The sequence below is a fragment of the Anabrus simplex genome, chromosome 1, assembly GCF_040414725.1.
Source record: "Anabrus simplex isolate iqAnaSimp1 chromosome 1, ASM4041472v1, whole genome shotgun sequence".
NCBI lineage: Eukaryota > Metazoa > Arthropoda > Insecta > Orthoptera > Tettigoniidae > Anabrus > Anabrus simplex.
The window spans coordinates 687996031-688140209 of NC_090265.1; the positions used below are offsets into that span (position 1 = coordinate 687996031).

The 144179-nt window shown below is 39.9% G+C and overlaps 2 protein-coding genes across 2 annotated transcripts in view; both read right to left on the reverse strand.

The window, feature by feature from the left end:
- Positions 1 to 15110, reverse strand: part of LOC136872161 (small ribosomal subunit protein eS10) — a 15681-nt gene extending 571 nt beyond the window's left edge. Inside the window, exons 1-4 of the mRNA XM_067146001.1 lie at positions 14951 to 15110; positions 14546 to 14690; positions 861 to 974; positions 489 to 674 (exon numbers count right to left, since the gene is read on the reverse strand). Of these exons, the coding sequence (XP_067002102.1) occupies positions 489 to 674; positions 861 to 974; positions 14546 to 14689 (444 nt within the window). The 5' untranslated portion in view covers position 14690; positions 14951 to 15110. The remainder of the gene's footprint in view (positions 1 to 488; positions 675 to 860; positions 975 to 14545; positions 14691 to 14950) is intronic.
- A 9351-nt stretch (positions 15111 to 24461) lies between these two features.
- On the reverse strand, positions 24462 to 100194 carry LOC136886438 (tubulin alpha-1 chain-like). The gene is made up of 7 exons (XM_067159256.2): positions 100142 to 100194; positions 97349 to 97406; positions 96210 to 96423; positions 69442 to 69743; positions 55085 to 55255; positions 39112 to 39468; positions 24462 to 24719 (listed from the first exon to the last, which is right to left on the reverse strand). The coding sequence occupies exons 1-7, from the start codon at positions 100192 to 100194 to the stop codon at positions 24462 to 24464; spliced, it is 1413 nt and encodes a 470-aa protein (XP_067015357.2).
- Between the last annotated feature and the right edge of the window lie 43985 nt (positions 100195 to 144179).

The following is a 144179-nucleotide window of genomic DNA, read 5'->3' on the forward strand; positions in this document are numbered from 1 at the left end:
ATCAGTTATAGGATCTGCGAAAATTCAGTATTTCAAATGGATTTTTAAAAAAAGTTTTGTTGAAAATGATTAACAGTAACTCTTGCATACGATTTCACCTTACTCTCAACAGTCCCCCATTACTGACAAGGTCGTAAAAATCATTTAAAGTGAAATATATTTCACTGCTTTAATGTTAATCAATTTTACCAGCACGCAAATTACACAAAAGCCATGATTAGTTGAATCACGTATTAATTATTCACGAGACAACAAAAGCAACTTCAAATAAAAGAAAGTTTGCACCCCTATATAATTTCCTCTCACCCCTGTAAAGGATCACTGCTAAACAAGATTCTAACACGATAAAGGCCACACTTAAATCAAACATCTTAAAATGGAATTTAGCTAATCATCTTTATTCTGTGCAAAAATCTGTTAAAATTATTCTTGTTATATGGCATGCTCTGAACCTTCAATTTCCTTTTCAAATTGCAAGGATTACTTACGAATTCCATTTCAGCTGTTCCTGCACCCACATCGGCTTTCTTATCGGGACCAGCACTAACTGCTCCAGGAGCACGTCTGTACGCTGCACGATCTTCAGCTGGCCTGGCAGCCTCTGATCTAGGTGCACTAGGTCGAGGACGTGCAGTCTCTTGTCTGACCTGCCGCTTAAGCGTTGATGGTACAATCTGAAAATGATGGATATGATATGTAAAAATACCACTAACTGAAACAACTGCATACCTCAATCCCTCTTGGTCCACAGGCTAACAGTAAAGGTCTATTCTAATGGATCCTTGGCTTTAGGAACCAGTATAAAGCAAGGAGCTATTAGTCTTAAATGAAGACCATTGTCAATATGTTTAAGCTCTTACCTCGGCAGGAAGATGCAAGTAGTTTCTGATGTATGCAATACCTTCGTTGGTAAGGTACCAATAGAAATGCCTCCATGCGAACTGCTCCGACACATAACCTCGAGATTTTAGAGACTGAAAAACAGATACAGTAAGATCAGAGCAAATCCCTATACAGAAATATCACTGAACATTATATTGTTTTAAACCACTACTGTACAAATCTGACATTAGTATGCATTTTAAACTTACAATAACACATTTAGACTAACATCTTCAGGTAAACATTCCTTGTTTCCGTTATTTCCCATTATACACCTCATATTCAAATAATATTTTCACAAAGAAGCAATACTTTATAATTGGGGTCTAATATGAGTCTTTTCTGAGACTGCCTTTAATTCTTTTAATATTTTAAAGGTCTTACTCAAATTCTTTTCAGACATTTGGCACCTGGCCTTGTCTCTTGGTTAATGTGGCTGACTGCAGTCCAGATAGTTTTATATTCAATTCTTCACATCGATTATCCTTTCTATGAGCACCAAGAAAGATGCGACTGAAGCGTATGATTTGTGATACCTCTAACCATCTCTTTTCAGTTTCAACTCAGTTAATTTATAACTGTTAGGTTCTTCAGCCTGCCAAAAATAATTTTGGAATAAATAAATTTATAAACTATCCAAAAAAGAAATCATATGGTAACAGATTATACCTGAAGAAAAAAAAACCCACTTCCCTTGTACCACAGCGCGTTGAGTAATCGCATGCAGTGCATCAAAGTTTTTCTTTTTTTTGGGTGTAATTCTGTTACATATGTTTTCCTTTGCAGATAGTTCATACATTTATTTATTTCAAAATTAGTTTCAACAGACTGAAGAACCTAACAGTTATAAAATGAACCATATGAGGCAAAACAAAGAAATATCTAATATGAAAGGATCAAAAAAAGAATGCGAGATAACCACCTAATCACCGTATATTTCTGTTACCTCGCACAGTTCTTGAAAAGTCCCTGTAAGCATGGGAATTATGAGAATATGGAATAGCACTGGAAGTATGAGAATGACAAGGTGAAGACTTTCTTTGATTAAAACAAGCTATAGTTCAGTTCTTATGAGTTTCAACTAAATATTTGAGCGCTGCCTTTTGGTGGACACTAAGTGAATTAATAAACAGCCAATCACTCCGACAGTATGTTAGATTGGTTCCGGTTACCAGTGTTGTCGGTCTGTTGTTTACTGAAACCGCAGGCATGGGAATAAAGATGTTCGCCTTCTACAATAACATTGCCATTTTAACGCCATAGAACTGATTTGGGTCCAAGTGAAGGATTATGTACATGCGAACAACAGACTTTTCACAGCTTCGGAAATTGAAAGACTTCTTTGTGAAGCTGTAGGCCATGTGAGTACGGAAGACTGGAGCAAGGTTGTGAGACAGAATATGAGATAAGTGAAGCTTGGGAGAGGGAAAGTATCATAGACTATTACACTGAAGACGTTATTATCATGTTACGGTCAAGTGAGTGAAACATCAACAGACGACGACAATGCCGATAGTGAAATGAGTGGTGTTTTTCCTTTGTAGGATTTTTCCTTCCTTAGGAGAAATTGAACCTATCATCACAGCGAGCTCATCTATAGGGTGAGCAGAAATGACGTTTCATTTTCTCGTGTTTTATTTGTTGGAGCACGGATCTATTTTCATCTTATACCCTTGTCCTAAATGTTAGAAGTTATTGTTAACCTTATGTGAGATATGCATGTTGCTACAAAGAATAATTGATTCTGGACTTATATTCGAAATATACTCGCAACAATTTGGCACCAACCTCTGAAATCCAGTTAATTGTGAAGCAAAACTCATAGAAACGGAACTATAGTATCAATGGAGCAATGGAGGAAAAGTTGAGGGAAGTCTGGTATAGAATGGTATTAGAGAAGAACATTGAGAAAGGTAGAAGCAATGTGTTTAAATGCAGCACCCATGTCACAACCCATATGGGCTAACTAGGAAGGTTTATATTTGAAACTAAACAATGATCATCTTTAACATATGGAAGATCAAATAATGTTGTAACAATTATTTTCTTCCTCTTATATCAATTCTGCAAAATCATTACCTAGCTTGCATAATCATTAGCTCTGAAAATATCCACCGTTTGCTCTGAATACTAACTTCTAAATTGCTGTTTTGACACTGGCTAGTGGCTGTGTGATAAAACAGACATGCAACCAATTCCAGGCCACCATACATGATTTTTTTTGGCTAGTTGCTTCACGTCGCACTGACACAGATAGGTCTTATGGTGACGATTGAATAGGAAAGAGCTAGGAGTGGTAAGGAAGCAGCCGTGGCCTTATACTCCGCACGGCTCTACTTCTAAATTGACGTTTTGGCAGATTTTGGCTCCGCCTGGTGATTATGCACTGAAGCATAGGCATCCAACCAATCCCAATCTGCCATTCATATCGATTTATATCGGCAGAGCACGATTTTGAAACCTAGTTGCCAACTCTAATATTTACATTCGCCACGTGGTTAACCTATCTCACGCGAAGCCCATCAAATTATCAAGACAAGACAACCTATCTCGCTCAGCATGTATGGTATTTGGTACACTTCACAATCTTTTGCATTTTCCTTCAGTAATTAGTGTGTTCTTCATATTGTTGGAGGGTTCTAGTGACAGATCAATGGAGCGCTCCCTTTGTAGGCCATAACCTCCTTTCTGTGCCAGCCATTAGCGGTGAGTGATGTTTTATTTCCTCATTCTCTTTTATTCTTAATAATATATTCTCTTATTAGTGTCATAGATGTTGTTAGTAAGTGTAGTTTTTGTGAATTTGTTTTCAATCCACATTCATTAGTTTTTCTGAGTACGTTATTAAATTTTACAAGGGCTGTTTACCGTGGTCGTATTGCATCAGTTGTTCTCGTGGGCGTAGCGCGCTGGAAACAGAGGAAAGGCGATGCTCATTTGTTTTGCGAAACCTCAATTTAGAAGCAAGGCCATGCGGAGTATAATAAAGGTACAGCCCCAGCAGTTGCCTGGTCTGAAAATGGGGAATCACAGAAAACCATCTTCAAGGCTGCCGACAGTGGGGTTCGAACCCACTATCTCCTGGATGCAAGCTCACAGCTGTGCACCCCTAACCACACAGCCAACTCGCCCAGTCATATTGATTCATGATGAGACAACGAATCTCAGAACCGGGTGTAAAATCTCTTATTTACATACACCACATGGTTAAGCTCTCTCATTCAGCATGTATGGTATTCAGTACAGTTCACTATCTTTGTCATTTTCTTCAGTAACTTGTATTTTTCATATAGTTATATCTGGTAGAGCACTGCAAATGTGTGGCAAAACCGTGTGCACTGTACTCATCCCCATTTCTAGCCATCCACTCTGGTACAGCCTCAAGCGGTCTCTTCAACACTCGCTCCCGATCAATTGCTGAGCAATCGCACATTGTGGCACAGCAGCGGGAAAATCACGTCATGCCTGGTTGTAATGCAGCAAGCATGGGCGGAAATGCAGTTTGAAATTAGACTTTTTTTTTAGCAACAGTTGTTTACACTGTCTCCAAGGTAACCTCTGATGATAACCTTTGAAACCAATGGAGGAAAAAACATGTCATTTTAATAAATAAAATCAAACTATGGTGTTTACCAGTTACATTCATTCACAAACACTTCACTGGTAACGGTTAAGAAAAATGATGTGACTATTTGATGGCAAAAGGCTCCATCCCTTTCCTGAAAATACGCTCAGAAGAGCACCCATGGCTGGATGTGGGAGTCAAGTTTGACATTTGGGATACAGTAGAACCTCGATTATACGTTCCCAGAAATTAAGTTTTCCCGTATTATTCGTTCAAATTACGTGGTCCCGCGAGCATCCTAATTAAATCATGTAAAAATTCTGCATTATCCGTTCCTTGAAAGAAACTATTTCCCGTACCAACCGTCCACAAATTTCAGTCCCATCAACACTAAATCCTCGATCACGCATTATTCAAGAAACTGTATCTTACGAAAGGACGGCTACGGCATACTTATGGATCTTGGTGTTACCCGTCATTGCGGTAATTTGAGGAAGTACTATACAGGAAAAGCGACATAAGGGACCATCTGAGCATCGCATTCGGGTGGTATTGTTTAGAGAATTGAAATAATAAAGCAGAGTGTCCACAACAACTGGAAGGAGACAGAGCGCATTTCTACAGCTCTACTGGAAGGAGCGAGTTTTGTCAAATGTTTGTACTTGCAAAAGTCTACATTACGTCCAAGGTTAATGTTCTTTTTTTTTTTCTTTCTTACTTTTATCGAGTGTATCGCTGAACAGGTTTTTGGCAGTTCCCTCGGGGCACTGTATAGTCGCTGAGATTTCAGGCAGGAATCGAAACTGCTCCTTCTTCCTAAGCAACACAAATTCAGTATTTTAATATTGTCGTACACGATTATGTTATCGAGACCAGAACAGATGTTGCACCTTACATACATAAAGCTGTGGGATGTTTTGGGATTGCCCGTTACTGTTTTGGTCCTAACATAAGACTGGGAATTTCACGTTTTTGAGTTAAAATATTATAAAACCTGCAGTCGTTTTATCTGCGCACGTTGCATTAAAAAACTTTGTATCATTTCGCACTCTTACCGACTTGTACAGCGAGTGCGCTTTCCAGCTGAACTCAAGGTCGCGAATAACCGTAATTTCAGAAGTATTGATTATTTTTCCTTTACAATTTGATTGTGATAAGTGACGGGCAGGACTGAATATAATGCATTCGAGAACTTGAGAATCAATACTTACATTCAACGAATTCAACGTAACCCGTGCCTTCGTGATGTACAGGCCGTACTGTAGCTCTGACGACGTCACTTTTTGGGTGGGACTTGAAGGCAATACGCATCCGCTTCGCTTGAATAACACACTCGTTTAAATTGCTTAAGAAACTGTTAACACCTTATAAAACCAAAAACTATTAATAAATGTTTGTTAATTCTGACATACAATGCATATTCTTCCCTGTAACTTTCTATTTCTTGCATATATCCGTTCGTTTCAGAGAGTATAGGCTCACACTTTGAGACATGTTCTTGCGATTTCTATCCATTTTCTAGTTAACTGGAACATTCACATCATACACACAGATAGAAAACATGCAACCAATTACCAATACAATATACTACAAATGTAAATTATTTCTGTACCACCAATTCAGTACCTACAAGAAAGATTACGAGTAAGCTAACCTCCAACAATAACAAAACATTTACTGTCACTGTCACGAAATTCAGTTATTGTTAAAAAAATATATTTTTAAAGAAGATATAATACCTATAAAATTATTTTCATATTCAGTTCTCATGGAATACCCCTGTTTCAATGTCTATGATATGAAGCCTGATAGGAAAAATCTCAGCAGTTTTATTTCACAATACATTTCTAAAATGCATAAATTGGACTTGAATTTTCAAATACACTGAATTTAATAAACCTTAAGTAAAATTACATAAAAATATACCTAATGATACCCATGTTTTTGACATAAGTTTTAATTCGCCATCTGGGCGATACTCTTTATTTCCCTTAGGATTCAGTCTTCAGGAAAGTGGTTGATACAACTGTGCGGTGATTAACTGGAGTGTATTCTCCGAGTTTATACTTTGCAACTAGGTACACAGCAACCCTTAGCATGGTGATTTCTCTCACTGATAACCTTAACTGGATTATATACACATCGTGATTGATAATAAAACACTGACTGCACTAACTTAATTTTACACTGTGGATACGGTATAAGATTACACAAATAAACTACAAAATTAAAACACTGCAGAGCGATCTTCTTAACCTAAAGTAAACATGCGGCCAATGTTCAAAATTTCAATAAAACAACGAAGAACTGACATGTAACTCAACTAACTCACGTCCTGAACTTTCCCCCTAACGATCAGCTGATTGCTTTCCAGCGATCGCTACAGTATGGCCTGTACATCACAAAGGCAGTGACATAACTTTTAAAAGTTGATGTAGGCATAATTTACGCAGTACAAGATTTCCATAACTGACTATGAACAGTATGCCGGCGGCCTAATTACAATGGAAGATATCTACTTGGGGTCGATTGTTGTTTGGCTTGGTGTCATTAGGTTTTTCGAACCGTTTGACTGATCAAAGTTGCTGAACTGAAAGAAGTTTTTAGAGGAAATGACGAAGCTTCCCCGGTAAAACTGAACGTAAAGTTTTGAAATTTGTAAGTCGCGTACCGGTAATTAGTGTCTGAAGCCGGCCCTGCGGTCGAACTTGCCTGCCTCTCACCTGGAGGGCCCAGGTTCGATTACTGGCCAGGCCAGACATTTTTACCTGGATATGAGGGCTGGTTCCAGGTTCACTCATTCTACGATTACCTTTTTTTCTTTTTTGCTAGTTGTTATACGTCGCACCGACACAGATAGGTCTTATGGCGACAATGGGACAGGAAAGGGCTAGGAGTGGGAAGGAAGCGGCCGTGGCCTTAATTAAGGTACAGCCCCAGCATTTGCCTGATGTGAAAATGGGAAACCACGGAAAAACATTTTCAGGGCTGCCGACAGTGGGGTTCGAATCTACTATCTCCCGAATACTGGATACTGGCCGCACTTAAGCGACTGCAGCTATCGAGCTCGGTAACGATTACCTTTAACCGAGATGGCGACCCCAATATAGAGAGCCAAGAAGAACGGCCAGAGAGGATTCGTCACACTGACCCTGTGTCACCTAGCAATCTGCAGGCCTCGGACTAAGCAGCGGTCGCTTGGTAGGCGGAAGGCCCGTTGGGGCTGTAGTTTGGTTTAGTTTAGGGGTGTTTGAAAGATTATAAGCATACATATTTCTTTTTTCTGATGTTTAGCCAAATTGTTCCCGGATATTCCATTTTGCCGTGTTCTACGCTTATTTTCTGTCGTCCCTCCAAAAACGGAGAATCGATGTTCTACTATAACACTGTTCCTGTGTAATCATATCATTGGTGTAAAATAAATTATATTTCCAAAGTTAAACTTACAGTTTCTAGAAAAATTACAATTACCTTTGATTGCTTCTATTTAAGCAAAATTTGGCCTTCATTCCAGAAGTAACTTGTGTTACATGTGTGCAAATCTCTCAAAACTCATGCACTTTGTTACTGTTTTTGTCGAAATCCTCTCCAAATCTGGTCTAACCCAGGCTATTTAAATTGGTGCCTATTTTTGTTACCGGATACAATCTTTGCCAGAGTATATTGTTTGGCATAATCAACACCCCGGGAATATCGAACATACATTGACAGCCTTGCATCGATTTCCTCCTCTTGTTGAGATAAATTCCCCGTCCACCAAACTTTCGAAACTAGGTTGAGCAGCAATCACAATAACTGATCACTCATAAAGCAGTAACAGCTGACTGGTACCTGATACCATGCGCTGTCCATGAATGGGAATAGGTGGGCAAGCTGTAGTGGGGAGGAAGGAGAGAAGCACACAGCAGGCACGTGAAGCTGCGTAGCCCCGTTCAGCATGCAATTGAATGTGCTACAAGGACAGTTGGAAATGATAAACTTCGTGAACATTCGTTAGATTTACGAAGACCCATTCGCTGTCTCTTTTGTACCACAGCACCTTAAGCAATCACTTGCAGCGCAATAATATCGCATCTGTCTTTCTCTAATTAACACTTAAAAAAAAAAAAAAAAAAAAAAAAAAAAGGTGAACAGCTGCAACTTATGAAGGACAAGAATTAACATTTTCCAGTTGTACACGGAACAGCAAGATGTCATGGACATTAAGTAATTAAGAATTTACCCCCATCATTAATGCAACTAAGATGATCTGCACTCAGATTAAATGTTATCCCAAGCATTTCACAGTTTTTGAAGAAGGAAACCTGTTAGTCGAAAGACAACTTGAGGAAAGCTGCGAACCATACACAGCAGAGGTGCCAACCTTTGAAGTGGATTATCAGTAATCGCCCTCCGCCCCCGAGAAGAATTTTGAGTCAAGTCCAAAGCATGCTCCTTCCTTGTCGATAATGACACCCCCTTTGTCCTTCCCTCTAGCAATCTATTCGAAAGTATACCATATTACACAATAACATGTGCACACAACCTGTCAGTTCTGTGATAGCTTGTTTCTCATGCAGCAGCTGCTTTTCAGCGTAGTTTTTCTTTAAGCATCCTTCCCACTGTGATGGTATTTTCGTCCTCTGAACCATAAGCGATTCCAGTGCTGATGTGCTTAATGTAGGCCTTACTTCTTTCCAGGTACACTTAACACAGCAAATACGACATTACTGAAGGATTTATAGTGGAGAAGGGCAGCGCCTGAGCTCCTTCATTCACAATGAATTTTACAGCGCTTGTGGGTAGCAAAGGAAGTCATGATCGAATAAGTATCGTTGCCAACTCACAAGCATTGAAACGAGGACGATTTAGGAGAAAGGCTCGAAAGGATTGAACATTTTTCCTTTTATTTTTACCGTTCAAAATTATTTTTTCTTGATGTCTGCTTTTCCGTAATAATTTCCCCTTTGACCGTAATTCTGTAATCGTGAGGTGAAATCGGGTAATTATTACGGACAATCCGTAATAGTTGGCACCTCTGACACAGTGATAGAGAGAAAAATGAAGGTGTCCTGGAGAACTGTGTCAAAATTTTCGCTGTTTCTTACGAAGCTGGCGATAGTGACAGTGATATATTAAGAGGGTTCCAGTGACTCTGAGGTATTAGACAGAAATAACAAGATATACAGAACATGGCAAATGCAATTAGCCCTCAAAGTCATTACTGTTGGAACCCAGCACTGTTATCACCAATGTGCTTCCAGCTGCGCAATGTCCTGGAAGTAAAACGATGGGGGTCTTGGACGCAAAGAAGCCTGTGAGCACCTGCCGCATGTCTGCTTCGTTTGCAAAGGATTTCCCACAAAGCTAGTTTTCTAGGGAATGGAAGAGATATTAATCAAGGGTGCAAAGTCCAAGGAGTACAGTGGATGACATACTGTCTCCAGTGAAGTCGCTGTATCATATCCCTGACCATCCACACCATACGTGACATGCAGGAGCAGTACATCCTTGCGATTAACCAATGCTGGCTCCTCCTGCTGTAATGCCACTTACACACGTTCATACTGCAGCGAGTACAGGGTGCACCACTTGGCGATAAGTCCACAGGATACAGAGCAGGATCTTGCTTGGATGTAGTGCTGGTAGTGCACTGCGGGGCCCTGTCCGCTGGTAATCTACGGAGTGCATACAGGACTCATTCCTCACCAGTGTCCACTCGATCAAATATGAGTGTGGTGCAGTGTCGAGAAGGCAATGACAAACAGGCCCTCATTCATTGCTCGCTGGCTTCCTATTACATGTGTGGGGTACTTACTTGTTCAACCTGATAACCTTCTCTATGTAGCGCAGGTGGTTGGACCGTTTCAATAGACATTATCAGCAATTCTGACACACTGTAACCTGATCACTACAGTGCTTTGCAGTTAACCAGAAACAAACCAATCATTATAAAACATTAACAGACCGCTGGAGACATCGTAACTAACTGTGATGTTCCGATCTGCCAGCACTAACATTTTCACAATCTGCACATTGTCATCACTTACTGCAGAATGACCAGGCCGCGGCATATCCGTCACATTTTGTCGTCCGTCCTTGAAGGACTTGATCCACCGTGCTACAGTATGGGAAGGTAATGCACTTTCACAAGCCTCTTGGAATCCTTCGTAACACTGCCTTGTACTGCGACCTCTAGCACATTCAACTTTCAGCAGCCCCCCTGATCTTCCTTCAAAATCTTTACAGCTGTACTCCATGAGCGCATGCTCAAAACTGCGTTTTTGTTGTTGCCGCTGCACACGTGCATGGCGTGTGGAGGGAAAGTTCATTTAGGATGGAGGCTGGGCACCTAAGCTACCTCAGGTATATATTATATTGCCTGGCTACGTTTCACAGCATTGTTACACCATAGTTGCCACTATTAAAACATCAAACATGTATAAGGTACACAAATAAACATAAGACAGGATAAGAGGAGTGAAGGCAGCAGGAGAGTGAAGAGAGAAGTGGTAAAATTTTATCATAAATTTTTGTTTCTGACCACCTGAAACCCCTACTACCCAGGCAGGTGGTGGTGGTGGTGTAATTGTATCATAGATGTGCCAGCACATTCTGACCTTGTTCCCCTGCAGCATCTTGCAGCCCCTGGCTTCACCTTAGTATGCAAATGGCAGTACTTTATCTCTCTCTCTCTCTCTCTCCTCTCTCACCGTCCCTTTCACCAGCTCGTCACTCACATTCCTAACTATTCCTATAAAATGTTTGCAATGACCCATTCACACTCTGAGAACTAATACTTCAAAACCTTCATTTATACATAGCGTCATCACTGCTAGATAGCTCTGTGTACTTCTAGATGTTCAAGAATCGGTAATTAAACACACAGAGGGACCCAACCTTATAAAATACAGCATGTTAAACGAGTGGCGTACACTTTCCGTACACTGCCGGAATGAGGGGGGAAGAACGTAAGCAGAATTTAATATCGTACTTTCTTTCTGCCATACCGACGTAGACTGATGTTATGGTGAAATGGGGTAGGACAGGTCAGGACTAAGAATTAAGCGACCTTGGCCTCAAATGAGAAGCAGTCCCAGTATTTGCTTGGTGAGAAAAAGGAAAAACACCTAAACCCATCTTCAGGGGCTGCCAACAGTGGGGTTGGAACGCACCATCTCCCGAATACAAGGTAACTGCTACATAACTCAAACCCTGTAACGAAGTTGCTCGGTAAATCCAGTATAAAAGGCTCCGAGATCCTTGTCTTCCGTTATAGCAGAAGGTTGGAAATATACGATAAACAACAGTATAAATGGCTTGTCTAGCGTCTTTTTCTGTAGGCCTATATCACCCCCCCTTTTTTTATAATGGCAAAAATTAAAACAGAAACTGTTGCTTGCACTGGCTCATAGGTTACAGTTGCAAGAGGGCCAGATACACGTGATGGTACTTGCAATGGCTTTTAGGACCTGCTATTTGAGTACTATGCACACTTAACTGCACAAATCGGTAGAAATATTTGATTTTTTAAAAATGATCTCTTTATTATTACAGGATCCTTATTTTGACGTGTTTCTTCAAAATTGAAATTATTTCCCTGTAATTGAGTGGTTTTTCTTTTTTTGCTATTTGCTTTACGTCGCACCAACACAGATAGGTCTTATGGCGACGATGGAATAGGAAATTCTCTTTTGCTAGTTGCTTTACGTCGCACCGACACAGGTAGGTCTTATGGCGACGATGGAATATGAAAGGCCTAAGAATTGGAAGGAAGCGGCCGTGGCCTTAATTAAGGTACAGTGTGAAAATGAGAAACCACGGAAAACCATCTTCAGGGCTGCCGACAGTGGGGCTCGAACTCACTATCTCCCGATTATTGGATACTGGCCGCATTTAAGCAACTGCAGCTATCGAGCTCGGTGTAATTGAGTATACATCCACACAAAGCGTACTGGGTCTTTTGTTCATTGTCCAGAACACGGAGTGAACCACGAAATGCAGGGAAGGGTATTTAAGTGAGTGGAAATTAATGCAATCTTACTTGGAGAGCGTCTGAGAGGAGAGATGTGTTCATTGCGATGTCCAGGAACCCACCAACCCGCCCCAAGAGGTACATTTACTTTTATAACCTAATTAAGATTATTACAGGCCATATTCATTTCTCAAGTAGCTTCTTGTATTCCTATTGGCCAATGTAAAGTGGCACGTGATCTCCTTCCGGTGAAGGAAGTTAATCATTATGCGTTACCAACCGCAGCACAATAAAAGCGCAGGTGGCCGCACTCACGAAACTAGAAGCCTAGGGCCGCTTCGCGGCTTCTAACTGTCCAGACCAATGGTCTTGTCCACTGCAAGAATCCTAACTATCCAGACCAATGGTCTTGTCCGCGGCAAGAATCCTAACCATCCAGACCAATGGTCTTTCCTCACGAAACTAGGGGCCTTTCTAACCGTCCAGACCAATGGTCTTGTCCACGGCAAGAATCCTAACTATCCAGACCAATGGTCTTGTCCACGGCAAGAATCCTAACCGTCCAGACCAATCGTCTTCCGTCCAGAGGCAAGAATCTAATAATCACCACCAGCTAGCGAAGCAAGCATAGTTCCTAAGTACAGAGGTTGGCAGCACGAGCACTGCTAGAGAACATCCTTTCTGAGTAGGCCGCGAGCGAGGAAACAAATGACAGTCGCTACGCGTGAGTGGCCCCCGGGCTGGACTAATGATCACTTCAAATAACTAAAGAATATCTATAACAAGCCAGCAAGTAACAAGGTAGGAATATCAGTACTGCCTCTAAACAGTTATAAAAGAATTGCTCGCGCCAGTGCAAAAGTGCGCGCTTAAGCGTACTGCTGTGCATCCTAATATCCGTTAGCCAATTGGAAACTCCCTACCGTTCCCTAGGTTTTGCTCAGACAGTTGCTTTTGTATTAGGGTGTCCGGTGGAACATAATATTTCTGAAACAGCTTACTCTGATGGAATAGCATATATTATCTTGTTACGATATGTAACATCCATCTCTACTTAACAGTGTTCTCCATAAGACTTCTCTAAAGGGCACACCGCCCAGTCGTTTTCACTGAACAACCAGCTATCATAACCTAGATACGTGCTAGTTACATAATATTTCAAGTTGCTTTACTTCGCACAGACACATATAGATATTATGTCGACGATGGGATAGGAAAGGGCTAGGAGTGGGAAGGAAGCCATCATTTACCTGGTGTGAAAATGGAAAACCACAGAAAACCATCTTCAAGGCTGCCGACAGTGGGGTTCAAACCAACTATCTCTCGAATGCAAGCTCACATCGCGTGCTCCTAACACCATGGACAACTTGTTCAGTTTACATAATATTAATACATATTCTGAGTCATTGTGTGCTCCAAATTAAAATGTAAATACTGTAAATTATTTAAATGAAAAATCTTTTTGTCAGCAGTCACACAAGTTACATCAGAGTTTAAATGTTTAGCTTATCACGTAGTGTCGTGCATGAGAGGTGTCTGGATTAGCGTGGAATCACACGCGAGCACTCGATTCCGTGGAACATAACAAACCCGCCTGGCACTCCGCAAAAACCGAGAGATTATAAACAAGCAGCAAAACACTTAAAGTTCAAAATACTCTGTTATGTCTTCGTTATGAGGCCAGTTCAATTTTGCAGTTACTGTTTACCTGACTAATATTGTTAATGCCCTGAGGGGAATAAATTGAAATTTTTATGTAGTATTCCCTGCCCAGTTACTCCTTCCTGCCACAAAGCTGACTAAAATTTCTGGGGAGAACACTGTAATAACAGTCCTGTTTTAATGATAATAATATGAGTCATATATAAACAACATAATACAATATCTCTACACAGGGTTCATCGACGATGGTGGGTGGGGGGAGCACAGACCTGAAAACTGAGAACGACGTCACCTCCGAAAATAAGTGAATTTCACTCAGCAAATTTCACAAAACATTCAGACAGTACAAAAGAGTTCACTACTCAGAGCCACAAGACTTGAATTAATAGACATCTCACGACAACTCACAATAACATATGGGCATCGAAATGGAACTGACACTACTACTCGTCACCATGCATCAAACGAATACAGTAACTTACCTGCATGGCTTTAATAACTTGTAGGTTAGGAATAGTCTGCAAGTCTGGATGTTTGGGAGCATGAAAGTCCTTTTTAGCTACCATAACACCCTCCTTGAAAAGGTATTCGTATATAGCAACACGGTTCTTCTTTGGCATCAACATCCTGAAAAACCAATATGTGAACATATAAAGCAATGTAAAATTAATTCACCGCAGAATTATAAATTATGAAGTATCATATTAACTTAATATCGTTAATAACAAAACACGTTCAACAAGCATAACTAAAATTGTCTGTAAACATGAACTTCGGTTAACCTCAAACAACGTGCACAATATTAACAACAGTCATCTTCAAAAACCCAAGATAAAAATCGGCATACCTCAACTTAATATTAAAAAGTTTGCTAAATGTGGCTTTACCTGAAAATTCACGCAGATGGTTCGAATATCCTAAAATGAAAGTACGCACTTCTTTTACCACAAAGATAACACACGGGACGCACACCGGAAAAGGAACTTACACATCCGCTTGAAATTGTTCATGTTCTTTTTCTTCTCCTGCTTCCCCCAGAGAATAGGCTGGATCAAGACCGACTACAATAATATCAGACCTTAATGTTACTATCGATTAGGAGGAAAATGGCGACTTCGTGGGCGAGCGTTTGAGACATGTGGTTGGTTCATATCTGTGTTTACATTCTGTTAAAGAGTGTTATTTTGATCGAGTTATTGAAGTATAGCCTAAAGTATATGTTTGGTAAAATAGTAATCTATAACGGTTTATCAGTATGGTGTTTTGTTAGAAATTTACATGAAGGTATTTTTGATGTATAATAGTGTTTATATCGTCGTGCTGTAACATAGCACAAAATGGATCGTTCCTGCTGCGTTCGTGGTTGTAGATCTAATTATACCGTTGCTGAAGCTTTTAAATTCCCTGAAGATAGATCTCTACAGGAGAAATGGATAAGGAATATTCACCGGGAAAATTTGGAAGTCAAAGACTAAACTATCGTACTAGGCTATGTGTGTAACCAAAATTTGTGGTTAGGGAAGATCTCTTCCCAACCGATAACGGTGAGCTATTCGTTTTAGTTTTCTCATTCAGTCGGAGTAATTTCATGTAAGTTGACGATAAGTATTAGTTTCTATGTAGAATATAAATGTGTGAGTGTATTTATACGGGTCACTGGTCACTAGAATCTGGAATTATACGCAGTCATGTGAGAATATATTAGTTTTGATCGTGTTGTGAACCGGATTTAAATCGAACTATGGCAGTGCCTCTCATACATCTATTCTTAAGTTCTCTAAGGAATAAAACATTAAGAGAGAAGTGGATTAGGAACATACATCGTGAATATTTCTACAAAACAGTAGTATGCATATGTCATCTGAGAGTAAGTCTGAGATTAGGGAAGACTATTTTTCCTAATTCTAAATGGTTGACCTATTCGTATTCCTCAAAAAACAATTCATTTAGATATTGATAATTGATATGGTGATGTTCCTTCAGTGTCTATGTGCTTCAAAGTGTCGTGCGATTTAGATGCAATTGTATTTTGAAAGAATCTGTGCTTGCCTGCAGGAACATTTGGCTAGATCTTAGTGTATGACAAAACTTATAGTGTGATAGATGGAGCAATGTGAACACTGTTACACAGAAGAAATAGTGACTTGCAGGGATGGTGGTGGTGGTGGTGACTATTGTTTTAAGAGGAAATACAACCAGGCAACCATCCTCTATATAACATTAATCACAGAGATAGAATGGAAAGAGTCCGACACTTCGAAAAATGAAGGTATCAGCCGAAGGAAGACAAGGGCCACGAAGGACATGAAAATGAAAAGACTCCCTAGGCATCCATACGTAATACCATCGGGGTCAGAAAAGAACAAGTGTTGACCAAGGGATGTCGGATATGATAGATGAAAGTGAAGAGCCTGGCACAAGTAAGTGGAAGCAATGCCAGGACTCAGCTGAGGGCCCCGTGGTCGCTCCAGAGTTCAGAGACCCTGGGGCCCCTTTTAGTTGCCTGTTACGACAGGCAGGGGATACCGTGGGTGTTATTCTACCGCCCCCACCCACCGGGGGGATTTGCAGGGATTAGATTTGTTTGTAACTCAGGGATTTTATTGTACCAATACCTTCCGATTCATGCTGTGGATATCTGGTATCAAGCAGTCTACACCAAATTGTAGCTCGTCCATGTAGGTTAAAGACATTGTTTAGAGTCATAGAGTTGTTTTACTCATGTTCTCCAATGGGGAAAATCCTATTATATATTTCGTGTCTGAACTCTTCATTGCTAAGTTTACCACCATGGTTGGAAGTGCTACTATATCATATGTCAACATATGATATAAGAGTTTCCAGTAAGGAAGGCTTAACATCACCGGGGCTGTTCATTGGGTTGGCGTAATCATTTCGAGTGTACTTCATTTTCAACATTTTCATTTTCTTCATTTTCATCGAGTGCTGAACATTAGAAATTGTCCACCACTGCGAAACTAAGACAACACGTTATGTTTCATAGTTCTTATGAGAGTGAATAAATCGAGGAATTTCGCACCTTAAATTATTTTTAAACATTCAAAATGATGTTATAAATATCATTTTAACAGTTTTATAATGTATTTCCATCTATCCAGCGAAGTGTGATCTAAGAGAAAACGTCATTTGACTGAGTGACATTTCGAAATAATCAGCTTGTTGTTCTATTTTGCTGTGGGGCTGTCCATCTATTCTAGCAGAATATGCGTGATTCTAGTTGATCATATGTGATGAGTACTTGTTCGCGAAGTGTTTTCATAGGTGCAACAGTGATTTTCCTTATGATGTTACATTTATCATGTTAAAATACCTACCACCGTTTGCAAAATATGTACCGGTTACGCGATCTTTTCTTAATTTCTGGCGGATTGAATCAGATATTGTGTAGTTCTTTCAGTGGTATCAACACAAGTAATTTAATGTGACGCCGGGCTGAGTGGCTCAGGCGGTTGAAGATCTGGCCTTCTGACCCCAAATTGGCGGGTTTGATACCGGCTCAAATACGTCAGCCTCGTGTCGGTAAATTTACTGGCAGGTAAAAGAACTTCTTTGGGACGAAATTCCGACATCTCCGAAAATCATGAGTTGGTTTATCGTCGAAATGAAGTTATTGCGTGCTACCCTAACCTTCATCAGTCGGCAGCTACTGCGCCCACGACGTCCACCATCTTGGTTTTGATATTACGGTCTGATATATTGTAGTCGGTCTTGGCTGGATCGTTGCCTACAAGGCCGGGACAAGGCTGTCCGACCCTGTTCAAGGTTTGGCCGCTAGATGTCAGGTTTCCGTTCTGTTCTTGGCGGACTTTAACATTGTGATATACGGAGTAATTGTAATGCTGTGTTGATTCTGTGCAATTTATTGTGAATATGGTTTCTGTCGGTGAGTGTCTGTGAGGTTGAGAAGAAGGTGCACTACCTCTATGTATTTCGGGTGACACACAAACCAAAAAAAAATTGACGTTCCATAGTTTTTCTTCTGAGTGCGGTTTAAAGACCGGTCTCCACCGATTAACATTTAACAACTTGTTAAAATGTTAAAAGTGTTAAATGTTAACTGGTGACACCATCAACATGTTAAATGTTAAATGTTGAATACCGGTACTGTTTCATTTAACATTGTGTCCACACTTAATAAACATGTTAAACTTCACTTTCTTTGTTTATATTTGGGTAGTTCATCATATCGATTTGTGGTAACACATTTAGGTGGTGTCTGGTATTTTCAAACAAGGACAATGGACTCAGATGAAGGGGATTTGGCCTTTGTTATTCCAATTGTTGCTTCTAGTTATGATTTAGAAATGCAGTTCTATTAGACACATTGCTTCCCCTCATTCTGCTCATTGCTTCAAAAGCAAACCACTTTGAAGTATAAATTTTGTCTGCTCCCGCCCCCAACTTTTCTGATTTTTTCGAAATACTCGACTGTACTGGGCAGAGGGACACTAGGTTTTTTTCGATGCACTCGCGGGAACAATTATAGATAGTTTAGAGGTCCTGGAAAAGGTCGGCTTTCTTCGCTTTATCCCTGCATTCCTTTGATGAGTCCATTCCATTTCTGACTATAAATTGTAGTATAGTGCGCGTATCGCTACTAGTACTGTATTTCTAGCTTATAACAAAGAGAATGGGTGTTGCGGAGTGTTGTAACTATAATCCTACTTCACGGGAAGCACGTCGTTTGCATTGTTTGGCTATCTGTTGACATGTAAACGGAAAGGAAGTTGCCGAAGCTGTGCCAACATCTCACGAACAACGAATTGACTTGACATGTTTTCCACTTGGAGCGGAAAACACGCCAACATGTTAAAAGTGTTAACCTCAACATTCTGAGTTAACATGCAAAGTCAATTGGAGGACACAATCACAATATACATGTCAATTGTAACATGTTAAATTTAACATGTTGGTGTTAAATGTTAATCAGTGGAGACCGGCCTTAAGGGAGAAATGGAAGCAAGCTATTTCTAGGTAAGGTGATAAAGTAGGATATCTTTATGTACCTAGCAATTCTTCTCATAAAACCGATTTCAGTGTAAGTACATCAATCAAAGTTCCTTCTGTTTTCAGTGTGTATCCTGTTCACAAACAGGAAAATGTCAAACGCAGGAAGCGTCCAGCTCCCAAAAATGATGTATTCCCATCAAAATTTAGTAAACGTCCCGATTCAGATAACGATGAACATACCATATCTTCATACGTCAGCCACAAAAGAAGAAGGAGTACAAGTCGCGTTTCTATGTCAAGGAAAGGCTATGACTATTTCTGTTAAATCTAAAAATATACGGATGAGAAAATTAAATACCAGATTCCGAAAAACAATCTGTAAACTGAGAAGTAGGATAGGGTAATGCAATCAGAAAGAAGTTTTAAGGTATCTGAACTTGATGAAAAAGCAAACCAAATTGAAAAGAATGCTAAAATTTGTGATTTAGGAGCTCTATTCCTGTTAGAAAAATTGTAATTTTACGGGAAGAAAAAAAGAGAAATACGATGAAACGAAGCTAAATATTTGTGTCCTCTGGTATAGGAAAGCACTTACCAGTTACAGATTTCAGTGATCATTGCACTACTTAACTCTACTGTATCAGAAGACGCTGAAAAATTACATATGATTTTCTAATGGCGAAACGGACAATACATCTTTCACCAAACAGCGGCTTCAATACGAATGTCAAAACATCAGATGTGCGGACGAAAATATTGGATCGCTGATAATTGGCGAAAGGGTGATTAAACCCAAAGTTATTTATGACCGCAATGTCGATCCGTATATCGGATACTCTGAGGCACAATTAAAGGAATTGGTAAGAAGCGACAAACTTGCTATCAGATTTCACTGCTTCTTTCGTGAATTAGTTATTTTGTTTAAGCATAGTGTAAGAAATACGTTGTAGAAAACAAGTCAAATAATTGCTCTTAGTCTGTCTTTTATCTCATATCTGTTTGCTGCCTTCTGAAATTACTAGTTTTAATGAATTTGTATAGTTTTTCATATTCGAACGTGTTGCAATGAGCCGGTGAGACAGCTCAGAAAGATGACTCTAGTGGCGGTAGTCGGAAATATCTCGCGGCCGAGTCTAATGTGCTATATTATTCGGCCGTGCACCTTGTAAGTAAAGAGAATGCTTGTAAGGAGTCTCGATTTCAGAAATAGCCGTGTGAGCACTAAAGGTGTGGTTTGTATGTGTCATCTGTCATCATTCAGCTAAACAATTGGAATGGCGGTAATGGCCGGCGATTTGAATATCTATCGCGTACTACTTTAGTTGGGGATACAACTGGGGAGAAGGACTAGTACCTCGTCCAGGTGGCCTCACCTCTTATGCTGAACTGGGGCCTTGTGGGGGATGGGAAGATTGGGAAGGATGGGCATGGAAGAGGGAAGGAAGTGTCCGTGGCCTTAAGTTAGGTACGGTACCATCCTGGCATTTTCCCGGCGGAGAAGTGGGAAACCACTATTTCTAACTAGCCCCGTGACCACGCATAGTTCCATACCGTACATCTTATCTTTCAATCATTTGAAACTGAGTCTAACCATCATTGCCTTGGTCTCCCTGTACTTCTCTTGCCCTCCATGACCAAGTCCTTTAAAATGTACATTGTGATTTCTGAGATAAACTTAGTAGTTTGCTTTATTAATTTCGTGTGGCTATTTGTAGTTTGTGATGTGAAGGGATCATTTTCTGCTGTAATCCTTGGTGTGCTTTGTTTGTGTATTCATGCAAATTTAAATGTCAGATGTTGGCTTGTGATGTCATAATTTAATTGTGGTGAAAGTTGGCTGTGGATTATAACATCATGAACATGGCTACCGTGGCTAAATAGTCTTGGAGCTTGGCAAATATTTTCCTTTAATAATCACTTACAAATTGTGAAAAATCATTAATTTTGCACCTAAGATCCTTCTTAGGACATGGTAGGATTCCCCCTTAGGTTAAAACATTCCTTAAGCCCAAATTTGCGATGGTCAGCTTCTTTACCGGACCCATCCATTATTCTCGTAGGTAACATATACTCCTCCATTTGCCTCACATGGTCCCACCACCAAAGAGCCGGTTTATGCACACAGCTTCATTAATAGAGTCCATTCCTAACTTTGCCTTTATCTCCTCATTCCGAGTGCCCTGTTGCCATTTTGCCACCTGTTTATTTCAGCAATCATTCACGCTGCATTCATGTTTGTTACTTCTAACGTAAGAATAAGACGTTCTGAGTCCACCCAGCTTTCACTTCCATAAAGCAGAGTTGGACTGAAAAATGACCGGTGTAACCCCTTGTAGGTGGGGGACGCAGACGAAGAATACACACATGGTGTCACCTGCTTGCCATAAGAGGCGACTAAAAGGGGCAACCTAGGTGAGGAAATGGATTGTGGCTTTAGTACCATGTTTTGTACCCCCTGTGGATGGAAGGGGCTGAATACATCCGCAGGTAATCCCTGCCTGTCGTAGAAGGCAACTAAAAGTGTCATGTGGCCATTGGTCCCCTCTTTATCTTTTTATTTTTTCTTGAGGTTTAGTTGTAAACTGAATCAAAATGTTGATGTGTATGCAGCTTGGGGAAGGCCTCTTACGTGTGTGATTATGCTCAAAAGCCCAGATGGTACCCCAAGAGTCCAATTGGGTTGTATCCGCCTTACAATGCAGGTCCCTGCACAGCCTAATGCCAGAAGGACTTATTATTATTTTACATTTATACTTATCACTCTGTATACGATATGAGGTACGTGCTATTGCAAGTGATTTGAGGAAGGGAGTCCTTGTGCTCATAGACACGATCAGCCTTATTAGAGACTGTTCAACACTGGACTCCGGGCAATACCTGCTACGACCTTATGGGTATTGCCTTGGCAGCTTGGTTCAGCTAGAGAGGCCCCTGATTGGAGTGGGTGGCATTCGAGGAGGATGTTTCTCGGCATGGCTTCAAAACGTCTCAGGTCTGCCCAGGTTTGTCCACCACCCAAGTCTTTAACTTGTGACTCCCTCAGGAGGTCAACCACTTGGGAACAGGCACAGCATAAAAGCATGGGATCCAGCTTCCCTAGATTCCTGCGTGCAACCAGAACTGATGTGCAAGATTTCAAGGCGGTGAAGTCTGTTTTGTGATTGTTTAAATGGAAACAAGAAACCTCCGTTTTATTGGTGTTGCGCTTAAGTCTCCAGTTCCTGAAGTAAGTTTCCAAAATGGACAAGTACCTTGTTAAAATCTCTTCAGTTCTCTCCAGTTCTTTGTGTTGCACAGCTAATGCTATATCATCAGCGTAGCAGAATTTCCGTGATGTAACTTCAGGAATATCAGATATATATAAGCTGAACAGGAGTGGCGATAAGACTGAACCTTGAGGCAAACCATTTTTAAGCTTTTCTCCTTGCTCACATTGTTCCCGATGGTAACCTGAAGCCTCCTATCACTCAACATATTGTTAATAAGTCTTGCTATCTTTATGCATGGTATGACCCAGAGAAGTTTATAGACCATACCTGCCCTCCACACGGTATCAAATGCAGCAGTGAGATCAACAAAAGCAACAGATGTTTTCAATTTTCTTTGGAACCCCATTTCTATGAATGTTGTAAGTGCCAAAACTTGATTAAGAGTAAATGGCTGGATCACAATCGTGATCCGTGCAGCCAGTGGAGTGTTAAGATATAGTAGTCTGTGTAGACCAAACTGCTTACTATACTTCCACCTAACTGAATCCCTCCCTACCACTTTGTACTTTTCAGTAGATGATCCGTGTAAACTGTGAACAATAAAGGTGGAAGATTACAGCCTTACAGCATAAAATAACTTCATATTAATATTCATCTCAACTGATATCCTGAAAAGACACAGATTAATATGGTACCAGTAGTCCTCAAAAATTACAGAGCATGACAGGGTAAATAACATTTAAAACTGTTTAAGTATTTGCTCTTATGTTTAAGGGGCAGTCAAATGAAAATTGAACACCGGCTACAACGTGACCTTGGAATGTTTTTATTCAAAAGCAATTACCAAAAGTGTTAATACATTTATCCCAATGGGAGATGAGACTATCAATTCCAGTTTTGTAGAAAGAGGCAGGTCGAACCGCACCCACTCTTGCACTTCCTTGTCCGAAAAAGATCGACGTCCACGAATGTCTTTTTTCCTCCCTGATTCATCGGTTTTCCAGGATAACGCTATCAGTATGCCCTATAACATCAGGAGTAATAGCTCAATGTGCATATCCTTGACGTGCATTGTCTTGCAGTGATGTGCGCCCTTTTTGGAATCTCCTATGCCACTCGTGCACACTCGTGTTGTATATGCAGTGTTCACTATACACAGAAGACATGCAGCAATGAGTTTTGCATACTCCAGCGCCCACAGTCACCAGAAAATGAACCACACTTCTCTGCTCTTCTTTACTTGCCTCCATTTTTACTGCTGGAGGAACATACTACTATGTTCTCAACATAAATTTTCGTGAGCCGGTGACAGAAATGAGTAGCCGGGTGTGAAATGCTACGTAAAAATTAAAATGATAAAATTTCAATTTTTCCCGCTCTGGTCATTAGCAATAATATCAGACAGGCAAACTTAACTGCAAAATTGAACTATTTTAGTGCTATTAAGACAAACAAGACATACCAGAATATTTTATTCTAGTGTTCTACTGTTTGTTAATAATCACGTTACACCGTAGGTTAAGCGTACCACTCAATTACGACGGGTCTGTGACATGTGAAATTGCGTGCTTGCATACAATTACACACTAATCCAGAGACCACTCACGCACACTATGTTACAGTTAAGCAAAACATTTAAACTACAATGTAATTATTGCAATTATGGTGACAATATCAAAGATTACTTAAATAAACTGTTTTTCAGTATCAAAGATCATTTAAATAAGCAGTTTTTCAGTATTTAAATTTTGATTTGGAACACCAAATGAAAACATGTATTAACAATATATAACTAGCACATATCTGTGTTATGTCAGCTGGGCGGTCTGTAAAAATGGCAGGGCGATGCACCCAGTAAAAAGGTCTTACGGAGAACACTGCACTAGACCAATCCGCGCAGCAACAAAGACATACCCCAACAACTGCGTGCTCCTGTGTGTTGTCACTATGCAGTTCTCCTACCACAGCGATGGCAGTATCGATACGTAATAACAGTGTTGCTACCTTTCATGCGGAATGTGTGTTATGGCAGTGTTCGGTTTTCCTTTGACTGCCCCTTCTACGTTAGAAAATGTATTACTCTGATGCATTGAAATACATGCTTTGAATTTTATTTTACTATATTCACATACATCAGAAAACAGTTCATTTCAGACCATCTTACATTTCGAGTAGATACATTTGTAACTGTACAACAGCAATTTTCGTGACGTTAAAATTAGGAATCCACTTCACGATAGTCCTGAATGAGAGCTTTCAGATTGGATCTAGCTTCTGAAAACTCTTGTTCCTCCATCCCTTCTCCTACATAGTGGTGTACGAAGGCACGCTTGGCATACATAAGGTTAAATTTACGTAGGAGACGCTTCCAGGCAACATTGATGGCTGTTGAGTTGGACAGCATACAGACAGAACGCATTGTTGGAGCTAGATCTCCACCAGGAACACAGGTAGGAGGTTGGTAGTTGATAGCCACCTGAAAATTAGATATGTTAATATCATTCTAGGTATGCTACCATGTCATATTAATACAACTGAGTCCTTATAAATCGGGTGTAAGCTTTCACTCTAGGAAGACGTACACATAGAGGGCTGGTTGGCTAACTGTTCTCAAATAAGCTTCTCTGTGAACAATGAAATAAAAGTACATCTAAGACCTGTGACAAAAAAGGAATTCCGATGGTTAAGAAGTTCAGAACAGTTTCTCGGGAGCAAGAATCTAACCATTCCTCTTCTTGCCAGAAGTAAGCCATTTAATTCACTTCTGAATGAACTAAATGTTGATTATTATTATTATTATTATTATTATTATTATTATTATTATTTTTTTTTTTTTTTTTTTATTCTGCCTGACAAAAAAATTGAAGCACCCAGAAGAAATGATTAGATGTCAATATAACTTCTTACAAGTACACCTACTGACAGGTATGTAAATGATTAGAGTTGCAATTCTCTCCACAGCACATCGCTTCTCGCCTGTTGCAAGGGCAACCTCGCTAACACTTATTTCTTAGCTTCGCCACAGTACCTCCAAGATTTTTGCTCGGCCGGGTGGCCCTCAAATTTGATTGCTACCCAGCCGACCACAAATAGCATATAAGTTGACGCCTCATTGGCAGTCGGCCTTCCCAATCCACCATGTCTTACTGCCTAATCCCCGGTGTAGATCCAACCATCTCTGAAGATGTCATCTACCAAGACCTTCGTACTGCCGGCTTCCCGGCTTATAACGCCTACCGCATGATGGATGGTCTCACTTTCACTCCAACATCGCAGATTTTGGTACATCTCCCTGGAGAGGACGCCCTGCAACGCCTCTTCACCTCCGGACGACCACTCGCCATAAGACCTATGCAATGTTGCCACCTCCGTCGTCCATCCAAGACCAGCTCTCTGCGGATCCATCTATTGTTCCAGTCTTCAACGTGTCTCTACCCCGGACATTGCCTCAGCCACCATCATCCTTCTTCTCAACAACTTCTACCCCCACGACCACTTTGACGACCGCATATACCAGTTCTCAACTTCCCATCTCCACTGTCACAACTTTTCACCCTTTACCCGTAATGTCCTCATCCCTCCCACTACTCATAACCACCACAACCCTGCCACACTTTTCGTCCCCGTTAACTACGACCACCGCAGCTCCGTCATCATCACCTCTACAAGACACCTCCGCAGCAGCCGACGCCCCATCACCATCGCCTCAGCAGCAATCGCCATCCTTTCTTGCCACGTTTAGTTGTGTCCTACGCGGGATTCCACCTGACATCTCTGAACGGGCCATCCTACAGGAACTCCACGCGGACGGCGTTCCCGCCCGATGCGCATCCACAACACCAACAGCCCTACTTATATGGTGCGACTCCAGCTTCCCAGTGCCGAAGACGTTCAACATCTCATCCGTACCGGCGCACGTATCAACGGCCATCACCACAAAGTGGAGTCCTCCCGTTCTCCACCACAACCTGTTCGCTTCCCTTCAGTTACTTCTCATCATCGCCCCCGGCCAGCCACTTCTGTTCCACTTTTTCCACAAATTTGTCAACTCCCTCCCCAACCTAGTTTCATTCCCCCACCCCTTCCAATATTCGACCTTCTTCGCTTTCTTATCACTTCTCTTTCTAATGTTACAGCCACCCTCCATCTCCTCACCTTTCATCTGCACCCAAGACCTCTCTTCTAACCTTCTTCCCATCTTAGCACTTCCCCTTTTCCCTGTCCACCCATGCGCTCTCCTCTGAATATTTAATCCTTGCACACCTCCCAACTCCATACATCAAATTACCCTCCTCCCCACACCATTACTCCTTTTCCAACCTGCTGAAACTCCGGGCCAGAGTGAAGGCGTAACCTTTAGGGTGTCCCGCCCCTCCCCTTCAGGGAGGGGAATGAAAACAATTTTTAAAAATATTGTTGTTTCCAGGCCTGGGACGGTATATAAGGTGGGTGAACTGCATCAGATGTTCAGATGTTGAGTGATCACTGTGAAGGACACGGTTATGAGGGTGTTTAGGGGTTTTAGTAAGAATGTAAAGGAGAGGGCATGTAAGTCTCTGGTAAGACCCCAACTAGAGTATGGTTCCAGTGTATGGAAACCTTACCAGGATTACTTGATTCAAGAACTGGAAAAAATCCAAAGAAAAGCAGCTCCATTTGTTCTGGGTGATTTCCGACAAAAGAGTAGCATTACAAAAATATTGCAAATTTTGGGCTGGGAATGGAAGAAAGAAGGCGAGCTGCTAGACTAAATGGTATGTAATATCAATATAAATGGTCTGTTATTGGACATTATAAATTTTCCAGCTAACTCATTCGTGGCTGCCAGCGTTTAGCTCCAGTGTGCTAAGTTGGGCTCATCAGTTGGTAAATAGCACGCCTACCAAGATGCATGGCTGGTGCATACCGTGGAGGCCACCGGCAGTGCCAATGCACTATGAGAGACTTTCTCTCATTACCAAAAATTGATGCCTGCCTGGCATTCAGAGGTTCCCTATGGGAATCAACATCTATGTCAAATGGTATGTTCCGAGCTGTCAGTGGAGAGATGGTGTGACATAACATTAGTAGACGATTAAGTTTGGGTGGTGTCTTTAAAGGTAGGAAAGATCACAATATGAAGATAAAGTTGGAATTCAAGAGGACAAATTGAGGCAAATATTATTTTATAGGAAGGGGAGTTATGGATTGGAATAACTTACCAAAGGAGATGTTCAATAAATTTCCAATTTCTTTGAAATCATTTAAGAAAAGGCTAAGAAAACAACAGATAGGGAATCTGCCACCTGGGCAACTGCCCTAAATGCAGATGTATTGATTGATTGATTGATTGATTGATTGATTGATTGATTGATTGATTGATTTATATATATACATCACGATAAAAACGTCGCCATACTATTTGTGTTATTTAAAAGGGATTTAAAGATGGATTCTGTATTAACTTTATTTAGTAACATTTATTTATTTCATTTTCAGGGCATGAAGACAACAGGAAATTAGCTAAAACAATACACCGTGTAATACACTCTGCAATTTACAGTGCATAACATCATTTTAAAATATTTCAAGTATTCTGAGTAGGCATTAATACTTTTGTCTTCAAAGAATTTGTTGACCTCTTTTGGATGTGTGGCATGGTGCAAGATCATGTTGAAAAACACTTTCACCATCTAAAGGAAGTTTTTGTTACTCAGGCACTACCTTCATTCAAAGGATTTCTTTGTACTGGTCACTGTTCATCATACCCTTAACAGGGGCTGAAGGTCCTGGCCCCTTGTAGGTAAAACATTCCCAGAACACCACTTTTGGAAGATGTATAGGTGCTTGTTGAATACGGGTCAGTGATGTTTTCTCTAATGTTTCTGTACACACCGGTGCGGGCACACAGCCTGCTCTTGTCGAATAGCGCCAAGGCAGTAGCGTAGCCAGGATCGGCCAATGGGGGGGTTACAGTTACAAAATTAAGATATAACATAATGAAAGTGCTTGTGCTTGTGCGTGTCTGGTACGCGCATGCATGACTGTCATAAGGATACTGATACAAGAGTGAATTACTGTATGTGATATTCAGATTGCATTACACTACAAAATTCTTACTTTAAAATACAGAACAAGAACAATATGATCGAGGTCAGCAGTTTTATCTCAAACCGTATGTTCAGTTTACAATCTAAAATCTAATTTTCGAGGCTTCCTAGAAAATAAATTTAACACATCTGTTGGTTTTACAACTATGTCTCTGTGAATGTTCAAGGGAGCCAACCCGTTGAGTCGACTTTCACTTGTGGTATTTCTGAGGTAGGTTTTAAGGCGTCTTAATGTTGAAAATGATCTCTCACTGGCTGCAGTGGTGACAGGTAGGGTGGCAAACACTCTCAACAAGCCGTAGATTGCAGGGAGTTTATCTTGATCACATAAAAGAAGTTTATTGTGTACTGTCAGTTTCTATTTATTTTCTTTTTGTGAAAGTTCAATGGGGGGGGGGGGTTCTAACCCCCAGTAACCCCCCTGGCTACGCCCCTGCGCCAAGGGGCCTGCTCAAGGCTTAATGTACCCCTCCAGTGGACGAATCACTATAAACAGCATCACATGCCCTCACTCCATATGAACACTGCAGAGAGGTTCGGAACTGAGTCCAGGCTTTATGCTTGCAATCTTGTGATTAGAAATTGTATACAGCCACTTCCCTACCATGCTGGCCAACATTATGATGGTGACATTTATTTTCTGACCAATGGGACTCAAACCCACTAACCACAGTGTCAGACAATGTACTGTAGACTTGACACCTCCAATTATGACTTATTTTACAATAGTACAATCTGAGCAACCTAGCTCTCTTGGGAATGGAAGGGCGCTGGATCATCGGGATCTATAGTCTTCTTGATTTATAGAAAAAAGCATATTGTAGTATTCCTGGAAAAATCATCTGTAGAAAAAGCACCCTACATATAAATTTTCAGTTATCCAATATTCATAGTTCGTCTCTCACCTGTTCCACATGTAGATTGTTGCATGATGAACATTATATTGGTTCACCAAATCATTCTGTTTCTCATCATACAAGTTGCTTTGCGTTGCACTGATACGGATGATAGGTCTTATAGCGACGATGGGACATGGAAAAGGCTAGGAATGGGAAGGAAGTGGCCGTAGCCCTAATTAAGGTACAGCCCCAGCATTTGCCGGATATGAAAATGGGAAACCACGGAAAACCATCTTCAGGGCTGCCGACAGTGGGGTTTGAACACTGGATACTGGCCACACTTAAGCGACTGCAGCTATTGAGCTTGGTTCATTCTGTTTCTCCCCTCGACCTAGTTTGTTAAGTATATTACACTTTTCAATTAACATCAATGTTTCATGCTTGCTGTTCTGCAAGACTGGCATTATTCAAACCAGAGATGATACTTAAAAAAAGAAAAAACACACTCTGCTCAAGGAACACAGAACTGTAGTTTACAGTACTTGTCGTAACAGTAATATCCTATGTGGCTGGGGGACGCAAACGAAGAATACATCCACGGTATCCTCTGCCTGTCATAAGAGGCGACTAAAAGGGATGACCAAGGGATGATGGAATTGGGCCCATGAGATTACTTGTGATTAGGACAATTACGTGAAAAGCACCATGGGTCAATGTTACTTGTGATTAGTACCATTATGAAAGGAACGCTATGGGTCTGGACATTGCCTGTGATTAGTACCATCGTGTGCATCTCACCGAGACGGGGGAGCGGGCATGCTCAACTATGTACACTGTCAATGTGTGAGAAGGTGCCATGCACTGCATTAAATTGTTTTGGTTCCCCTGTATTCAGAATGGGTCTGCATTAACCTATGAGTAGTACCACCATTACCTGTGATTAGTGATGTGAGGAACACCATGGGATTGAGCATTTCCTGTGATAAGTATCACTGTGTGAGGAACATCATGGGTCTGTGTTGCCTGTGAGTAGTACCATTATGTGAGGAACACCATGGATCTGTGTTACCTGTGAGTAGTACCATTATGTGAGGAACACCACAGGTCTCTGTTAGCTGTGGGTGGTGCCATAATGTGTGATTCACCGTGAGTCTACATTGCCTATGATTAGTACAACCATGTGAGGAACACCATGAGTATATATAGCCTGTGATTAATACCACTATGTGAGGAACACCACGGGTCTGCATTGCTTGTGAGTAGTATTTTTATGTGAGGAACACCTTGGGCCTGTGTTACCTGTGAGTAGTACCATTATGTGAGGAACACCACGGGTCTGCATTGCTTGTGAGTAGTATTTTTATGTGAGGAACACAATGGGTCTGTGTTACCTGTGAGTAGTACCATTATGTGAGGAACACCACGGGTCTGCATTGCTTGTGAGTAGTATTTTTATGTGAGGAACACCATGGGCCTGTGTTACCTGTGAGTAGTACCATGATGTGAGGAACACCACGGGTCTGCATTGCTTGTGAGTAGTATTTTTATGTGAGGAACACCCTGGGCCTTGTGTTACCTGGGAGTGATACCTTTATGTGTGATATACCATGGGTCTACATTACCTATGATTTGTACCACTATATGAGGAACACCAGGGTTCTGCTTTACCAGTGATTATGAGGGGTTGGTGACCTGGATTTTATACCCCTTTCGACAACAAGAATCATTATTGATCAACAAAATTACCCCTTTTATGAGGATAACGTACAGATGAAATGGCGTATGGCTTTTAGTGCCGGGAGTGTCCGAGGACATATTCGGCTCGCCAGGTGCAGGTCTTTTTGATTTGACTCCCGTAGGCGACCTGCGCGTCATGATGAAGATGAAATGATAATGAAGACGACACATACACCCAGCCCCCGTGCCAGCGAAATTAACTAATTATGGTTAAAATTTCCGACCCTGACGGGAATCGAACCTTGTGACCAAAGGCCATCCCGCTAACCACTTAGCCATGGAGCCGGACAACGTACAGATTAAGATACGGTAATGTCTCTCACCATCAATTGAAGTGTGTATATTATGAAATGATACTCCCACATCTAACATACATAAGCTTCATTTGGGGAAGATGTAGGAAAGATTGTGTTAATAATTTGAAAATCCTACAAAAAAGTCCCATCAAAATCATGTATAAATTCCCCTTCCTCAAACTGTCACATTACGTTTTTCAGAGTCAAATATTCTGCCATTCCATAAGCAAATTGTATTTTCATCATCAGTCTTTATGTATAAGCTAGATAGAAAATTAACCCACTCTGCTGTTAACTTCTCCCATTTTAGTGAAATTCATAAATATTGGGTCGATACATACGTTCGTGCGGTTCTTACATTTTATATTTTACTTTATTTTATTTTACTGTCACGGTCTCGCACTGTAACTCACAATCACAATCACTCACTGATGTATTCACCTCCACTCTCTATGACCTTCTGCCAACGTTCAGGTAGCAGTTGAATGCTTTGCCTTAGAACTGTTTTGGTTTTGACTGGAAGAAATCTGTTAGCCATTAGTGAGGACAAGCTTTGTCAGGAAACACTCACTCAGCGTTCGGCTGTTGTGCGGTGTACACGTCTAGCTCCGGTCACTGGTGCAGCGACTTTTTTCCTGTTTGTAGATAAGTAGAGTGTTTTATGTTTGTGTTTGTATCCTAGTAATTTTCTTTTGTGGTTGTTCTGGTGCTAGTATAGGGTAATTCCTTTTGGATTATTATGTCTGTAGATAGTGGTGGTGGCCCTTTAGGCCGACCTCCTGATATTGCTAAAGGTGCCGTGCGTAAGGATTTACCCATGGACGTTAGTAATACTGTTACTCAACGAGACAGTTCTCACGATACAATATGTGATTCGGATCAGCGCCCGCAAGTTCCTGTATCTACCTATTCTACCACTCATCTTGGCCCTTACATAGTATTTGTTGAATCGATTGACTCTACAAATAAAATAGGACATATTCACCCTATGGCACTGGGACGGATTTTCTACGAGAGGCAAATTGGTGACGTCAAGGCCATACATAGGAAGGGACGCAATAGAATTCAAGTTACTTTTATGTCTAGTAAGGCTGCAAACGCCTTTCTTTCTCATCCCATTCTTGCAGAAAAGAAATTGAAAGCTTTTATTCCGTCTTCGAATATTCAGCGTGTAGGGGTCATAAGGGGAGTAGACACTACTATTTCCGAATCCGACATTCTCACCTATTTAGATTCACCTTATCCTGTAGTGAAAGTCCAACGTCTAAATAGACGTTCATCTAAAGACGGAAAAACTGAATATATCCCTACAGGTACTGTGAAGGTTGTATTCGAGAGTCAACACCTTCCGAAAAGCGTGTCTATTTTTAAAGTCATGATAGAGGTTCAGGCCTACATTTTTTCTCCTTTAATATGCAAACGATGTCAGCGGTATGGACACACCGCTTCTAATTGTCGTTCTAGGGAGCCGAGATGTGGAAAGTGTTCCCTTACTCATTCTACTGAAGATTGCACTCACCAAGTCGTTAAATGTGCTAACTGTGGCGGAAATCATCCTGCTGGAGCAGAACATTGTGAAATCCACAAACAACAAAAAGAAATTAAACGCATTATGAGTGTTGAAAACAAATCCTATTTTGAAGTGAAAAACTATTTTGCCCCATTACAGTCCCTATCTAACCCCCTTCTGATACCCCAACATTTTCCTCCTTTACCCACTAGATCAACTCCATCGGAAGAAACTCATCCTCGAAAGCGTAAATTTACTATGGTGGTTAATAACCCCCCCCGCCCACCTGTCACCCCAGGGTATGATAGGGCATCATATTTGCGGTTACTAAGTAATCCGCAAACGGTTCCAGAACATTCTGGCACTCCCCTAGTGCGTTTGATACCTGCTCCTCCTACCGAGCCTGCCTCTACATCACTGAAGCCAAGTCCTCAAGGGCAAACTTCGGCTCCCCACGCGCCAATATCGTCATCTTCCTCTGTCATGGCTTTACAGGGTAAAGCAAACGTTAACCCTAAAGAACTATGTCGACCTCTCTTTAACAGATTTGCAGATGTAATCGCAACAATTGATACAACCGGCATATGGAAGAAAGAGTTAAAATCATTATATGATGATCTTGTTCAAGTTGTGGAATCTGCCCCTACCGTCAAGTAAAACTTGCGGCTCCTGCAATGGAATTGTCGGAGCATATTAACTAAGTAACATGAATTAGTGAGTTTAATAAATTCTTTTGATCCTGTGGTAATTTTCTTGAGCGAAATTTGGTTACAATCCCATTTTCATTTTCGTATGACAGGTTTGACATAAAATATTCTGGAATATCACAAGCTCTCCTTTGTACTTTAAGCACCTTGAAGGCTTTAGACAATCCCGAACATACCAATAATTGGTACATTAAAAATTTACGCAAATTAAGCTATGACTTGTTAAAGTATTATTCGCATGGCTTCCGGGCCATTCTGGCATACACGGTAACGTCACAGCGGATATCCTAGCTAAAGAGGCTGCCCAGGGTTCTGGATTGGATTACTATATCGCAGTTTCACACACAGACTTATGGGACCACTGTCGTCACTTCATCCACGATCAGTGGTGTGCAGTATGGCGCCGAACTTCCCCGTTGAAAGGTAAGCACTTATTCACACTTCTGCCTAATATTCCTAATACACTGTGTTTCGCTTTTGGTAACTACACTCGGCGTCATATTACTACAATTATACAGCTTCGCTTAAATCATGTGTGTACGCCTGCTCATCTCTATCGCCTTAATCTTATCGAAAGTAACTTATGTCCATGCGGTCGGGCAGTAGGTACTGTCAACCATATTTTTTTTTTCAGTGTCAGACATATGAACATCACCGTCGAGAATTCATAGCTAAGCTTCTTCATGTGGGTTACTAACTGCCGTTAAATGTTTCGTGTTTAGTGTTTCAACCGTCTTTTCGCGTGGTAGACTTAATCCTTAAATTTTTAGTTACCTGTAACATCCAATAGTAACCTTTTCCTTCCCTATAGGTATGAACTTTTGCATCCTAACCCTTATATGTGGTCCGGTCTGGTTTGTTCGTAGTAAGACGTCGTGGCAGACCACACAGACGTGAAGCGTTAGAACCCTGTGTCCCCGTGTTTTTGTGTTGACCTCGATAGATTAGCCTCCATATTCTTGGTATTTTCCTCAGTTTCATTATTCCCGGCTGTCATTAGCTTCATTACATAGCTAACCCTACTATCTTGTAGTGTACTATTTTCTTCTAATGTTGGTACCTCTCCTAGACATTAATTATCCCGCACACCAGTGACTGGACGTAGCGTCTTACGACGATGTCCAAAAACTCACCAAGAAGAAGAAGAAGGAAACACTCGCCCCTGGATGTGGTTAGAAAGAGAGCGGAAAAGATGGAAATCTGAGGGGGCAAGGTCAGGGCAATACCGAGAATGAGGAAGAGATACCCAGCCAAGTTCAGCGATCACATCTTTGGTCAATTGCGCTGTATGCAGACGAGCATTATCATGGAGCAATAAGACTGGTTGTTGTCTTTGTCTTTTGTTGGCAATAGCAACGGCAAGCAGTCTTAGCTGGTCACTATAAACAGCAGAGGTAATCGTTACGTTTTTTGGAACAAGTTCATGGTGAAGAATGCCATATTTGTTCCACCAAACACACAACATGATTTTCTGTGGATGGGCACTAGCCTTGGCACGGGGAGCTGCTTTCTTTTCGATGGGCTGAGCCACTCTTTCCTCTTCATGTTGACATACAGGCACAATTTCTCGTCACCGGTGACAATGTTAGAAAGGAATGCTTTGTGCCTATCACAAGCCAACCGGTGCCAGGCAAGCAATGACGAATAGATATTTACTGTTACTTAGCACCTGTGGTACACATATACCCAATTTCTGTACCTTACCCATCGAACGCAAATGGCGTACAATAGTTGACTGATCACATTAAAAACTTGCGCCATTTCCCGCATTGTTTGACAAGGATTCTCATGAAGCAACTCATTCAAGCGATTTTTGTCAAAATCTGAAGGTCTTCCAGAACGTCGATCATTAGACAAGTCAAACTGTCCTGCTCCAAAGCGGGAAAACCATTTTTGTGCTATTCTTTCAGCAATTGCTTCATTCCCGTACACTTCAACATTATTCTCGCAGCTCCTGTTGCACTGGATCCTTGGTTAAACTCAAAGAGTAAAATGTGTTGGAAATGCTCACTTTTGTCAACTTGACATTCCGTATCCGTTTGTCTGAAATATACACAAATAATACGTTCACAATCAAGCTGTGTTTCACAACACACAAACTCAAAACTCAGTTAAAACAATGGAATAATGATAAGCAATCCCTTCACGCCACATTGTTGCCAACCCAAAATAATACCGCATGAACTTATGCATCGATGCTATATGAAACTAGAGGATTATTAAGAATTATTAAGAATATATCCCTCTCACTCCAGTTCATTAAAGTATGGAGTGAAAAGCATAAGATCGTCATTGTTTAGGGAATATAATGTATTGCCTCATGTTATAAAGAACAGTAAATAGGTTAAATATTTTAAGAAAAGAAAAACTGAAGGAATGATACATCTCTACAGATATCTTAATAAAACCTCTACTGTATTTGATATAACTTACTTTAGTTAATACATGGATATATTGTCCATATTTAATATCTTATAACCATGCAATATCTGATGTACTTATGAAAAACTATGATGTAACGCACTTAAAAAATCTTAATTATCCAAAAATATACCTGTATGTACCCTACTGTACCTATCACGAGACATAGGCTTATGGGACCTTTTATCTCCAATATATAAATACATAAATATAAATAAATCTCAGAAATTGTGAATTGGATCTCTTGGTTGTTTTGGATTCATGGTCGTTCTTCATCATCATTCATTTAGATCGGTGGATACATTTTGAAAATTTAGTTATTGTTTCATTTCGTTGCACCTCGTACCATTAGGGGTCGATGACCTAGCTGTTAGGCTCTTTTATACAACGATATCATGATCATCATCATGATCATCATCATAACAATAATTCAAGTGAATAGCAACAAAGATCTGTAGTGGATATTTTTCAAGGGAGTTAAAGTTCAAATAAAGATGTTTCAATATAGGCCAGGTTATTGGACGGGATGGAGATTGTACTGTACTTGTAAAATTGATTCTCCTGAAATTTATATTGTTACCATTAGAAGTTACCACAAAAATCTTAATCTATTATGATCTTGCTTTGTACCATTCAAGGTTCATCACCATTGTCAATTTACCATTCCAGTTTCTTCTATTCATGAATATCTTGTTCTGCATTACATCATCCAGTGTCTTTGCCCTACCTGCAATATCAATCTTGACCATATCCATCCAGTTGATTCAAGATCTTTCAACCAGATGTTTTCCTTCTACCTCTCCTAGTGCACTTAGGCTGTTCCCGTTGGCTCAATCCTCATCACACTTGCAAACCACCATAATCTGCTTGTGCTGATTCTGATTCTGTCTAAGAGAGATGTCTTAATTCTAGCTTTCTTCCTCAGCTTCTCATTTCTTAACTTGTTTTTCTGGATAGTCAAGTCATAGGTATAGAGAGAGTGGAGGTCAGTGCGGGAAACAGAAGGAACAGGATTAGGAGATGATGACAAACATGGAAGCACAAATGAAATGGTGTATTGTATGGCTTTTAGTGCTGGGAGTGTCCGAGGACATGTCTGGTTTGCCAGATGCAGGTCTTTTGATTTGACTCCCATAGGCTACCTGCGTGCTTTGATGAGGATGATATGATAATGAAGACGACACATACACTCAGCCCTAATGCCAGCGATAACCAGTGGTGCTTAAAATGCCCGACCCTTCCAGAAATCGAACCCGGGACCCCTGTGACCAAAGGCTAGCATGCTAACCACTTAGCCAAGGAACCAGACGTGGAAACACAAAAGGATAAGGACAATTTCCATATCTTCATACAAACATTATCTGTATGTTCAATTGTTCCTGAGAAATTTATACAATACCATGTGGTCATTCTTTTTTTTGAACAACTGTACAAAATCATAACTAGCCCGCCTGGTGACCATGATCATTAATGCATGAAGTATATATGGTCTGAAACCGTGGTTAGCTGGTTCAAGTCCCGTTGGTCAAACAAATTTTACCATCATCATTAGAATGCTTGACAAAAGCCTCGATTAAATTCCAAACCTCTCCACAGTGTTTATATGGAATGAGGGCATATGACTCTGTTGACGATTCGTCCACCGGATGGAGACATAAAACCTTGAGCAGACCCCTTGGTGCTATTCGACAGGATTGGGCAACATGCTGGCACTGGCTTTCACCCTTTATTTCATCTCATTAACTCCTCTGAAGCAGTTGAAATCAGGAAGGATATCTGGTCATAAAAGATCCCTACGAAGATTCATCCCACTTCATACCCGATCCCGTAGACAAACGGGACAAGGGTTGGACATACGTGTACATACATACAGTACATACATGCATATTGTGCTGTTGTGCCCCAAACTTACCTTGTGTACCAGCCCTTCATATCAGTACCTTTTGCCGGCCTTGTTCTTCACAAACTGACTGACATTTTGAATGATTAGCTGACTTCCCCCCCCCCCCCCCCGACGTCGCTCTATGTCAGACACATTCTAGAATGTACTGTAGACCATATAAATACTCCTCATTTGGGCCACTTGGGCAGGTTGAACGAGAGGCTGTTCCCCGCTGTATGTGCGACCACACCACACTGGACAGAGCTGGTTCTCTAGTCATTTGACTGCTGCTGTTTTGGTTTCAGATGAGACATAGAAATCAAAGCATGTAAAATAATGTTGCATTCATCTTTCTAAATAATGACGGAGTTGGGAGAGTCATGCAATTACACGGCACTAAAATCCATTTGTGTTTTGGGCACTAATCCGTAAAGCAACCTTGGACTTACACGCTTTACCATATTTTGAACTACTTCACTGTTCAGTCAAATTCTATTTTCATGTGCCTGCCGTTATTCCTATTAGAACTCTTTCTTACGGCGGTCGAGTCTCTCAGTTCCCTCATTCTCGTCCCGTCTCCACCCCTCATCTTGTTTGAAATTTTGTATGAGTGTAACTGACTTGTAAAGAACTTAACTACCGTTTTGATCAATCTCGCTGTTGATTTATTTGAATTGGGTTACTTATTCAGTTAAATTTATGAGACTTGTTAATGATTTGGCATAAGTGTTTGCACAGCTAAGGATCTGGATTAACTATATAAAGTATTTATATTGAACACACTTTATATCAATTTCAATATTTGTCTCAGTTATCCATCAAGTTATATTTATTATGCTTTGTACCCGCTGGTCGGTTGTGTACACATGCGTATATCTATTGAAGTTTTTATTATCAAAATATTTTCGTTTCATTGTGTATTTTGTTACCATCCCCTACGTCCTGGATCCTTCTGAGCTATATTCCACTGTGCACAAAAGTGTTTAGTTATAATAATAATAATAATAATAATAATAATAATAATAATAATAATAATAATAATAATAATAATAATAATATTGTTAAACCTGTACTCTTTCCTTGAACCGTAGCCTCGGCCTAACATACTGTCACCATATGCTGACATTGTACTGTAATAACCTATTAACAGTTGATAACAACATAGTGACAGTCATAAGTCATAACAATACAAAATCATAATCTTCTATAATTTAGGAGCAATGCTTGAATTCTTCAGGCCCTGTTTGGAAAATACAGGGTCATTTAAATTGTTGGCTGAGTGGCTGTTACTGAATGTGTTGATATTACATAGAGTTTCCCAGGTGAAGATTAGTGAGATATATTGTATTAAACTGTTGAATTTTAGTTTGAACTAGTAAATCTCTACCTTGAAACCAGATGGACACCAGTCAACAAAATTAATGGAGCGTTTACTTCTGATGTTATTGATGGCATTGTTGATGTCAGTGGGCACTGCATCTCCACGGAACAGCATACAGCAAGACATGTATTTTCCTAAGCGTGGATCGCATTTCACCATTTGGTTTGCTGGCTCAAAGCAGGCGTTGGCGAGCTGCGTCACACTTAAATCCTCATGGGTAGCCTTGTGTGCTGGCACAAAGGGTGCATAAGTGATGAGCGGGTAGTGGATTCGTGGATATGGCACCAGGTTAGTCTGGAACTCTACGAGGTCTGCATTCACTGCACCTTCAAAGCGTAGAGATGCTGTTACACTCGACAGAACCTGCAGCAAATGTGACAGAACGTTAGAACAATACAACCATATAATATATCTGTAAGTTATTCATTCCTGGCTTTCAAAATTTGTCTTTATTCATGAGATGTTGCTTTTGTTTACATTCATCAGCTTAAAGTATAGGAAAGAAACAAACAACTGTCAAATCAAGTCATACAGAGGGAAACAGGCCGAGGAAAAGGAACACGTAATAGGATGAATACAATGAAAGATCAGGACAAATATATATAAAGTAAGAGTTTTGTCAGTACATTGCTCAGAATTAATTTTTCAGTCGTTTTTCTCTGTATGTATATACGGGTAAAGTCGCGGTATGAGGCACTACAATCTAGGCTATAAATAATTTTACTCACACTGAGTGAAATGACAGTTTAGAGGAAGGCGTAACATTCATTTCTCAAATATTTATCTTATTAGTGATCCTATTGACAATACATAACCAAAGTTATATCGAATTAAATTTCCGATTATTTATGTCTGATACATTTTTACCGTACCGGCTATAACAACAGTGATAGTTATGAATTTCTGTTTATTTTGCTAAGTCCGTATCAATGTCAAGCTACGAGAAAACGGGTGAACAAAATGTAGTTAAAATTCAGTATGTAAAGTCGGGGAATAAAGCACTAAAATTTAGTTCACTGACTGACAGAGCAAATGCAACACCAAGAAGGAGTGGTCAGAACTTTATGACAATTGCAGGGTAGACTGACGTCACTGAGGTATGCTCATGATGTGAAATGCGCCGCTTGCGCACGTAGGGAACGATAAATGGGACACGGCGTTGGCGAATGGCCCACTTCGTACCGTGATTTCTCAGCCGACAGTCATTGTAGAACGTGTTGTCGTGTGCCACAGGACACGTGTATAGCTAAGAATGCCAGGCCGCCGTCAACGGAGGCATTTCCAGCAGACAGACGACTTTACGAGGGGTATGGTGATCGGGCTGAGAAGGGCAGGTTGGTCGCTTCGTCAAATCGCAGCCGATACCCATAGGGATGTGTCCACGGTGCAGCGCCTGTGGTGAAGATGGTTGGCGCAGGGACATGTGGCACGTGCGAGGGGTCCAGGCGCAGCCCGAGTGACGTCAGCACGCGAGGATCGGCGCATCTGCCGCCAAGCGGTGGCAGCCCCGCACGCCACGTCAACCGCCATTCTTCAGCATGTGCAAGACACTCTGGCTGTTCCAATATCGACCAGAACAATTTCCCGTGGATTGGTTGAAGGAGGCCTGCACTCCCGGCGTCCGCTCAGAAGACTACCATTGACTCCACAGCATAGACGTGCACGCCTGGCATGGTGCCGGGCTAGAGCGACTTGGATGAGGGAATGGCGGAACGTCGTGTTCTCCGATGAGTCACGCTTCTGTTCTGTCAGTGATAGTCACCGCAGACGAGTGTGGCGTCGGCGTGGAGAAATGTCAAATCCGGCAGTAACTGTGGAGCGCCCTACCGCTAGACAACGCAGCATCATGGTTTGGGGCGCTATTGCGTATGATTTCACGTCACCTCTAGTGCGTATTCAAGGCACGTTAAATGCCCACCGCTACGTGCAGCATGTGCTGCGGCCGGTGGCACTCCCGTACCTTCAGGGGCTGCCAATGCTCTGTTTTAGCAGGATAATGCCCGCCTACACACTGCTCGCATCTCCCAACAGGCTCTACGAGGTGTACAGATGCTTCCGTGGCCAGCGTACTCTCCGGATCTCTCACCAATCGAACACGTGTGGGATCTCATTGGACGCCATTTGCAACTCTGCCCCAGCCTCGTACGGACGACCAACTGTGGCAAATGGTTGACAGAGAATGGAGAACCATCCCTCAGGACACCATCCGCACTCTTATTGACTCTGTACCTCGACGTGTTTCTGCGTGCATCGCCGCTCGCGGTGGCCCTACATCCTACTGAGTCGATGCCGTGCGCATTGTGTAACCTGAATATCGGTTTGAAATAAACATCAATTATTCGTCCGTGCCGTCTCTGTTTTTCCCCCAACTTTCATCCCTTCCGAACCACTCCTTCTTGGTGTTGCATTTGCTCTGTCAGTCAGTGTATATAAATAGCTTTATTCACGCTGGATGAAATGGTAGTTTAGGGGAAGGCATCTAAAATTTAATTTCTAAATACCTATGTTATTATGCAATTTAATAACATCTTATCCACAACGTGTACACGACTACATCTAGAAATCTGTATACAATGTAGAATTCTGTAGTGAAGCACTGCTACAACAGCTAGTACCGGTATACAAATAATTTCTATTATGCACTTCTTTTCATGCTCCCATCACTCTCTATACTGTCTGTTAGGTCATCAGCCCATAGGCGGGTTGGATCCTCAAATAGCACCACCAAAGGTTATGCGGTTATAAGGAAACCCCAAAAACCAATGGGAACACCAAAATGAGGCGTACTAGGCAAGATGAGGAGTGAGGTAGTTTGCCATTGCTTTCCTCAACTCTCTATACAGGCTAACTTTTATTTAAAGATTTAGTTACTCAAGCTTTATTTTTATTATTTTTTAAGGATTGTAAAGAAAGGGTCTCAAATAATAATTTCAGGGCTTTGACAACTGATTTGATCAAGTTAAGAAACATCTTGTACAAGGAATACATGAAAAGACTGAAGGAAACACAATATCTGAAGAGTGTACAGTCGTGAAGAATGAGATTGGTGGGACTGCTGAGAAAGGGAGGCGAGATCAAGTAAGAATCAGTGGGTAACTCAGGAGATATGACAAAATCAATCAATCAATCAATCAATCAATCAATCAATCAATCAATCAATCAATCAATCAATCAATCAATCAATCAATCAATCAATCAATCAATCAATCAATCAATCAATCAATCAATCAATCAATCAATCATCTGTATTTAGGGCTCTTGCACGGGTGGCAGGTTCCCTATCAGTTGTTTACCTAGCTTTTGCTTAAACGTTCCCAAAGAACTTGGAAAGTTATTGAATCTTTCCACACCATCTCTCCATAAACAACTCAAAACATACCACTTGATCTGGATAAATAATTTTCATTTCCATGTTGATGCTACTTACTTCAAAACTACCGTGGTAGAGTGTCGGCCTCCGGATCACAAGATAGCGGGTTCAAACCCGGCAGAGGTAGTCGGATTTTGGAAGGGCGGAAGAAAAAGTCAATTCGACACTCCATGTCGTACGATGTCGGCATGTAAAAGATCTCTGGTGACACATTTGGTGTTTACCCGACAAAATTAATTAAATCTCAGCCATAGACGCCCAAGAGAGTTTCGGTTTACTCGGTTTGCCATCTAGTGGGCCTAGAGTAAAATGGAACGTCGAAATTGACGAGAAAACAGCCAGATGGCGTCAAATCGAAATGTCTGCACACTGTAGCTGAGGCCATACGATTATTATTATTATTATTATTATTATTATTATTATTATTATTATTATTATTATTATTATTACCAAATCAACAATTGTTAAGTACTGAACTAGTTTATTGCACTAGAGGACGAGTTTCAACTCATCATGGAATCATCTTCAGCTCAAATATTACAAATAAAAACCATAGGACATGCATACAGAAAAGTTACAAATAAAATATCATATGTCCCGTAATGTCAAACCGTCAAGAGTTCTGGAAAGTTCTTCCTCAATGTCCTGTTATTTAAATTTATAACGTTTTTTTGTTTCAACTCAAATATGAAAACAGAACCATAGTACACGCAGATAAAAATTTATAATAAACTATCATATATTCTGTATTGTCCACTGTCACGGGTTCTAGAAAATTCTTCCTCAGTGTCCCGTTTTTTATATTTATAAAAGTGTCTCTTGTTTAAAACTCATATTGAAAGTAACTAATGTTACAAAATAAAAAAGTTATGCTGCAATATGATTGAATCCTTTGTTATAGAAGTCTAACACTTCTGTAAAATGTGCATATACCAGTCTTATATGGTTTCCTTCATTTATACAGGGCTTGGATTTCGGTGCCCAGTATATGCTATCTATCAACAACTCGTCCCTACATCTCACCTTCACCCATAAGCTCACTGTCAGTCTCCAAAGTTTCCTAGTTACAGCCAGGAATACAACCCCCTCCAGGCATTCAGGTTCTATCCTTCCTGAAGACCAAGTATGGTTGCGGAAATACTTCATCATAAGTAGCATTGTCCAACCACGATTCACAGATACGCACGATTGACTGTTCGATGATGGCCAGCGATGTCCTTATTTCCTGCTGTCTCCTATGACATATTATACTACGGGCATTGAACGACACAATGGTGGTATTTCGGGAGCACTGAACACTGCTAACAGAATCATTACTATTTACAGGGTTATTTACATTATTTCCTTTGTTTGGCACTTCTAAGAACGAGTCTGATGGTACCGGGAGGCAACACTTCCAGCATCGCCAAGACGGCAAGTCAAGTTAAATTTTTTGGTAGTCAAATGGAGAGATTTTGGCGCAGGTCTTATGCATGGACATTTCACATGACACACATTTCACGAACAGCTGATTGATGCGGCCCTTAGAACAACAAATATGACATTCTCTGCTATTCACATTTCTGTATGGAGGCCCTGGATTTGTTTCTATGCCTCCACACACAGCTCTGGTCAGATGAGAAGGGAGATATGGCAACTCTGCACCTCGCTTGAATCGCACTGCCAGTACCAACGGTCACGTATGCATTTTCAGTGGCACAACGAAAAAGTTATGTTCCTTTTACTTGGTATGTTTTTATAGAGCAGAAAAAAGAAAAGGAGTACAATCCTGTAGGCCTAATGATCATTACATCATGTCTGATAAAACATTAAAGTGTATACAGTAATGTATAAAATTACTTTAAAAATGAAAGTCTCTAACATTCTTTTGTTCCTAGACATTGTTGATTTTGCAGATCAACACCTCCATTCTTTACTCACAACATGTCCATAAATACTGCGTCTGAATACTGTTTAATACATTTCATTGCTACCTCGAATGGTACCTTGCCCACAAAGTGACTAATCTTGTTTTTTTTCCTTCTTTACATCTAACTTCATTGTCCGTATCATCTTCATTTATATCAGCCTACAGATTTGATCGTTGTTGAGCTCTTGTTTTTACAAGCACAATGGGTGGGCGGGTATTCCGAGGATTCTGATGTGAGAGGGTTTACTGTAATTAAAGTTGAGAACTTTTCACCTGGCAATGCATATCATTTATTAAGTTGTCAAGAATTACACTACTTCATAAGGACACGACTCGTTTCTTATTATGAAACATGTTCAGCTTAATCTATACATATAAAATAAGAGTTTTGTCTGTACATTGATCAGAATGTAAAAAGAATGGTATTTCTGCATTGGTCGTGTCCACAGTAACAAGGAAATGCACTTTTTAATTTTCTGTAAGTTCTGTCTGTCTGTATGTACACACATCATGAGAAAACAGCTGAAGTGAATTTAATGAAAATTGGCATGCAAAGTCAGGGAACAAGTTGCTACACTCTAGGCCATAAATAAGTTTACTCACGCTGAGTGAAATGGTGGTTAGGGGTAGGCCTAAAACATAATTCTCAAATATTTATGTTATTAGTGGTCCTATATTAATGAAAATCGGTATGCAAATTCGATGAATAAGTTGCTATAAACTAGGCTGTAAATAATTTTATTCATGCTGAGTGATTTGATTGTCAGATATTTGTTATTAGTGGTCCTATCGATAAATACTACATAATTAAAGTTATAAAGTATTAACTTTCCAACCATTTATGTCTTATACATTTGTACCGTACTGGCTATGATCACAGATATATTCATGAATTTGGATTTCTGTTACTACGTCATATCAGCGCCGAGTCACGAGAAAAATGGGTAAACAGAATTTAATGAAAATTGGTATGAAAAGTCAGAAGACACCTTAATATCACAGAGTCGAAAGAAAACTAAATGTGAAGGCTCACAATATAGAAAGCTCATAAAATTGATCAACAATAATGTTACATTGACCATTGTTTGTTGTGATGTGCTTTGTGCCTTCTGTTGCAACTCATCTCCGATAGATGGGATTACTGCTACGTGCCAAGTATTGATTAAAATTTGCTTTACGTCACACCGACACAGATAGGTCTTATGGTGACGATGGGATAGGAAAGGTCTAGGAGTGTGAAGGCAGCAGCCTTGGCTTTAATTAACTTACAGCCCCAGCATTTGTTTGGTGTGAAAATGGGAAACCATATAATACTATCTTCAGAGCGCCGGACAGAGCAGTTCGAATCCACTATCTCCCGGATGCAAGCTCACAGCTGCTCGCTCCTAACCACATGGCCAACTCGCCCGGTCGTACCGAGTATAATAGCTTGCCTGAATATTGGCGGAAAGTAGCTGGGGAGTTGGATAACTTTCTTCCTTAGCATGCCATTCCTCTGGTTCATACATTTTCTGACACTACTATGTAACACAGTGGCTCATCATAGCATTCGTGTTATTCAATTCCTACTTTCATTGGAATGAGCAGTGTGCTCACTTAAAGAGTAATAGTAGCGGAGTGTTCACGGCTGTCTGCTGCCTGGCCATTCCAGATCTGAAACTTTGGACTGTTAGATGGCACCGTACTACCGTTCGTTAAAAGTGAGAAAATGTGCGGTTCATATTTGAATTTGAACGAGTATCTTATATGATAACATTGCTTTAATTGCTACATTCCTACTGACGTTTTTGTAGTGGTCGAAGTTGACTTCAGGTAGGAAAACCACAAAGACAGTCTTTCTGAGAATCCCGTAGCGAAGCACGGGTAAATCGGCTAGTAACATATAAAATGACAAGATACACAGCGGTTATTAGGGCTCAGAAGTTGAAGGTCTACAAATTACATAAACAAGACCTGTAAAAAGACCTAAAATATATTTTAAAAAAGACCTAAAAACTGGCAAAAACGTAAACATGCGATCCAAATTCATTCATAATTTTACTTTTAATTACATACTTAATGAAGGAATATAGCCTAATGTTTAAAAATGCAAAATTCTGTTGGTGTGAAACATACAGTGCAAAAATATATAAGGGAAATACTTCTTTCAGATACAGTATTATATAGTAATTTAAAATCCGACTCGTTGGCTGAATGGTCAGCGTACTGGTCTTCGGTTCAGAGGGTCTCGGGTTCGATTCCCGGCCGGGTCGGGGATTTTAACCTTCATTGGTTAATTCCAATGGCCCGGGGGCTGGGTGTTTGTGCTGTCCCCAACATCCCTGCAACTCACACACGACACATAACACTAACATGGCAGATGCCGCCCACACTCATCTGAAGGTCTGCCTTACAAGGGCTGCACCCGGCTAGCCACACGAAATTATAATTATTATAGTAATTTAAAAAATGGAATTCTGTGTTTGTTAAAAAAATACTTGCAGAATGAGTTCAGTGAACCCGCAATGGACAAACAGGAGGAAGAAACTGAAATTAGTATAACTAGAATCATATTTGTCTTAACCACACTAAAACCAAACCAAACCCCATGGCACTTAACGCCCTTGAAAGAGCTATGGCCTGCCCAGCGACCGCTGTTCAGCGAGGGCCTGCAGATTACGAGGGGCCGTGTGGTCAGCACGACGCATCCTCTCGGCCGTTATTCTGGCCTTTCGAGACTGGGGCCACCATCTCACCGCCAGATAGCTCCTCAATTCTAATAACATAGGCTGAGTGGACATCGAACCAGCCCTCAGGTCAAGAGAAAAATCCCTGACCTGGCCGGGAATCGAACCCGGGGCCTCCGGGCGAGAGACAAACACGCTACCTACACCCTACACCACGGGGCTGGCACTCTTAACCACACTAGGGTTATAGAAATTCGAATTTGGAGAGTTATCCTTCACATAATTTGATACACTTGGCTTTTTCAAGCACTAGCTTCATTTTTTCATTTTGTTTTCTCTCTTTTTCCGATATGGTTCAAATATATGTATTTACTAAAGAAAAGATTTTTTAAGAGGTGGTGGATGAACACTCTTCAAAAGAAGGAAAAAACATGAAGCTCTTGTACTTCAAGACATTAAGCTTCTCTACATTTTTAAAAGTAAGTCTACCGGGCGAGTTGGCCGTGCGCGTAGAGGCGCGCGGCTGTGAGCTTGCATCCGGGAGATAGTAGGTTCGAATCCCACTATCGGCAGCCCTGAAGATGGTTTTCCGTGGTTTCCCATTTTCACACCAGGCAAATGCTGGGGCTGGGGCTGTACCTTAATTAAGGCCACGGCCGCTTCCTTCCAACTCCTAGGCCTTTTCTATCCCATCGTCGCCATGAGACCTATCTGTGTCGGTGCGACGTAAAGCCCCTAGCAAAAAAACAGTAAGTCTGTTTCTATTAGGAGATGCTAGAGCTTCTTTCGACATCCACAGAAACCAGCGGGGCAAACCTTGTATTAACTTGGAATGGTAACTCTACAGATGTGGCGAATTCCTCAATGTCTGGATTCTTCTGAAGACTAGACTCGAGTTTGTCTTCGGCAAAGCCACCTAACTGCTCCCTCACAGAAGTAAAAATATCCCATTGTTTTTCCTTTTCCAGACCAAGTTCTTCTAATCTATATATATAAAATGAGAGTTGTGTCTGTACATTGCTCAGAATTTGAAAAGAATGGTATTTCTGTACCAGTCATGTCCACAGTAACAACGAAATGCACTTTTTACGTTTCCGTAATTTCTGTCTGTCTGTATGTATGTACACGCATCACTAGAAAACGGCTAAAGATAATTTAATGAAAATCGGTATGCAAAGTCAGGGAATAAGTCACTACAATCAAAGCCATAAATAATTTTATTTACGCGGACAGAAATGGTAGTTTAAAAAATTGGTATACAAAGTAGGGGAATAAGTCACTACAATCTAGGCTATAAATGATTTTATTCACGCTGAGTGAAATTATAGTTTCGGGAAGGCCTAAAATTTAATTCTTAAATATTTACGTCATTAGTGGTCCTATCTCACTGAAAACTGGTATACAAAGTCGGAGAATGAGCTACTACAATCTAAGTTATAAATCATTTTATTCACGCTGAATGAAATTGTACTTTAGGGGAAAGCCTAAAATGTAATTCTCAATATTTATATTATTAGTGGTCCTATCAATAAATACTACATAACCAAAGTTATATAGAATTAAATTTCCGACCATTTATGTCATACATATTACCGTACCGGCTATGATAACACAGATATTCATGAATTTGTATTTTTGTTACTAAGTCCATATTGACGCCGAGCCACGAGAAAATGGGTTAACAGAATTTAATAAAAATCGGTATATAGAGTCGGGGAATACGAAACTACAGTCTAAGCTATAAACAATTTTATTCACCCTGGATGAAATTGCAGTTTATGGGAAGGCGCCTAAAATTGTTTAAATACCTATGTTTTTGGTCCTGTCGAAAATTACTACGGTACATAACAAAAGATCAGAGAATACAATTTCCGATCATTTATGTTTTATTCAGTTTTACCGTACCGACTATGATGAGTGGTATTGCAGAGTCGGAAGTAAACTAAATGTGAAGGTCTACAATATGGAAACGAAAGCGCATAACATTGATCAACAATAACATTACATTGTTGTGATGTTATTTGTCTTTTATGCTGCCTCTCAACTCCGATAGATTGGATTACTGCTGCGTACCGAGTATAATAGCCTGACTGAATAGTGGCGGCGAATAGCTGGGGAGTTAGAAAACTTTCTTCTTTAGCATGCCATTCCTCTGGTTCATACATTTTCTGATACAGCTGGTACGTAACACACTGGTTCTTCATAGTATTCCAGTTATTCGATCCCTACTCTGAGGCGCTGTTTTTAATGATCAGTGTGCATACCTAAGGCAGAGGCTGACTTAGCAGTAGTAGTAGTATGACCTGGTCTAGAATAGCAATTTAGGCCTATTCCAAGTTATAGCATGACAATTCACTAAATAACTCAAAATTCAACCCTGAGAAGAGCCGTTTCTTGAGAAAAGCTTCTCCCTCTTCACTTTTATTAAATTCTACATTCATTTTATTCCAAGTTATCAGTGAAGAGGGGGTTTCTCCTCTGGCTTTGAGGTAAAATTTGCCTCCAAATAGAGATAGATTTTTCCGCCGCCAGTATAGTGAATTGATATTTTCCGACTCATCGGGTACTCCTAGGAAACAGAGTAGTAAAAGGGCATAGTTTTTGCCCTGGAAGTCTCCACTACTCGACCCTCTCGCCACCGAAAAAGGACGAAGAGTGTTCACGAATCACGGCTGTCTGTGGCTTTGTCATTCCAGCTCTGGAACTTTGTGGACTGTTGGATCGGCAGTGCAGTCCTGTTCGTTAAAAGTGAGAGAGTGTGTGGTGTTTCATTTGATCAAGTATTTCATATGAAAGCATTGCTTTTAATCGCGCCATTCCTACTGACGGCATTGTAATGTATGTTCATTTCAGTTGGGAAAACCACTACGACAGTCTTTCTGAGGACGTAAAAAGGCAGGTGGAGAGCGAGTGTCTACCATTATAATGAAAACTCCCCAACCTGATTATGAATACAAACGGGTCTACCATTACAGTGAAAATTCCCTTTTCATATGAGAAAAGATATTTGGTGAATTTCCCGTCGCGTTTCTAAGGTAATGTTAAGAGCTATGCAATTTAATACAATCATGCTCCCGAATTCCATAGCGAAGCACGGGTACATCAGCTAGTTGTTTAATAACTGCATGCAGGTACTTGTAACTATGGACACAATATAGTTCTGTCTGCAAATTAAGTATTTTCTCCAGTAACAGATGTTGCCTCGCCTTGGAAGTTGCACCTGCGTCAGCTGGATCCAAAGAAAGCACAAACTCTCTAATTTTGTCAAAATACTCACACAACATAGCAGCACATTCAATCCACAATCCCCAGCAAGTAATGATCGGGAAATCTGGGAGAGGCAGGCCAGTGGTTTCCCTGTAGGAAACCACACGACTCAGAGCTTTCAGTAGAATATTCTTCAGGGCAGAGATGAATTGATTTGTGATGTATTGGTTCCTTATGGATTCACAAACCCTGTGAAGGGCATGAACCAAGCATGTCACATGCTTCAACTTAGGAAATAAAGGTTTCAATTGGTTAACAGTTGAAACCATGTATGGAGCTTGGTCTGGAAGCACAAGAAGAAGTTTTTCAAGCTCGATACCAGTAGGCCAGAGTTTTTGGCAGAAGTCCATAATTAATGTACTACTGTACTGGCACTGGCTTTCTGCAGCTCATACATTTTTAACAACATGGGCTTAACGTTCTCCCCTGCTAAGGGAAAAAAACTAAAATGTTCAAAACATATCGTTCCATTGAGTCTATGGTTTCAGCCACAATGATTCCCACATAGCAATCTGACACTTTCTCCTTGGTTATTTGTATTGTTTCTTGGTAAATAGGCTCCATGTAGTTTTTCTTAAAGTACTCTCATCAGGCTTTGACATCTTTGTGTATTTTTTCAAGAAATCCCTTGAAGGCTGGATGGTTCACCATCATCATCACCAATGTCCCATTCCAGTCGCCCGGGTGTGGTTAACAAGTCTCCTCCACTCCTTTCTGTCCTTCCACTTTTCTTGCTCCATTACTTCTGCCACATCCAATCCAGCTTCTCTAATGTCCTTCCAAATCTGATCCATCCACCTTCTTCTCGGTCTTCCAACTGGTCTCTTTCTCTTAACGTCTCTTTCCAATTCTCTTCTTGCTACCCATTCTTTTCACATGTCCTAACCATCTCAGTCTTGCTTTCTGTATGTTCTGTACTAACGGTTCGATATTTAGCTCTTCTCTGATTTTAATATTTTGAATTCTATATCTTCTTGTATTTTTAACTGATGTTCTTAACAAAATTCATTTCTACTGCTTGAATCTTACTATCTTGTCTCTTATTAGTTACCAGCATTTCTAGTCCGTATTTTACAATTGGTATGAAATACTGTTTATATAATGTTAATTTCGTTCTCATAGGTACTTTGTCATCCCATAAAAGCTCTCTGACTTGATGATAAAATGTTGTACCTTTACTTAGTCTGTTATTAATTTCAGGATTGATTTCATTACTTCCATTAATAATGCTACCCAGATATATAAACTGTTCTACATTCTCTAACCGTTCTCCGTCTATGTTCACTTGGCTTCTTTTTCTCTTTTCCACAGTGCATGACTACAGTTTTCTTTTTACTAATTACCATTCCAAACTCCTTTAGATTTTCATTCCAAATATCCAGTCTCCCTTGTACCTCCTTTTTTCCCTTTCCCCAACCCACCACATCATCTGCAAATACCAAAGCATTCACTTCATCACTACTGATACTCTGTTTTACGTTTTATGATTTCATCCATCAAGATAATTAACAATAATGGCAATAGCGCACTTCCTTGCTTGAGACCTGTTTTGTATAAAATGTTTCAAAGTCACCACTCTCCACTTGTACACTGCTTTCACTCTCATGAAGCAACATTTTTATCTTGTTAATTAATGATTATGGTGCACTCCTTTCCAGTAAGCATTACCATACATGTTTGCTCTTAACTATATCATAAGCTTTTTCCAAATCCAAAAATACGAAGATGATTTCCTTGTTCCTTTCCAGATGTTTTTCCATTATAATTTGCACCGTAAATATCAAGTCTATTGCTGATCTGTTCTGTATAAGCCATATTGTTCTCCCTCTAACTGTGTTTTTATTATATCCCTCAGTCTTTATGAATTTCTCCATAATTTTTTAGCACATGTGATAATAGAGTTATGCCTCTATAATTTTCACATTTCTTCTTATTTCCTTTTTCGAACAGTGGTACAATGCTTCCTTATTGCCTATCTTCAGGTATCCTTTCATCCTTCCATATGGCATTGAGGGCTCTGTGTAGCCACTGCAGTCCAATGCTTCCTACTGCCTTAATCATATCAGCATTGAATTCGTCATTTCCACTTGCTTTACCTTTGGTCATTGATTTCACTGCCCTTTCGAGTTCCAACCATGTTATCGGGTTCTCTTCTTTTTCTCCATCTATTATTTCCATCTTCTTATCTTCTTCTTCCTCCGAGCAGTCATCCTCATTATAAAGGTGTTCAAAATACTTTGCCATCACCTTCTGAAGACCTTTTTGTCATGTACTATGGATCCGTCTTCCCTCTCTCATACATTTTTAACAACACTTTTCTTGATTTATTCTTTTCGATTTTATTACTCTGTATAATAGTTTATGATTTCCTCGACTATCTTGCTCAATTTTATTGGTAAACTCTCCCCAACACTTCTCCGTTTCTTCCTTGATAATCCTCTTTACTTGTAGTTTCAATCTTTTGTATTCCACATGTAACCTTTCTACCTCATTTTCATCCCTCTGATACATATTTTGCTTTTCCTTATCCATTCTTTTTACACCTTGTTCCTTTCTTTTATTTCTGTTTTTATTTTGTTTGTCCACCACCGTGTCTCCTTTCCCTTAAGCTTTGCTTTTGTTTTCCCGCATAGCTCAATTGCTGCTTCCACAAATGTCTGTCTTAAATTGTCCCACTCTTCTTCTCCATTTCATATTTCCGTGTTAGGCAACTTCCTTTTTTTATACAATCATGGAATGCCATTCTTTTATCCTCCTCCAATTCCCAAATCTTGATCTTTGGTTTCTTCTTCAATACAATTTTAGGGATACTTGTTTTAATTCCAAGGTTCACCTTATTGAGTGGAATTCCTGCTTGTGTAATAGCTGGACACAAATCAATTTTTAATTCCTTCAAATTTTGGCTTTCTGAAGAACTCTGTTGAAACACATTTTGTAATAGAGGTTGCCAGCTTGAAGAGTCTTATTCATTTTGATGCTTAGAACTGGAAATGTGTTGATTGATGTGATCTCGCTGATGTTTTTAATCTAACAAAATTCTTGAATCACAAATAGTACATTGCATAACAGTTCCATCAGTGTCGATGAAATCTTGTTTGAATTCCTGAGCCAGAGCGATAAATAGGGCACTGGACACCTTTGGCCCAGTCTCGAAAGTCCAGAATAACGGCCGAGAGGATGTGTCGTGCTGACCACACGACCCCTCGTAATCTGCAGGCCTTCGGCCTGAGCAGCGGTCGCTGGGCAGGCCAAGGCCCTTTCAAGGGCGTTAAGTGCCGTGGGGTTTGGTTTGGTTTGGACGCCTTTGGCGGGTAAAATTTAGTAGTACACTCGTTTATTAATGTAACAAAGTGCTAACACCAGTTCACTTGCTAACTCACTGCGACTATCACACAACTCACTCTTGCGCTCGCTCACTTGCTGTCCACACTCTCTTATAACACTGCAACAGTTACCAGAATATTCTCATTCATACTGGAACTGCAGTCTTAGCCATTTCTAGTAGCTTCAAGCAGAACCTAGTCTCAATTCTCGGAACTACGCGGGTGCGGTTGCTGAAATCTCTGCGTCACCAGCCTCCGCTTCCATGCCAACAGATGACATCTCTCACAGTAACAAACTCACATTCATGAATTGCAGGCTACTGGTTCTAGTGGGATAGAATCACTCATTGTCAGTTGCATTATTGCGGACTACATTATAGCGGTTAAGCGAGAGAAAGAGGTTTTGTCGAACACAATTATTTTTCATTGTTGCAGGTGTGCTTTCAACTCCCACGTGGTGTTTACTGGAAGAGGTAGGCTTACTATTCGCATGTACACAGCAAGCTGAGGAGACGTTAGTTGAAAGCTAAATATTTTATATTGATTAGAAATCTTATAGGATAAACTGGAATTAAAAGAAAAAGGGAGAAAAGGGGGATTATGGGCATGGTTGGGGGAAAGAGGGATAAAGGTCCCAAAAAAGGTACATGAAAAATGCCTCCTTTTGCAACTAGAAACAAAGTTTCACACTGTGATATCTTTCTGAACAGCTTTAATTTTCCCTAACAAAACATGTGCGCACCTAAAAATCCTAACCCTAGTGATTATAAACACAAGAAATGAAGTAATGAAAAGTTTGTGAAGACACGTTATGTTCTTGAAGAAGAAGAAGAAGAAGAAGAAGAAGAAGAAGAAGAAGAAGAAGAAGAAGAAGAAGAAGAAACAAACTGTGTCTTTATATTGTGCTAGGCTACTTGCAGGCGATCAACTAACTTTAAAACCTTAAACAATTTACTATGCATATTTTCCTTGTTAAAATGAAAATCAGGGGAAACTCCTCTCGATTAAAAACTGTAGCTCAATACGGATATCCTGAATTATATGTCTCTGGTGATATTAAATGTGGGAGTTTGCTGGGCTGAGTGGCTTAGACGTTTGAGGCGCTGGCCTTCTGACCTCAACTTGACATGTTCGACCCTGGCTCAGACTGGTGGTATTGGAATGTTCTTAAATACGTCAGCCTGGTGTCCATAGATTTAAGGGCACGTAAAAGAACTCCTGCAGGAATAAATTCTGACACATCGGCATCTCCGAAATCCGTAAAAGTAGTGGGGTGTAAAGAAAATAACATTATTATTTATTATTTGATGTGGGAGTTTCCCCGCTGTTTCCTTTAGCATGTATACTTCCTTGTCTTGCTATTGACTGAGGGTTGACTGTATGTCATTTTGAAAATTTAAAAAAATGACTTACAGTATGTTCTATTTTAATAGGTTATTTTTACCTGTGCCATCAGTCGATTAATGTTAGTATAGGTAGGACGTCGAACATCCAGATTCCGCAAAAGGATGTCCCAGCATGCTTCATTGTCAATAATAAAGGAGACGTCTTGATACGGCATTGCGCCATGAACTGTGAGGGTGGCATTGTATGGTTCCACAATTATTGGTGATATCTGAAAACACATAAGAATATCAGGGCCTTTGTAGACAAAATAAACTGATACATACATACAGCTAGCAGCACCAACTATGCCATGAAAACATCGATCGTTTGCATTACAGTATTTTTCAAAAATGTAATTCTACTGAACATCCTGGTTTTTATCTGGTCCAAGCATAGGCATTCTACAAAGGTAAATTACTAACTGACAAAAATGAATACGAACACGTTCGTTCATCATTATTTAATGAAAATAAGAAATCCAAAAGTGAAAGACGGAAATTTGTATTATTGAAGTTACAAGAATAACTTCATTTGCATAGCAAGACTTGCTGCATTCAGTAGGTAAGTGATGTTAAAAATGTGTTCTAGGCTCGGTCATGATGTGTAAATTGAATTTAGTTGTGTTTTTCAGTTAATATAAACATTATATATTTACATAACTATAACATTTTGTAACTTTATAGGTAACACTGTTCATGGGAAGAGTTTATGAGAAGTTGACTGGGCAAGAAATGCTTGCAGTTGCTGGTGACTTTTTAATAGTTAGATTTCCAACTAAAAGGGCAGTTTGATATTTTATAGGAAAAATTGAAGAAGATCTTCGAAGATTAGAGTATGAAGTCAGTTTTATGAGGAAGAAAGTATTAAAGATTGGTGGAATCACTTTTGTGTTTCCAGACAACCCTTATATTGCAGAAGTGGAAAAGGATCAAATAGTGAGAAAAGTGACTATCTTGCTTTTCCTCCACAAATACAAAACGAATTCAGCTTGAAATAGAGAGCACCTCAATAGTGATTGTCAATTATTTATATCCAGAATCTGAAAACTTGTTTTTGTTTAATTTATGTAAGGTTGTTAAGATTGTAATCCATATTTATTATTATGGTTATTCATTATGTTTTGTGTATTAGACCTTCGTTATGTTCTTAAATAAATAAATAAATAAATAAATAAATAAATAAATAAATAAATAAATAAATAAATAAATAAATAAATAAATAAATAAATAAATAAAGTAAATTTTGCTGCTGCATCCCATCTGGAGCTATCAGTAATACTTTTTAAAACATGGAATATCGATTGGTATAACCCCAATTATGGCACCGGTATTATACTGTTTAGAATGCAAAACAAGTATAAGAGGTATATGGGTTAGTACCAATCATAAAACTTATTTTACCTATTTTATGGAAAGTTGAAAAATGAAATGCATTGCCAAAATAATGGCAAGTTATAATTAAACATAGCCTAATATAATTTTTGTAGTTCAGTATTATTATTCCTGGGTAGGTTACACTAAAAGAAGATCGGTACTCCCCACATTATGGTACCTACAAAGAGTGGACAATCCTTTTTTTGTTTTCTTGCAGAACTATACACATTGTTTGAGCTATTTGAAAAATAATTGGGGCTCACGTCCAAGACATACATTTTTTATGAATAATAAAAGTTCAAGCACATAAAATCTCTTTTTGGAGGAGAAGCCATATTTCTATGCAGCAGTCATTTCTATATCACTGTCTGTCTGTTTCTTCTGTACTAGCAACACATGGTCACAAATAGAGAAAGGATTTTGAGGTGATATAGATGTTGATTCAATTAGGGAATCTGAAATATTGTCCCGAATGAGTAAATTTATAATGTAAGAGTGATGTGTTGAGAGACAGTGAGTATTTTAAATTACGTATCAATATTTTTTTGAAGTGTATTAGCTTGAGTTCACACCATGTTTCAACTATGTGAAAAAGAACAAGGTATGTCCATGAGTATTACGATTAATTTCCCTATTTATTTTGTGTGATTTTCTTTTCTTGGTTTAAATTTTTTTCTCTCATATTTATTTAATAAATCCCCTGGTTTAAACAATTTCTTCTTTTATTTCAAATAGATGTAGTCTTGCCCTTGTTGCCTGATTACAAGAGGGGGGGGGGGTCAGCTTAGGGTTATGTATGTGCCTTGCCCAGTCGACACGATCCGGGCCTCAAATATTGTTCCCTATGAATATTTCACTAAGGTATTGCTTGGATCACTGATTTATGTAGTGATAGTTGGGGAGGGTGTGGCACAGTAAATGGTAGCAGAAGCGTGCTCGACTGGGATACCTCCTCTGAAAGGAAATCGGACGAGGTAGAGCTGGAAACCCATTCGAAGTCAGTTCTGGTCGCTTTAATTTAATCTCATGATTCAGTTAGTCTCTGGCCCTAATTTTAAGTGTGATCTATAATTTATGTGCATTGTTGAATTCAAATCCATTGTTGTTATATTGTGTATGTGTCTCGTATTCAAACCTTTGAAACTTGGGTTGCGATATGGATAATCAGAAGGCTGTAGAAATAAATAATCGTAACGATAGTGTTACTAGGGACATGCCTAACCCGGAAAGCGAAATGGAGCAAGGGACAAATGAACTCCATGCTTCGTCCGCGGGAAGCAACCGCTGTAATTCATGCCCTGACGATAACAATGTCATTACCTTTCGTAATCGTATTCCTGACGAAAATCGTAAGCGATTAACTTCCCCTTCTCCTAGGCCCAGTTCCGACCGTCATGCCGAAGTGAACCCTGTGTTTGAAATTGTGAGGAAATGGAGGTTAAATTTCTCTGGTGAAGGGAAAACCTCCAGTGTAATTGAATTTTTGGAGCGAGCTGAGGACATAGCTGAGTGTAGCTCGTTGCCTCTCAATTTGTTTGTGCCCGTCATCCCGGGAATGCTAGAAGGGCCGGCTCTAAAATGGTATAGGCTTATTAAAGGGAGTATCATAACGTGGAGTGAATTCGCCAGTCGCATAAAGGAGCGATTTGGGGTATCTGATATGGACTACTGTCTGAAGCAGTAAATCTTCCGTAGAACGCAAGGAGTAGGTGAAAGCATCGACGACTATGCCACTGGGATTATGACATTATTTAACCGCATGAATGTTAAGGTGCCCGAAGACGAGATTTTCGACCAATTCTATAGAAATCTTGCCTCCGATTACAAGCTACACATTAAACGGTCTCTAGTTCAGAGCGTCGACGACATCATCAACCTGGGTCGCGAATTCGAGGGCGTAGTTAGCCAAAACAAACAATACCGTCCGCCTCCCATTCCATCCGAGTGCTCTTTTCCTGACGTCGCTTGTCGTACGCCCATCAAATCTGTTAGTTTTGGTACCTCCCCTCCTCCGTCTCGTCTCGTCCGTAGCCCCGAACGCAGGCCCAGCCCTCAAACTCCGCCCCCGCTTTATGTCAATGCTACCCAACCATCCAACACGGTTCCTGTAAAAGGTGGTAGAGTCAAGTCGTGCTGGAATTGTGGTAAATCAGGTCATGTCTCGATGAACTGTTGGTCCAGGCCCCCTGCAAAGTGTTCTCAGTGTGGTCTTGTTGGTGTCACAGCGTGCGTATGTCCTCGTTGTAACCCTCAGCAGGAAAACTAGAGGCGCGCCGGCGTGATGGCCCGCCGTTGGCGCCTAAGGTCGGTCTCAATAAAAGGATCTGGGGCCTTGCGTCATCTACCCCATGGGCCAAAGTTTATATTGGGTCTCGTGTATTGTATGGCTTGTTGGATACCGGCTCGTGTATTTCTCTTGTAAACAAATCCCTAGTGCTTTCTATGAAATTAAAGTATCTTCCTGAAAGTGAGAACCCGAGAAAGTACGTGTCTGTCGATGGTCGTGAGGTGTGTCCCGTTGGTAGGACCAAGTGCCATATCAAGATACATGGTTTGTCGTGGGATTGGACGTTTCATGTTTTGCCCAACCTGTCCGCGCCGATCATACTAGGCACCGATTTTATGTTGGCTACCGTCTTGTCCCTCGATTTAATTAATCGATCCCTTGCCTTTCGCTTTAAATCTGATGTCAGCTACCCTTTTGAGACACCATTTCAGCGTCCCACTGTGTCCGCCCTGACGGAACCTTTTCTTATCAATGCCTCATGTGAGCTCAGCGAAAACCAAAATCTCATGTTGAACTGCCTGTTAGAGAAGTTTTCCGACGTCTTGACCGATAAGCTTGGGTGTGCTAAGAATTTCTCATACGGCATCGAACTCAAAGATGACACTCCTGTGAGGTCCCCTCCGTTCAGTTGTTCGCCCCCGAAGTTGTCCGCTATGAGGGAATATGTCAACGACCTGCTAGATAAGAAGGTCATCAGTCACTCCAAGTCCCCTTTTAGTAGTCCCGACTTCCTAATCCCTAAAAAGGACGGCAAACTGAGATTCGTGATAGACTACAGAAAGGTCAACAAGAACATTGTCTTCGACAGCTTCCCATTACCCACCATCGAAAGTGCCTTCCAGCATTTTCATGGCGCCAAGTACTTCACTGTATTTGACTTCAATTCCGCATATTATCAGATCCCCTTGGACCTTAAAAGTCGCCCCTGTACTGCCTTCGCCACTCCGTTTGGATTGTTCGAATTCAATAAAGTCCCGATGGGCATTTCTGTGGGAGGACAAGCGCTTAGCCGCGTGATGGACTCAATTTTCGGTGACCTCAAATTTTCCTGTGTATTTAATTTTTTGGACGATCTTCTGATCTTTTCGCCCAGCTTTGACGAGCACCTGGCCCATCTTCGAGAAGTTCTCAGTCGGTTGCGCAAGCACGGCTTCACGATCAACCCAAAGAAGGTCTCTCTTTGTACCAAACGGCTAAATTTTCTAGGCCACGTTGTATCCTGACTCTGGCATCGCTGTAAACCCTGACCGGGTTAAGTGCATCAAAGATTTTCCCCCGCCCAAAAACGTTCGCAGTGTGCGAAGATTTCTTGGTATGGTAGGATTTTACAGCCGGTTCATCAAAAATTTCTCTCAGATTTCGGCCCCTTTAAACCTGCTAAAAAGAAAAGGTTGTCGCTTTGTCTGGAGCCATGATCAAACCCAGGCCTCCGAACAATTGAAACAGGCACTCTGTGAAGCTCCTGTATTGCATAGTCCGGATTTTCCCCGCGATTTCATCTTGAAATGCGACTCCAGCGAGCTCGCTGTGTCCGCGGTGCTCAATCAAGCCGATGAGCAGGGTAAGCTAGTCCCCGTCGCGTACTTCAGTAAACTACTACATGGAGCTGAACTGAGGTATTCCATTTACGAAAAAGGATGCCTAGCAGTAGTTTTGGGTGTCGAAAAGTTTCGCTCGTATCTTGAGCACCGCCATTTTTACATCCACACGGACAATCAAGCTCTCTCGTGGATGAGCGCTAATGTGAAAAGACTTGGTCGAACCGCCAGATGGATTCTCCGATTATCTGCGTACAAATTTACTGTCGTACATGTCCGTGGAAAGGACAATGTTGTAGCCGACTGCTTGTCACGCATGTTCGAGGGAGTGAAGGAGAGTGAGGTCGAACCTGAGGAAGACCGTGTCCCAACCGAAGAAGAAAACACCATTAGTATTTTGCAAAATTTCCCATGGTCCTTCACGGATATCTCCGAACACCAGAAGGACGACTCCGAGTGTCGTGAGTTGTTGAAACGAATCGCGGATGGCTCTCTTGAAGACGAGTCGTATAGTGTTAAGAGAGGATTGTTGTCCCGTCGAAGTCGGAAAAATGGTAGTGACAGAATTTACGTACCCTTGAAATTGAGGCCCATGCTACTTCAGTTTTATCACGACTCCTATCTGGGCGCTCATTTAGGTCAATATAAGACTTTAAATCGAATCTCTCGCGACTACTTCTGGCCTAACTTGAAAAGAGATGTTTTGGAGTATGTAAGATGTTGCGATGTTTGCCAGAGGGCTAAACCCGCGCAGTCTTCTCTCGTTGGACCCCATTCTGCTGACATAGCGACATGCCCCGGCGATAGGTTATTTATTGACAATTTGGCCCCCCTCACCAAGTCCAAGAGTGGCAACGTTGGGATCTTGTCCGTCGTTGACGCATTTTCAAAATTTGTTTGGCTATTTCCCGTGCGCAAGATAAGTTCGAACAACGTTGTGCATTTTCTATCCCGGCACATTTTTGGAATTTACGGACCCCCTAAAACGAGAGTGACCGACAATGCGTCCACCTTTAACTGTCGTAAGCTCCGACACTTATGCTTTGGGTGGGGAATCAAGCATGTGTTTTTAAGCCCTCACTATCCCAAACCCTCGCACGTCGAAAAGTTCCATCGAAATCTCAAAGCTTGTTTGACGGCCTTTCACAACGCTGACCAGCGCAGCTGGGACTGTAATCTTGATTTCTTTGTTTTAGCATTCAACAGCAGTGTACATGAGTCGCACCGGCAAGCCCCGGCTGCTCTATTTCTAGGTAGAGATCTCGTCGGCCCATTGCAATTGAAGTGGAATATAGGGTATCTGTCCAAACCGTCCAGGACGAGGGACGTAGAGGCCAAATGGAAGGAAGCAGTGACACAGTTAACCAGGGCTCGAGACCGTGTGGCCGAGAGGTACAATCGAAACAGAAAGATAGTAAAGCTGGAAGTTGGAGACTTGGTCGTAGTGAAAGTTTTTCCATTGAGCTCAGCGGCAAATCAAGTCACGGCCAAATAATGTTATAAGTGGTCTCAGCCTAAAAAGGTAACCAAATTCCTGGGACCTGTGACAGTAGAACTGGAAGACGTAGTAAGTAAGAGGGTGAGCAAAGCTCACGTCTCGATGGTAAAGGCTTACCATCAAAGAAGCCAGTAAACCTCGTATATTTCCATATCTTACGTATCTGTAATGGTGTATATATTTTTTTTGCTAGGGGCTTTACGTCGCACCGACACGGATAGGTCTTATGGCGAAGTGGTGTATATTAACCTTGTCCTTAATGAATTCCCAATTTTCTAACATGCCTTTTCTTTCAGGTAAAAATCGTGTTTCATGAATGAGAACGGATATGAAGGAGAGGAAAGAAAGGAAATAGAAAAAAAGGGAAGTGGTTCTAATTGCTGGAGGTGAACTGAATTCACATCCAGATCCCTGAGTGCATGGAAATATTATACCCAACCGCCTTGACTTTTAAATGCCTAGATTTCAACCTGAGTGCGCGAATGAAACAGTGTAATAATGGACTGATGTAAGTCAGCGTTGCACGTGGCAAGCTAATACGGACCTCCCGTGAGGCAAACTGTCTTATTTAAAATGTGTAATGTGGTGACTGTTCTTGTAAATTTCGTGTGTCTGTAAATAATTGTAGATATAAGTAGTTCATAAGTACCTAGGTTAAGTGGGCGCGCGCTCGTAGTTTTAAGTTATGGACCTCTTTTAAAATGCGTCCACTCGTCTGATCAACGAGTTTCGGAGCATTTTAAAAGGCGGTCCCGCTGGATATTTGAACCATGCTTATCGCTTGTTCCACGATTTGACATTTAATTATGTAAATGGCTTCCTTCAGTTTTGTGTGTCAGTCTAATGACGTCCAGTAGGGAGCAGCACACGCTATGTTTTTATCTGTGAGGTCGTTCGTTTTGCTGAGCGATAATTTTTACTCTGTGGAGTTCTTCTGCTGTTCTATGTGTGGCGGATACTAACAATGGCTGCCGCTATGTTTGGTGTGGCCTTTTTATGCTTTAAATATTCATTCAATGTGTTGAAGCCTGGACCTTTCATCTAACTGCTACTCGATTTTACCATTGATAATCACAGGTATGTGATAGTTGGTTTATATTTAAATTTGGTGACGAGTTATTCCCGTGTGTTACGGTCGATGGCAAACATCTTTCCGCTCCGTCGTACGATGTGCTTTGAATGAATGTGTTTGTGGTCTTGTTGTGATAATTGAGAAAGGGTCTCTGTGGTTATGATTTGGTGCACTGCGTGCGTTAATACTGCGTGATCCTCGTGATGTGCCCCTTGTCTCGACCGCAAGAGATAACAATCCAGGTTGTACAAGGCGCAACATGCCAGTGATGTGAATAAAGTATGTTCAATTCTGACCTTATGTGTAATTGCACGCCGCACGTAAACATTTGAGTACATGAGGCCTGCTGATAATGACCGTGGAGTCATAATTTATGGTTTGTATTTGACTACGAAATCTGAACGGCCGTTCGTGTTTTATTTTCCCGATACCCTCATTGTGTGTGCGTGAATGTGGTATGCATGTGAGTTCGGATGTGTGGGGGAGAAAAAGGTGATATGTCGATCGACCTGTTGTATTTGTCTTTCAAATTCTGCGCCTTGTTTGGTTTTCAGCGCAGAGCTATATTTATTTATTATTCATGGCTGATGCTCAGCTTGAGTACCCGCCATGTTGGTTTCATATTTGCGCATGGGCGTACCTATTGTATTCTTTGGTCCTGTCTTGGCATTGATTGGTCCATGGAGGCTGTGCTCAGTCTCATCTGTCGTTATTCTTATCTGCCTTTTGTTCTCCGGCACGGCTTATTGTTGTGCTAACGTTTCTCATTGTTTGTTGCCTGATGTAATATATGGTGCAGTGCCTTGGATATGTGTATCCTGGTAAAACGGGCGACCTGGTTGAATTGTTAACGATGGAAAGGAAGCTGCTGGTAATGTAAGAGTGATGTGTTGAGAGGCAGTGAGAATTTAAGTTACGTATCAATATTTTTTTGAAGAGTATTAGCTTGAGTTCACACCATGTTTCAACTATGTGAAAAAGAACAAGGTATGTCCATGAGTATTACGATTAATTTCTCTATTTATTTTGTGTGATTTTCTTTTCTCGGTTTAAATTTTTTCTCTCATATTTATTTAATAAATCCCCTGGTTTAATCAATTTCTTCTTTTATTTCAAATAGATGTGGTCTTGCCCTTGTTGCCTAATTACAAGGGGGAGTTTTATCTCAGGGTTATGTAGGTGCCTTGCCCAGTCGACACGATCCGGGCCTCAAATATTGTTCCCCATGAATATTTCACTACGGTATTGCTTGGATCACTGATTTATGTAGTGATAGATGGGGAGGGTGTGGCACAGTGCTTTAGATGTCTGTCATATGGGCATCAAGCATGAAACTGTAAAGGATTGGACAGAAGTAAACTCTGCTTTAAGTGCGGGGAAGCTGGTCACAAGGCAGTAGGATGCAAAGCGAGTTCGCGATGCATAATTTGCACAGACATGGGCGTTGAAGAGTCAAAACGACATCATGCTCTTGGCTCAGGCAAGTGTATTGTGTTTCGTGAAGCACTAGAAAAGCTCAAAAAGCAGTGGTGATTGGTACAGATCCTTCAAGCCAATATACACAGGAGTCTAACTGCCAGTGATCTATTGACGCAGATGGCCTATGAGATAGGAGCAGACATCTTGATTCTTAGCGAACAATATCAAGATAGAGATCAACCAGGCTGGTTTTCAGGCAATCTAGGGACAGCTGCGATATGGGTACCAGACCTTGGAAAATATTCAGTTATAAATAAAGGATGCGGAGATGGTTCGTCTGGGTCCAAGTTGAGAAGGTAATTTTTGTCAGCTGTTATTTTACCCCGAATGAGGCTATTTCTGACTTCCAAACAAAACTAGATGGGCTTGAAGATACTCTGCAAGGGATGAACACTAACCTAGTTGTTGCTGGTGATTTTAATGCTCAAGCAGTTGAATGGAACATGCCTCAAACAGATTCTAGAGCGTGGCGTACAATGGAGATGGTCGCCAGATTGGGATTAATGGTTATCAACGTTGGTAATGTGACAACCTTTCGGTGACCAGGGTGTCAGGGAACTATACCAGATGTAACCTTTGCTTCTGAAGACATTGCGTCTAGGATAACTGAATGGCGAGTAATTGAAGAATATACTGGAAGCGATCATCAGTATATCACTTCTCGTGTACTTCAAGAGAATCCGCATCTAAGGATTACCACTCGCAAGCCAGAAAGATGGAACATAGCCACTATGGATAGAGAAAAATTTCATTAAGTAATGCAGAATGGAATGGACTGTATTTCGGATACATGTCATGGAGGCAAAAGAAGCATAATTGCTAATAAATGCGTGGAACACACCATGAGACTCCTTCAGCAAGCATGTGACGCACCAATGACAAGAATCAAACAACGAAGAGGCAAGCGTCCAGCATATTGGTGGAATGAAGAAATTGCTGAGCTGAGGAAACAATGCCTGCGACTCAGACGAAGGACACAAAGAGCACGACATAACGATGAAGCTCTCTCAGTAGAGTATAAGACTATGAAGAAAAGTTGCGAAATACAATTAAAAAGAGTAAAGCCGACAAGTGGTTGGAAATATCTAAGGAAGTGGATGAAAATCTATGGGGATTAGGGTATAAAATTGTTATGAAGAAATTCGGGATGTTACCAAGCCCTATCATGGATCCACACACCATGGAAGAAATAGTACACACACTATTCCCTGACCATGCAGAGAGGATTGGTGTTGAGGCCGAGAAAGAACTAGATAATGTACCACCTTTTACAACTGAAGAATTGATAACAGCAATTAATTCCCTTAGAAATAAGAAAGCCCCTGGACCAGATGGTCTTCCAGCAGAAGTACTGAAGGTGGCAGTCGAATTATGTCCTCAACTGCTGTTGAGAATGTATAATCATTGTTTGGAAGCGGGAATTTTTAGATTTCGTTGGAAGATAGCTAGATTGGTTCTGATCAGTAAAGGGAAAAACTGGGGCTTATAGACCTCAGTGTATGCTGGACACCGCCGGGAAAGTTTTAGAGAAGCTACTACAACCGAGAATACTAGCAGCAGTCCGATTAGCTGGCGACCTATCTGACCAACAACATGGATTTCGCAGAGGTCACTCAACGCTAGATGCTGTGAAGGAAGTGGTGAAGACAACAGAACGAGCTCAAATGGGTAATCGTTACTCTAGAAAGCTGACGCTTCTTGTGACTCTAGATGTTAAAAATGCTTTCAACTCTGCAAGATGGAGTGATATTTTGGAAGCTCTACAAGAAACTTTTAAGCTACCAGAATATCTCATGTATATACTGCGAGACTATTTGAAAGACCGTACATTGTTATACGACACGGAAGATGATCAGAGAAGAAAACGGCTCACAGCTGGTGTAGCGCAAGGCTCAATTCTCGGACCACACCTTTGAAATATCATGTATGATGGTTTGTTACGGTTGGAGATGCCAGAAGATGTAACACCTGTGGGTTATGCTGATGATGCGGCTGCTGTGATAGTAACCCGTAACCTAGAGCTGGCTCAATTTAAATTGAATCAGGTGAAGGGACGTGTCGAAGAATGGATGATAAATCACAAGTTAGAACTCGCAGATCATAAAACGGAAATTGTCCTCCTGACGAGGAAAAGGATTAATACTATTGTACCGATGCAGATCGGGCAGATAGCCATCGAAACAACTAGGAGCACAAAATATCTTGGTGTAACGCTTGATACTAAGCTTGCATATTTGGACCACATCCAACGGGTAACAGGTAAGGGAGCGAAAACCATGACTGCACTGAGTAAACTCATGGGAAATATCAAGGGGCCGAAATCTAGTAAAAGGCGGCTTCTCATGTCGACTGTTCAATCGATACTGCTATACGGTTCGGAAATTTGGGCTGAATCGTTAAAAATTGCGAAATATCGGACAAGAATTGCGGCTGTACAACGGAGAGCAGCTTTACGAATTGATTGCGCATATCGCACAGCATCAGAACCTGCGATTCTAGTAGTAGCAGCAGTGGCTCCTATTGACTTGTTGGCCTTCGAAAGACAAGAAATTTGGCTCACACAAGAAGAGCTAGGAAGGAAAAGGGCAAAGGCTTCGGCTCTTAGTCGCAGAAGCAACGATGGCAAACAAGATGGGAAGATGGCTCTAGAGGGAAATGGACGAAAAGACTGATACCTTATCTGGGCGTATGGGTTGGCCGAAATCATGGTGAAGTGAACTACTATCTCACACAGTTCTTGACAGGTCATGGATACTTCCGAAAGTTTCTTCATAGGCTAGGGCTAGCAACCAGTCCGGTGTGCATATACTGCAGTGATATCGATGACGTATTACTTTCTTTGTGTGTGTTCATTGGCTGTCACAAAGAAGATGCTTAGAAGTTATGCAGGGAGAATTGACGCCAGGAGGGATCGTGTCAGTAATGCTACGAAGTCAAGAATCTTGGGACCAGATGGCAGTCTACGTAGAAAATATTCTGCGTCAGAAGAAGAAGGACCTGGGCAATTACGACAGACAGTAAAGCAGAAGAAGGAAGATGAAGCACAACATGCATTAAGCACGACATCCGTCCTGAAGTAATGCGGGAGCGGTTTCCGGGGCGGACATAAACGTCGTGGGAAAACGGAGTGTGGTTTTTAGTGGGTCAACATCTCCACACACTTGTTGAGTGTGGACCCTCACAAGCGTCTTATGAAAGATTTTCCACACTCCCTCGCAAAATTATTATTATTATTATTATTATTATTATTATTATTATTATTATTATTATTATTATTATTATTATTATTATGACAGTATAAAGACAGCAGTGGGAATTGATTAGAAATTTAACATTTTATTGTATATATATTCTTATTCTTTTGGGTATAAGATTTTATTGTTTGACTCAAATTTTGGCCTTGGAAGAATTGTTTCAGTCTCATAAACCTGGACCTACCCAGAACATTTTATAGTGACTATTTTAAAAACTATTATCTATGGGTTGTTTTAAAAATTATAATTTAATCTGTGGACTTCAGTATTTACATTTTTGGGGAAATTATTGTGTGACACCCTGTACTATTATGCACAATTCGGGAAGTATGTTTCATGTTGCTTAATACATAAATCTTCTAGCACATTAGATTCTCACTGAGTCAGCAAGAAAGAAGATACTTTTGATTGTAGAAAATAAATGTTAATGCAATTCGTGAATGTGAAAATCGAAGGTGAATTCTGCATTCTGATTGGTTTTCTTTGGTGGTTGCATAATTTCCTGTTTCTCAATCTTACCCCGCTTCTTCGGTGGGAGTGAGGTAGCATCTGTGTCTTTGATCATCTGACCATCTTAGCAAACGGACGTGCTCGTTCCTCAGTCCCCACGTGGGAAACCCGGTCTCAGGGTAAGCACTGATTCTTCCTTTATTTCAGTTTTTAACTTCATTCAAATGTGATCATTTACTTATTTTTTATGCAGGAGTTTGCCCTTGAATTTCACGTTCACAGTTACATTTGTCAAAATGACTTAGCTTTTCAGTTAAGATCATCCACAGCTTGTTTGGAGTGATAGCCTTTTCTTTACCTTTGTATTAAGTAGTAATTATCCCTCAGGGTTGCCTCCCTATATTTCTGCGTTTCCTTTCACACATACGGAAAATCTATGCCCATTATCTGAAGTGTTTTAGTTAATGATGCAATTTTACTGTGTCTCTGTGTTTGGTTTAATTTGAATAATTTTTTGTGTAAAATGGGACTAGCCCTCATTTTAGATGACATAAGATGTTGCTTTCAATAGGTTTGAATGTAGTGTCTAAAAACTTGTAATTAATTAAAATTTCTTTTAGTGCACTGCGCATGTCTCATGGTATGTCAATATTTTTGTTTCATTTTGATTATGTTGCCAGAGTTCTGTTAATTTTTTTCTTATTACTGAGTATTGAAATGCTTTTATTTTAAAATAAAATGTTGTAATCCAAGGGTAATTACTCTCTCCATATTCTTTCACACCAAACATCTACATTGCATTACCTCTCAGAGTTCCATGCAGCTTCCCACATCCATTCTGTAGTTGCCATATTTCCTAACCTGTTTGTTTATATTTTGTGTTGTGATACGTTGAGTCTCATATTTTAAGTTTGATATTTCCTTCTTTTATTATTATTTATTCTTTTAATTTTTTAATGTTGTTTGTTTAGACCTATTAGAGACCACGGGGCTGGTTTTAACTCTTAGCTACGTTATTCTGCTTTTTTTTGGCCCGGTACGCTTTCATTTTCTGGCTGTGTGCCTTCTTCCTTCCATCCGTCCACTTAGGTCTGGTGGTCGCTGTACTCTTTTTGCTTGTGAGGGAGAGTGGGAAGACTCCCTGTAGGATGGCCTGTTGGTTTTAAAGTCGGTCCTCTGTAGTCTCTAATGAGATCTGTAGTTCCTCTAGGTCTGATTTTACTGAGGTTATCCACTTGGTCTTGAAAACCTTTTCCCTACTTTTCACTGTGAGGATTCTGTTGGTGAGCCTGCAGGATTTCATGTGGGTCGTTATCATCATCATCATCATCATCATCATCATCATAATCTCACTAGAAATCTTGCAGAAGACATGATTGCTCGTAGGAGGCTTGATGAGAATATTTGCTAATCCAGACTACAACCCTTCAGATTTTTCTCGTGAACACGTGGTTTAGCACTCACCTGAGGAGATGGGTAGACAGAGAACTCCAGGATAGACCTCTTGCCGTAGTCTCTGGAGAGTCTTTCCAGCAGGAGGGGGGTAAACCCTGAACCTGTTCCTCCACCAAATGAACGGAATATAATGAAGCCTTGAAGCGATGGGCAGGAGTCGGCTACCTTGCGGATGCGATCCAATACCAGATCGACGACCTCACGACCTATAGTATAGTAGCCGCGAGCATAGTTGCTAGCCGCATCTTCTTTGCCTGTGATCAGTTGCTCTGGGTGGAAGAGACGACGGTACGTACCAGTGCGGATCTCATCTAGGCAGAAGTGAGTTATTAACAAATTACTATCAGTTCTTGCAACATTTAAAATGCATTTTTGAGCTAGTGCACAGTAAAGTCCATATAACTTCTTTGCAATCATTTAAGAAAAGACTAGTTAAGCAACTGATAGCAAATCTGCCACATGGGCGACAGGCCTATATGCACGTCAATGTTGATTGATTGGTTGATCAATTGATTGTTTGACTTATTGATCGATTGATTGATCGATCAATAGTAAACTCTCAAAATTTACAAAGGCTACAGTGGATGACTACCACAATTATCATTCATCCCCCAATTCACAATCATTGACAATTTATGCAACGTAAACAATATTGTACATATATGCGCATGATTTGAAGTGTAGAATGAAACATGTCATACTTTTTGTTTAATAGTGTGTATTTTTACAGGTATATTATAGTTTAAATATGTTAAAATTAGTGCATTAGAACCTCATTAATCCGTACTGATTGGGGCTCTAAGTGGTCTGAGTTAATGAAAGACTGGATTAAACAAAATAACTTATGAATTGAGCCAAGGCACATATTTAAAAACTCTGTTCAGAAGAAGTGTACAGTCTTATAAATTTAAGAAATACAAAGGTTATTTATTCTACAAGACTAGCAAGATACCCATGCTTCGCTGCGGTATTATACTGAAATTTTATAATTGAATGCTTAACATTTTAATTATAATCCGCCAAAATTCGCGATCTGGCTCATTTTAAGAGAGATTCCGACAAAGTTCCTCCCATTTTTCAATCTTTCTTGCCAGCAATCAATGTCGTACTTCCCGGGCTAGCTCCAAGTATTCCACCCGGTCAGTTGGGTCCCTAAATCTTTGCTGTCTTTTCCTCTAAGCATTTTTAATATGGATCAAATCCTTGAGGAGATCCGGCTGGTGTCGTCTTGGGTGCCATAGCGGTACTGAACCCGGGGACAGACTGCATTCATAGTCATTACCTGTCCAGGACCCGTTTCCAGTGCGGTCCGCACATTTTGACGACGGTCCAGAACATTATTATTATTATTATTATTATTATTATTATTATTATTATTATTATTATTATTATTATTATTATTATATTAGGGTGGGTGATGTCAGTTGTATTTAGATTATTATTATTATTATTATTATTATTATTATTATTATTATTATTATTATTATTATTATTATTATTATTATTATTATTATTATTATTATTATTATATTTCATTATATATAATTCACAATTTTATAATTGGGTTTATGAGCTTCTTCGCTACAATGTACATGGAAGAAGTACTATTTGGTACATACGCACATATGCTTCATACATATCGGTATATACTTAACATTGCTGACAAATAGACTTGACATATATTTATGAGATATTTACTACATACATACGGCCAAAATTATTAGTGGACGATTTTCATTAGTCCTCTGTGTATGGTGAATGGTTCATGCCAATAAACTTTCTTACTATATGGCAAGTGGCCAGGATTGCTGCTTTTTGTAATTCTCTGTAAGTGAGAGGGTGGAGATTAAGGTCTTCAACGCTCCTGTGTAGTGTCTTTGGTATAATACCATTACATCCAATCACTACTGGAAGTATGGTAACATTGTTGAGTTTCCGCATGGTTTTTATCTCTGTGGCCAGATCTGTGCATTTTGAAATCTTCTCTGTATGTGTTGATTGAAGATTGTGGGTATTAGGGCATGCTATGTCAATTATGAAGCAGATTTTCTTGTTTTTATCTACAAAAGTTATATCTGGTCTATTGCAGGTAATAGTTTTATCAGTGATACTTCTATCCCAGTAAATTTTGTAATTTTAGCTTTCCAAGACTGATTGGGGTTTGTACTTCCAATATGCTGTGGTACAATGGATTAGGTTACTTTGTCGGGCTAATTTCTGGTGAATGATTTTTGCAATTTGGTCATGTCTGTACTTGTAGTCTGTGTTTGCCATTAATTGACAACCTGAGGTTACGTAGTGGATGGTTTCTGGAGATGTATTACATCGTCGGCACAGATCTGAATAGACAGACGGAACATGTAGTATATGCTTTCTGTAGTTCCTTGTGGCAATGACTTGATCTTGTATGGCGAACATGAAGCCCTCTGTTTCTGGGTATATATCCGAATGTGTCAGCCACTCATGCGACGCTTGTTTGTCAATATATGGCTGATTTAACTCATTTGGATACCGCCCATGAAGAGGTTTCTTTTTCCATAGAACGATCTTTTCCTCATTTGTGGAGAATGACATTGTAAGTGAAGCCGGGGTGTTCATATTGAGGGGTGTAAAACCGTTATCTGCCACAACCATTGCACTATGTAGGGCCGAGGTTTCTGATTTATGTTTGAAGTAGCACTTTAGTGATGTAATTTGTTCATTGTGTAATTTCTCAAGGTCTATTAGTCCACGACCACCATCAGAACGAGGCAGAGTGAGTCTTTCTGAGGCTGATTTTGGATGATGCATGTTGTGTTTTGTCAGTAACACATTCACTTTCGTTTGAAGATCCTTCAACTCAGTTGTAGTCCACTTTATGACTCCAAATGAGTATGTGAGAACAGGTATAGCAAACGTGTTGATGGCCTTAACGATGCTTTTTCCTGTGAGCTTAGAACGTACGATTCGTCTTACTCGTTCAATATATGCCAGTCTCGATGCCTGTTTTGTGTCCTTGTGTTGAATCCTGGCTGATTGGTTATATCCAAGATATCGATATGTTTCATTTGTTGTCAGTGGTGAGGTATCTGTTGCTTCAGAATGGATGCCCTGTACCGAGAAAGAGCCTCTCCTAATTGTCTGAGTAGCATATTTATCGAGTCCGAATTTCATGCAGATGTCTGTGGAGAAAGTGTGGGTAATTGAGACAAGGTGTTCAAGTTGTCTTTGTGATGCAGCATACAGTTTCAGATCATCCATATACAGCAGATGTGAAATTTTGTAGATTGTTCTTTGCTTATTTTTTATAGTGAATCCATATGTTGTTGAACTCAGTAAGTCTGATAGTGGGTTCAGAGCAAGACAAAACCATAGCGGACTGAGGGAATCCCCTTGGAAAATGCCTCTTTTAATTGGAATGAGGTCAGTTACCACACATTCTTCTCCGTTGCGGAGGTTAATAGTTTTCCAAGTCTGCATGGTAGTTGCTAGAAATGTCACTATTTTAGGATCAACTTTATATACTCTAAGGACCTCAACAAGCCAGGAATGTGGCACCTAGTCGAATGCCTTTCTGTAATCTATGAAACAAGTGTGCAAATTTCGGTTGTTATGGTATGCTTGTTCCATGATTATACTATCAATTATGAATTGTTCTTTACAGCCTTTTGTGAACCGTTTGCAGCCCTTTTGTTCCTCATCGATGATGGAATTGACCTTACAATGATTCTGGATTCTATTTGCTACAAGTGATGTTATAATTTTGTATAAAGTTGGTAGGCATGTGATTGGTCGGTAGTTAGCAGGATTTGCCATGTTGTTATTTTTAGACTTTAGGTACGTGATTCCTGTAGTGAGAAAGTGTGGGAGGGCATCTGGTTTACTGATGAAAATTTGTATGTGGTAGGTGAGTAATCTGTGAACACTGGTGAATTTCTTATAGTAGTAATTGTGTATGCGGTCTATTCCTGGGGTCTTCCAATTGTGTAAATATTTAATCGCTGTTACAACCTCCTCTAATGTGAAATCAGCTTGGATCATGCTTTCAATATTCTCAGCTTTCTTCTTGATAGTTTTAAGCCAATGTGCCTCTTCATTATGTTGTATGGACGCATCCCATATAGTTGACCAGTATTCTCTTATACACTCCGCAGTTGGTATCCCATTACTATTCTGCATATTAGCTGTCTCAGGTGTCCTAAGTTTATTGTAAAATAGTTTCTCATTCCTATTAAAAAGAGAGTTTTGTGCCTTTCTTTCCGTTGCCTTAGAATAGCGCTTGAGACCTTTAGCAAGGGCACTTAGTTTTTGCTTCATTGTATCTAAATGTTCGGTAATGAGAGAGTTTTCTGCATCTTTAGTAGAGTGGTTTATGGTATTCCTCAAAATTTTCCTTATTATTATTATTATTATTATTATTATTATTATTATTATTATTATTATTATTATTATTATTATTTTCTGGATCCCGCAGCAAGATACAAGACCGTTACTTGGCGGTAAATTATACCAGCTGCCATTGTCATTACTGATAATGTGAACAGTGCCTTTGTCGCGCGTAGGCAAGTGCGCAGGATTTCTGGTGATGTGAATGATATACTTCCGTACATTACTGACCTGATTATAGAGGTGAACAATTGCATGGTAAATATCATTCCTATCGTTTATTTCAAATGTGTATACATTTTTATTTATATGCCAGGAGAATCTACTGTAATCTAACTTTACGTTTTGCAAAGGAAAAGATGGCTCTTGTGATGGGTTTATGATCAGAATCAAGTAGTACATTATGAACAGTAAAATCAATTGGTCCCAACTCCTTTTTCACCCCAACGCTGTTAAATTGATTTACCCCCCCCCCACTCCACAAAACAGCCGTGTTTCTTTATGTTTAAAGGAGATGCCAAACACCAATGTTCACGTCTGTTAACTTCAGTTTTGAGATAGAAGTATCCCCATAAAAAGAATTAACTTTTTCACTTCGTTTCACCACACTCCCCCCACCCCCAAGTGAATTTTACGGCAGAAAGTACTTGTTTTTTTATAGTAAAGGATATTTTAAATACCAATTATCATGACTCTAACATTTTCTATTTTTGAGATATGTGTCCTCATAAAAGGAATTCAACTCCCTTTCACCTCCAACCCCAAGATGATTTTCGCCCAAAAATGTGTTTTTATTTGTCTTTAAAGGAGATCCAAATACAAATTTTCACGTCTGTAACAACTTATGTTTTCATTAGATGTAAGTATCCTCATACAATTTATTCAAATAATGATTCAATTCTTTAACCCCCTCCCCCTTCATTAGATTTTCCGAGAATACGTGCTTCTTTACTTTTAAAGCAGATTCCAAACACCAATTTTCACATCTCCGAAATCTTTCGTTTTTGAGATAACAGTATCTTCACACAAATAATTAAACTAATTTTTCAATTCCTCCCCTCCTTTAAGTGGATTTCTGAAAACAAAAATACGTATTTCTTTATTTTGAAAGGAGATTCCAAATACCAAATTTCATGTCTCTAACATCTTCAGTTTTTGAGATATCAGTATTCTAATTAAAATAATTCATCCCCATTTTCAGTCACTCTTAACCCCCCACCCCCACCCAAGTGGTATTTCCGAAAACAAAAAAATGTTTCCTTATTTTTAATAGAGATAAAAATACCATTTTTCATTTCTGTAACATGTTTAGTTTTGGGGATATACTGTAGACATGCTCATTTTAAAATTCACCCTCTTTTTAGTTCCCCTTAAGTTGAGTTTCCAAAAAAAGCCTCCTATGTTTCTTTACTTTTACAGGAGATTCCCAATACCAATTTTTACGTGTGTAACATTTTACGTCCCCATCGATGGTGTCTTTACCTTGTCGTGGTGGTGGGACTTGTGTGGTCAAAAGATCCTGAGAGGTATGCCGGCGGTAGCTTAGCTACTGGCAGGGCCTCCCTTGCCGGACAGGTCGAAGGTGATGATCTAGACTAAAAGGGATACCCTGGTCCTCCAGGTTGGGGGTTGGGCATAGGGTTGACAACTCTATCCCGTTAAAAAAACTGTTGAGAAGCCGCAAAGAGTAAGAACAAACCGGACGGATAAAATTGATAAAGGACCTAGGCGAGGAAATGGTTATGGATTGGTATTAGCGACTTGGAATGTGAGAAGCCTACTCCAGCCAGGGAAAAGCAGAAAACTAGAAGAGGAACTAAGAAAGTATAATGTTGAAATCTCTGCTCCACAAGAAATTAGATGGTGGGAAATTGTGATGTTCGATTTACAGAATTATACTTTAATCAACAGTGGGAATAGCGATAACATCTGTGGAACAGGCTTTATGATATCTAAACAACTGAAGCATACCTTAATGTCTTACAAGGCAGTAAATGAAAGAATCTGTATCATGAGAATCAGGGGCTGCTTCTTCAATTATACACTTATAAGCGTGCATGCACCTACGGAAGAAAGGGATAATGAACTAAAGGATAAGTTTTATGAAGAACTAGAGAAACAGTACGATGAGGCACCTAGACATGACATTAAAATAGTAATTGGGGACTTCAATGAAAAAGTGGGACAAGAGGAAGAATTTATACCCACAATAGGAGCACAGAGTTTACATTTGGAAAGTAACAACAATGGGTTACGGCTTATTGACTTCGCTACAGCAAAGGATATGGTAATCAGTAGCACTACATTTGAGCACAAGAGAATTCATAAAGAAACTTGGGAGGCACCAGATGGGAACACCAAGAATAAAATCGACCACATAGTGATTGATAAAAGACATGCGACAGATGTACAGGATGTGCGTACTTATAGAAGTGCGGATATAGATTCAGACCACTATTTGGTGAAAGCTAAATTGAAACAAAAGCTTGCGGTAAGAGTCAGAGGTAAAGCAGAAAGGAGGAAAAGATTTAACCAAGTGCAACTTAATGATGATGCAAGGAGGAAGGAGTATGAAAGACAGGTTGAAGAAGGTTTGAAAAACCATAAAACTGCAGTAACAGTGGATGAATCATGGCGGGTGATTAAAGAAGCCATCACGAATGCAGCCCAGGAGGTATTAGGAGAAAGAAAGAAACAGCCAAAGGAGGATTGGTATGATGAGGAAGTAAAGCTAGCCTTGGAGAAGAGAAATAAAGCAAGGATGATATATAAGCAACGGGCAACAAGAGCTACTCACCAAACATATGTGGAATGCAGAAGGGAAGCCAAGAATCTTTGTAGAAAAAAGAAAAGAGAAATGGAAAAAGATCTGATAAAAGAGATGCAACAAGATTATGAGCATAAGAGAAGTAGAAAGTTTTATAGAAACGTAAAGCAGAGAAAAAGTGGATTTCAACCAAGGGTAAGCTGCATACAAAATAAGGTTGGGCAACTACTTGGAAATAGCCAGGAAATATTAGATAGATGGGCAGAATATTTTGAGGAGGTTTTGAATCCAGTTAAAATGAAGAATATGAATTAGAATTGCCAAATAGTGAATCTAATGAAGATGAATCTGAGGAATGCAATAGTGAACCACCCACTTTGGAAGAAGTAAAAGGTGTCCTCTTATCGATGAAGAATAATAAGTCACCAGGAGAAGATGGAATAACAGCTGAGTTGTTAAAATATGGTGGAACGGTATTGATACAATCATTGTATAAGTTGATACTGGAAATCTGGCGAACAGAGAAATTACCAGAAGAATGGGAAACAGCTTTGGTGTACCCAATTCTTAAGAAGGGAAATAAATTGAAATGTGAAAATTACAGAGGGATATCTCTGCTTTGCATAGGCTACAAGATCTTTACCATAATAATAGCTAAGCGTCTAACACACAAAGCAGAGCAGTATCTTGGAGAATATCAGTGTGGATTTCGTGCAAACCGTTCAACAATAGATCATATCTTTATAATGAGGATCATCCTGGAGAGGTGCTATGAACATAACATACCACTGTATCAACTGTACGTTGATTTTAAACAAGCGTACGATTCAGTGCAAAGAGGAAAACTACTCATCGAAATGAAAGCCCTTGGTTATCCTGGGAAGCTGATTAGGTTGGTAAAACAACTTTGAGTGGAAGTAAATCTAAGGTATGCGTACAAGGGAAAGTATCGCGAACCTTCGATGTAAAAGTGGGTTTGAGACAAGGAGATCCAATGTCTGCTGTCTTCTTCAATATTGCTTTAGAAACAGCTGTGCGTACCATCGCTGCATATCGTGAAAGGAACATATATCATAGACTAATTCAAATATTGGCATATGCAGATGATGTGGCCATAATTTCTCATACAAAGAATGCACTTCTCGAAACCTATGAAGAATTGGAGAGGGGAGCGCAGCAAATTGGACTGGTAGTGAATAAAAACAAAACTAAGTTCCTAGTGAGTTCCAGATCTAGTCAACCTCCAAATGCACTTAGGTGTGGAGAAAAGTGTCTTGAAGGGGTACAGGAATTTAGATATCTAGGCTCTCTGATTACTTCACAAAATGAAACAAAAAAGGAAATAAACTCTAGACTGGCTGCAGGAAATCGATGCTATGCTGCCTTAATTCCAACATTAAGAAATAAACAAATATCCAGGAAAGCTAAGTTGACCATTTATAAGACTGTCATTAGACCAGCGGTTACATATGGAGCTGAGACCTGGGTATTAAATAAAACAGAAGAATATAGATTAATGACATGGGAAAGAAAGGTATTGAGGAAGATTTTTGGGCCAGTTAAAACTGAACTGGGATGGTGTATTAGATCTAATCAGGAGCTTAGAGACCTGTACCAAGAGCAGGATATATTATCTTTGATGAAGACTGCTCGAGTGCGTTGGCTAGGACATGTCCATCGAATGGAGACTACAAGAGAACCTAATAAAGTGCTGAAGGGGCATCCAGGTGGAAGACGATGTAGAGGTAGACCAAGAAAGCGATGGATAGAAGAGGTGGAGGCTGATTTACGTACGATGGGAGTCCGGAGATGGAGGACCAAGGCAATCGACAGAGAGCTTTGGAAGAAGATTGTTGCGGAGAGGTTCTGCAAGGACCGTAGCGTCAAGGAGTAAGTAAGTAACTTTTTACGTTTCTGAGATATACTGTAGATATAGTCTTTCTAAAAATGTACCCCAATTTGTCACTCCTGTTTAACCACCATTAATTGGATTTTCCTAAAATAAAGATACGTATTTCTTTATTTTTAAAGGAGATCGCAAATACCAATTTTCAGGTCTGTAACACCTTCAGTTTCTGAGATATAAGTATGCTAATTAAAGGCATTCAACCTTTCTTTCCCCCTTTTTCACCCCTCCCATTGGGATCTCCCGAAAACAAAACAAAAACGTGTTTCTTTATTTTTAAAGGAGGTTATAAAACCCAATTTTTACAACTGTAAACTTTTACAGTTTTGATATATAGATACACTCATATTAAACATTCACCCCTTTTCATCCCCTTAGTGACGGAATATCCAAACATCCTCCCTTAGCGAGCACTTACATTGATATAAATGAATCCTCAAAATTTCAATTCTTTAAGTCCAGTAGTTTTGGCTCGGTGATAATGAGTCAGTCAGTCAGTCAGTCAGTCAGTCAGGACATATACTTTTATATATATATATAGACTAGCAAGATACCCGTGCTTCGCTACGGTATTATACTGAAATTTATAATGGAATGCTTAACGTTTTATATATAATTCACCCAAATCGCGATCTGACTCATTTTCTGAGAGAATCCGCCAAAATTCGTGATCTGACTCGTTTTCTGAGATATTACGGCAAAGTTCCTCCCATTTTTCAAAATTTCTTTCCTGTAATCGATTTCGTACTTCCCGGGCTAGGTCCAGGTATTCCGCCCGGTGAGATGGGTCCCTAAATCTTTGCCATCTTTTCCTATAAGCAATTTTAATATGGATCAAATCCTTGAGGAGATCCGGCGTGGTGTCGTCTTGGGTGCCTTGGCGGTACTGAACCCGTGGCCAGACTACATTCGTAGTCATTACCCGGCCAGGACCCGTTTTCAGCGTGGTCCACACATTTGGACGACGGTCCAGAACGTTATTATTATTATTATTATTATTATTATTATTATTATTATTATTATTATTATTATTATTATTATTATTATTATTATTATTATTATTATTATTATTATGGACCCCACAGCAAGATGCAAGATCATTACTTGGTGGTAAATTACATCTGCTGCCATTGTCATTGCTGACAATGTGACCAGCACCATTGTCGCACGTAGGCAAGTGCGCGGGATTTCTGGCGATACGACTGATATACTTCCATGCATTATTGACCTTATTATAGAGGGGAACAATTGCACAGGCAATACCATTCCTATCGTTTATTTCAAATGTGTTTAAAATTTATTCGTATGACAGGAGAATCTACTGTAATCTACCCTAAGTTCTCCAAAGTAAAAGATGGCTCTTGAAAACGAACCCAGGAAAGATTAAAAATGATCGGTTTATGATCAGAATAAAGTACATTATGAACGGTAAAATCAATTGTTCTCAACTCATTTTTCACCCCACCACTGTTAAGTCGATTTACCCCCATCTCCAAAAAGAAGCTGTGTTTCTTTATGTTTAAAGGAGATTCCAAATACCAAAGTTTACGTCTGTTACCTTAAGTTTTGTGGTAGAAGTATCCCCATAAAATGAATTCAATTTTTTCACTTCCTTTCACACTCCCCCTTTCAATTTTTTCACTTTCTTTCACACTCCCCCTCACTCCCATTAAGTGAATTTTCCAAAAATAACTTGTTTCTTTAATAGTAAAGGATCTTATAAATATCAATTATCACGGCTGTAACATCTTCAGTTTTTGAGGTACGTGTCATAAAAGGAATTCAACTCCTTTTCCCCCCACACCCCCAAGATGATTTTCCCCCCAAAATGCATTTTTCTTTGTTTTTAAAGGAGATCTAAATACCAATTTTCACGTCTGTAACAACTTTAGTTTATATTAGATGTAAGTATCCTCATACAATTAATTCAATTAATTTTTCAATTCTTTCACCCCCCCCTTCATTGGATTTTCCGAAATTAAAGGAATACGTGTTTCTTTACCTCTAAAGCAGATTTCAAATACCAATTTTCACTTCTGCAACATTTTTTGTTCATCTTCATACAAATAATTCAACTAATTTTTCAATTTCCCTCCCCCCTATTAAGCGGATTTCCGAAAGCAAAAAATACGTATTTCATTAATTTTAACAGAGATTCCAAATACCAATTTTCACGTCCGTAAAATCTTCTGTTTTTGAGATATCAGTGTCCTAATAGAAAGAATTCAACCCCATTTTCAGACATTTTTTACTGCCCACCTAAGTGTTTTTTCCAAAAACAAAAAATACATGTTTCTTTATTTTTAATAGAGAATAAAAATACTACTTTTCACTTCTGTAACATGTTAAGTTTTTGAGATATATTGTAGACAGGCTCATTTTAAAATTTCACCCCCTTTTTAGTTCCCCTTACATGGAGTTTCCAAAAACAAATCACCTGTGTTTCTTTATTTTTACAGGAGATTCCAAATACCAATTTTTACGTCTGTAACATTTTACATTTCTGAGATAAACTGTAGATATAGTCTTTCTAAAAATTCACCCCATTTGTCACTCGTGTTTTACCCCAATTAACTGGATTCTCCAAGAACAAAAAATACGTGTTTCTTTATTTTTTTAAGGAGTTTCTAAATATTAATTTTCAGGTCTGTAATATCTTCATTTCCTGAGATATAAGTATCCTAATTAAAGGTATTCAACCCCATTTTCACTCCTCCTAGTGGGGGTTTCCAAAAACTAAGCAATACGTATTTCTTTATTCATAAAGGAAATTCTAAATACCAATTTTTACATCTGTAAACTTTTAAAGTTTTGAGATATAGATACACTCATTTTAAAAATTTCTAAAAATGTATCCCATTTTTCACTTGTGCCTGGTAGTGACAGTGTTTACAGGTGTTGCGGGCGAGTTATTACATCGTTGGGGGCCAGAGGAAGCTGGCCCGTTGCGCTGGCTTTATTTCACGTTTCTTTTGGCTGTGCGCGGAAGCATGATTATTGCGGTACGGCAATTCTCAATTGTTGGTAGACAACCGAGTGTCTAATTTAAGATGAACCAAGTGGATTGTTGATTAAAAACTCCCTTCAATTCATTAACTCTAGAAGAAAAGATTCAAATTAAATATTTAGGTGCTTACCAACCAAATGATTTCTTGTTGTCTAAACTTGATGGTAAGAAAAAGAGAACTTTCTGTAATACAGGCAGATGAAGCAACAGACTTTACCTTCCAAAATCAATTTGTTATCATATTGCAGTACATTAAGGACAATAAACCTGTTGAAAGATACCTTTCCTTTGAAAATGTTACTGATAGGACAGGCCATGGTTCAGTAAAAAGTCATGGTTAACACTGAGTGAAGAGAAACAAAGTCTGTTTTGTTTTTACTGTGTGTTTTATTGTGGTGAAGGATTGTGGTCAACGGCTAGGTGTAAGCATCTAAAACATTTAAGTTAATGGATTAAAACCCACGAGGAAATTGCATGACACTTAGAAAATTCCTGTAAATACACAATATTTGGGACTGTTAACATTGGTGCACAAATTGACTCTGCATATAAAATTTCAGTCCAGAAACATAATGAAGCAGTTACAAAAAATAGATACACTTTAAGTAGCAGAGATTTAAAATTTTTTGGAACTCACAAGTTAGCACTGAGGGGCCATAATGAAATAAAGGTCTCAGCAAACCTTGGTAATTTCTTAGATTTGACCATCTGAACAGCACTCGCACATCAGTTTTTAAATATAGCCTATGTCACACATTATACAAAACAAACTATTAGTTTGTATGTATCAAGTGTACGGTACTTTGAAGACTTGGCCAAAGATATCAATGCTGCAACTTTTGTTTCTGTGCAGACAGATGAAGTAACAGACATTAATTGCCAAAGTCAATTTGTTATCATATTGTAGTACATTAGGGGGGACAATAAACCTGTTGAAAGATTCCTTTTCTTTGAAAATGTTACTGATAGGACAGCCTATGGTCTCAGCAAGGTTCTGAAAAGAAAAAAAGGAAAAAAGAAAAAACAAAACAACAGCTTGAACATTTCAGTATTGAGGAAAAGCTCATAGTTCAGGCCTTTGATGCATTCACAGTAATACAAAGGATTAAGGGAGGTGTTCAGGCTCTGATCCAGAATTCTCTTCCGTATGCCAAGTACGCGTTCACTGTTACGCTCATCAACTAAATTTGGTAACACCAAATGCTTGTAGCAAGAACATAAAATCTATTAGATTGTTCTTCAGAAACATTACTGAATTCACTAAAATGTTCTTTTCATTGCTTCAGAGAAGTGATATATTGCGATCAGTTTGCAATAAGCAGATTCCAACAGTTCCTTCAACAAGACTGAACATTCAGTTTCAGGTTGTGAGTAGTGTTCATGAAAACAAATCGCATTTAATGGAATGTTTTGAGAACATTGAGAATGAAGATGGTTAGGATGGTGTGATAATAAGGGAGTGTTTTGGTTTTAAAAAATTACTTAATTCAGAATTTTTGTTTTTTCTGAAATTCTTCTATGACATAATGAAACATGTGGATTTTTTATATAACACAATTCAGATGCAGAGTGCCAAAGCAGTTACCATATCCAATGCATTTCAATGTTTGAATCAGCTGTTTCTGAAATAAGAGAGAACAATGAAAGGTATCAGGTAGATGAAGATGAATGTTCTATTCCAACAACCAAAAGATCTAAATACAGCTCCGGTGTACATCTGACTGTAGATGCCAAAGAAGTGTGTGATATAGAGATCAACCAAATGAAAGACCGACTCCAGCAATTTCATATATTTAGTAGTTTCAACCTCCCCTGTGAACCATGTGACCTTACCATGGTGGGGAGGCTTGCACGTCCCAATGAAGCAGATAGCCGAGCTGCAGGTTCAACCATATCGGATGGGTATCTGCTGAGAGACCATACTACGGAACAGTTCACCGGAAGGGGAGTAGCAGCCTTTCGGAAGTTGCAAGGGAGGCAGTCTAGATGATTGACTGATATGGCCTTGTAATAACACTCAAGAGGGCTTAGCTCTGTTGATACTGCTACACGACTGAAAGCAGCGGGAAACTACAGTCGTAACTAACTCCCGAGGACATGCAGCTCTCTCTGTATGAATGATGTACTGATGATGCCTTCCTCCCAGGTAAAATATTCTGGAGGTAAACTAGTCCCCCATTCGGTTCACCGGGTGGGGACTACACAAGAGGGGGCTATCAACAGGAAGATGGATACTGACATTCTGCGAGTCGGAGCGTGGAATGTTAGAAGTTTGAACCGTTGTGGTAGATTAGAGAATCTGAAAAGGGAGATGGATAGACTAAAGTTAGATGTAGTTGGTACAAGTGAAGTACGTTGGCAGGAAGAGCAGGATTTCTGGTCAGGCGACTACCGAATTATCAACACAAAATCAAACAGGGATAATGCAGGAGTTGGTTTAATAATGAATAAGAAAATAGGGCAGCGGGTAAGCTACTACGACCAGCATAGCGAAAGAATTATTGTCTTCAAGATAGACACCAAACCAATGCCCACCACAATAGTGCAGGTCTATATACCTACTAGTTCAGCGGATGATGAGGAAATCGAAAGAATATATGAAGAGATAGAAGATTTAATACAATATGTAAAAGGTGACGAGAATCTAATTGTGATGGGAGACTGGAATGCAGTAGTAGGCCAAGGAAGAGACGGTAATACAGTAGGAGAATTTGGATTGGGACAAAGGAATGAAAGAGGAAGTCGGCTGGTTGAATTCTGCACCGATCATAATTTAGTCTTTGCCAATACTTGGTTCAAACACCACAAATGATGGCTGTATACGTGGACGAGACCTGGATACACTGGAAGGTATCAAACAGACTTCATTATGATTCAGCAGAGATTCAGAAACCAGGTGTTGGATTGCAAAACTTTTCCAGGAGCAGACGTGGAATCTGACCATAACTTGTTGGTCATGAAATGCCATCTGAAGTTGAAGAAATTGAAGAAAGGAAAGAATGCAAAAAGATGGGATCTAGACAAGTTGAAAGAAAATAGTGTGAGGGATTGTTTCAAGGAACATGTTGCACAAGGGCTAAATGAAAAGGCTGAAGGAAACACAATAGAAGAAGAGTGGATAGTCATGAAAAATGAAGTCAGTAGGGCTGCTGAAGAAATGTTAGGAAGGAGGAAAAGATCAACTAAGAATCAGTGGATAACTCAGGAGATATTAGACCTGATTGATGAACGATGAAAATACAAGATTGCTAGAAATGAAGAGGGCAGAAAAGAATACAGGTGATTAAAGAATCAAGTGGATAGAAAGTGCAAGGTAGCTAAGGAAGAATGACTGAAGGAGAAGTGTAAGGATGTCGAAGGTTGTATAGTCATAGGAAAGGTAGATGCTGCACACAGGAAAATCAAGGAAACCTTTGGAGAAAGGAAATCTAGGTGTATGAATATTAAGAGCTCAGATAGAAAGCCACTTCTATGGAAATAAGACAAAGCAGAAAGATGGCAGGAACATATCCAACAGTTGTATCAAGGTGAAGATGTAGATAATTTGGTTCTGGAAAAAGAAGAGGCTGTTGATGATGATGAAATGGGAGACCCAATTTTGAGGTCCGAGTTTGATAGAGCTGCGAGTGACCTAAATAGGAACAAGGCACCTGGAATTGATGACATTCCCTCTGAATTACAGACTGCCTTACGAGAAACCAGCATGACAAGGTTATTCCATTTAGTGTGCAAGATGTACGAGACAGGAGAAGTCCCATCCGTTTTTGGGCAGAATGTTGTTATACCTATTCCCAAGAAAGCTGGTGCTGACAGGTGTGAAAACTACCGCACCATTAGTTTAGTATCACATACATGAAAAATTTTAACACATATTATTTACAGAAGAATGGAAAAATAAGTTGAAGCTGAGTTGGGAGAAGATCAATTTGGCTTCAGAAGCAATGTAGGAACACTGTGAAGCAATCCTGACTTTACATCTGATCTTAGAGGATCGAATCAAGAAGGACAAACCCACGTACATGGCATTCGTAGATCTAGAAAAGGCATTCGATAATGTTGATTGGACCAAGCTATTTAAGATTTTGAAGGTGATTGGGATCAGATACCGAGAACGAAGAATTATCTACAATCTGTATAGAAATCAGTCTGCAGTGATAAAAAGAATCGGGGGCTTTGAAAAAGAAGCAGCAATCCAGAAAGGAGTGAAGCAAGGCTGCAGTTTGTCTCCCCTCCTTTTCAATGTTTACATAGAGCAGGCAGTAAAGGAAATCAAAGAGGAATTTGGAAAGGGAATCATATTCCAAGGAGAGGAAATCAAAACCTTGAGATTTGCTGATGATATTATTATTTTATCTGAGACTGCAGAGGATCGAGAAGCTGCTGAATGGTATGGACGAAGTCTTGAGTAAGGAGTACAAGATGAAAATAAATAAGTCCAAAACAAAAGTACTGGAGTGCAGTCAAACGAAGGCAGGTGATGCAGGAAATATTAGATTAGGAAATGAAGTCTTAAAGGAAGTGGATGATTATTGTTTCTTGGGTAGTAAAAGAACTAACGATGGCAGAAGTAAGGAGGACATAAGATGCAGACTAGCACAAGCAAGGAAGAGCTTTCTTAAGAAAAGAAATTTGCTCACTTCAAACATTGATTTATTTATTTAAACCTAGGAATTTCATTTTTGTCCGTATTGAAATGAGAAAGGATGATAGGAAAACTTAAAACGGTCCACCTTTTCAATAAAAAAATGTTATAGTTTATTTATAACATGTATTTGTACTTGGAACTAGTTTCAACGCTGATTTGCGCCATCATCAGCCAAAATGTGGGAATAGGCAAGCATGTAGGCATTTATATTACACAAGGCGTTACATTAAACAATACACATCTTACAAGGAGATAAAAACAGGACGAGTATAGAAACAAATGAATCGTTGAGAAACAAAAGTTATACATATTAAAAATAACCTTAACCACACATCTTGCAGTGCGAAAGTGTTCTTCTTGAATGATTCCTGAATATAAAACACACGTGCACACATTTCTGAAGAGCCAGCAGGCAGGGCAAAGTAAAGTGAAACCTTAAGAGTTCTCATTTTTCTATGTTCTGACTAACTAATGAAGTCTCCCTTGAGTTCCTGATAAACATACAAAACAGGAAATTCTCCTTCACTCTCAACAATAGCTATAAAGACCAACGGTAAAATTTCATTTTAAATATTGTGCAGAGACGTGAAAGCATATAACTCCTTCATATAACCCAGTTTTTTTACACAAGGTGTTACATTAAATAATACACATCTTACGAGGCGATAAAAACAGGGACGAATGTAGAAACACATGCACCGTTGAGAAAGCAAAGTTATACATATTAAAAATAAGCTTAACCACACAACTTGCAGTGCGAAAATATTTCCCTTGAATGATTCCTGAATACAAAACGCACGCGGACACATTTCTAAAGAGCCAGCAGGCAGGAAAAAGTAAGATGAAACCTTAAGAGTTCTTCTGAGAAGAGTTCATCATTCTTTCTATGTTCCGACTAACTAGTGAAGTCTCCCTTGAGTTCCTGATAAACATACACAACAGGAAATTCTCCTTAACTCTCAACAATAGCTATAAAAGACCAACGGTAAATTGTATTTTAAATACTGTGCAGAGATGTGAAAGCATGATCTTGAACATGATATAACTTCTTCATTTAACCACCTTTGAAAGTCTCTCTCTATATTACATAGCTTCATTAACACACCATTCTGTAGATGCACAAAATAATCTTGTAATCTTCACAGGTCCGGTATTCAGCTCGACAAGAATATAAAATAGGTATTAAGGAATACGTTGTTGAGAGTTTGGAGGATGACTGTGCCAGTATTTGTGGTGTATTGTTGCATCGTTACGTGTAGGGTGGGGGCAGGTTTCTATGATGTTTATTGCGGGACATGAGGCGGTAAGGCTATGGCGCGAGATGAAGAGGAACAGAGCGTGTTGGATAGTTTAGGTCTGGGGAGCGGCCGTTGTTGGATTAGGAGGGGAGAGGGGAGGAGCGGTAGGGGAGGAGGAGTGGAAGGAGGGGAAGCATGGAGGGTGATGTGGTGAAAGTGTGTGGCGTGACAAAGTATTATGCATAATCTGAAAGACAGATCTGTTTTTCGGGATATTCATGTTTTTGAAAAATTCAATGAGAAAGTCGAATAGGATCTTTGGTTTCTCTGAGATATCATTTAAGTTTAGGTTGGGATTGAAATATTGGTCTAAATGAATATAGAGGTTTTCAGTGACGTCTAGGAAAGAACCTTTGTTTAGAATATCTAATACATCAAGATCTTGATTTATTTCAGTAAAGTTGTGCTTAAATTCTTTTATATGTAGGCCGACCGCAGAAAAACGGTTGTGTTTTATGGCATTGACATGTTCTGCATATCTGATTTTAAAGCTGCGTCCTGTTTGCCCTAGGTAAGAACTTTTGCAGTCTTGGCAAGAAAACCTATATACACCTGATTTAGAAAAAGGACTACTTTTATTTATTGATGAAGAGTTGTTTAGGATCTCTGTGCTTCTATTGTTAGTACGAAAGGCTATTTGAACGTTGTGTTTTTTAAAAACGTTAGTGATGTTGTAAATTTCTTTATTGAAGGTAAATGTGGAAAACGTGGCAGTGCTGGTATTGTCTTTTATTAGGGTGGTTTTTGGGTGGTGTCTGAATTTATTGATTATTCTTTCAATAAAGGATTCATTATATCCATTGAATTTTGCTATAGAGCGAATGGTGTTCAATTCTTTATTTAAGTTTTTCTTGACATCGGAATTTTGAATGCTCGGTCTACTAAGCTATTATATGTAGCCGCTTTGTGTGTTTGGGGGTGTAGTGAGTCATTTCTTATAGTAGTGGCCGTTTGAGTGGGCTTTCTATAGATACTATATGTGAACGAAGAGGGGTGCCTATTGATTGTTAGGTCTAGGAAGTTGATGGAGTTGTTTGTCTCTGATTCTAAGGTAAATTTAATGTCATGATCAATATTATTAAGGTTTTTGAGGGTGGATGGTGCGTCTATGGAGCGTTCATCTAGGATTATAAATGTGTCATCTACGTACCTAGCCCAGAATTGGATATTAGCAAATTTGATGTTATTGTCGATGGCGGTGTGCTCTAGGAAATCAAGGTAGATCTCTGCTAAAATTCCTGAGGCTGGTGAACCCATAGCCAAACCATCTTGTTTGTAAACGATCTTAACGAATGTGAAGTAGTTATTGTTAATTAGTAATCTTAATATGGTCATAAAGTCTTGAACTTCTAGTTTACTTAGTTGATTGTTAGCAAGTAAGTTCTTTTCGATGATCGGGAATAATGAGTTGGTGTTTATACTGGGATACATGTTGACTATATCAAAGGAGTGCATTGAATGATATGGTTGAAGCTTGAAACAGTTTAGTTTGTTCACTAATTCTACAGTGTTCCTGATGGATTTATTTGATGAGAATTTATAATGTTTATTAAGAAATTGTTGGATAAATTGAGATAATTTATATAAGGGGCTTGGTCTGTAGTTTATTATGGGTCGAATAGGGACACCGGTTTTGTGGATTTTGGGTAGTGCTTTAGCTGTAGGTAGGCCTGGATTCATAGTAATTAACTTTTGTTTTTCTTGTTCAGTGAGGAGAAAAGAAGTGCTCTTTAGAATTTGTTTCAATTGCCTTTGAATTGATTGTGTTGGGTCCTTCTTAACTATTGAAAAGGAGTCATTATCTAAGAAAGTTTTGGTTTTTTGAATGTAATCTGTTTTATCCATAATGACTGTTGTGTTGCCTTTGTCGGCCTTTGTAATGATGAGGTGGTTGTCTTTGACTTTCTTTTTAAGATTGAGAATTTGTTTTCTTTCAGTAAGGGAGTCTTTGTTGATTTTGGTGATAGGGGTCGCAGTGCGATTTTTTGAGAAAAAACTTTTGTTTAATTGTTTTTTTACGTCCATTCTGAGTTCGTCTTGTAGTTCATATGGAATTTTGCTGATAGCAACTTCTGATTCAACTACGAGTTTGCAGGCTGTAAGGGCCGAGTTGAAACAAGGCCAGTTGTGCTTTGGACCTTTCGAAAGAATTCTTATATCGTCCTCATCTAAGTTGGTGGTGGAAAGATTAATTACTGGTGGGTGGAATTGTTGTAGAGTGTCTTTAGCGAGGTTAGGTTTGCTGTTAGGTTTTGGAGGGGAGTTGCTGTGTTTTTCCTTATTTTTAAGTGCTACAAGTTTTTTCTCTAGTGTTATCTGTTTTTTGGACAAAATATTGAACAACTTGATTTGGACTTCGTCTTGAAAAAGATTCCACTGAGCATTTGAGAGTAAGGTGGCTGCCTCTAAGTGAGTTTCATATAAGCGATGATTTAAAAACGACTTTTTCTTATAGAGAAATTTTAGTTCATTTTCTAACCAAAGTTTGTTTGTTCTAACCTGAACATCCTGTTGATGGGGAGGAACAAAACGTTGTTTCGTGACGCTTTTTAAAAAATTAGGGGTTAAATTCTGTGTAATGCACTGTTTGATAAATGCTATATCCTTGCCTATTTTCCCAATTTTGATTTTTAAGCCCAAGTAATGATAGGCTAACGACTTTGCCTGGCTGGCTGCTTCATTTAAACCTAGGAATTTCATTCTTGTCCGTATTGAACTGAGAAAGGATGATAGGAAAACTTAAAACGGTCCACCTTTTCAATACAATGTTATAGTTTATTTATAACATGTATTTGTACTTGGAACTAGTTTCAACGCTGATTTGCGTCATCATCAACCAAAATGTGGGAATAGGCAAGCATGTAGGCATTTATATTACACAAGGCGTTACATTAAACAATACACATCTTACAAGGAGATAAAAACAGGGACGAGTATAGAAACAAATGAATCGTTGAGAAAACAAAAGTTATACATATTAAAAATAACCTTAACCACACATCTTGCAGTGCGAAAGTGTTCTTCTTGAATGATTCCTGAATATAAAACACACGTGGACACATTTCTGAAGAGCCAGCAGGCAGGACAAAGTAAAGTGAAACCTTAAGAGTTCTCATTTTTCTATGTTCTGACTAACTAATGAAGTCTCCCTTGAGCTCCTGATAAACAAACAAAACAGGAAATTCTCCTTCACTCTCAACAATAGCTATAAAGACCAACGGTAAAATTTCATTTTAAATATTGTGCAGAGACGTGAAAGCATGATTTTGAACATGATATAACTCCTTCATATAACCCAGTTTTTTACACAAGGTGTTACATTAAATAATACACATCTTACGAGGAGATAAAAACAGGGACGAATGTAGAAACACATGCATCGTTCAGAAGGCAAAGTTATACATATTAAAAATAAGCTTAACCACACAACTTGCAGTGCGAAAATATTTGCATTGAATGATTCCTGAATACAAAACGCACGCGCACACACTTCTAAAGAGCCAGCAGGCGGGGAAAAAGTAAGGTGAAACCTTAAGAGTTCTTCTGAGAAGAGTTCATCATTCTTTCTATGATCTGACTAACTAATGAAGTCTCCCTTGAGTTCCTGATAAACATACACAACAGGAAATTAAACAATACACATCTTACAAGGAGATGAAAACAGGGAAAGTTATACATATTAAAAATAACCTTAACCACACATCTTGTAGTGCGAAAATATTCGTCTGAATGATTCCTGAATACAAAACACACGCGCACACATTTCTGAAGAGCCAGCAGGCAGGAAAAAGTAAAGTGAAAACTTAAGAGTTCTTCTGAGAAGAGTTCATCATTTTTTCTATGTTCCGACTAACTAATGAAGTCTCCCTTGAGTTCCTGATAAACATACAAAACAGGAAATTCTCCTTCACTCTCAACAATAGCTATAAAGACCAACGGTAAATTTCATTTTAAATATTGTGCAGAGACGTGAAAGCATGATCTTGAATATAATATAACTCCTTCATTTAACCCAGTTTTTTACACAAGGTGTTATATTAAACAATACACATATTACGAGGAGATAAAAACAGGGACGAATGTAGAAACAAATGCATCGTTGAGAAAGCAAAAATTATACATATTAAAAATAAGCTTAACCACACAACTTGCAGTGCGAAAATATTTGTCTTGAGTGATTCCTGAATACAAGACGCACGCGCACACATTTCTAAAGAGCCAGCAGGCAGGAAAAAGTAAGGTGAAACCTTAAGAGTTCTTCTGAGAAGAGTTCATCATTCTTTCTATGTTCCGACTAACTAGTGAAGTCTCCCTTGAGTTCCTGATAAACATACACAACAGGAAATTCTCCTTAACTCTCAACAATAGCTATAAAAGACCAACGGTAAATTGTATTTTAAATACTGTGCAGAGATGTGAAAGCATGATATTGAACATGATATAACTTCTTCATTTAACCACCTCTGAAAGTCTCTCTCTATATTACATAGTTTCATTAACACACCATTCTGTAGATGCACAAAATAATCTTGTAATCTTCACAGGTCCGGTATTCAGCTCGACAAGAATATAAAATAGGTATTAAGGAATACGTTGTTGAGAGTTTGGAGGATGACTGTGCCAGTATTTGTGGTGTATTGTTGCAGCGTTATGTGTAGGGTGGGGGCAGGTTTTTGTATTGAAAAGGTGGACCGTTTTAAGTTTTCCTATCATCCATTCAAACATTGATATCGGAATTAGAAAGATGTTTTTGAAGACTTTCGTGTAGAGCGTGGCATTGTATGGATGTGAAACACGGACTATAACTAGCTCAGAAAGAAGGAGAATAGAAGCATTTGAAATGTGGTGTTACAGAAGAATGCTGAAGGTGAGATGGATAGATCGAATCATGAAGAGATACGGAACTGAATTGGTGAGAGGAGATTGATTTGGCTAAATTTGATGAGAAGAAGAAATAGAATGATAGGACACAGCTTAAGACACCCAGGACTTGTTCAGTTGGTTTTTGAAGGCAGTGTAGGTGGTAAGAACGGTAGGGGTAGACTAGGATATGAATATGACAAGCAGATTAGAGTAGATGTAGGATGCAATAGTTGTGTAGAAATGGAAATGTTAGCACAGGATATGGTGGCATGGAGAGCTGCATCAAACCAGTCTATAGACTGATGACTCAAATAAGAAGAAGAAGAAGAAGAAGAAGAAGAACAGTAGTTTCAAAATTATTGATCTGAAAATGTTTGCTACATTCAGAGAAATTTTCCTAACAAATTTAGTCAATACTTTTTCATTGAGTTACAGTCCATCTATTTTCCAAGAGAAACTGAGTAATGAACTTTCAGTGATTTATCACAATGAAACTTTTAAAGATATTCCTTCAGTCTGTGATTTGTTCACATTCTTCATGAAACATTACTTCAAAGTATCGTTCTCTGAGGTACACAAAACTCTACAAATTGCACTAACTACTCCAGTTTGAACAGTGGAAGCAGAGCAAAGTTTCATCACATTAAAAAGAGTCAAGAATTACCTTGGGAATAGCATGGGTCAAACCAGACTCAATTCACTCACTGTCTGTTCAATTCATAAGGAGGAAATTTGTGAAATTCCCAGCTTCAACAACAGAGTCATTGAAATATTTGCCATTCAGAAGAATAGGCGTGCTCAACTGCTGTGTTAGTAATGTGCCATTTGGTGAGTTCAGTTGTATTTCTTTATTATTAATAATTTAGTGTACCGGTATATATTTAGGCTGATATATTTTGCTATATGTACTGTCTTTTGGAGTTTTTGTGGTATAGTATAGTATAGTATAGTATAGTATAGTATAGTATAGTATAGTATAGTATAGTATAGTATAGTATAGTATAGTATAGTATAGTATAGAAAGCCATGTTTAAAAATGCCTGCCTCAATCCCATGGTCAAAACTTTCTATCGTCCCACTCGCGGAATTGATCATGAGCTGTCACTGCTGTTGTTGGTTTTCTCTTCTCTTTAGTTCCAGATAGATCCCCAGCCCAAAAACATATCCATGTTAAAACACAAAAGGAAGAGGACAAACACTGTATCTTCATTCACTGCAGTCTTCAAATACACTGGCGGAAAATTTATTCTCAACACCAAGAAGACATTTCTTCATAGGAATGCAATTTAGGCTTGTCTAAGTAACATATTTATTTGATTAAAGTTTCCAGGTCACAGGTTCAAGTAAGGGGCGAAAAGGCATGTGACATGGTGATACCTTAATGACCACTGTAGTCACCATGACTTTGAAACCAAGTAGGCAAACAGGCATACGTTGAGTCGTAAGGTGTCAATGTCATTTTGTGGGATGGAGTTCCATGCCTGTTGCACTTCGTCAGTCAAATCAGCAATGGCTAGTGCTGGTAGTGGATGACGCTGGATTTTTCATCCCAAAATGTCCCATACGTTCTCAATGGGCGAAGGGTCTGGTGATCTCACAGGCCAAGGCAACTGGTCGACACTTAGTACAGCAAGTTGGGTGACAGCGGCGGTATGAGGATGAGCATTATCCTGTAGGAAAACACCCCCTTGAATGAATAGCAGCACAATCAGCTCAATCCCCTGTCTGATGAACAAATCCGCTATCAAGGTTCTTGGGATAACAACTCCACAGACCATAACTCCTGGTGTAGGTCCAGTGTGTCAATGCTACACACAGCTTGGTTCCAAGCACTCACCTGGCCTCCTCCTTGCCAAACTACGGCGATCACCAGAATCAAGATAGAAACAGGTCTCGTTTGAAAACACAACAGATCTCCACTCCACTCTCCAGTGAGCTCTAGCTTGACACCACAGATGTCGCAGATGGCAGTGATTTGGAGTTAGTGGCATGAATATCTGGCTCGGAACTGTCCCTCAAGAAATTGAATTGTTACAGTTCGCTGTATCACTCTGTAGCCAACTGAAGCTCTAATGTCTGTTGCAGATGCAGTATGATCCAGCAAAGCCATGCGGCGAATACGGCAGCCTTCAGTCTCCGCAGTGGCCCCGCGTGCGGCTGAACCCCGGTTGTCTTGTGACAGCGACTTGCCGTGGCCATTGTTGACTGTAACAATCTACCGTGGATTCATCCCTGTTAAGTCTTTCTGCAGTATTGCAGAAATAACATCCACCTTCTCATAGCCGTATTACACAAACTCGTTAATCTACTGATACTGCCTTCTTCGTCTCCCTAACCCTTTGAGCAGTGAGGTTTTCAGTTGCTACTGACCCGCCCGTAGTGAGGTTTTTTTGATGGAATTTAAAAGGTGGAAAAAACTATATTATTTTATACATCATTTCCATGAATAATAACAACATTTAAAATGTTACAGCCCTGTATAAAGGAAAGCACCCAAGAAAACATAAGAACAAATTTATCTATTTATTTATTTATTTATTTATTTATTTATTTATTTATTTATTTATTTATTTATTTATTTATTTATTTACATAACAGGCATTTTGCCCAATTACAATATTCACAATATACAGTACAATTAATAGTTACACTGCTAAACATTAACTGAAAAAAGACAATACAAAGAATACAATGAACTACCCAAACAATATAAAGTTGGTAATACAATAAAAATATACAGTTACTACATTAATAATTATTTTTACAGTGGTGCTAAACACAAAGTAACACATTCAGTTATACAGTTAAATTATACAGTCTTAGTCTTAAAACATGACACATTATGCAAAATAATATTCTAAAAAGAGAAATAAAGTGGTTAATTTATAGGTCATTTGAAAACTGTGCATTTAAATAGAAGAAGAGAAATAAAAGAGCAACTAGAAGAATAAATAAAACATATACAGAAAAGAGAGATAATATTCAACAGTATGTGCATTATAGGAAAGTATCACATGCCAATTCAAAGTTGATTTGATTAATGAAAAAGATATCCATTATATGTATTTAATGTATTATAAAATTCCAGAATTTTATTAAGAGGAGAATTCTTATGGGCTTCTGTGTGACATTTCTTAATCTAAAACAAATTCTTGAACTGCGTGCAATTTGCCTGTACAGATTGCCCTAAGGTGTACTTCAGGTGCATGACAGATGGCAGTAGAAGCTTTTAAAAAGGAGAATAGCACTTGTTCAAAGCAAAACCAAATAGGGAACGAAGTTTCACCATGTGGCTGATAGATGCCAGCACACTTGGAGTTAATTTCAAAACCAAATGTCACTTTACGTCAATACTGCTATGGTACAAAGTTAAAAACGTACATGTACGTCTGTACTACATTGGGCCAAGTCAACAGATAACGTAAATATACGTCCGTACTGTTCAATGGGTTAAAGGCATGTTTGGCTAACACCTACCTCACAACTTCAACACCGGACAATGACTAACCCTCACAAAGTGTACAGCACCTATGTAAAGCAAACTTGGTTTGCAAGGTCGTAGTGGCACTATTAGCACCACTCTTCATTGACTAGCATGCAAAGTAAGTGTCATCTTTCAGATGTGCAAGTGCACCTCCCAAATTTCGTTTATCTAGCACAGCTCCTTCTTGGTGTTGGAATTTCAGTTTCTGCCAGTGTAGATTTGCTCTCTTCCCATCAGCCTCTACCTGGGAGTGAATGAAGATGTGGAGATTGTCCTTGTCCTTTTATACCATTGTTCCCTCTTTCTAAACTGACCTCTTTTTGCATTTTTCTTATTGTAAGTTCCTTTTTACATCCCTGTATTTCTCTTTATGACTTATTATCAACATTAAATGAAGCTGAAACTAAAGAACAAGTAGTTTGATGCAAAGAAATCAACTCACCTATGACAGTGGGTTCGAGATCAACCATGACGACCCGAGGCACACATTTGCCTGCGGCTGTCTGTGAGAAGACAGCATTGTGTGAGTTATCAGATCGGTATCTAGGATGTATGGTCCCGTCAGGGTAGATTCCATGTTCTAAGCAGTACAGCTCCCAGCATGCGTTGCCAGTCTGAACTCCTGCTTGTCCAATGTGGAGTGTGATAACAGCTCGCTAAAACATGTTACGGAAAGTAGTATTTATTATCATGATATTAATAAAAATAATATCATGTGGTTATTGATAATAAGCTTACCAGACAAAAAAATTAATCATCCCTGGAGAAATCATTTTAAGCATCATTTAGTACCTGTAACTCCGCCTCTGGACTTGATAACTGCGTGGATTCGGTTAGGAAGTGAGTTCACAAGGTACGTCACATCCAGGTTAAGCCACTTGCTGAGGATTTGATTGCGCAATTCCACCAAATTGTGGGCATGCTGATGTCAGCATTTTACCCACTATTCCAACATGACCCACAGATTTTCAATGGAGTTCGAGTTCATAAAACCAGTCTCATATGCATCATCCCACATGAACTTTGCTGTTGTTACTTGAAAAATCAGGCTATCAGAGCATACTCATCATGCATCTGATCACCCAGAATGTTTAAATAAACATGCTGGTTCATGTTAGTGGTTGCCTCAGTGAGTGGGCCCAATCTATGATATGAAAAATACCGTCAATACATCACAGATCCACCTCCAGCTTGAACCTGACCATGCACACATCCAGGATGAAATGCTTTATTTGGCTTTCAGTGTGCTCAAAGACATGCGTCATTGGAATACAGGCAAAAATGTGACTTGTCAGACTACATTATGTTCCGCCAGTTAGCTACTGTCCACGTTCGATGATTTCTAGCCCATATAAGACGTGCAGTTTTATGTGTCTGTGTGAGCAATGACGTCTTGCAAGGTCACAGAGGCCACTGCATGCAGTTCCCATCGCAATGTTCTCTTGCTAACAGGTTGGGATGGACCTTCATTCACTGACTGCAGCAATTTCTGTTGCGTTTGGAAGCGATTTTGATTCACAAGCCCTGAAACGTGTCTCCGGTCCCTCTCAGTCAGGATCTTTTTCCGACCACAATTCTGACATCGTGTTTTGTGGCCACATGTAGTACACCACTGCTTGTAGAAACATTGAACAGTCCACTGCAAAACACCAACAAATCCAGCAGCATCCTTACATCTACCCGTGTTGACGTACACTGTCCGCTTGAAACATCAATGTCTCACTGATCGCTACTGCCTTATGCTCACGTAGAGGCAGCGTGCGTGCTGTTGAACACGGGACTCATTACTGCGCCATCTACAAGCTTTTTTTTAAAAAATATATATTTGTTTGTGGCGTCGACCTCTGTAGATCCTTTGCCACCACTTTCACCATATGATAGGAACCTGTGTGTAACTGGAATTGCAGAAGTGTAGAGTGTTGAACGTGAGGAAAGGAATGTTAAGGACGACCCAAACACCCAGTCTCCAGGCCAGGGATATTAATAATTTACAATTAAAAACCCATGACCCGGCCAGGAATCAAACTCGGGGCCGCCGGGTCACAGGCGGACGCGTTGCCCCCTACACCGCGGGGCCAGACTCTGTACAGGCTTAACAATCCATCTGTGCATGTGTACTAGGGTGACTAATTTTTTTGAGCTTATAATAATTTCATGTGGCTATTGCTAGTCTGGTGCAGGTCATTCGACAAGGGTGGCCAACATCTGCTCTGTGAGAAACTGCTTGTTAGTCAGAGTTGAAAAATAATTCAGTAAAAGTTTTTTTTGCTAGGGGCTTTACGTCGCACCGACACAGATAGGTCTTATGGCGACGATGGGATAGGAAAGGCCTAGTAGTTGGAAGGAAGCGGCCGTGGCCTTAATTAAGGTACAGCCCCAGCATTTGCCTGGTGTGAAAATGGGAAAGCACGGAAAACCATCTTCAGGGCTGCCGATAGTGGGATTCGAACCTACTATCTCCCGGATGCAAGCTCACAGCCGCGCGCCTCTACGCGCACGGCCAACTCGCCCGGTAATTCAGTAAAAGTAATCAAATACTTGTAATGATAACATTCTTAGTAATTTTTACAAAATACAGTTTTTACTTGTAATATACGTTTTGAAATGGTTAGCATGCTGGCCCTTGGTCAAAGGGGTCCCAGGTTCAATTCCCGACAGGGTCTGGAATTTTAACCATAATTGGTTAATTTCGTGACACACAGGTCACCTACGGGCGTCTATTCAAAAGACCTACACCTGGCGAGCCGAACATGTCCTTGGACACTCCCGGCACTAAAAGCCATATGCCATTTCATTTACTTCTTGAAATAAAATTTTAATTGTTTCTTTTCAGTAATTGACATACATCGCACAGAAACAGCCATGTGAAAAAATAAATGATGATGAAGATAACTTTTTCAGTTCTACTACAGCAGATCCAGTAGCTTGATCAGTTCTGGATGAGTAGTTCCATACCTCTCCAGTACTTCCAAAGACTTCAAATGATGTTATTACAATTAAACACAGGTATTGCTTCAAGTGCCCCTGTAGGGCATCTTTTCAGTAAATGCGAAGATGTACTGTTCCCTTTGGCATTGAGGATTAGCGATGAAAATTTTAAGAACCAATTTATTTATTTGCAAAGTAAATGGGAAATCATTTGAAGTGCTAGAACTCATGATGGGACAACATTTTGAAAATTCAGTCTCACCTAGAGATGGATACCCACTTAGTGCCTTTATGCATAAAAAGCCTTACACAAAATGAAGCAATATATTCCTTTTCCTTGAAAACTTTTGTATTATTCCAATTGCAAGGGTGTTTAGAAAATTAGTGGGGGTGCTCTAACTCACAGTCCAACCGAGCAAGTGGCTGCGTGGTTTGGGTCACTACTTCTTTCCCGCTCCTAGCCCTTTCCTATCCCATTGTTGCCATGAGACTGAGACCTCTCTGTGTCGGTATGATGTAAAAAAAAGTTGAAATATTATTTCAATGGATTGTATGGTACATATCTGATATACTGTTCACACAGCACTGTAGTACCAGCATACTAAATCTATTGGAATTAATAATTTTTCTTCTGTATTTAGTGTCGTTTAAAATTTGACATGATGAGAAAAGTAGTTCGTAGTGTCTGTAGTATTTTTCATATCTATGGTAGTGTTTTTTAAAAATTATTCAATTGTTTTATCCAGAGATTGTGTCCCCAACCTTCTTGCACTGGAACCGCGCTAAATTTATATTTACTCTATGACTGAAACTATGATTATTTTAGTCTTTTTGTACTGAGTGATTGCGCAGTGTGTTGTTGAGTGTAGAGTTGAGTTGAGACAGAAAGTTTTAATAAACTTTTCTAATCAATTATTGAGAGTTATGCCCCAATTTATTTCTGATAGGTTATGTGCTCAGTGAGTCAGTAAGTCGTGATTAAGAATGGCATCAGTTGCAGATACGCCAAAGATTGAGAGACTTGGGCCGAAAAACTATGTACCGAGCTCGATAGCTACAGTCGCTTAAGTGCAGCCAGCATCCAGTAATCGGGAGATAGTGGGTTCGAGCCCCACTGTCGGCAGCCCTGAAGATGGTTTTCTGTGGTTTCCCATTTTTCCACCAGGCAAATGTCGGGACTGTACCTTAATTAAGGCCACGGCTGCTTCCTTCCAATTCCTAGGCCTTTCCTCTCCCATCGTCGCCATAAGACATATCTGTGTCGGTGCGACGTAAAGCAAATAGCAAAAAAAAAAAAAAAAAAAAAACAACTATATGGTGTGGTGCAAGCGAGTGAAGGCTTTCCTAACAAGAAAGAAATGCTAGGCTGCCATCAATCCCAGTTACGAGGATGATGAAGATTTAACTACAGATGAAGAGGACCTAAATGCCACTGCACTCAGTTACTTGACGGAGTTGAGTTGGTAGAAGACTGTTTCTTGAATGATGTAACCAGACATGTACGAGAAAAGCTTGCCTGGAACAGACTTAATCAATCCATTTCATGATCTCTCCTTTTCAGTCTGTGAGTACCATGGACGAATTGTCAAGCTGCATCAAGAAACATGATGAACCTGTTTTGGAATATCTGAATTGGGTTGTGGAATTAGTGGAAAAACTGAGAAATTATGGATCCAACATCAATGATCAAGACCTGGCAGCCTACATGCTGAGAGGTTTGAAGCAAAAAAATTACAAACACATTGCCCATGTGATGGAGTTAAATGAAGAAATACTATCGCCAGAAAATGTGAAAAGTAAATTGCTTCTGGAAGAAGATAGACTAAAGAGAGAGAAAGATGAACATGAGAAGAAAAATCAAGACTTGACAAGCTATGTTATGAAGAACAAAGGAAAATTCCATGGTTTTGAGAATAAACACAATTTTTCTGATGAAAAATTCAGCTCTTCTGATAGATCCTGTCACTGTTGTGGTCAACTTGGGCATTTTGCAAGAGAGTGTCCAAAAGTAAGAGAAGCCAAGACAAGAGGAAATGTAATTTGTTACACTTGTGGCAAGGAGGGACATCCTTCGTTTAAGTGTAGAAACTCTGAGGCTAGTACAAGTGACAATAGGGGCTCAGATGCAAATGCCCATGACAACAAAATGCCACATAGAGAATTCAAGAATAAAGTTGCCACTTATGAAGATAAGAAAGAACCGGAGACAGAAGAAAAGAAGATTGGAAATAGCACTGTGAAAGTGAAATATGCTGTGCACTTGATGAGAGGACCTGAGGACAAAGAATGTAAACAGGACAAAACGTCAAGTGATGCAAACACTTGGATTGTGGACAATAGTTGTAACCACCACATTACACCTCACCATTAGTTGTTGAACAACTTTGCATGAAATGTGTCAGGTTTTGTGCAGGTGGGAAAAAAAGTGTCATATGTGATGTGAAAGGCAGTGGGTCCATAGTGCTGAAAATAAGTGACCAGTGTGGTGGATGGACTTTGAAACTAACCGAAGTGCTGTGGGTCCCAGATACATCTGATAATATTTTGTCGGTGAGGCAACTTGAGAAAACTAACGTGCATTTTAAGATAGAGAATGGAAAGCTGACTGCTTATGGCAAAGGGAATGGAGATGAAGAATTGTTCAGTGCCTATGCAAGAGAAGAAGATGACATGTATACCGTCAAATGTGATTGGTATGAACTACAGAAATCTGACTGTCAAGATAGTGATGGTGAACAGGAATCTGTGTGTGCAGTTGCTTGCAAGATAGTAACAAGGGAAATATGGCATGACCATTTTGGGCATGCTGAAAATTTGCCTGGCAGTGATTTGATTGGCAAGCAAAAAGGTAGTGAGAAGTGTGAAGTGTGTATGAAAGGCAAAGCAAAAAGGGCTCCTTTCCCGCATAGACTAGTGAAATCACCAGCTCCCTTAGATCTTGTTTATTTTGATGTTTGTTATCTAAAGCCTGAAACCTTGGGAGGGGGAAATATTTCCTAACCTTAACAGATGACTATTCCAGATACATTGAAGTAGTACGTTAAGGCACAAAAATGAGGCTTGTGAAAAAATAATTACATTCAAGAAAAGGGCTGAGAATATCAAGATAAAAAAACTGAAAATTGTTCAAACAGATGGGGGAGGAGAATATTGTAATAATGACTTGAAACAGTTCTTTGTTGACAATGGTATTGTTCACAGGCTGTCTTTACCAGGGGAACACCAGCAAATGGGAGTGGCAGAGAGGCTGAATCAACAGCTTCTGACTTTAGTTCGGTGCATGTTATTGAATGCAGGTATGCCTTTAAATTTTGGGGCGAAGCGCTCTATACTGCCTGTTACATTAAGAATAGTGTAAGGTATCTGCAATTGAAAACAATGTACCCTATGAGTTTTGGTTTAACAAAAAACTTGTCTGATGAGGAAATTTGTAGAATGAGAGTATTTGGATGTCGTTCCTGGGTATATGAGGAACATAACCAAAAATGTAATAAACTTCATGGTTAGGTTCCACATTGAGTTAAGACTATACGTAAAATAAATGCAAACTTTTAATGTTCGACCTTCTCAATACTTAAAAATCATTTTATGTTTACAAAAATATTACAAAAATGATATTAAAAAGTACTAGTTTCGGTCCATTAAGGACCATCATCAGCCTAGCCAAGGTACAAAAGCAAAAGACATGATCATAAAACAAAGTAATGTGGGGAAATGAGAATCTAAAAGGATGGGATGGCAGTGGAATGACATACAGAGTAAAAAACCATATACATGAATTATGATAAATGTAGCAAAGATGCGTTGACATTGACAAATAAATTCTTTGTGATGTCACATAAAATTTCCTAATAAGAAAGTCTTTGGTTGACGATTAGTCCCATGTTGCACAATTAAATTCAAGTTATATCTGGTATATGCAAAGTCCTATGTTTCTGGAAAGTTCTAGATGTGAGTTCCACATTAGCGTAGAGGGAAAAAATTGTCCGATGAGACCAGCACGAAATTAAAAGTTGACAGAGCTGAGTATGTTCTATGGTGGAATGAAAACTTGCTGTGTTAAACAGAAGTAGTCTCAATTCAATCGGAACCCAATGAACCTGAAGAAAAGAAGTTAGAATTAACGCGAGTAATCAAATTGAGAACGAGTAAGGGAAAGGAACAAAATAACGATAACTCACCTTGCGCTATGTAGAACAAACTTGCTGTATTGAATGCAACTGGCGGAGTAGATCAGCAAGAGAGAAGAGAGGGGAAATATGGAGGGGAAGAGTGACGTAAGGGTGAAAGGTGGGGGGGGAATGGTTCAAGGCGGGATGGGCAGGGAAAGTGATGGTGTTAGTGTTGGCGGGGGACCTTTAATTGATTTAAAGAAAGAGTTTTGAACAACTGATTTGTTTTTTCTGTTTCTCGGTTATTTCAATAAGATTGTAATTGGCATTAAAGTATTGATCCAGATGTATGTAAAAGTTCTCAATTATATTGAGTAGAGGTCCTTTCTTAGTTATTTTGAGAATGTCCATGTCTGTTTCAATGTTCGTGAATTTGTGGTTATAGTCGACCACATGTTGGCCGATGGCTGAGAATTTGTTATATTTGACTGCATTGAAATGTTCCGAATATCTAATATTAAAGCTCCTACTGGTCTGCTCCACATAAGAAATATTAGAACATGTGTTACATTTAAGTCTGTAGACACCTGATTTTACATACCTATTTATTTTATTAATGTGTGATGTGTTACGTAAGATGTGGGTGTTGTTGTTGTTGTTGGTTTTCAAGGCTATTTTCATACCTTTTTTCTTTAAAACATTAGTGATCTTGTGAATGCCATTGTTGTAAGTAAAAGTGGAAAAAGAGTCATGTTTAGATGGTTCGTTTTTAAGTGTGGTTTTGGGGCGAAATTTATATTTGTTGATGATATTTTCTATGAAATGGCTATTGAAGCCATTGAATCTAGCAATGTGGCGAATAGTATTCAATTCGACATGAAGGTCTTTCTTATTCATGGGTACGTTGAATTCTCTATGTACAAGACTGTTATAGGTTCCTTTTTTGTGAGGGAGAATACCTGAGTTCCAATGTTAGTAGTTAGTATTAAGTTAGTTTACTACAAGTTCCAATGCGTATAGTTTTAATTCTTGACCTTAAGATTAATATAGGCTGAAGATGCCCATAACTAGGGCGAAACATGTCCCTAACTGGTGTGTTTAATTCATGTAGAATTTAACCACTAAAAATATATATTTGTATTGAAAAGGTGGACACAATAATTTTAATCTTGAAAGAGTTTACTTATTGTATCTTCAATACGGAACAAAATGAGATTAGTTACTTGTAATGTGACATGGACATTCTCGAAATAGCTAAGAAAGGACCTCTACTCAATATAATTGAGGAGTTTTACATACATCTGGATCAATACTTTAATGCCAATTACAATCTTAACGAAATAACCGAGAAACCCAATATTTTATTTGACCTTTTCATTACTTATTACAGAAAAACAAATCAGTTGTTCAAAACTCTTTCTTTAAATCAATTAAAGGTCCCCTGCCAACACTAACACCATCACTTTCCCTCTCGCCCACCCCGCCTTGAACCATTTCCCCCCCACCTTTCACCACTTACGTCACTCTTCCTCTCCATATTTCCCCTCTCTTCTCTCTTGCTGATCTACTCCGCCAGTTGCATTCATTACAGCAAGTTTGTTCTACATAGCGCAAGGTGAGTCATCATTATTTTGTTCCTTTCCCTTACTCATTCTCAAATTGATTCCTCGCGTTAATTCTAACTTCTTTCCTTCAGGTTCATTGGGTTCCGATTGAAACATACTCAACTCTGTCAACTTTTAATTTCGTGCTGGTCTCATCGGACAATTTTTTCCCCTCTACGCTAATGTGGAACTCACATCTAGAACTTTCCAGAAACATAGGACTTTGCATATACCAGATATAACTTGAATTTAACTGTGCAACATGGGACTAATCGTCAACCAAAGACTTTCTTATTAGGAAATTTTATGTGACATCACAAAGAATTTATTTGTCAATGTCAACGCATCTTTGCTACATTTATCATAATCCATGTATATAGTTTCTTACTTTGTATGTCATTCCACTACCATCTCATCCTTTTAGATCCTCATTTTCCCCACATTACTTTGTTTTTTGATCATGTCTTTTGCTTTTGTACCTTGACTAGGCTGATGATGATCCTTAATGGACCGAAACTAGTACTTGTTAATATCATTTTTGTAATATTTTTGTAAACATCAAATGATTTTTAAGTATTGATACGGTGGAACATTAAAACTTTGTATTTATTTTAAGAACATAACAAAGCTGAGAAATTAGAGTCTACAGCAAAGGAATGTGTCTTTTTGGGCTATCTTGACAATAGAAGAGATTATAGGCTGTGGGACTTGGAAAACAAGTGTGTTGTTATGTCCAGAAATGTAGTATTTGAGGAGAGAGTGTTTCCCATGAAAACTAAGGAAGGACCTGCTACCATACTGTGTTGTCTGTTAAGTCTTGTGAGAAACCATTGGTCATAGATTTAAGTTTGTTTGACTCTGATAATGAATCTAACTTGGTGCGCATAATTGATGAGCAAGTAGTAGATGAGCCAGATAGAAGTCCTGAAATCAGTGTAAATACCATCAATGCTGAAGTGCAGGAAGAACCCATAATTTCTGAACTATGTAGGTCACAGAGAATTAGAAACAGACAAGAGTGTGTGGATTGCATTGGACGTAATTTGCATGATGTGTCTGTTGTAACTGACAGTTTACCGAAGAGCGCCAAGGAAGCTTTAACTGGTCCTGAATGTGAAAAATGGAAATCAGCAATGGAGAAGGAGCTAAATAATTTTGAGAAAAATGAGTGTTGTGAATTAGTAGAGAGACCAAAAGGAAAGGAAAGAATATTATTGGGAAAAATGGGTGTTCAGAATCAAAGAAGGGCTTGACTTAATGAGAACATTTACAGGGTTAGGCTTGTAGCTTTAGGTTATAAGCAGGTAGAAGGTGTTGATACTTATAGTCCTGCTTTGAGGCATCAGACTGTCAGAATCTTTATTGCTCTTGCGGTTGTTAAAGGTTGGAATATTCAACATTATGATGTAGATGCAGCATTTCTAAAGAGTAACATTAAGGAGGAAGTGTTTATGGAGCAACCACGTGGTTTTGAAAGAAAATCCAACTGTGTCTACAAGTTAAAGAAAAGCATGTATGGTTTACACCAAAGTTCAAAGGACTGGAACATTTGTTTTGATGGTGTCTTGAAATCAATCGGTCTTAAAAGATCTGTTTGTGAACCATGTGTGTACTTCGGTAAAAATATGCTAGTTGGAGTGTATGTTGATGATATGATAGCTATCGGTATTGTTGAAGTTTTGGAGTGGTTTAAGCCAGAGTTGTGTCACTATCTAGACATCAAGGATCTTGGGCAAATTAAGAGTTTTTATCGATGTCTATGACTGTAACCAAAGATGCGGTGTATGTTGATCAATGCAAATACATTGATAATCTGATACATGAGTATAACTTAGAAAATGCCAAAGGATGTGTTGCTCCGTTGGATGTAGGGACAAGAGGATTTCAGGGGAGGCCGATAATTGTAATCAGACTTTGTATGAAAAGTCTGTAGGCAATCTACTTTATACAGCCAACAATACAAGACCAAACATATCCTTTGCGGTCTGCAAGCTGAGCCAGTACTCTCAAAACCCTGGCGTAAAAGATTGGCAAAGAATAAAGAAGGTGTTTAGATAAGAGGTGTGAAGTTATGCTACAAAGCTAGTAATGATTCAGTGAGTGTTTATTACAATGCTGATTATGCTAATTCTGAGGACAGGAAATCTATTTCTGGGTATGTGTGCAAATTTGCTGGTTGTCTGGTTATATGGTCTATCAAGAAACAACAGATTGTTGCTACTTCAAATGTGGAGGCTGAGTTTGTATCAATGGTTGTGTGCACAAAGGAAATGTTGTGGTTGCATAATTTTTTCAATGAGTTTGTTGATTGTAATTACATTAAAGTGCCAATTCAAATTTTTTGTGATAATCAAGATGCTATACATGTGAGGTCAACTCATGTTGTGTCTGAGAAAACTAAACATATGTATGTTCGCTATGTGTTTGTAAAGGACTTGTGGCCAACGGATTGGTAAAGTTTGTGTATGTACCATCAAATGAAAATGTGGCAGACGTTTTCACAAAGTCATTGTCAGGGGAGGGAACTACTAAATTTAGGAACTTGTTAGGACTTGTTGATTAGCATCCACATGTTTATCTATATGTGTTGCTTATTTTTTATTATTTGTGTTTGTGGTCAAATTTTTATGACAAGGGGAGGTATTGGAATTAATCATTCTTCTGTATTTAGTGTCGTTAAAAATTTGACATGATGAAAGAAATAGTTTGTAGTGTCTGTAGTATTTTTTATATCTATGGTAATGGTTAATTTTATTACTCAATTGTTTTATCCAGAGATTGTGTCTCCAACCTTCTCGCACTGGAACCACGCTAAATTTATATTTACTCTATGACTGAAACTATGATTCTTTTGTCTTTTTGTACTGAGTGATTGCGCAGTGTGTTGTTGAGTGTAGAGTTGAGTTGAGACAGAAAGTTTTTAATAAACTTTTCTAATCAATTATTGAGAGTTGTGCCCCAATTTATTTCTGATAAAATCCATTTGAAATATGAACTGATTATGGACTGAACGTTATTGAACACTCTATGAACATAAATAGCTGTATGAATAGCAGTGAGGTGATTGTGACTAAGAGGAATTCTGTTCAAAGTAGCCATTCAAATGGTCTATGCACTCTTCACCTTCTGATGCACCAGCCCAAGTATTCCAGTCCCATTTTCACTGTCACTTGAACTTTCTGGTGGTTTCACTAAGTCAACAATGTCATCAGTGAAAAGTTCCTGAAACACTGGCACTTCTTGGTCCACTGATATGAGTTCTGCTGTGAGTGTTGCTCCATTTACTCTAATGCTTGGACTGATTGGTCTTCCTCAGATGAATCAGCTCAGAATCGATTCCAGTGTGGGACCAGTAGTTCCTTGTTTTTGTAGCTAAAACTTCTCCCCATGCAGCTTGCATGCAGAACAGAAGAACCTTTAACAACAAATACAAACTAACAACAGAGCCCCCATCATTCATACATTGAATGACTTTATTATAATGTGCTTTAGAACTTGTGATATTCCTGCATCCAAAGGCTGAAGATGTCCAGTGAATTGAGGAGGATGTTAAGATACATTTGTTGAGAACAGTTATCCATGCCTTTCTATTGTTCCTGTACTCAACATAAACTGATGGCTTTCAATTTTTGAATCACAGAAATTTAGCAAATTTACCAATCACTGTTGCCTTTCTTTTACCACTTCCATTGGCACTGGTCAGGTGGGACAGGGAGTTTTCTGCCCCCCATCCCAAAAAATGATTTCAGGAGGCAGAGTGCCATTTTGCCCCCCAAAAATTCTCCTCCTAGATGTTAAGTCCCCTTAAATTGTGGAGTTTTGTAGTCTTCGGAGGCTGCTAAGGCGTTAAATCTGGAGAATGTGGTAGATGGTTTTATATCGAGAAATGAGATTAGAAAGCGGCCATTCCTTCAGAGAACTACATTTCTCAATGGAGACTGTTCAAGCGGTACACCTGGTGGTAGAGATTTTTCACATTTCATATTATGAAATGCATAATATACAGTAATAGGACATTTATTAAGAAAATGTATTTATGAAGCAAGTTCAGTGTTTTTCCCTGTGATTATTTTTTTATATTTCCATACATAAAACATTCCCCTAAATACATACGTATGAATCAAGTTTTATTTTTCTGTTTACTTGCCAATATTATTGAAAATTCCATACATAAGACTCGTTCAAAAATATATTTGAGAAACAAACTCTATTACTGTTCTGTTTGTTTTTGAATATTAAAAAATATAGGAATGTTTGCTTTTCACATGCCTGTGTTCATGTTAATCATGCCTGCCCCCCCAATAATTACCCGAAGCCAGCGCTCCTGGCACTGATACAAAATACAATGGTTATTCTGTCCTTCGATTTCTTGCAACCTCTTAGAGTAACATTTGATATTGTGCTAGTAGGTTACATAGGATGAAATACAACAGTTTCATCCATATACACATCACTTGCATAGTAACTTTTAATGATTACTGAATGGTTTTCGCAGCCCTCTTGTATAACTGCCAAGTCAACTTTTGGCATCCATCATGCTTCACATGCTGCATCAGCCCATGGTGTTTTTCAAAACATAATAGCCAACAATTGCTGTACACCATCTCTGTAATGCCTGATTTGTCACTAGTAAATTTCCCTTGTGATTAAAATCTAAACTTCAAACTCAGGCAATAGCTGTTGAGATGTTGCATCTGGTCAACACTGCTTTATGGAATAGAGATCTAGACTGTCAAAGCTTCCTCCATGAAGAGATTAGAGACCTTTGAAATGTGGTTACACAGGAGAATGCTCAGAATAGCCTGGACAGATTTTGTAACCAATGATGAAGAGTTAAGGAGAGCTAGAGCTGAGCATGAGCTGGCAAATATAATCAAAGCCAGGAAAACAGCTTATTTAGGGCATGTTCTACGAGGTAGAAAATACGGGCTTCTACACCTCATATTACAAGGAATGATAGAGGGCAAGCGAAAGCTGGTAGACCACCGATGTCATGGCTCCAAAACATCAAAGACTGGACTTGCATCAACAACACCGAACAATTCTTCAAGTTCGCTAAAGAAAGAGGGCACTTTCTCCAGGGTGATCATCAATGTCTGAGGGACCAGATGTTGCTTTTAAATAAGAAGAAAATAAGCTTCCCTTGTTCCTTAATGACCTCACTGGTTGCAGTTCCATTTTTTGTGTTGACTTGGGATACCTAAGTAACCAACACTTCTTATAGCTTCTCACACTTAGAACTTGTTCAGTTTTTTGGCTGACAGAGGTGTTCCATCCATCGACTTGTAATTTTCACGTAGAATGTCTCCAACTCTTTGTATGCTTAGGTTTCCCCCTACTACAGTGAGAAATGGTTTGCATTGTTCTGCTGACTAGCAGGGAGAAACTGTTCTTTATACGTACACACTTCCTGCTTGTTTCTTACACTTAATACCATTTGTTTATTCATCGTAGAAACTTAAGCCCGCAGGGCACATAACACAGACAGGACTGAAGTTCATAGCAGGTCAGGGAGAGCTACTGTCCAGCTATTTAAACTCAAATTGTTTTGTCCAGGGTTTCTAAGCTATTCTTAGAAACAGTCCACAGTGAAAAACCATAAGGAAATTCCCATTGTATGCCATGACCATTCTTCCAGAGCAGGTACAGTAAATCCCTTGCACTATGCCACTCGAGATAATGATCTACTAACCAGGTTCAGTAGCATCCAGCCTGTTCACATTCCTAAAGAATATTAGGTAAGAGTCATGTTTCCTTCTAAAGTTTCTGGGTTCCTGCCAATAATTTTAAATCAATAGTTGGTGATGTATTATTATTAATGATAAAATTGCACAATGTGGATTAAACAGAACAAAATGTTGTTAGTGACATCCTGCGTTCCCTACACTCACTGTTATTAGTTATTTACAGGTTCGCCTTGTCAATACAATTCAAAATCTAGTATATTTACTTATACAGTACATCAAATAAGTCCTCCCCTGCAAACCATGTGACCTTGCCATGGTGGGGAGACTTGTGTGCCCCAATGAAGCAGATAGCCAAGCTGCAGGTGCAACTATATCAAATGGGTATCTGTTGAGAGATCAGACTAAAGAATGGTTCATCGAAAGGGGGGGTAGCAGCCTTTTGGAACTTGAAAGGGCGGCAGTCTATATGATTGACTGATATGGTCTTGTAATAATACTCAACATGGCTTAGCTGTATTGATACTGCTACACAACTGAAAGCCGTAACTAACTTCCGAGGACATGCAGCTCTGTCTGTATGGATGATGTACTGATGATGGCTTCCTCCCGGGCAAAATATTCCGGAGGAATAATAGACCCCATTTGGATCTTCGGGTGGGGACTACACGAGAAGGGGCAATCATCACGAAGATGGATACTGACATTCTGTGACTCGGAGTGTGAAATGTTAGAAGTTTGAATCACTGTGGTAGGTTAGAGAATTTGAAAAGGGAGATGGATAGACTAAAGTTAGATGTAGTTGGTATAAGTGAAGTACGTTGGCAGGAAGAGCAGGATTTCTGATCAGGCAACTACAGAATAATTCGGGGGTTGAAGGGGTAGTATGTGGTCCTGTGGGTTCACTTCTTGCTGGTAAAGTGTACACAGGAAATGCCATTCATTCCTACCAAGTCCGATACATGCACGTCCACGCCGTGGCCCCTGGGCAACGGGTACACTGCGTATACACAGCTAAGTCATGTAAGGTGTAAAAGCGAGCTCCCAACGCCTCAAAATGGGGACCCACCAGCTAAGGGAGAAAACCCTGAAAGAAAACATCGGCCCTCCAGGATTGCTGGGGGTTGGCATAGGGCTGACAACCCAATCTGTAAATAACTCTCATTATGAAATCTGAAGAAGAAATATCCGGCCTGACCTTTTTATGACGACCTCGCAAACGTGTAAAGGACTTGAGAATTGGTTCATGGAATGTTTTAACTCTTTACCAAGCTGGAAATCTCAGAAAGTTGCTCAATCAGCTGGATGAGTATCGACTAGATATTACTGCTATTCAAGAAGTGAGATGGATTGGTGAAAGAGTAGGTAAGGGTTATTCAGCCCGAAGGCAGGTCCGAACCTCCGCAGAGGTGTTCCTGAGCCGGAGTTTACGTGCGGTAGGTTGGCCAGTTCCTTTCTGCTCCTCCATTCCCTTACCCCCCACCAACAGCGTGCGGCTACCCATCCAACTCCTGACCACGCCCAACGTTGCTTAACTTCTGAGATCTCACGGGATCCGGTGTTTCAACACAGCTACGGCCGTTGGCTAGTGAAAGAGTGATACAGAGAAAAAAAATCACATTGTATTCTATAGTTGCCACATGAAGGATCACATGCTTGGTACTGGTTTTATTGTAAATAAGCAGATGAAACATCTTATCATGGATTTTCGGGCAAAATCACATATATTGTGCAGACTTAGAATTGGAGCGAAGTTCTTCAATTACAGTCTTATCTGTGCACAAGCTCCAACCGAAGAGAAGAACGATGAAGATAAAGATTCATTTTACGATGAATTGGATGAAATTTATAATGAGTGCCCAAGAGCAGACTCTAAAATAATCTTTGGGGATTTGAATGCGAAGATAGGAAAGGAAGATGAATACAGACCTTGTATTAGAAAATACAGCTTGCATGATATTTCTAATGATAATGGAATCAGGCTTATACATTTTTCATCCTTGGGAAATATGGTAGTGGGAAGTACAACTTTTTAATCACAAAGACATACATAAAATGACATGGAAGTCTCCAGATGGCACTACTTTTAACCAAATTGACCACCTCCTAATCGATGCAAGACACTTCTCTAACTTGATGGATGTTAGAAGTTATAGGGGGGCCAATATTGACTCTGACCACTACCTTGTGGTAGCAACTATTAGAAGCCAAATATCTAAGGTAAGAAAGGTTATTGGATCCAGTACAAGAAAGTTCAACAGTGCTCGGCTGAAGGAGCCCGAAACTGCTCTCAGATATGCTAGCTTGCTTAATGAGGCTCTGACCGATTTGCCTAATAGTGAGAGTATTGATGAAATCTGTGAAGAATCTTAAAGACGCACTATTAAAAACTGCACATGAAAGGAAGAGAAAGTCTGGCACAACAGTTGGTTTGATGAAGAGTGTGCATGAGCAACATCCTTAAAAAATGAAGCATACAAGAGAATGTAACAGAAGAACCACACCCGAAAAGCAGTGGAAGAGTATAGAACTTCCAGAAGAGAAGAAAAGAGATTGCACAAGAAGAAAAAGAGACAGTATGAGAGGAAATAATTAGAAGAAATGGAACAGTTGAAAGTGATGAATGATGTGAGAGCTTTCTATCAGAAATAAAATAAAAATCTTAAGGATTTCCAGCCTAGAACAAATTTGTGTAGAGATAAAGATGGAATAATACTTTTTTTTTTGCTAGGGGCTTTACGTCGCACCGACACAGATAGGTCTTATGGCGACGATGGGATAGGAAAGGCCTGGGAGTTGGAAGGAAGCGGCCGTGGCCTTAATTATGGTACAGTCCCAGCTTTTGCCTGGTGTGAAAATGGGAAACCACGGAAAACCATCTTCAGGGCTGCCGATAGTGGGATTCGAACCTACTATCTCCCGGATGCAAGCTCACAGCCGCGCGCCTCTACGCGCACGGCCAACTCTCCCGGTGGAATAATACTAGGCAGTGAGGAAGCAATACTAGAAAGATGGGCCCAATATTTTGATGAACCGTTGAATGAAAGTCCAGGTGATGACCAAGAAACCTTACCTCCTGTAAATACAAGAACATCAGACATAGCAGTACCGATACCTACTACTGAGGAAGTTGAGCTTGCCATTACGAAGTTAAAGAATAACAAAGCCCCAGGAATGGATTTAATACAATTAGAGATTGTGAAAAATGCTGGAAAAGAATTTGTTAAACACTTTCACAAACTAGTGGCCAAGATATGGGTAGCTGAAACAGTCCCTGATGAATGGAACGTAGGTATCATCTGCCCGATACATAAGAAAGGTGATATGCTGATGTGTTCTAACCATAGAGCAATCTGCTTATTATCCATTGCTTATAAAATATTTTCCAAAATTCTCTTTAGCAGACTGGTGCCTTATGTGGAAAATGCGGTTGGTGACTATCAATGCGGATTTCGCCAAGGAAGGTCTTCACAATCTGCCAGGTACTTGAAAAATGTAAAGAATTTGGAATTGATACACACAATCTCTTCATTGACTTCAGATTAGGCTATGACAGCGTTGATACAAGTAATCTCTATGTAGCAATGGAAGAGTCTGAGATCCCTAAGAAATTGATCGCCCTTGTAAAAGCTACTATGGAAAATACTCGGAATCAAATTAAGATCCAGATATGTTATCAAGTGCTGTAATGACCAAGAACAGAGTTAGGAAAGGGGATTCATTACCACGTCTTTTGTTCAATATAGCTTTGGAGAAAGTTGTTAGAGATTCGAGTATGAACACAAGGGAAACCATCTTATATAAATCAGTTCAAATTTTGGCATATGCAGATGATATTGATTTAATCGCAAGAACACCAAGAGCATTGAAAGAAGCTTTCATAAGCCTCGGAAAAGCAGCAAGAAAGATGAATTTTCATATTAATGAAGGAAAAACGAAGTACTTGCCCGTAACCAAGAAAGACTACCCTAGTGGGTCTACATTCACAGGAATTGGCTCGTATGCGTTTGATGTTGTGCATAGCTTTACCTACCTTGGATCAGAAGTTAATTCCAAGAACAATGTTTGTTCTGAAATCCAAAAATGTATACTGTCTGCTAACAAGTGCTATCATGGTCCCAGAAAACATCTGAAGTCTAAGCCGCTGTTCAGGAAAACTAAAGTCCCGATGTATAAAGTTTTAGTAAAGCCTGTATTAACATATTATGCTGAGACCTGGACACTCTCCAAATCTGATGAAAGACAGCTCGGTATATTTGAAAGAAGGATTTGAGGCAAATTTTTGGGCCAGTGGAAGAAAATGGTGTCTAGAGAAGAAGATATAATCATGAATTGTATAATTTATATAAGGAACCAAACATTGTTAACTGTATAAAGATCAGAAGGTTGGAGTGGGCAGGGCATGTGCTGCGTGCTAATGACAGAATGATAAAGAAGATATTTAATGCAGTGTCGGAAGGAATCAGGAAAGTTGGCAGACCAAAGTTAAGGTGGGAAGAAGGGGTGAGAGAGGATGTAAAAGTACTTGGAATCACGGGGAGCTCTGCACTTAACAGGAAAGAATGGAGAAAACTTCTTCAGAAGGCCAAGGCCCACATAGGACTGTCGCGCCAGTGGTGATGATGATGATGATGAACTACAGAATAATCCAAACAAAATCACACAGGGGAAATGCGGGAGTAGGTTTAATAATGAATAAGAAAATAGGGCAGCAGGTATGCTACTATGACCAGCATAGTGAAAGGATTATTGTGGTCAAGATAGACACAAAGCCAATGCCCATCACAATAGTGCAGGTCTACATGCCTACTAGTTCAGCGGATGATGAAGAAATCAAAGAATATATGAAGAGATAGAAGATTTAATACAGTATGTAAAAGGTGATAGAATCTAATTGTGATGGGAGACTGGTATGCAGTGGTAGGCCAGGGAAGAGAAGGTAATACAGTAGGAGAATTTGGATTGGGACAAAGGAATGAAAGAGGAAGCCAGCTAGTTGAATTCTGCACGGATCACAAATTAGTCCTGGCTATCACTGGGTTCAATCACCACAAAAGATGACTGTATACATGGACAAGACCTGGAGACACTGGAAGGTATCAAATAGACTTCATTATCATTATTGATTAGGCAGAGATTTAGAAACCAGGTGTTGGATTACAAGACTTCCCCAAGAGCAGACGTACACTCTGACCACAACCTGTTGGTCATGAAATGCCATGTGAAGTTGAAGAAATTGAAGAAAGGAAGGAATGCAAGGAGATGGGATCTAGACAAGTTGAAATAAAAGAGTGTGAGGGACTGTTTTGAGGAACATATTGCACAAGGACTAAATGAAAAGGCTGAAGGAAACACAATAGAGGAAGAATGGACAGGTGTGAAGAATGAGGTCCCTAGGGCTACTAAAGAAATTCTAGGAAGAAAGGAAAGATCAACTAAGAATCATTGGATAACTCAGGAAATACTAGACCTGATTGATGAATGACTAAAGTACAAGAATGCAAAAAAAAAAAATTAAGAGAGCAGAAAGGAATACAGGCGATTAAAGAATGAAGTGGATAAGAAGTGCATGCCAGCTAAGAAGGAATGGCTGAAGGAGAAGTGCAAGGACATTGAAGGTTGTATGGTTCTAGGAAAGGTAGATGTTGCATACAGAAAAATCAAGGAAACCTTTTGAGAAAGGATAACTAGGTGTATGAATATTAAGAGCTCAGATCGAAAACCACTTGTAGGGGAAGAAGACAAGGCAGAATGATGGCAGGAACATATCCAACAGTTGTATCAAGGTTAAGACTTAGATGAAATGGTTCTGGAAGAGGAAGAGACTGTTGATGCTGATGAAATGGGAGACCCAATTTTAAGGCAGCAATTTGTCAAAGCTTTGAGAGACCTAAATAGGAACAAAGCACCTGGAATTGATGGCATTCCCTCTGAATTACTAACTGTCTTAGGAGAAACCAGCATGGCAAGGTTATTTTATTTAGTGTGTAAGATGTATGAGACAGGAGAAGTGCCATCCAATTTTCGGCAGAATGTTGTTATACCTATTCCCAAGAAAGCCGGTGCTGACAAGTGTGAAAGCTACCACACCATTATTTTAGTATCTCGTGCCTGCAAAATTCTAACATGTATTATTTACAGAAGAAGGAAAGACAAGTTGAAACTGAGTCAGGAGAAGATCAATTTGGCTTCAGAAGAAATGTAGGAACACATGAAGCAATCCTGACTTTACATCTGATCTTAGAGGATATAATTAAGAAGAACAAGCCCACATAAATGGCATTCATAGATCTTGAAAGGGCATTTGATAATGTTGATTGGACCAAGCTATTTGAGATTCTGAAGATGATAGGGATCAGATACCGAGAACGAAGAATTATCTACAATCTGTATAAAAATCAGTCTGCAGTGATAAGAATCGAAGGCTTTGAAAAAGTAGTAGCAATCAAGAAAGGAGTGAGGCAAGGCTGCAGCTTGTCCCCCCTCCTTTTCAATGTTTATATAGAACAGGCAGTAAAGGAAGTTAAAGAGGAATTTGGGAAGGGAATCACAATCCAAAGAGAGGAAATCAAAACCCTGAGATTTGCCGATGATATTATTTTATCTGAGACTGCAGAAGATCTGGAGAAGTTGCTGAATGGTATGGACAGAGTCTTGGGTGAGGAGTACAAGATGAAAATAAATAAGTCTAAAACAAAAGCAATGTAGTGTAATCATATGAAGTCAGGTGATACAGGAAATATTAGATTAGGAAATGAAGTCTTAAAAGAAGTGGATGCATATTGTTACTTGGGTAGCAAAATAACTAACAATGGCAGAAGTAAGGAGGACATAAAATGCAGGCTAGCACAAGCAAAGAAATTTGCTCTCTACAAAACATTGGTATAGGAATTAGAAAAAATGTTTTTGGAGCGTGGCATTGTATGGAAGTGAAACATGGACGATAACTTGCTCAGAGAGAAAGAGAATAGAAGCTTTTGAAATGTAGGGTTAGAGCAGAATGCTGAAGGTGAGATGGATAGATCGAATCAGAAATGAAGAGGTACTGAATCAAATTGGTGAGAGGAAATCAGTTCGGCTAAATTTGACCTGAAGAAGAGATAGAATGATAAGACACATCCTAAGACACCCAGAACTTGTGCAGTTGGTATTTGAGGGAAGTGTAGGTGGTAAGAACGGTAGGGGGTAGACCAGCAGAGTAGAGCAGATGTAGAATGCAGCAGTTATGTAGAAATGAAATTTTTTTTTTTGCTAGTGGCTTTACGTCGCACCGACACAGATAGGTCTTATGGAGATGATAGGATAGGCCTAGGAGTTAGACGGAAGCGGCCGTGGCCTTAATTAAGGTACAGCCCCAACATTTGCCTGGTGTGAAAATGGGAAAACATGGAAAACCATCTTCAGGGCTGCCGACAGTGGGATTCGAATCTACTAACTCCCGGATGCAAGCTCACAGCCGCGCGCCCTTAACCGCACGGCCACTCACCCGGTAATGAAAAGTTTAGCACAGGATAGGGTGGTGTGGAGAGTTGCATCAAACTAATCTCTGGACTGATGACTCAAACAACAACATATATATATATATAAAGTACATGTTTCAAGAATTCATTAATATTCTCTTCTTCAGCTTACAGATTAAAATCACGTGAATGTAATAGACCTTATTTAAAAAATTACACCCTAACATAAAACTGCTTAAAATCAATACAATACAAATTAAAAGTTCAAACATGATTATCATTCATGTTATGTCCAGTTTTGTCCTGGTATTAATATTAAGCTGATTAACAATTATCAAATATTGTTGTGGTGTGGCATCTATGTGACCTTCATAATCCAAACGCCCTTCATGGATCTCAACTTGTTCTTCTTGATAAAACTGAAACAGTATGTGTCTGCTTATACTATAAACAATTGTCACGATGCATTCAGCGGAAAAGAATATACTTGTGTTTGAAGATCAAAGCTGCCAGGTTAAAGTGAACTTTCTTTGTCTGTAGGAAAAGGGGAAAAAACTAACATGTAAATGGTTCTAATACAACATGACGAAATAAAAACCCAACGTGTAAAATTAATAATGACTTACATTGGATGCGAAGGCCTTGGAGATGTATTAGCTTTATAAGGTCAATCGGCAGACTGTGGGACTCTCGAGCTAGCGAGTTGAACATCTGGAGGGGTGGAATGGGAGGAGTCTGCAGCACAGAATGGTCAAGACTATAGATTCCCTACGTACTAACACATTATATCTCCCACAAATTTATCTGCATAATTCACACAAATCCTATGATGGAAACCATGCACAGCCAAGCATGTTATCACATGGCGGAGTTCAAAATTTGAATTCATCTATTCGCAGGTCATCATGGCATCACTACAAAATACACTCCAGACGGTCTTCGTTTTGTTTTGCAGTTTGCATAGAAGAGTATTGTAGGCTCCAGTAGAGAAAAACATCAGCTAAATTTACAGGTCTTCTATGTAGTATTGTTATTGTTAGCAATATACCAAGTACGTTTTTAATACTGTACAACATTTCTGTAACTGTGCTACCAATGCCAGACGTGGGGTTCATTGCTTATGGTGCGTGATAACTGAGGGTGGTGATATACAGGGTGATGATGTTACAAACTTTCAGGAATGATCGAGAATGGCAAATGGATCAATTTGAGATAACGAACCGTAGTCCAGAAACGTTCCAGTCAAAAGTTATTAACCTGCGAGTGGTCGATATATGAGATTTTCTCTCAAATTACTTTTTATTGTGATATTACTTCACAATGATGAAAGGGAGGTGAATGTTTCCTCAATTCTAGCTGAGTTTATAACTGTCATGAGTAAAGCGATTCACACTTGAAGGGCAAACATCCCTTCTCCAAGTCGGAACAAAGGTTCATATGTGTCCATGTGCGCTGCGTGAGAGGTTCTCTCATCATGCGACTGATGGCATGGTGATATGTTGATGTGGAGCGGGAAACTTACTCCTGTTGTAGGCGTTAGTATTTTACTTAGATTGCATGCGGAATGTTCTCTATTTGCAGTTACTAATAAATGTGTCTTCAAAAATGTTGAGTCAAGGAGGAACGCTAGTTGAATTAGCGCTGTTACAAAATCCAGGTAACTCACATGTTGGAGATAAGACCTATTGTACTTTATTCTTGTGTTTGTATTGTGAGTGTCATATCTTCAAACCAGTTCTCTTGTGAATATTACATACTGATATGTGATTGAACTTAAGTCTAATTTCCAATATTGTTATTTTCAGAAATTAATGCATGGCGACAGAAGACTTAGGAGAAAATGATGACCAAACAAATGAGAGTTATAATGAAAGTAAACATAGCAATCATTTCACGGACAATGATCAGTCTGGATCCAGTGAATCAGAGTGTGGCGAGCCTCGTCCTTATGGGCCTAGTTATTTAGGAGTGGTTGATGCAACTTCCCCGTCCTAATGTACGCACTGCAAGATGTAACATAGTTACTCAATTTTTAGGTGTAAAGCAGGTAGCAAAAGATGCGAAAACAATTCTGGATTGCTGAAAATTGTTTTTCCCTGACACAACCATAAGTGATATAGTTTAGAATACCAATTTTGTTTTTTCAGAAAATATCCCGAAAATTATATCCACGAAAAAGATTGTAAGGACACAAACTTTGAAGAGATTAGTGCCTTATTTGGTCTTCTTTATCTAGCTGGAGTAAAAGAGCTCAGCACGTAAATATAGAAAAATTATGGAGTGATGATGGGACTGCACCGGAATGCTTCAGGCCTACCATGACCACGAGAAGGTTTTATTTGTTGCTTCGAGTACTCAGGTTTGACAATGTAAATCACAGAAATCTGTGAAAAACAACTGATAATTTAGCATCTGCTCATGTGAAATGTTTTTGATGATTTCATCAGTCGATGTAAAGCAAATTATCAGGTTGGGGAATATACAACTGTAGATGAAATGTTGGAAGCTTTCTGTGGTCGGTGTAAGTTCTGACAATACATAGCAAATAAGCCAGCTAAATATGGCATAAATGTTTATGTCCTGGTAGATGCATGCATGTTCTATACCACCAACTTAGAAATATATGCAGGTCGGCAGCCTGAAGGCCCTTACAGGTTGACAATAGTGCAAGTAGAGTTGTAAAGCGTATTGTTGCTTCCATACTGAACACAGGAAGAAACGTCACCATGGGTAACTGCTTTACATCCTTGCTGCTGGCAAAGAATCTTCTCGAAAAGAGGACCACTATTGTTGGAACACTGCGAAAAAATAAGAAAATAAATTCCATCTTTGTTTCTCAGTGTGAAAGATAGGCCAGAGTACAGCAGTTTGTTTGGATCTTCAAAAACTGGGGTATTGCTGTCGTACATTGCTAGGAAGGGCAAGACTTTGTTACTTTTGTCCACCCTTTATTGTGATGACAAAATTGACGAGGACTCAGGTGAGCAACAGAATTTGGGGATAATGACATTTTACAACTTGAGAAAGGGGAGGGGTGCGTAGATGTCGTAGATGAGTTGAAAGGTCAATATTCAGTGTCCAGAGTAAGTTGCAGATGGCCTTTGATGATATTCTTTTCACTTCTGAATATTGGTGGAATCAACTGCCAGATAATCTACAGCGAAAATACCAACGAGTCAGTAACAAGGCAGGTATTTTTGAAGACACTGGCTCTTGATCTCATAAGCCGTTCTTCCGTCACAAACCTGCCGCAAACTTCACGTGATGCTATAAGGAGAACTGCAGGGTCAAAAAGAGCTTATTCTCAATTTATTAAACATGGACATAAGACCTTTTGCTTCTCAGGTATGGAATGGAAGAAAAGGGAACTTGAAGACATTTGACCTGAGTATTGTGCATTTTGCCCTCGCAGAAAGAACAAGAAAACAAAGAAAATCTGTAATACTTGTGAAAAACTCATCTGTCCCGAGCATTCTGTGTACACTTGTCCTGAATGTGTGGAAAATGCTCAAGAGTAAATCCATAGAGTCATTAGGTAATGAGACCCTGTATTAAGACAACTTCTTGTTTTTGAAAATGTTATTGTGTTCAGAAACTTTGCTCTGTATGTAAATAATACTAGATATAATGCTCGTATGACATTTTATTTTTATACTGTAGGACGCAAGTTATTTTTATGTACATTGCATATGTTGTTTAAAGTAGTAATTTGTTTCTTTAATATACAGCTTATAATTTTATTTGTATCTAAAATATATAAGTCAGACATTGTATTTCATTTCAGTAGTTCATTTCAGCCTCGCAAAATTGTGAATGATATCATATTTGTTTTAATGTAAGAGAAAATCTCAGGCGCGACCATTGGCATTACGTTTCAACTTGCAACCACTCGCGGGTCAATAATCCAAGTTGTTTAATGTCCGTCCATTCTTATAAGATGCCGGGGATTGGAATTTCATACCGCAGTAGTTCTTTAATGTGCCGGAAGCCAACGACATGGGATTGTCACCTAAAGACCTTTAAAAACCTCCGACCTCAGTCAGGTTTGAACCCGTTGACTTGGGATTAGTAGACCAACGCCGTATCGACTACACTACTGCGGCCGTCAGTCAAAAGTTAAAGCACAAATTGGTGTGATACCTCTGACTGTACTGTACACTACAGGTGCTAAGAGTACAATAGGCGGGACAATCCTGACGAGCAGAAGAGGCTAGGATAATAATTCAACGACTCCAAAGCAGATGGTGACACCAGGGATATTTGAACGGGTACAACAGAACTTTGTGCAATGATTCCATGCCTGCATTGACGCAGGTGGGGGGTACCATTTCGAACATTTGTTGTAAATGGTGCAGTTTGTAAAACTTGTGCAGGTAAACAGACTTAAATGAGTAGAATTTTACTTAACTTTTGACTCAGTCGTTTCCAGAATATGGTTCCTTATCTCATGGTCAGGTCAGGTATATCCTGCTACCGTATGAGACAGTAGATGGTACTGTCTGCAACTCTCTGGCCGAGGGTTGTGCGGCTGTTACCAAATCCGACAAACTAAGGGAGAACCAATGGCTATGGGCAGAGGAGTTCACCCTGAGGGGGCTTGCTGAAGCCATTGTGTAGGAAATGACACATAAATTCAACTGGAAGCTGCTGCCTTACAGATGTGGCAGGGGACTGCTAAAGGCTGAGGGAGATAACCCTGACAGAAAATCTGCTCTAACATTAGGCCTAGCAAATCAGTTGGAGAGTAACTGCAATCGCTTTCAACACTTATACAAGTCTCAGATGCAAACAAAGAACTCAGAGTACACAACAGCACCTGCAGACCCTTGCCAGGTATGATGGCCTACAGCCTGATGATACGCCAAGCCATGTGATGGTGCAACAACCCCGGAGAAGACTACACACTCAAATAGGAACAGTCAGTGTACTGATTTTTGCTTGGAAATGTGAACAGTTAGTGGACATCATGGAGAGAAGGAAAATATCAATCCTAGGACTGAGTGAAACTGAATGGAAAGGTAAAGGGAAGAAAGAGTTGAGGAAAAACTCTACCCTCTACTGGAATGGTAACAAAAGAGAGATGAGAAATGGAGTAGGATTGGCATTGTCTAAAGAGTTACATGGTATTACAGAGATCCGATACATTAATGAGAGAATTATAGAGGCAACAGTTCACCTTGGGAAGGAGAAGCTCACACTGGTGCAAGTGTATGTCCCTCAGATGGGTTGCAGTCAAGATGAAAAGAACAAGTTTCTCAAAGACCTAGAAGAAACCATCAGTGAAGAGAGGGCAATCATCATTGGGGACCTCAATGCACAGCTCAGGACAGACAGGAATGACTATGCGAAGGTAATGAGACCGCATGGCTATGGGAGAAAGAATCCATAAGGGGAACATCTCCTAGACTTCTGCATAAGAAACTGTTTGGTAGTAAAAAAACAGTTGGTTAAACATTATAGTCCGTCACAAGATTACCCGTTACAGCTGGAATGGAAAGAGCAGGACGGTCATTGACTATGTCATGACAGATAAAGAAAGAAGTAGACATGTGGCTGGTGTCAATGTGATTCCAAGTGAGAACCTCAATGCTATCACCAGTTATTAGTTGCAGATCTGAAAGACATTAATGTAGCAAAGATAACAACCAGGAAATTGCCTAAGATTAAGGTGTGGGAACTACAACAGATCGGAAAAAGGACTGAATATCAGGACCGTATAAGAGGACAACTGTCTACAGAAGAAGTGGAGAGTGGTGAGGTAGAGTGGACAAAATTTAAAAACACCTTGATAAAAGAAGCAATAGAGATTTGCAGGAAGACAAGTGCGAGAGTAAGGGAAAAAGAGACACCCTGGTGGAATGAGAGAGTAAGATCCTCAATAAAGGAAAGGAACATAGCACAAAAAGAATGACATAGAGAGAAATCCAAGCTAGAACAAGTGAGGGATGAGGGGAAGATCAGACACCTCGAGCAAAGTACCGGGACAAGAAATTGAGGGTTAAAAGAGTAGTAGAAGAGGAGAAGATAAAGTGGTGGGAGAAATTTACTCAAACACTGAAGGAAGACAGTGAGAGGAAATATGAAACTATTGTTCAAAGTGAACAAGAACAAAAGGCATTCAGTTGAAACCATCAAAGCAATTGAGGATCCTAATGGAAACCTGGCCAGAAAAGAAGAGGACATCGGAGAGGTTATGAGGAATCATTTTGATCACCTATTGAACAGGACAGAAGCAGATCAGAGAACAAAAGAAACAGCTGTTGAAACCTCCACAGAGGAACCTCCCATTACATGGGCAGAAACAGAAGCAGCCCTTAAGAAGACGCCGCAAAGAAAATCCCCGGAGATCGACGAAGTCAGCATGGACATGATTAAAGCAGCAGGAGACCGGAGTTTACAGTGGCTACACGAGTGCTCAATGCAGTTTGAAAATATGGCAAGATACCTACTGATTGGAGCAAGGGTGTCATTATCCCCCTGTTTAAAAAAGGAAATCGCCGAAAATGCTCCAACTACCGGGGAATAACACTCCATTTCATGGGCTTAAGATACCTGAGAAAATCTTAGAGAGCAGATTGTGTGTCATCTTAGAGCCACAGTTCGAAGAGGAACAGTATGGCTTCAGGCCTAACAGGTCCACAACAGACCTAACTTCAGTGTCCGTATGTTAATGGAAAAATATTGAGAAAAAAAGCAAAGATCTCTTTATGGTTTTCCTTGACATCGAGAAGGCATATGACAGTATTGCAAGAGAGAAGCTATGGGAATGCCTGAGAAAAAGAAATGTGCCAGAGGGACTGGTGAAGAAAGTTCAGATGCTGTATTAGAACTGTACCAGCTGTGTGTGATCGGGTGACGGACATTCATCCTGGATCAAGACCGAAAGTGGAGTCCAGCAAGGCAGTACACTATCCCCATTATTGTTTATCACCTTCATGGATGACATAATGAAGAACATCAAGAAAACCTCTGGTGAACTAAATGCAATGGCCTTCGCTGATGATGTCATGATCTGGGGAGGAACTGACGAACAAGTACAGTTGAGACTCAATGAATGGAAGGTTAAGTTCCAGGGGTTCAATCTGAAGATAAGCAAACTCAAAACAGTAATGATGGCAATAAACAGAGAGGGACATCCAGCGAACATAATGAATGCTAGGAAACCATCCACTAGAAAGTGTGGAAAGCTTTACATACCTCGGCAGTGTAATATCTCGAGATACACTAGCCACAAAGAAGGTAGTAAGTAGAGTGCAGAAGAGCTCTCATTTACCAACAATTACGAACACTCCTCTGGGATCCCAAAGAACCAACAAAATCAAAGCTGGTGATGTTCAATCAGTACTTCATACCAATTTTAACATATGGTATTGAAACCTGCACCCTCACTAAGAAAGACTCGTCAAGGTTGCAGGCATCTGAGTTGAAGTTCCTTAGGTCTACAATTCAAAAAACCAAACTGGACAAGTTAAGGAATGATGTGGTTAGGAAGAAAGCTGGTATTGTTACATCATTGTTAGATCAGGTCAGCTTGTCCAGACTGAGGTGGTTTGAACATGTAATGAGGATGGAGCCAACAAGGACAGCGTATATTAACTTGGAAAGACATGTGGCAGGGAAACGGATGGTGGGAAGACCAAGAACCCACTGGATGGACATCATAAAGATGGACATTGCAGATCGGGGAAGGACACTGGAGGACGTCATAAACAACAGAACGTATCTCAATAAGACAGAATGGAAGAGGCTCGCCAACAGTACCTGGGAAATTGGAACTGTAAAATGATGATGATGATCTCAAATTGATCCATTTGCTGTCCTCCATCATCCCTGGACGTTTGTAATATTATCACGGATACACCCTATATAGGGTATTCACTATTACATGTCCACTTCCGTAGTGGTAATTGTTAGTGAAATTATCTATCATCCTCGGAGGCCAGGCTTAGATTCCTGGTACTGTATGAACTTTAAGATTGGCATGAGGGCTGGTATGTGCTCAAAATGGTACATTCAGCTCTCCTCCAGAGGGGGGGGGGGCTGAAAAGAGTTGTTTCCCCTCAGACAAATATTATTATGGGTTTGTGTGGTGGTTGGTATTGTGGTGTGTCATGTTTATATGAATAGAAATCTGTTCATACGAACACAAGCATCCAGTCCCGGAGTCAGACGAATTAATCATGTGCAGTTAAATTCCCGGCCTAGCTGTGATCGAACCCAGGACCCTCTGACTGAAAGGCCAGTATTCTGACCATTCAGAAAAGGAACAGAACACTGAAGATAATTGTCCAACTTATGAAAATGTGTGTTAATTGTAAAAGTGTTCATGAACTGTCTGAAATTAAACAATTTTTCTTCCACTGTTTTTTAAATAAAATCTGCTTCTCATTTCAAGTCTACTGACAAACCTGTTTTGGCATGGTGGCCCGATGACCTTAGAGGACATGCCTGTTTTCATCGAACTGCCAAATCCCCAGGCCTTGAAAGGCCTGGACTGGTTCAGCTGTCCTATGTTCACATAGTGATTCAGTCTCTGAACCTGTAAAAGATAATTAGATTAATGCCAGCTACAGTAATTGGAAGATGAGAGGACAAGGTAAATTCTGTGATGAAAAGTATAATTTACTTTTTCTACAACAATGCACTTAGATTATCATAATGTCCATAGGCTATTTTAATAGAAGATTTTACTGAAAGGACAGGGTAATAAAAACTAGACAGGAAGAGGGTGCAAGGAAGGGTGATGGAGTGTGTTGATGTAGGTAAGAATATAAAATACACAACAATGAGCGAGTTGGCCAAGCAGTTAGGATCACGCAGCTGCGAGCTTGCTTTCACGAGATAGTGGGTACAAACACTTAATATGGTTTTCTGTGGTTTCCCATTTTCACACCAGGCAAATGCTGGGGTTGTACATTAAATAAGGCCATGGATGCTTCCTTCCCACTCCTAGCCCTTTCCTATCCCATCGTTGCCATAAGACCTATCTGTGTCGGTGCGACGAAAGTAAGTTGAAAAGAAAAAACAAAAAAAACATGCACATCCAAATTAGTCACCATTGATCTGAATTTTGGGCTATTGCCCACGTGACAGATTCCCTATCAGTTGTTTACCTAGCTGTTACTTAAATGATTTCAAAGTAGTTGGATATTTATTAATTATCTCTCTTGGTAAATTATTCCAATCCCTAATTCCTCTTCTAGATGGCAGCGTAAACTAGATCTCTATTGTGCAGTCTATGGTTGGGTTTTAATTAACTTTGTCTGGTAAACAACAACAGATGTGTTACGAGAAATCTTTTACATGCCTACATCATATGACATGAAGTGTCAAACGGACTTTTTTCAGCCCTTCAAAAATCTACTACCTAGTCCGATTTTGTACTCACAATCTTGGGATCCATAGGACAGACTATCTACCACTGATCCCCAGAGGAAAGCTCTCTAGATAACGGGTAGGCTCCTTCATGTATCATGTGTATCTTTCTAAGAATCCAGCTTTTCGCGTAATATCTTCAACACACTTTAATAAATCATAATACCCTGCAAAGTTAAATTTATTCACAGTTAAATTTAATTTGATTTTAAAGCTATGATCTCACACTTTCCATCATCATGCTGCCTCTTTCTGTTCATCATTAGTGAGTATTTCTACACATGCTGATGGTTCTGGCAAACACAAAATGTATTCCACAATTTTGTGGACATTTGGAGTATTAATGTCACAGTCTTTGAGGAAACTGAAAACTCTGACACATATCTGTGACAGTTCAAAGAGTTTCAATTAATCCAATTTGCCAGGTTTTAAATTAACAATCCAGTTTGTCTCGGGGAGAGACCACATTTATGAAACAAGCACGATGCATGTGACAATACTGCAATCATCAATGGTACTATGCATAACACATCACACTAGGAATGTCCAATGGCTAAGCTGCTGAATTGCCAATTATAGACCAAATAGTTGTTCGTGCTTAAAATTGGTTTCATTTTTCAGTAACTACAGAACTACACTCTGTAACTGATCATTGTGATCATTGTGAATTAACCTACACGATCTTTCTTTCCTTTCATTTTTATTTTGCACAGAATAAGTTATCTTATTTTTCCTTTTCCTTTCATTATTTAGTAAAGAATGGCTAAGGAGTGCAAATGTAGGAACTGTGGGTGTGACCAGACATTAAGGAGTATGAGGGAGGAGTTGGAGAGTTTGAGGGAGATAATTAGGATTCTCTCAGAGGACAGGAAGGAAAGTAGGCCTCCCTCAAACAATGTACAGGATACAGTAGGTGTAATAGAGGGATGGGAAGAAAAGGGGAAAATTGTAGAAGACAGGTGGTCTAATGTTTTAAGGGGAAGAAGATTGCAGGCCAAGGGCTCCATTCAGGATCAGAATTCAGGACAGGTGTTGGTGACAAATCGGTACGAGTCACTGCAGGTAGCACAACCCAGGGAAGATGAGGAACAAGGAACTGTTGCCGAAAAGTGTGCAAGTAGGAGAAAGGGAAGAGTTAGGAAAGGGAAATGTAGAGTAGTGGATAGGAAAAGACAGGTGGAACAGGGCAATGGGATGGAGAAAAGGGAGGAGGAAGTAGCTTCTGCAGCTGTCAGGAAAGATAGGACTGACCAGGAGGGGAGGGGATCAAATGAGGTGTTTATAAATATTGGGGAATTTTCATATGGTCTGGTTCCTTTTGAGATAATAGTAGTTGGAAATGTTGGTGCCGTAGGCTATATGAAGTCTTTGTAGGCGTCATTAGACCATCTTCTTTGATGTGGTAAGAGTTTGTAATGGGTATGACTCTTTGCTGTTGGGCGTGTTGAGGTGAGCGTATTAGTTGGAAGGGAACGTTGTTGTCGTTCGGTGAATCCCCAGCCGTTCTTTGTAAGGTGGCAGTTAATCTTCACTGGTCATTTGAATTTGAGTCCATAAATTTCAGATCTGTATGGATCTCACCGTAATGACATAATGACCTTTCCTTAAAGTCAGTAGACACCAATGTAGTCTGATGCCTCTTACAAAATGTGCTTATGTCTAAATAACTATAACATGTGACTATGGACCCAGCCTGGAGTACTCGTATTTGTCTGCGTGGAGTTGGCACACTTAGCTCCACGTGACAAATTCAAAGTTTTCTGTTGCTCGTCCACAACTCATTTCTCTCTTTTTTTTTTTTTTTTTTTTTTTCCTACTTGCTTTATGTCGCACCGACACAGATATGTCTTATGGCGACGATGGGATAGGAAAGGCCTAGGAAGTGGAAGGAAGCGGCCGTGGCCTTAATTAAGGTACAGCCCCGGCATTTGCCTGGTGTGAAAATGGGAAACCACGGAAAACCATCTTCAGGGCTGCCGACAGTGGGGCTCGAACCCACGATCTCCCGATTACTGGATAACTCATTTCTCTCTCTCACTGGCTGGCTGGCTTCAAATAAATTTGAATTAAACATTAGTTTCAGTCCAGGGTCTTCATAAGTAATCTCACGGTCATATACTTGCTCTACTGGGATGACACCTCCTAAAACACGGAATTCAGGCTTCAGTTTGCGCTATATTTAAAATATGCAGGCTGAATAAATGATGATGAATTAATATGCCATTTAATAATATAATGACTACTGGACTGTGAATAGGTGATACGGTTAAGTACCGAGTGAGGGAATAAACCATTTAAGATTAAACTCTCTGACCTGGCCGGTAATTGAACCCGGAGCTCCTCAACCGAAGTCCACTGTGCATAGGGAATTTTGGTATCAGAAATTGTGTTTTCAATGGGTACTTCGGCATCTCGCCGGCAAAACAGAAAGCCATTTGGATGACGATATGCCTGGGACATCTCAGCTGATATTACATGGATGGACAAGGTTTCTTGCAGCAAATTGTGGCTGATGATGAAAGCTGGTGCCACCGTTTCAAGCCGGTGATGAAGAGGATGATTCAAGAATGAAGACAGCTTTAGTCACAAAGACCAAAGAAGGCAAAACCACTGCTGCTTGAGTGGCTACCGATCCGTGCCACAATCAACGCTCAACGTTTTTGCTATTTTGCTTTACGTCGCTTCGACACAGATAGGTCTTATGGCGACGATTGGGACAGTAAGGGCCTAGGAGTGGGAAGGAAGCGGCCGTGGTCTTAATTAAGGTACAGCCCCAGCATTTGCCTGGTGTGAAAATGGGAAACCACGAAAAACCATCTTCAGGGCTGCCGACAGTGAGGCTTGAACCCACTATCCCCCGAATACAGGATACTGGCCGCACTTAAGCGACTGCACGCTCAACGTTATTGTAACATTTAAATAATCTCAAAACTTGAATATTAATTTAATTATAAATTATAATTATAATTCAATACACAAAAGACTAAAACACTACCGGTACCAAAAAAGGGGAAATTTACGTCATATAAAAATAATGATACATGTTTCAACCCTATTTGGGTCATCCTCAGCCAATTATACACATCAGAAATACATTTTAAACAGTTTTAAAATGTGTTGAATAATTTAAATAGTTTGTAATAGCTTCAACTCAGCCTATTTTATAACTGTCAGGTTCAAGAGTCTGCCGAAACTACTCTGAGTAATACATTTATAAGCTATCTACAAGAAAACATAATATGGTAATATTATTTAACGTATTAAAGAAGAAACAACTTCAAACAATTTAAATATATAAATTGACTAGCTGTTACCCACGGCTTCGCTCGCAAGGATTGCGTAATTTGATAAAAAATAATTTTTCCTCGGTACTGCACTAAGACATTATTTGAAAATCCCTGAAGTATAAAAGCTCACCGAAAAATTGCATTTCATTTACCTCAGAAACTCTTTGTAAACCATGTTTGTGGCATTGCCTTTTGGGGTTAAGATGACCAGGCTATTGGCAGAGCTAACTCTGGAACATGCGATATGGAACTATGTGAGAAACAGTCCGCTTTTAAGTCGAAAAAAAAAAAAAAAGGGTCTCTTTATTTCTAAATGAGATTCCAAATACCAATTTTCACGTCTGTAACATCTTAGTTTTGGATATATAAGTGTCCTCATAAAGAGAATTCAACTCCTTCACTTATTTTCGAACACCAACTTAAGTTGATTTTCCGAAAACAAAAAATATGTGTTTCCTTAGTTTTAAAGGGGATTACAAATATCAGTTTTCACGTCTGTAACATGTTAAGTTTATGAGATATAGGCTATTGTAGATATACTCATTTTAGAAACTGCCCCACTCCTTAACTAAGTGGTCAGCGTTGAGGCCTTCGGTTCACAGGGTTCCGGGTTCGATTCCGGGCTGGGTCGAGGGTTTTAATCGCGTGCAATTAATTCTTCCAGCTCGGGAACAGGTTGTTTGTGTTTGTCCCAACACTCTCCTTTTCATATTCACTCAACACACCACATTACCAACCACAACAGGAACACGCGATAGTAATTACATCCCTACATAGAGTTGGTGTCAGGAAGGGCATCCATCCGTAAAACAGGGTCAAATCCACATACATACATACATACATACATACATACATACATACATACATACATACATGCATACATACATACATACATACATACATACATACATACATACATACACACATATATATGTGTGACACAGCTCGCACCCGCGACCCGACATGTGTGGGAAAAGTGGTATAAGAAGTTACTCATTTTAAAAATTCACTCGCTGTTTTAATCTTTTCGCCCCTTAAGTGGATTTTCCATAAAGAAAGTGTATTCATTTATTTTTAAAGGAGTTTCCAAGTACCAATTTTAACGTCTGTAACATCTTCAGTTTCTGATATATATATGTATCCTCATATAAAGAATTCAACTCCTTCCTCACTCTCCCCCCCCCCCGCGTCATTAAATGGATTTTCTGAAAACAAAAAAAATGTTTTCTTTTATTGTTAAAGGAGATTCCAAATACCTATTTTCATGTCTGTAACATGTTAGGTTTTCGTGATATTGTAGATAATTTCGCTGCTGTAGAATCCTGGAACTGACGTTGCCATGGTTACGGCAGTTCATTACTTTATCCGATTCCTTTTTTTTTTTGCTAGGGGCACCGACAGAGATAGGTCTTATGGCGACGATGGGATAGGAAAGGCCTAGGAATTGGAAGGAAGCGGCCGTGGCCTTAATTAAGGTACAGCCCCAGCATTTGCCTGGTGTGAAAATGGGAAACCACGGAAAACCATCTTCAGGACTGCCGATAGTGGGATTCGAACCTACTATCTCCCGGATGCAAGCTCACAGCCGCGCGCCTCTACGCGCACGGCCAACTCGCCCGGTATATCCGATTCCTAGAGCAGGGGTAGTATAGTGCCAATATCTCCATAACGGTTGGTTTTTGGGCCTAAAATAAGGTTTTCGGGCCCGTAGGGCTTACCGACTTTTGTTCTTTGTGTCAAGGGGCTTAAATTGACCTTTATCTCGTCCGTGTACGACAAATTCGATATTTCGCCTATATTAGCCAATTATATTTATCCCTCCCCCAGTCGCCCCCTCCCCCCCGAATTGTTTTGAAAATGATATATAGCCTATAGCACTCAGGGATAATGAATATATCATCATCATCATCATCATCATCTGTTTACCCTCCAGGGTCGGTTTTTCCCTCGGACTCAGCGAGGGATCCCACCTCTACCGCCCCAAGGGCAGTGTCCTGGAGCTTCAGACTCTTGGTCGTGGGATACAACTGGGGAGAATGACCAGTACCTCGCCCAGGCGGCCTCACCTGCTATGCTGAACAGGGGCCTTGTGGAGGGATGGGAAGATTGGATGGGATAGGCAAGGAAGAGGGAAGGAAGCGGCCGTGGCCTTAAGTTAGGTACCATCCCGGCATTCGCCTGGAGGAGAAGTGGGAAACCACGGAAAACCACTTCGAGGATGGCTGAGGTGGGAATCGAACCCACCTCTACTCAGTTGACCTCCCGAGGCTGAGTGGACCCCGTTCCAGCCCTCGTACCACTTTTCAAATTTCGTGGCAGAGCCGGGAATCGAACCCGGACCTCCGGGGGTGGCAGCTAATCACGCTAACCACTACACCACAGAGGCGGACTAATGAATATATACATTAGTAAAATAATTTTTAGGATCGGTCCAGTTAGTTTCTGAGATTAGCCGTTACATACAAACAAACTTTACCTCTTTATATATTAGTATAGATGAAAAACATGAAAAAGCTAACTAAAAAGCTTTTGAAAGACGATGTGTGGTGCCCGTCTATCAGTGCCGCTTTGTCCGGCTCCATGGCTAAATGGTTAGCGTGCTGGCCTTCGGTCCCAGGGACCCCGGGTTCGATTCCCGGCAGAGTTGGAAATTTTTACCAGCATTGGTTAATTTTTCTGTCACGGGGGTTGGGTGTATGTGTGTGTCGTCTTCGTTAACATTTCATCCTTATCACGACGCGCAGGTCCCCTACGCGCGTCAAATCAAAAGACCTGCCCCTTGGCAGCCGAACATGTCCTCGGACACTCCCGGCACTAAAAGCTATACGCCATTTCATTTTTAGTGCCGCTTACTACGTAACTGGAGTTTACAAACCGGTTGACAAAGCTCAAATTGCCAACCTGTATGGAACGCTCCGTGCTGTAGGCAACATGCACAACTTCTGTGCCATGCTGACTGCATACTTGATCGGGGAAGGCATATTCGTGTCGTTGGAGGTTTAACAACAGATTTTTCCACATGCACCTTGGATAGACCCTCTCATACAATGACCGTCAGCATTTAGAAATTGAAGCACGGAAAAGCAGGTTTAAAAACGACATTTTATCTTGGGAGGTCATATAAACAAATGACTTGATCAAGCGAGTTGGCCGTACGGTTAAGGGCGCGCAGCTGTGAGCTTGCGTTCAGGAGATAGTGGGTTCGAACCCCATTGTCGGCAGCCCTGAAGATGGTTTTCCCATTTTCACATCAAGCAAATGCTGGGGCTGTACCTTAATCAAGGCCAAGGTCGCTTCGTTCCCTCTTCCTTGTCTATCCCTTCCAATCTTCCCATCCCCACTCAAGACCCCTGTTCAGCATAGCAGGTGAGGCTGCGTGTGCAAGGTACTAGTCCTCCTTCCCAACTGTATCCCCGACTCAAAGTCTCACGCTCCAGGACTCTGCCCTTAAGGCGGTAGAGGTGGGATCCGAGTCCGAGGGGAAAACCAACCCTGGAGGGTAAACGGGTTAAGAAAGAAAGATAGATTACAATTAAATAGAAGCACGGCATGATTATATAATTGAACACCACTTAGTATACACACGAAGAAACTAGAATACACTAAACAAACTGCCAAGACTGACGAATGCGCGCGGCAAGCGGGTGAATCATATCTTACGAGGGGAACCTGCCAAATGTAGGACCTTTAACCGCAGACACTCGACCGTCTCCAAGATACTGACGGTCTAAGTTTTCGACGTGCTCTATGTGCCTTTTAGTGCGCAATCTGTTTAACTGACGTGGTAGCAAGTTCAACCGACGCGGTGGTGCAGTGCCTTTCGCCGCGGCTTAATACTTTGGCGCCCCGTATTCAAATTCCAGTTATTTTTTAATTTTTGTTTTATTTATCTAGGGTACTTAACGTCCATTGACAATTACTAAACGAATGTTTCTTACCAAGTTAGCGGAGTTCTTTCTTCAGTGTAAGAGGGAAGTGGCCGTGGCCTTAAGTTAGGTATCATTCCGGTATTTGCCCGGAGGAAAGATGGGAAACCGCGGAAAACCACTTCCAGGATGCCTGCGGTGGGAATCGAAACCCCTTCTCCTCAGCTGACCTCCCGTGGCTGAGTGGACCCCGTTCCAGCCCTCGTACCACTTTTCAAATTTCGTGGTAGAGCCGGGAATCGAACTCGGGCCTCCGCGGGTGGCAGCTAATCTTGCTGACCACTACACCACAGAGGCGAACACAATAGGAGTAACGTATTTATTATATATATATGTGTGTGTGTATGTTATTTTTCAGGGATTACAATGTTTTTTAACTTCATTCTTATATTAACGCTTCGGGCAGATACGGCGCATTCCCTTGGATGACACCGACCGTAGAAACATTCGAAACATAGAAATTTCGCAGACCACAAACATCGCGCGGAGGCAGGTTTGCCACAGTTGGGAATGTCACTCGGGAAAAAAACGTCGTTAATATTACTGAAGATTTCACGTGTTGGCAATAGTAAGTTTGCGGCAAACCATGCATAACGGATCATTTCTCCAAATATAATTTCAAATAAGTTGTTTCATTCATTTATTGATGTTTTAAAATTCATTTACCAGACAGAACAAAGACGAATAAGGACAACGATATTTAACAAAACCATTCATGTAGTAATCGTCAATGTAAAAGCAAAGCGAAGTCACCTCCGTACAGGCCACGAAGGCCCTTGGAGAAGTGGAAGGTAAAGGCTTCCACCATTGTTAACCTCGGCACGTGATGGGGTAGAGTGGTTAGCTCTACGCCCGGCCGCCTTTCCCCCCAGGAATTAACCTGGTACTCATTGTTTCATGTAGGCTGAGTGAGCCTCAGGGCCATATGCACCTCCGGAAGTGGAAATCTCGTTTCTTAAACTTTACGACTTTGACGGGGATACGAACCCAATCGTCAATGTACAAAAGTAAATAAATGAAAAATATCATTGGTATTTGAACACGAGGGGCAAAAGTGTGAAGCCGCGGCGAACGCCACTGCGCCGCCGCGTCTGTTGAAATTCCTCTGGCTCCATGGCTAAATGGTTAGCGTGCTGGCCTTTGGTCACAGGAGTCGCGAGTTCGATTCCCGGCAGGGTCGGGAATTTTAACCATCGTTGGTTAATTTCGTTGGCACGGGGGCTGGGTGTATGTCTCGTCTTCATCATCATTTCATCCTCATCACGACGCGCAGGTCGCTTACGGGAGTCAAATCGAAAGACCTGCATCTGGCGAGCCGAACGTGTCCTCGGACACTCCCGGCAGTAAAAGCCATACGCCATTTCATTTCCTACGCGCTAGTAGGCATGTAAAGCACATCGGAAACTTCGACCGTCATTTTCTCGTAAACGGCGGAGTGTCTACGAATAAGCCGAAACATGTGTTCGCTTATTTCGATCCCTCTTTCAGTGAGCGAAGTTTCTGGGAAATCAAGTTGTTACTCTTGGCGGGTTCCCTCTCATTAGTGTCCATGACAGGGCTTGAACAAATTGTTTTTTTTTTTAATAATTCCTAGTTTCAGCCGGCTAAAATGGAATAAAAATATAATGTTTTCTCCGCTACTGTAAAGCACCGCATAGACAGGAGTGAAGCGTCGTTAAGCAGGTAGACGCGGTGCGGCCGGCCAGTTCATGTATCACACTCACTCTTTCTCTCTGGCACACACTCCACCTCTAACTTCTTCCCGCCGCTCACTCCCGTGTACGTGGTGCTAAATGAGCAAACTTTGACATCCCAAAACAGGTGCTAAATATACGACTGGACATCAAATTTTGAAATGACTGAATAACAATTCCTACTGAAGTCGTTGTACCAAATCTCAATCAGATCCGAGATTTACAGTTGGAAGGATTTCCTTGGATGTATGTGGACTTTTTTTTTTTTTTTGCTAGTGGCTTTACGTCGCACCGACACAGAGAGGTCTTATGGCGACGATGGGATAGGAAAGGCCTAGGAGTTGGAAGGAAGCGGCCGTGGCCTTAATTAAGGTACAGCCCCAGCATTTGCCTGGTGTGAAAATGGGAAACCACGGAAAACCATCTTCTGGGCTGCCGATAGTGGGATTCGAACCTACTATCTCCCGGATGCAAGCTCACAGCCGCGCGCCTCTACGCGCACGGCCAACTCGCCCGGTTGTATGTGGACTATAGCTCCGCGTTTTGGCTCACACTGCGCATGGCTTGGCAATGCCGAGGTGGGTGCGAAATAGTCAATGCTTCTGATTTTCGTATGGCGAGTGTAGCACTACCGACGACAGCACATCCACAGTATTCTCTCCCATACTCGCCCTGCTCTGTCACAAAAAGATGACGGTTCGAACTGGCGCCCATATCGCTTGCCCTCCAGGGTTTGGTGGTGGTGGTGGTGGTGGTGGTGGTGGTGGTGGTGGTGGTGGTGGTGGTGGTGGTGGTTATGGTCTTTTTTGCTAGTTGCTTTACGTCGCACCGACACAGATAGGTCTTATGGCGACGATGGGACAGGAAAGGGAAGGAAGCGGCCGCGACCTTAATTAAGGTACAGCCCCAGCATTTGCCATTGCAGAAGTAAGCAGAGGCGACGCCAGGACTCAGCCAAGGGCCCCGTGGTCACCAATCCACGCTCCCAAGTTAAGAGCCCCTGGGGCCACCGTCTATGGTTTTCATTCTACTTGCTGTGCTCTGATGTTAGATCCAAATAACTGATTACACTATCGCATACAAATATAATTATTTAAATTGGAATATGTCACCAGAAAGTTCCTTCACCTAGATATACACGGGATGTCGGTAAGGTCGTAAAATAAATCAACTACAGTGTGCCATTTCACTGTTTGCAGTGGAGTTTATTTGGAGCAAAAATGGTGACTAGGCAGTGAGAACGTCAGAAATAAAACGTCAAAATATTCATGAATGTTAAAAGAATGATGCTTCCATCAGGTACCAGAAGGGAATGAAATATACAAGGCGGTGAGAAAGAAAGACGGCAGAATATTTTTAAAATTTATTATTGAAAAAATATTCGATTTCACTGAAGACATACTGGCAGAACGCTACGCAAATCAACTCGGGAAGAAGGCTGATCGTGAAGAAAGCGGTATAAAATTAAAGATAGAGAATAATAAACGTCTACGGGACCATTGCGAGATATCGGCAGTAGAGAATTCTTACAACTTCATAATATAAAACTACACAGTCGAATCGGCAGATTACCGCATTGCTACGTCACATGATACCGACAAGGCGACGTAACAAACGAGAAGATTCAACCTTAAGAGGCTAGAGAATAACAACAACTGTTGCGCAAGACAGAAAATATTATATTACGTTCAGACTGAATCCTAACTAGACATATTGAAATACTCTAAAACATCCTAAGATATAACTTTAAGAAGCAGTAGTCACAGATTATCAATAGATCATAGTAGGCCGTGTATCCGTAAGATGACGAAAATGACCATGTCGATGTACTTTCCTGTTCCAAGAAGCCAGGTACGTCATGTGCTAGAGAAGCAGAGGCGGAAGCTACCTGGATTCTGGTGACACGAGCCGACAAATCGAGCCCATTATGACCGGAGATGATCTAAGACCTTCCCAGATGTTTCCGAGAGGCTGATACGATGCCGTGAACGCAGGCCCAGCATGTCCTAGCCAGCTGGACATGTAACAGCGACGATGGAAGCAGGAGGAAAAGATAAGTCATTTAACTCATTTGTTACGTGAGTAATTCAAATAATATTTTGTTTGGAAAGTGACATTCTGTATTTTTATATTTCTTTCTTGAGAGATACATGTGAAGTGCTATGTTAAGTTTTTGAAAGAAGTGATGTTACGTGAAGAGTCAACCAAATTCACGATATTAGAGGTTATTAGGTAATCATCTAACATGAATGACAAGTCCATTGGAGTAGGAAGTGCTTAACCAGTGATAATCTAACTTTGCGTTCGTAATGTTGTCAATGTTGAATGAAAAGAGGTTAACTTAGCTTAAATGCAAATATGATACGGCATTGTGCTTAACATTAGCTTTACATTGGGGCATGTACTGATAAACTGAGATGAAATAAGATCGTAGGTTATAACAACGCTGTAGGGAGACATATTAAGACAATTTATGGAATTTGAAGAAAATTGAGAACAAAATAGAACACTTAGATGGATGGTTAATGATGAGAGAATAACATGTGTCAAGTTAAGATTAATTAATATGCTTATTGTAATATAGAGTGAATTATGAAATGTGTAATATGAAATTGATGATTTATATATGAAGAATGTTATGATGAATAATGATGGTGATGATTATTGTTTCGTCGTGGATGAAGAGATGGATTATTTTAGCGACAATATTAGGTAAATTGACGCAATTTGAAATAGGGAATAGTTATAATTGGTTCTCAAATGTCTGTTAATCCCCCAACAAACCATATATAGTACCAGGTAAGACCTATATAACGTGCCTATGTTAATAATTATTTATTAGATCATCAAAATAATTCCTCATAGGGAGGATAGCACAAATGTAGTCTATATCTATACGAATTTCTAACTACAAATATTTTCACACATAAGAAAAGCTAGGAAGCTTACGTAGTTGCATTGATTGATATCACTGGTAATATTTATCTATAATTGAAGGTTGATTATGACTGATAGTCTTTATTACAAGCTAGATCACTTAATATCCAGCAGAATTTCGTTAAATAATTGTCAGATATAAATGATAGCACAGCATCAGATCACATATAATTACTATGTTGGCACTTATTTCTTTTTTGAGATTAATAATTATTTTAAATGAACACTTGAGTAAATGTAGGTAATGACATTTCGTTTATGTTATTTTAAATGGATGGAGTAAAGACTTAATGAATTATCTTTCCTTCCACATAAAGTAAAATACAATACCGAGAACTTTGAAACGTTTGGAAATGTTTGAAATGATTGAAATACTTGAGAAGATATTTTCTTTAACAAATAATATTGCTGACGACTGAATATGGACAGCTACTGGCAAATTAATCTATTGTGCTGTGATTTGATTAGAGAATATATAAGTAAAGCAAGTGAAAGTTTTAGAGTCAGATTATGTAATGATTAATGAAAGATGAAAACGTGATTTTCATTTTATTTATAATTGATTCAGTGTAAAGAATTTGCGTCAGACACATGTTTTTAGCTCCCATTCAAGATTGCAAATATTGTGAACATGTTTATTATTTTTAACTTAGTTGGAGGCCTCTAATTCGAAAATGTTTTTGAACATAATTGATGTAATACGAAGTCAGTTGATTATTATTTATTTCTTTAACGTGATATTCAAATACTTAAATCAATTCTCAAGATTTTATTTTAATAAAATAGTATTATATAAAACTTATTCTTTCAATGATATCCTAGGATAAGTACGTAGTCTTAAGTGAATGTCAGTTAGGAATTATATTAAGTCATGCGGAAACTAACCGGATTGCGAACAGGAGACGTCCGTTGCGTAGGTTAGGTTTGTCAGACAGTTTACCCCGACGGTCCTTTCTCGATACGGAACCCATAGCCCGAAAATTCGACTTTAACTTGGAAATTGATGTTGTATTTGAGCTAGCCTGGATCTTATGCGACTAGACCTGGACGCGGGAACAGCGCATAAAGAAATTGGCGCCCAACAGTGGGACAAAAGAGAGAGGATGCCCAGCGTGGTGGCAAGAAGATAAAGACACCGCGAGACTCACAAATAATTCCACCACATGGAGAATTTGGATCTCAACAGTGAGATAATAGAAAGATACTGCGGGACTTGAGAATAAGCCACTAACTTAGGACATAGAAATAATAGAGAGAGGGTAATTGACATGACTGCGAGAGAAAGGATGCCCAATATGGTTCCAAGAATAAATACTGGAAATGATTAGAAATTTTTGGTCCAATACGGGAGCAAGGAGAGAAAGGCACCAAAGGACTGGGAATGGTGAATGCAAAAAAAAGAATAAATGGATGCCCGACAGTATGGCAGGAGAAGATAGAAAGAAGAGATAAGAGAACGAGAAGAAGAAAGAGTTAACAAGCAACATCGAAGCAAGATGTTAATCGAACAAAATACACTAACTTAACAATTTTGAAGATAGAAAGTTTAAAAAGCAAAGAAGCGTTGAAATCTTCTACATCTTGCATCTTTTCTTGAGATGCTTACATGGTGACAGAACGTGTAGTAGGCTTAGAAAATGAAGTGAAATTATAAAGCTCTGACGGCAAGGAAACATTAAGATCTTCTTATTCTTCTCCTTTTCCTTTATTATCACTATCATTATCAGCATTCTGATCCTCCTCCTCATCAATCATCATCTTACTTCTCTTTATCTCGAAATGTGTGCTTAGTAACAGAATTAGTAGCAGGTCTAGACAACAATGGGAGAATTAAAAATCTTTCGCAGTGGTGTACTTTTCAAAAATAAATCAGTATTTGCTTTAATACGGTTGAGCTCTTAGTATTTTCTCGATGAATCTACATTACACGCGGCTTCGTGACGTTGAGCGTTGTAAGCGTTCTTGAACACTCTTCTGCAATGTTGTATTGAAAAATTGTCCTACAAGATATCTCATGACGTCCCTTCTGTTAGCCTGCGGGAAATGTTTCTCCACACTCTTTGCAAATATAGCGACAAATGGGTTGTTCCATGACGGACTTTATCTTCTGCTAACATATTCTTCTTTAAAAGATAAAAGTTAAATCTACTAGACACTTACTACTCTCTACTTCCACGATGTGAGCAGCTTAATGATTAACAGTAAAATAACACAAAAGCGTATAACCTATCTTATACACCTTATACAGGGTAGGTGTGGAGATTAGAAGGGATAGTCAAGGAAGAGGGAAGCAGTGAGGTTACACCCTGTCAAGGTGCCAGCAGTGAGGGTAGCGACGTTCTCTTGTCCAAAATGTGAGTTTAGGGTCCGAAAAGATAACCGCTGCCATCTTGGCATGTCCTAACTACGTGCGCTAGTTTGGGGCGGGTTTTAAACATGGCTATCCTCACTGCTGCCATCTTGACAGACCCTAAACTCACTGCTTCCCTCTTCCTTGACTATCCTTTCTAATCTCCACACCTACCTTGTATAAGGTGTATAAGATAGGTTATCCGCTTTTATGTTAGTTTACTGTTAATCGTTAAGTTGTTCAGAGAGTAGCCACTGTCTAGTAGATTTAACTTGTATCTTTTAAAGAAGACTCTGTTAGCAGAAGATAAAGTCCATCATGGAATAACCCATTTATAGCTATATTTGCAAAGAGTGTGGAAAAGCATTTCCCCGAGGCTATCACAAGAGACGTCATGAGATATCTTGTAGGACGCTTACAACGCTCAACGTCACGAAGCCGCATGTAATGTAGATTCATCGAGAAGGAAATACTAAGAGCTCAACCGTATTCAAGCAAATACTGATTTATTTTTAAAAAGTACACCACTGCGAGTGATTTTTAATTCTCCCATTGTTGTCTAGACCTGCTACAAGTTCTGTTACTAAGCACACATTTCGAGATAAAGAGAAGTAAGATGATGATTGATGAGGAGGAGGATCAGAATGCTGATAATAATAGTGATAATAAAGGAAAAGGAGAAGAATAAGAAGATCTTAATGTTTCTTTGCCGTCAGAGCTTTATGATTTCACTTCATTTTCTAAGCCTACTACACGTTTTGTCGCCGTGCAAATATCTCAAGAAGAGATTCAAGATGAAATAGAGGAAGATTTCAACGCTTCTTTGCTACCGAAACAAGTTAAGTTTGTACCCGCAAACGCTACTGCAGAAGCACGTATAATATCAAAACAAGTCCCTACACATTCAATTGTCAGCATATAGGCTCAAAGTTCACAACAAGCCTCTGTTACAACATGTAGACATAAGATACTGTAAAGACACCAACGTACTCGTAAAAAGGTTTGCAACTGCTAAGAGCCTATCAAGATGCTGCTTACGCAGGGTATAAAATATATTTTAGAAATAGAGCAAGAATTACGTCGTGTTGGTATTATTGAGTAATAGCTCTTCAAAGTGAAACCTTACCTGTAAATTCTCTCGCTCTCGCTCTCTCTCGACAGTATAACAGCCTAAGCACCTTCCTACATTCCCAGCCCTTACCCTCACCCTCACCTAAGTCATCCTTCTGTAGCATATAGTGGATCGAGTTGCTATATTGGTACATAATATTTTCCAAAATTCTTCCTTCCTTAGAGTGTTAAATCCGCCTCTAGATGTAGACCCAGTCCCAAGCCCGGATAAGAGAGGAGAGGTATCCTAATACTACAAAAATGTAAGCCCTTTTGCCCTTTAGCCCTTTTCCCCTTTAACCCATTAGCCCATTAGCCCTTTATCCCTAGGAGGAGGAGGAGGGTGCGGTGAGGAGGAGGAAGAGTCATTTCGTTCTTTTACCTTTGTGATAAGACGTGACACCTGGGTTCCATTCGTTATCATGTGGTTAGAACGAATTTTTTCGGTTCAGCATTTCACAATCCTACACTGAATGAACTTTATCACTTCTAACAGATTACAAAGGTAGGTTATAACAACATTCTATGTTTATCTACGTCTCATTATTCGGATTATGCTTTTAGCTTTAAGCGAATATCCTTCATCGCTCTAGTGCAGCTCTCCCCCAGGGTTAGTTCCATAAGAGCCTATGTATATGCAAGAGCCCCTGCACTAGACTGAAGTTAGGAAGGTTATCCGGTTAGGAGGATGAAACTCCCCGCATTAGCCCAATACTCAAAAAGCCCTAGCCCAGCTCTCCCCAAGTTAGTGCCATAAACCTCATATATCACTACTAGCGCCTGTGTTAGACTAAAATTATGAAGGGCAGTTGGTAAGAAAGATGAGCGATAGCCCAACTCTATAAAGTCAGTCTAATATAAGCAATGTACAGCGGCTATCTTGCCTAGTAGCCCCTGCCTCAGTTCCCGAAAGTTAGGTAATAAAACTAATGGGTCATAAGTTACAAGTTGTGAGCCCCTGAGGCAGCTATCTAGTTAGGTCTATACGAATAGAGTATATCAGCTATCTTGCATAGCAGCCCTTGCCTCAGATCTCGAATGTTAGGCTGATAAATCTAATAGGTCATAAGTTGCAAGTTGTGAGTCCCTGAAGCATCCCACTAGTTAAGTCTAAACGAATACAGTATAGCAGCCATTTTGCATAATATCCCTTGCCTCAGTTCTCGAATGTCAAGCCACTCAAACTAATAGGTTATAAGTAACAAGTTGTGAGCCCCTGAGGCAGCCCTCTAATTAAGGTCGATACGAATAGAGTATAACAGTTATCTTACATAGAAGCCCTTGCCTCAGTTCTCGAATGTCAGGCCAATCAAACTAAAAGGTCATAAGTAACATGTTGTAAGCCCATGAGGTGACCCTCTAGTTAAGCTCTATACGAATATAGTATAGCAACCATATTGCATGGTAGCTCTTACCTCAGCCCCCGAAAGTTAGGCTGGTAAAACTAATAGGTCATAAGTTACAAGTTGTGAGCCCCTGAGGCAGCCCTCTAGTTAGGTCTATACGAATAGAGTATAGCAGCCAACTTGCATAGTAGCCCTTGCCTCAGTTCTCGAATGTTAGGCTGGTAAAACTAATAGGTCATAAGTTACAAGTTGTGAGCCCCTGAGGCAGCCCACTAGTTAAGTCTAAACGAATAGGGTAAGTTACAAGTTGTGAGCCCCTGAGGCAGCCCTCTAGTTAGGTCTATACGAATAGAGTATAGCAGCCAACTTGCATAGTAGCCCTTGCCTCAGTTCTCGAATGTTAGGCTGGTAAAACTAATAGGTCATAAGTTACAAGTTGTGAGCCCCTGAGGCAGCCCACTAGTTAAGTCTAAACGAATAGGGTAAGTTACAAGTTGTGAGCCCCTGAGGCAGCCCTCTAGTTAGGTCTATACGAATAGAGTATAGCAGCCAACTTGCATAGTAGCCCTTGCCTCAGTTCTCGAATGTTAGGCTGGTAA

Coding starts and splice junctions, on each gene's coding strand:
- LOC136886438 (XM_067159256.2), bottom strand. CDS start 100,194: ATGTCTGGTTACATCATTCAAGAAACAGTCTTCTACCAACTCAACTCC. Junction 97,407..100,141: donor TACCAACTCAACTCCGTCAA/GTAACTGAGTGC, acceptor GGTGTTTTGCAG/TGGACTGTTCAATGTTTCTA. Junction 55,256..69,441: donor CTGTCTACCCATCTCCTCAG/GTGAGTGCTAAA, acceptor ATGTGTTTTCAG/ATATCACCAATAATTGTGGA.